The sequence below is a fragment of the Bos indicus x Bos taurus genome, chromosome 29 (assembly GCF_003369695.1).
Source record: "Bos indicus x Bos taurus breed Angus x Brahman F1 hybrid chromosome 29, Bos_hybrid_MaternalHap_v2.0, whole genome shotgun sequence".
Lineage (NCBI taxonomy): Eukaryota > Metazoa > Chordata > Mammalia > Artiodactyla > Bovidae > Bos > Bos indicus x Bos taurus.
Genome location: NC_040104.1, coordinates 43,576,236 through 43,698,131, shown reverse-complemented (window position 1 = coordinate 43,698,131; position 121,896 = coordinate 43,576,236). Strand labels below are relative to the sequence as shown.

The following is a 121,896-nucleotide window of genomic DNA, read 5'->3' as shown; positions in this document are numbered from 1 at the left end:
AATTAGTTTTTCCACTTAATATGTGCAATAATTTGTTTCCACACTGGTCAGCAAGGGAGCGGAGTCTCAGAGAAATCTGACTCTGTGCCGTGTGCGACACCATTCATCCTTGAATTCCGAGCCCTTTGTGATTTCCTACACCTTTTACAGACTTGAGTCACCCGCTTTACTGTTTTTCAGGAGAGGGTGTGCTGTGGTTTAGCAACCTGAGGGTAGTCAGATGGTCAAAACATCCCCAAAGATGCTCTGAGATTTACTGCGGAAAGCAGGTTTCATGGTGCCAGGCGGCTGCTGGGAGGAGGTGACACATGGCACAGCAGCAGACCCTTCTTTCTGGAAGAAGAACGGCTTGCCAGGATAAAGCTGGGCACCCTTGTGGACAGTCTGAGGCAGACGGGGTCTCAGGAAGCCTCATGATCTGGGGGTAGAGGGAGGATGGGAGACAAGGATGGTCTGCCTGTTTGCTAAGGCCCTTGCAATCTAAAGAAGCTCTAGCCTGACTCTAGTTTATATTCTGTCCCCACTTACCTGGGTCCCTGTTTGCAATCTACTTCTGAGCAAAGGAAATAAATTCAAAGCAAAGCAAGGGAGCACAGACGCGTTTGCCCTCCAAAAAAAATGTGCTTGGAGAGCGCTTATCTTGGGGGAGAAATATACAGCAGCTGAGCAGCTTACAGAGCCACAGCCAGGAAACTAGAAGAGAACTACAGCATAAAGTTTGGTTTGAAAATGCCTTTGCACAGACTTTTTCCACCTCTCAGGTAATGGTGCCATGGTGGGGTGGTTAGAAGGCTGGGCTGTCACTTGCCGGAATACATCCAGAAGACCCAGAATACTATTTTAGAGTCAGAGGTACTCTGCAGAGATCTCGCAACCCAACTCTGTCATTTTACACAGGGTCTTTCAGAATTCTAGCCTGTGAACTGCTAGGCCGTGGTGCTTGTCAAGCCACTCTGAAAGTCAAAAGTGAAAGTCGTTCAGTCGTGTCTGACTCTTTGTGACCCCCATGGACTATACAGTCCAGGGAATTCTCCAGGCCAAAATACTGGAGTGGGTAGCCTTTCCCGTCTCCAGGGGATCTCCCCAACCCAGGAATCAAACCCAGGTCTCCTGCATTGCAGGTGGATTCTTTACCAACTGACCTATCAGGAAAGCCCTTCAAGCCACTTTAGTCTAAAAGATTTAAAAATTGTAAACTGAGAGTCATTTCTTCCCTCTGTGAAGAACTGTCATGAGACCTAACTGAGTGACCCTGGAAACAAGCTGCAGGACTTCCTTCCCAGCCAGCAGCTCGCTCACCGTGACCGACCACTGTCCTCGGAGAGGCAGCAAAGTCGAAACCTCAGGACCCAGTCCTCAATTTTGCATTCTGTGGTGTAAAGAGCCCTCTTCCCCTCGTGTATAAACTCCAGGTCCTGAATCTTGGTCAGCCTGCTACACACAGTAAATCTAAACCTCTGATGCTCCAACAGGCCCGGGTGAGAAAAGGAGATGAGGTGAGGATGATTCAGCCAGACCCGGCTGGGAGAACACGCTGGGGCCTGTGATGTTGGATCAGGCAGAGCTGGCTCACATGATGTCTCAGCCAGCCACCCCCTCCTTGCTTCCACAACCATTAGCTTCTACTTCTTTTTTAAAATTTTAACTTGTGAAAACTTTATTGTTTTAAATAAACTTTTAAATGCAGACCCAATCTCTAATCCACATAGAGTGAATGATTTAGCTTTTCCATGTTGTAGGGGAGTCAATTTTGTTAATTGTGTTTTTCAAGGAATTTGCCCATGTTGCTTAAATTTTTAAATTTATTCACATAGATCTGTTCACAATATATTTTCATTCATTTTTTTAATGTCTATAGGAACTCATACTGCCAATTTATGTTTTCTCAAATTAGTACTGGAAGATTTAAGTTTGAATTTGGCTTTTTCATCACAAGCTGTTTGCCCCCATGTACGTTACTTAAAATGTCTAGGCTCTTTACTGGATTAGAAATATATATTAGAGGCTAGGATACTATAATATGATCCTTATTATTTAGTTAGTTTAAAGTGCCATGAGATAAGAAAAAAGAGAGTAATCGCTGTAGCCGATACTATTCTTGGAAGGTATCACAAGACACTGATACTTGACCTGAACATTTCAGGATATGTGAGCTAGCCTATAGGGCTGCCTATACACACCCAAAATGTCTAGGTCTTGTTTTCCTCATTTGTAAAATGGGAAGAATAATCGTATCTATTTTTAGGACTGCTGGGATGATTAGATGACATGTGTATAAAACCTGGCTCATACCAAGTGCTGGATATATGCTTGCTCTTATTATCATGTAACATTATCTGACCAGTTGTCTAAATTGTCTTTCAATGCTGCTCAGAGCTTATAGGAGAGGATAGGAGGAAACTAAGCCATGGATGCCCTCAGCACTTACAGCCCAACTATCCTCCTGTTAGACCATTAATTGGGCTTCCCCTGTGGCTCAGCTGGCAAAGAATCCGCCTGCAACACAGGAGACCTGGGTTCGATGCCTTGGTTGGGAAGATCCCCTGGAGAAGGGAAAGGCTACCCACTCCAGTATTCTGGCCTGGAGAATTCCATGGACTGTACAGTCCATGGGGTCGCACAGAGTCGCACGACTAAGCGACTTTCACTTCATTTCAGACCATTAATAGTTGAATAGGTGTGAAAGGCCCTCGGCGTTCACACTCCCAAGCTGTACCAGATCACGGAAAAAGAAGAGGCTGGGGCAGCTCAGATGACTAGTGTGAGGTCACTCACCTCGAAAACCAGGCGTGCCGGACCCAAACCCAGCTGATGGGCCTCCTGAAACTGTTTTACGCGTTGCCTCGCCTCCAAATTCTCTCTACCCCGCGGGGCGGAGGCGCAGCCCACGACCTCAAGAGTCCCATGTTCAGCCAGACCGGTTACCTACCGTCTGTCTCCCCGCAATTCACTTAACTTTTTAGACACTCTCACTTGCCAAACCTGAAAACTGAAACCCACACCTCCAGCTTTGTGGCCAAGATTACAGGCGAGAAAAGCACGTCGGAAACTGTCAGGAGCTGTAACGAATAACGTTTGCAAAAGCGCGTGAGCCTCCCCAGTCTCCGGGGCCCAGGAATCGCTCGGGTCTCCCCCCGAGCCGCGCGGGCGGGGTGAGCAGGCGGGTCAGCCCGCGGGGCTCGGGTCTGGGCGTTTCTGCAGCGGCCGGGGAGGAGTTCCGCCCTCGCCCCCGTCCCGCCCAGCCGCCGCCTCGCGCCCGCACTCGCGCTCCCCGAGTCTCTCTGGCCCGGCCCCCGGCGGCGCTTCCCGGGTCCGCAGCAGGCACCGCGCGGCAGGCGGGCCGCCACCATGCAGGTCCCGCACAAGGAGCACCTGTACAAGTTACTGGTGATCGGCGACCTGGGCGTGGGCAAGACCAGCATCATTAAGCGCTACGTGCACCAGAACTTCTCCTCGCACTACCGGGCCACCATCGGCGTGGACTTCGCGCTCAAGGTGCTCCACTGGGACCCGGAGACCGTGGTGCGCCTGCAGCTCTGGGACATCGCTGGTGAGCCCCGGGGCCGGGAACTGGGGCGGGGGCACCTCGCAGACCATCTCCTGTGCCAGGGCAGCGGCTCGCGGCCCCGCGGAGACCCGGGTCTACCTCCCGGGCGCTGCGCCAAGAAAAACTTTCCGGGATGGACTGCAAACTTGGTTTCAAAGGAAACAAAAAAAGTTTCTCCCTAGCGCGCTGCAACTTCACGTGCGTTCCTTGGCGCTTTGCGGCGGCTGCTTTATCTCCGCCTCCCACAACCTCCCCTGGGATCTCTGGGCGCAGCGCGGGCCTCCCCGGGACCCAGAGGGAGACCCTCCGGAATTGCACTAGGTTCTGATCCCCAGCTCACTTTCCGGGCACCGGCAATCCTTCGGGTGACGCCGCCCGGAGCGTCCCGCCCGCCCTTCCTAGCCTGGTGCCGGGACCCGCGAGGGGAAGCCCCTAGACCAGTTCACAGAGGGAACCAGGAGAGTTCCGGACTTGTGGTGTTTCCCAATTCCTGTTCCTAACTGCTCCCTTTATTCCAACTTTCGACACCCGCTTTTCTAGCGTTCAATCAAGAAAGCTGGAGGTTCTCTGCTTTGAGAAAGCCAAGGACCTTTCTGTGTCTGCATTGGGGGTAAATCTCTCACTGTTTCTGTTTGTCCTTCTGTCTCTCTCGTCTATGAAAAGGAGATCGAGTATATATATTCCTGTTAGGGTCATTTTTTTATAAGGGTCTATTCTTTGCGACCCCATGGACTCTAGCCCACCGGGCTCTTCTGTCCATGGAATTCTCCAGGCAAGGATACAGGGGCGGGTGACCATGCCCTTCTCCAGAGGATCTTCCCAACACAGGGATGGAAGCCAGGTCTCTTGCGTTGCAGGCGGATTTCTTTACCGTGTGAGCCATTGGGGCAGCCCCTTTCTATGACATTCGCCACAGATTTCTTGATTTGTTCCTAAAGTTTTCACTGAGAGGTCTGGAAAATGAGGAGCCTCTTACAATGTTTGAAATCAGAATTTGATTCCCAGGGTTTGTACCAGGAGTTGGGGCTTCAGTCTAAGGTGGAGGTGCAAAGTGTCCCTGGGCCCAGACTGTCGGCGTGTCCAACCCTTCACTGCGGATCCCGAGCTCACCATCCTGCTCCCCACAAGCCCCTTCAGCTCAGCCGCTTCCCCGTTAAGTTGGAAAGCAGTCAGACAGTGACAACTTGGGGACTCTCCTGCTAAGAAATTTTCAGGTCCCCTGGGATTCCTTGTGAACCCCTTCAAACAATCAATCCACTTCACCTGGGTCTATTTCATAGTCTGTGGCACTAGGAACCTTTACAAGTGCTGGACCCAAACTGGCCACTTCTGTTTGAGAAAATAGGTTCATTTTAGCAGATGCATTTGACTGGAAACTTTATTATGGCTTGAAGTGAGAACATATGTGGGAAGTTTTCCGAAGGGCATTTCTTGTTCTGGGGATTCCGGTGCCTCTTTAATCAGGAGCTGCCAGGTCTTATGATAAAACTCTTGACATGTGAACAGATTCATGCCTTTAGTGGCATCGTTAACTGCTCTAGGAGCACAGGGATTAGCAGAGACCAGAAGATGTCATTGGCCACTATCTGATTGGGCTGTATATGTAGAAAACCCTCTGTGAGCCTGGGCACTTTGCTGCTGCTGTTCTTAGTGTCTAACACCTCTGATGTTGCATCAACATCTCTAGGACCCAGGTATAGAATTAGCTTACTCTTTGAACAGGGGTGTAGCTGTAATTTAGTTTTTTATGTGAAAATCAAATGAGGATGTGACCTCAGGCATGTTACATAATGTCTGTGAATCTCAGTGTCCTAAGAGTACTCGGGTATAGAGATGAAGAGCCTAAATTCCACTTGAAATGCTTCCATCTGAATCCCTGTTTCACCCCATATCTCTTGGGCAATTTTAAGTAAGTTTCCTAACTTCCTAGTCTCCGTTCCTTATCTGTAAATAGAATGCTTTCTCCCAACAAAGGAGAAAACGAGAGGAAAACCTACAAATGCTAACTGAACCCATTAGTACTTACTCCCTAGGAGACCTGCAGGAATTGTTGCTATACTAGCTACTTTTTGTTTTTTGAATATGTGTAAATGCTAGGCAAGAAGGACATGATATGAGTGTGCTAATTAGATCTTATTAAACAATAATTCCTGATGAACGAATATAACCTGTTCTAAAACACCCAGCACCATTTTTCAGCTCTATCCATATTACAACATGCCATCTTGAGCAATTTCATTCTCAAGCTTAAAAATACCTCCTCCAGTTCTGAAGTTGCCGTAGAGGCTATAGTCACAGAAGTCTGTGTATATAAGAAATCCAAGGAGCCTCAGAAAGTCAGTTCTATAGCTATGGTGGTGTGCACCATCTCTGTAGGGAAGTTTATTTTTCCCAGAGCTTTGATGTTCAATGCTAACCTGTCATTTCAGCCTCCAGCCCAAAGAGCGCTGTGGGCTGGGTTTGAAGTTCTTGGTGATGGTGGTTTAGTCACTCAGTCGTGTTGACTCTTGGCAATGCCATGGACTGTAGCCCACCAGGCTTATCTGTCCATGGGATTTCCCAGGCAAGAATACTGGAGTACCTAGCCATTTCCTTCTGCATGGGAACTTCCTGACCCAAGGATCAAACTGGGACCCCCTACATTGCAGGCAGACTCTTTAACCAACTGAGCTACCCAGGAAGCCGGCTTAGAAGTTGGGCAGCAGGCAAAGCTTGTTGGGGGCGGGGCAGGGGGGGAGGGGAGCTGGGCCATTGTGGGGAAGGATGATTGGAGTGTAGAATGGACATGTTTCAAGCTCCATAGCTAGTCCTGTGAAGAGTAAGTGCATATGGAACCCAGCCTCAGTGGCCCAGTCAGACCCCAGTCAGACCCAATCAGCTAAGTGTATCTTAGAGCGTCTTTAGATCTGCCTGTCGGTCCAACCTTGGGGAATGCTTCCTGTCTGCTTGCTGCTTACTTTTGGCATGTGTCTTACAGGCACGGGTAGTGACACTCATTTTGAGCTTGCTAGGGGTGTTGATGAAGTAGAGGAAACTTGCCCTGTCCTGAGAGGATATCACATCCATCTGCTATCAAGGGAATCTTTTGCTCAATTAGACTTTTAATATCCATTTGGTTCAGGGCCAAGTCGGGTCCTATTTGTTCAACTAATTCCCGTGATCTTTGTCTTGTGGTCACTTAGACTGGCCAGTTTGCTTCTGCAAAAGACTGCAGAAAGTACCTTTTAGGAACTTGTGAAGTAGACCTTGAAATCACTGAGATGAATCCCACAAACCCCGTAGAAGACTCTGAATCCCAGTGATTCCACCATAGAGGAGCATCTGAGTTAGCTTTGGATTTGGAAACTCTTGATAGAGTCAGAGAAATTAAGTAATTTTGCTCAAGGCCACCCAGCTAGTAAGTGGAAGAGCTGAATTTGACTCAGGTCTGTTTGATTTGGAATCAAGCCATGCTTTTTATAACCATAGCCCTGTGAGGGACCCACTGGGGTTATACACAATTCCTCTTTAAGGGCACTGCTTATTTAGTAGATGGATTATCCTTGCCTTCTTTCCCTTATTGCTAATATGTTTTTGGATGGTACCACAGTGCAGAGAGTGAAAAGAAATGGAACAGAAATCTATTTCTGGGCTTCCCTGATGGCTCAATGGTAAAGAATCGGCCTGCAATCCTCCTGAGACATGGATTCGAGCCCTGATCTGAGAAGATCCCACATGCTGTGGGGCTCAAGCCTGAGTGCTCGACTACTGAGCCTGTGCTCTGGAGCCCCGAGGTACAGCTGCTGAGCCCTTGTGCTCCAGATACTGAAGCCCACACGCCCTGGAGCCCAGGCTCTGCAACAAGAGAAGGCACCACAGTGATATCGCAGGGAAAGAAAACAATTGCCACTTGAAAGATGGGCAACTGAGATCCAACAAAGTTTCACGATTTGCCCAATGTCAAGTATTACAGCTTTAGAATATCCATAATGTATAATCCATAATTAATAATATATAATTAATTATATGTTTAATAAATATAATAAATAATATATTTATTAGAATACATCTGAAGTATTCTATTGATTACTTTGATGACTCCATCAGCACTTTCAAAGAGAACAACACAATTTTGTCTACAAATCTTGCTGTGCTTTGGGAACCAGGTACTGGAATTAGGACAGTGATAGTAATAGTAGCTAACATCTTTAGACATTTATTCTTACAATTGTCTGTGCATACGTAATTTTTAATTTCCCAGTAAAATAGCTGGTTAAGTGGTAGTGCTGGAACTTAAAACTTGGTCATTGAATCTAGCACCTAGGTTCCTAATAGTTTTGCTCTACTTCCCACAGTTCAGAAATAGAATACTTCAGATGTAGTCTAATAAATATAAATTATGGATATTCTAAAACTGAGATACTTGATGTTGGGCAAATCATGAAACCGTGCTGGATCTCAGTCCCCATCTTTAAAATGACAATTGTTTCATGGTATTGTCTCTTGCAGTCTCTTTCAGCTCTAATATGGTCTCACTGCCCAGTTGCTTCTCTGGTAGCTCAGCTGGTAAAGAATCTGCCTGCAATGCAGGAGACTCTGGTTCAATTCCTGAGTCAGGAAGATCCCCCGGAGCAGGGATAGGCTACCCACTCCAGTATTCATGGGCTTTCTTGGTGGTGCAGATGGTAAAGAATACACCTGCAATGCAGAAGACCTGGGTTTGATCCCTGGGTTGGGAAGTTTTCTTGGAGGAGGGCATGGCAACCCATTCCAGTATTAACATGCCCAGTTAGTATGTAACAGCTTATTCCAACTTTACTTACTAGCTTTGTGACTTGTGCAAGTTACTTAATTTCTGTGCCTTGGTTTCCTGTCTAAAACCTGGGGACAATGGCAGACCCTGCATCTTAGAATTGAAAGAATGAGATGGGTTAATTCATGTAAAGCTGTGCCTGATGCGTTCTGAATGTTAGCTATTACTCTTCTTTTATTAACTGTTATCACAAACTTCTTTCACATACATTTTCCTGCTTGATCTTCTCAGAGTTGCTGAGGGCATAGACAGAGCAGGTGGTGTCAAACCTATTTTATATTAGATCAAGAATCAGAGACCCAAGATCACAACAGCTCTCATGTGGCAGAGGAGAGCAGGAAGAGCAGGTCTGTTTAACTCCATCTTTGATGCATATATTTGAGAAAAATGACCAGATCTGTGGGTCATCAGAAAACTCAATCCCACATTTAACAGATACAGTAGAAAATAAAGTTGGCAGATGATGTAGAGAATCCTTCTCTCCCACGTGAAAAGTTTCACGGCAAGACTCTCCTAAGTAATACATTCCCCTAAATAGTTAAAATCCAACACGTAGGAAAAATATTTCCCCGCAGGGCACATCTGTATTGACTTTCCCCACCTAAGCCGTGTGACGAAGCCCTGGAGGACATTAACTCTCCAACAGGCAGAGGGGCAGCAGAGCGGGTCTAGAGTTACCCGTGTCTAGAGGCAGGAGCCCAGAGCATCAGTGGCCCTGAAGGTCATCTGGGTCACAGTGCTCGGTTGTTTTAGTGTCTGTGATGGGCTTCCACATTGTAAAATTCAACCGAGATTTTGGACTTGACTTCTCTTCAATAGACGTCAACCAAGACTTCCCTGGTGGCTCAGACGGTAAAGCGTCTGCCTACAATGCAGGAGGCCTGGGTTCAATCCCTGGGTCAGGAAGATCTGGTAGAGAAGGAAATGGCAACCCACTCTAGTATTCTTACCTGGAAAATCCTATGGACAGAGGAGCCCAGTAGGTCTACGGGGTTGCAAAGAGTCAGGAACGACTGGGTGACTTCACTTTCTCTTGAATATCTTTTTTTTTTTTTAATTATTTATCGGCTTGCTGGGTCTTTGCTGCTGTGCGACCTTTCGCTAGTTATGGTGAGCAGAAGCTATGCTCTGCTGGCAGGGCATGGACCGCCGTGGTGGTCTCTCTCGTTGTGGAGCCAGGCTCAGTGGTTGTGGCTTCTGGACCCTGGAGCATGGGCTCGATAGCTGTGGCCCCCGGGCCTAGTGGTCCTGCGGCATGTGGGATCTTCCCGGATCAGGGATTGAACCCGTGTCTCCTACATTGGCAAGTGGAATCTTTACCACTGAGACACCAGGGAAGCCCTTTTATATCTATTTCTAAAAGACAAATTCTCTGGGAGGTTTTAGAAGTGTCTTAAATATTAATGCAATGGATCTGAAAATGTAGAGAGTGCTAAATTTGGCAACCGCCGTTCCAGGCAAAAAAATAAAAATGCATGGCAAGTCTGGGCCACGTTCAAGTGGGCAGTTATTGTCTTGTTTCTAGCCTGGCTAATTACAGAGTTTCTAAATACCATGTGGGTTAACATGCTATGTGCTTACAAGTAAATAATATGTACACTGAACGGAACAGTGAACTTTCAACATGAGGTGAGGGCTGGGTGGGGAACACACCTCAGGGCTTCTTACAAGGAGGTTGTTAGACTCTCTGGGCATCACAGACACATGGGCATTAGGCCTGTGGGATACGTTCTCTAATCTAGGCTTTAGATTAGAGGACTGGTTCTGACAGGTGGGCACAGAGCAGCCTGACCAAGGAGCGCTGAAATGCTTGAGAGGAGGGAATGTGGGGAGCAGCTTCTATGTGTGTGTTTGATTTTTTCAGCAAATGTGTCTATTAAATGCCTGCTGCTTCCCTGGTGGCTCAGACAGTGAAGAATTTGCCTGCAATGTAGGAGACCTGGGTTCCATCCCTGGGTCAGGAAGATCCCCTGGAGAAGGGAATGGCAACCCGCTCCAGTATTCTTGCCTGGAGAATTCCATGGACAGAGGAGCCTGGCCGGCTACACTCCATGGGGTCGCATAGAGTCAGACACGACTGAGCGACTAATACACACACACACACACACACACACACACGTATCTGTTAGGCACTGTACTGGTTGGGGAAACAAGAATAAAGACTTGAACAAGACCTTAACAAGTTCATGGTTTAGTGGGCATGATAGCGTGAAAGCAAATACACTGTAATGGTGAGTAAATTGTGTTGGTAAACGTGACTCTGAAATTCTCTGGTGATACAGAAGGGGTCCTGTCCACACCACATCCTCCATTCTCTGAGATTAAGCCTGATCAGACTAAACAAAGCCTCTGGCTAGGGTGATTTCCTGAGCTCTTTCCTAGCACCAGTGACTCCCCGGGAGGGACTTCCCGGCCACTCACCTTGAGACAAAAGTTCATCCTCTGGCCCTTTTTAATTCTGTCTCCTCCTGAGGAGCTCATGCATTCCTGTGGCTTTAAACTCTGTACCGGTGACTCCCAAACTGTGCTGATAACCTTGCCTCCTCATGAGGTTCAGACCTACAATTCCATCTTCCTACTGGACATTGCCTTTATGATATCTCAGATATATTGCAAGATCAATATGTCATAGCCAAGTCGCATAAAAAAGCAAGATTGCTTGTTTTCTCTAGTAATAGAGTAATATATGCTCAATGTAGCAAATGTGGAAAGTACAAAAGAAAACAAAAATACGACACAGCAACAAGGAACATAGACGTTACCGCTCTTAATGAAAGTAGTAAATGATGTCTTTGCAAATCTTAACCAGAGCTATCTCTCCACGTACCGATCTTCACAGTGTAGTGAACTATACTGCTTTTTACCCAGTTACGAAGCCCTGAAACCTCTGCCGTCTTTTCTCCGTCTCTTCTGAGCTGCGCATGCTCTCCATCTCCAGGTCAGATGGTGATTGTGCCTCTCCGGCAACTGCCCTAAACCAGGGGCAGCTCTGTTATCCCCTGTCCTGCTGTCCTAACTCCCTGGCTAGTTCTAGTCTCCTCCTCCTCCAGTTCTTATGTGGACTAAGGTCAAGTTTATCTTCCCAGAATATCGCTTTGGTGGTTCTTCATTGCCTACAGATTATAAACATCATGGTGAAAGAAATGAAAGTCCTTGGGATGAGATGATTGGACAGATGATGACTAGAAAGAGGACAGATTCTAAATTTTAGAGCTGTTGAGGGAGAAGTTCGTGGGGTCCAAGATGTTCAGAAGTACGTGGAGTCCTTGAGGCCTGACCTGGTGCAAAGGAAACCCGGGATCTGTCTCACTGTGGACTTGTCAGAACACAGTTACTCTCATTGAGGGTCAAAATGATACTTAAGATTTTTTTTTAATGTGTTTAACTTAAAAAGTCATTTTACAATATGAGAATTTGAGAAGTGTAAGATCCTGCCTGGGAAAATGTGTTCATTCATTTGATAAGCACAGGGTTTTTAGGAGGGGATGAACCAGGCATTGGTATGGAATCTGATATTCCACAGGGGACATGAAGTTATTTAAATATAATCATGAGATGATTACTGACTGTTTTGATAAACCTCTGAAGGAGAAATGTCAGGTGCTAAAGAAAGTCAAATCATGGGCCCTGCCATCGCCATGGTGTGGAGGAGAGGGCTGTGGCTAGGAGGAGGTGGAGAGAGGCAGCAGCAGCAGACAAATTATGAAAGGATGCATATGCTCTGCCAGTGGTTAAGAGGGGTTTTTCTGTACATTTATCAATTTATCAGAGAAAATCTTTGCAGTTAAAACAGCACCATGATTCTGGCAAATAGGTCATTTTATTTCCAGTTTTATAAGCGAGGAGACTGAGCCAAGGGTAAGTAGAACATGGTGCCTGGTACGCTGTAGTTGCTCAGTAAAAGTGGGTTTGGTGTTAAATGGCCAGTGGGTTGATACTACGGTCATTGCACAACTGAAACATTTTGAGGAGAGTTGTCTTGTGAAATGTTTAGACTTGATTGCTCCCTCTTCTGAGAATTAACTTTGGAAAACCCTGCAAAGCTTTCAACCCATTGAGAGTCTTTTTAACATTGTATTCTCTTTGCTTCTGGAATGGACCTTCCCAGATGGATATGGTGGCCCTGCTGCTCCTTGGGTGGAAATAGGTTTATTCTGTGAAGGGAAGAGCCTCATCTTCTAGGGGGGTGTATTAGAACAGTCTCCATCAACCTGACAAGGTCAAGTCTGAGACTCTAGCCTGGGATTCCAAATTATTGTTGTTTGAGAGCTTGCTTGAGAAGTTATATGGTCTTAAATTACTCTCTGAAAATATGTCAGGGTTTAAACTTCACCATTCCCCACTCCCTTTAGCTTTCTATTCTCAGGTATTAATCCTGTCCTATCTTTTCTATCTTAGAAAATAGCTCTCTCTTATCCCTCCTTTCAGTAGCCGTGTCTTCCTCACAACTCGTCTGAACTACTGCAGCATTGCACTAAAGCTCATCCCTTCCTCAAGCTTTCCCGCCCATCAGCTTGCAATCCACAGAGGTAAAGCTCCTTAAGGCAGCGTCTGTCTCCAGTCAGGTGTTCTCCAGTGTGGCAGCCTTCAGTGGATCCTCATTACTTTCAGAGTGAGAGACTAAGCATTTTAGCATGAAGTTCAAGGCCTTTCTTGATCTGGTCATTGTTAGCCATCCTAGTCCCATCTCCTGTACCTGTGATTTTGACCATTCTGGATATCTTACTGTGGCTTCAGTTCAACTACCATCCCCTTTATACTGTGGCTTGTACAGTTGTCTCTGGCTAACTACACTTTCCCGTTTCTTTTCTTAAATAGCTCCTATAGGCCTTTGGTCATCACCCATCTCACTTCCTTCAGGAAGTCTCTTTTGAGTCCAGGTGGCTGAGGAAGATACTGTTTATCTGCTCCCATAATATCCCATGCTTACCCCAGATTAGAAGTCCTCTACCACTGCATTGAGATGCTTTTTCTTCCCAATTATAACCCTAGAACTTGGTTCTAGTCCGTGTTTAGTGAGTTTTATTCAATAAAAAGCTTCAGTCAACTATTTCATCATTGCTCTAAAAATTTCTTCAATAAACAAAAGAAACTTTTTGTTTACAAACAAAAGTTTTTCATGCTTCAAAGACTTGGTAATTTTCTGAACACTAACAGAAAAAGGCATGCCTTTTAGAATTGATAAATACAGCAATCATTTTTCTTAAGGTGGCATTCCATTTTATTTTTCACCATAAAAACTAGGGAGTGACCTTAAAGAGCATTCTTAAGAACTGTGCTTCTTCATTTAACAAAATCTTCCTAATTCAAAGTGAAACGTCATTCATTTGGAGGTCAAATGACAAAGCTGTATTTTCCTTTTATGATTTTTGGATAGATTAGATGAAGTAATAAAGGTAATTTTGACAGAGTTAAAACCTGTAGGTCATCAAAACAAATCCTGCATTTTACAGTTGAGGAAGCTGTGCTCTGAAAGGGGGTTTCTATTGATTTCTCAGGCTCAGAGAGCTAGTCAGAGGTAGAACTGGAACAAGAATGCTGGCTTCTCTGATTTGTTAGGGATGAGATGTGAGGAATTAAAAAATTCTTTTTAAACACCGGGTGTTTTGGCATTGTCTTAGTCCTGGGGCACAGGAATAAATGAATTTAGTAGGTACTCAGCTTTGAGAGCTTCCCTGGTGGCTCTAAAGCGTCTGCTTGCAATGTGGGAGATCTGGGTGTGATCCCTGAGTCGGGAAGATCCCCTGGAGAAGGAAATGGCAACCCACTCCAGTATTCTTGCCTGGAGAATCCCATGGACAGAGGAGCCTGGTAGGCTACTGTCCATGGGGTCGCAAAGAGTCGGGCACAACTGAGTGACTTCACTTTCACTTTCAGCTTTGAGAGTTCACAATAAAGCAATAAAGAAGAGAGAATGTTGGTATGGCGTTGAGGTGAACCAAAGACACCCACAGTTTGGATTCAAAAGACATGCCTGGTTTAATTTCCCCAGTGCTCCATTACAGGCTCAATATGTGGCCCCTTGGACTTCCTCTTCCTTATTCACACTCCGTATTTATCGCCTCCGCACCTCTGCTCCTGTTCTTCTTACTAATTCACATGTCCTTCCCTTTATCTCCACATACCCAAAGACCTGCCTGAAAGGGACCTCCTGTACAAAGACTTCCCTAATTCTCTCCTCCAGTGGTAACTCCTTCCTCCCTTGAATCAACACAGCTCCACTCCCTCCTGTCTTGTCTCCTTTCAGCAACTTATTAGAGTTCTACTGTACCTCTCTAGATATCCTTTCCAGTATTTAGCAGAGCTTGCTGCAATTATTTGTCTCATGATCTAATGAAATGACTGTGGACTTAGCCAAGATGTGGAGAAAGAGAAAGTACCATGGAGGAGAGTGAAGCAAAAGCAGGTTTGGGATGCAAAGGCAAGCGAGTTCAGGAAGAGGGTAGTCAATCATTTCAAATGTCCGGGAGAAATTGGAATTATTACTTTTTGCTCTGAACCATTATGTTTTCTAGTCTGTGTTATCCTGATTCATTATTTAATCTTTCTTCCTCATCAGCCTTGTGTAAATGTGCTCTCTCGGGAAGGACAATGGACAACTTAGCTTCTTGTATACCACCTCAGCCTATTGGAGATCAAGAAATTATCTACTGTGTGAGGGATTCAAACACATTTCAACCTAATTTGTAGGGTGAAGTTTGACAGCAAATGATTTAAATTACTTGTCGACAGGACTGTTTCCCCTGTAATATAACGTGTTATGAATACCACCATTTATTGGGTGTCAGGCATGGTACTGTGCACTTTTTGTGCATCATTTTATTTACTGCTCACAAGGAACTGATCTTATAGGTTCTGTTACTAACCTCATCATAGAGGTCTACGCTTACAAGGGCTAAAAAACAGATAAACACACAAAACTCTTCAAAAGGTGCATAGCAGGTAAGAGATAGTGCTGGGATATGAACTGAGATTTGCCCGGTTACAAAGTAGTAGCTACCTTCTAACTGCTCCATCTACTATTGCCTGTGGGGTAATAGGTAATATGACAGTGTGATAGTTTTCACATATCAAGGATTAAGTTGCATTTTGAAAATGGATAGTATTTATTTTAAAGGAATATTTATTATTATTTTTAACCCTTCTACTTTGGATAGAGCTAAGAATTGAATGAGCTGAATTCTTTGCATATATCATTGCTTAGATCATGTGGTTGGTTTGACTTATTAAGAAATATCTAAATATACTATATTTAGACAGGAAAACCACAGTGCATAAGGGATATAGACTCTAGTTTGAAGAATAAAGATAAGAGTAGCTATGATGCTTGATGGTATTGGAATAAAAATTAAGTCTTTATGGTGGTAGAAGGGGGTGTGTGTGTGTATCTGTGCATTTTAAACTTAATGAAAGAATCCTCTAGACTAGACTTGAGAAGCTACAACAGAGTTTCTCAAACTCCTCAGTTCACAGAACCTTTAGTATCAAAGTACAGATAATTTTTTCATGGTGTCTTTAGGCCAACAGAATATATATTCATCAATTTTTTATTTTTATTATTTTTTGTAATATATATTTTATTGAAGTATAGTTGACTTACAATGTTTCAGGCGCACAGCAAAGTGACTCAGCTATACATATAGACATACATTATTTTTGAAGTTATTTTCCATTAAAGCTTATTATAAGATATTGACTATAGTTTGTTAAGTAATTAGCACCAACAATTTCATAAGTATTATAGTCTAATAATTTAATAGTCCTTTGGGAAAATGGAGGACATAAGTGAAAATGATTTTTATTTCATTTTTAATAGCTATGATTATTTACTATAGGGACATGTATTGCTTTGGGCTATAGAACAGCATCTCGAAACTGAGTCAGAGTGGTCACCACCACCCTCATTTCCTGTTTCTTATTGATTTTCACATGATCTTGCTTTTTATCACACAAACTGCAAAAACGCCAGCTTCAAAGAGATATGAGCACATCAAAGGGAATGTAGCACAATCTAATGTTAAAATCGTGACCTGCCTCTAGTTAGTAGTTCCCGAGGTGTCTGATCTTGAGCACCACTGCTTGCCTGGGTAATTTAAAATTATCCAGTTGCAACCCTGTGACTTCACTGAGGCCCCCCAGAGCACCTTGGAACACATTTTGGGAATTTTACCTATGAAGGAATCTGTGAATTATTTAAGAGTGAAACCCTTAGAGTCCAGGGTCCCTTGTGAGTTATGAAAGTATCTTTAAAGAAACTGTGGAGAGGCAGTTCTGAACTGGGGACAGATTTTTTTTTGGAGTGGATTTTAAGAGTGAGCAGGAGTTTAGTAGTCATGGAAAGTCAATGAATTGGATTAGAGATCTTGCTTTATTCAGTCCACTCCTCTCCCTGATGGGGCTCCCTCTCAATAAGAAATCATTATTCATTGTTACTTTATTGTGTAAAGAGTACTTGTGTTACCAGCTCCATTCTGTTTTGCAAGACCATTGTGAGCACAGACTAAGAGCTTCTCAGAGTACATGTACGAAGGAGAGATCATTGTCATTAAGTCACTATGTCCAGCTCTTTGCAACCCCATGGACTGCAGCACGCCAGGCTTGCATGTCCTTCACTATCTCCCAGAGCTTGCTCAAACTCATGTCCATTGAGTCAGTGATGCCATCCAACCATCTCATCCTCTATCATCCCCTTCTCCTCCTGCCCTCAATCTTTCCCAGGGTCTTTTCCAGTGAGTTGGCTCTTCCCATCAGGTGGCCAAAGTATTGGAGTTTCAACTTCAGCCTCAGTCCTTCCGATGAATATTCAGGGTTGATTTCCTTTAAGACTGACTGGTTTGATCTCCTTGCTGTCCAAGGGACTCTCAGGAGTCTTCTTCAGCACCACAGTTCTAAAGCATCAGTAGAGATCAGTATTACAGGAATTCCACAGCGGGCTTGAGGAGACTACAGTGTAACTGGGGACATGGTCTGCAGTTTGCAGCACGTAGAAAGCGGTGTGGGGCGGGGTCTGATTGGACAGGCGAGCCAGTGGCGCATTGTCAGCGCTGTCTGATATCGGGGAGGAACGAACTGAGCCTGGGGCCAGGTAGTCAGAAAAAGGTCCAAGGAGGTAGGATTTGGTACAATCTTGAAGAATAGGTAGGATGTAGTCAGGCAGAGTCAGAGATGGTGTATGTTCCAGTGAGGATGGGAAGGCCGTGGAATGGTGAATGAAAGCAAGAGGCAGAACTTAGTGAGCCCGGCAAGGCATAGATTGCTAGATTGCACGCAGCAATCCACAGTCTGAGGATTAGCCTTTGACTTGTAGATCAAGCTGTGAAACCTTAAAAATCCCACAGGAGCCCAAGGGGTAAAGTAAATGAACTCTTTTCTCTACCTGGCAATCACTTGTTCATCTTTCCTAAGGTCTTCTCTGAAAAAATCGGTTCTCACTTCTGGACCACTCACTCTTCTGCTCCCTGTTTCCCTAGGAAATGAAGATAAAACTTCCCCTGAATCCTGGTTCCCATTTTGTTTCTCTGCAAAATTTCATGTACAGCTGGATGGTTGTATAGAAATGAGGCTGAGTGTGTTAAAGAGTATTTTGAGACAAAGAACCAAATCATGGGATCCTACATAAGCATGTATAAGAGACTTTAAAAAAGTGGATCAATAGCAATGATTTACTTTAAAATAAAATTATATAAATGTCATTGAATTCCAAATAGTTTGTTATAATTATTTGAATAAAATGGATATAGATACATACATTTAAATTTAAGGCAGTGTTATCTAACAATGTGAAAGTAATAGTATCTTAGCCACCTTTTTTTTTTTTTTTTGACTTCAAAATTGAGTGCTTGGCTATGGAAGGCAGTTTGGCAGTTACTTACAAAACTAAATATACCATATAACCCAGCAACTGTGCTCCTTGGTATTTACCCAAAGGAGTTGAAAAATTATGTCCACACAAAAGCTACACACAGATGTTTATAGCAGCTGTATTCCTAACTGCCAAAAGTTGGGAGCCACAGAGATGTCCTTCAATAGGTGAATGGTTGGGGCTCCCCTGGTGGCTGAGCTGTAAAGAATTTGCCTGCCAAATGCAGGAGACTCAGGTTCAATTCCTGAGTCAGGAAGATCCCCTGGAGAAGGAAATGACAACTCACTGTGGTATTCTTGCCTGAGAAATCCCATGGACAGAGGAGCCTGGTGGGCTACAGTCCACAGGGTCACAGAAGAGTCAGATTCGACTGAACACACACACAGTTGAATGGTTAAACCAGATAATGGAATATGATTCAGCATTAAAAAGAAGTGAGCTATGAAGCCATGAGAAGACATGGAGGGAACTGGAATGTATATTACTAAGTGAAAGAAGCCAACTTGAAAAGGCCGTACGGTATGTGATTCCAACTCCATCACATTCTGAGAAAGGCAACGCTATGGAGACAGTGAAGAGAATAGTGGTTGCTAGAGTTGGGGTAGGGAGGGGGGGAAATAACGGAGCAAGAGGATGTTCAGGGCAATGAAAGAACCCTGGATGATCCCGTAATGATGAATACATGTCCTTAAACATTTGTCCAGTGCCGTAGAATATACAACACTAAAAATTCACCCTAAGGTAATCCGTGGGCTTTGAGGGATTATGATATGTCAGTTTAGAGTCAGCAAGTATAACTGTTAGTGTATCACTCTGGTGGGTGATATGGATAACAAGGGAAGCTATACATGTATCGGGGCAGAGAGTATATGGGAAATCTCTGTACATTTCATTCAATTTTTCTGTGAACCTAAAACTGTTTTCAAAAATTTAAGTCTCAATAATGATAAAAAATAAACATAAAAAAGACCAAGTGCTTGGTACTGATCAGCTCAAATGAACTCGACGGAGCAATTCATAAAATATTGACCCCAGATTTTTGCATATTCTGAATTTTCAAGACATTCCATATTTGTATTTATCTTCCAATTTGCAACTCTTGGGAAATTGTTCAAATTGCTTTAAATCTTGTGTGGGTCACATAACATGTGAGCAGCCCAGTCTCCCATTTTGGCACCTGTTCTGGGCAGCAGTAGATTTAATTAAGCAAATTATAGAGTGACAACAGGCTTTGGATGGTAAATCTGGAGGAGGTGTACAGATATTAAAATACGAGTAAATCTCCAGTCCTGACCACCTCAGCCCTGGAACTTCAGACTCACATATCCAGCTGCCTACTCACCACATCTGCATAACGGACATCTCAAACCTAACATGTCAAAGTCCCAGTCGACTTCCGTGAAACCTGTGCCTCCCAAAACCTGCTCCATTTCAGCTAATGGCAGCTCCATGCTTTCAGTAATTCAGGTCAAAAGCTTGGTAGTCATGTTTGGATCATCTCATAAGTTATAGTTCACCTATCTTCTCTATCTCCAAATATATCTGGAAAACAGTCAGTCTAGACCATCTTCACCACTGCCCCTTTGGTCAGCATCAATATCTCTTGCCTGGACTGTGGTTTCCCCGCTTCCAACCTTGATTCCTGTATGTCATGCCTCAATGCAGCATCCATAGGGGTCCATTTACTTCTATCGGTTCTTGTTTCTCATCTGTGCACACTCTTTCATCCAGAATAGCAGGTAGCCTCAGGATAATGGCCTGAAACTGTCAACAGTCTGGATCCTGTGATCCGCCTGCCTCATTGCACATTCTTCTTCTCCTTGCTCAGCTCTCACCAGCCAACAGTCTCCCTGTGTTTTCCACATGCGTGGCAGACACTTCTGAGCCTCAGCATCTTTGTACTTGCCACTCCTCCTGTCTGAAGCCCTCTTCTCCTAAGCATCCTAATGGCTTGCTCCTTTACTTCTTTTTGATCTTTACTCAAATGATACCTTCTCGCTGAGCCTTCCTTATCCATCTTGCTTTACTTCACCCTGGCCTCTTATGGCTCAGCTGGTAAAGAATCCACCTGCAATGCAGGAGACCTGGGTTCCATCCCTGGGTTGGGAAGATCCTCTGGAGAAGGGAAAGGCTACCCACTACACTATTCTGGCTGGGAGAATTCCGTGGACTATATAGTCTACAGGGTTGCAAAGAGTCAGACACGACAGAGCAACTTTCACTAGCATACTCATTTCTCCTTTGCTGCTTTATTCATTTATTTAATATTTATTTGGCTGCATTGGGTGGGTCTTAGTTGCAGAGTGCAGGCTCAGTGGCTGTGGCACGTGGGCTTAGGTGACCTGCGGCATGTGGGATCTTAGTTCCCTGACCAGGGGTGGAACCCACGTATGTCCTCTGCATTGCAAGGTGAATTTTTAACCGCTGGACCACCAGGAAGTCCCTGCTTTTCTCCATAGCACTTTTCACCAGATAATGTAATATTATATGTATCTTACTGTTTTTGTTTACTGTGGATCTCTTTTTACTAGAATGTAAACTTCATGAGGGCTTCCCTGGTGGCTCAGTGGTAAAGAACCCACCTGCCAGGAAGGCAACAATTTTTAATGTTTTTTTTTTCCCCCTTAGTTGCTGATTTTTTTTTCATTGCATGTTTCTAGGGCCTGGAAATTCACTGGCATTCAGAATTTTTTGTTAGATGGATGAAAGAAGTAAAGTGGTAGGACATAACTTAAATAAAGTGATTTCAGTGGGAGTGGAAAGAAAGTGATAATTGTCAGGGACATGACAGACGATGATTCTTAAAGACTGGTAAGCCTGAAAGTAATCACTGGGAGGGAGTGAAGAGTCAGGGGTTATCTGTTCACTCAGCAAGGAGATCTTATTGACCACCTACTAGGCGCCCAGGTCAGTGTTTGTCATGGGGCTGCAGAAACTTGGCTCTGGCCGGGGGGAAAGAGGCTGGCAATTTTGTAGGGGATAATTACCCAAGGTTAATTCTAGAATAGAAGCCTAAGTGACTTGGAAAAACAGTGATTGATTGACACTTTTCTGTCACTGGTTTGGTGGAACAAAGAAGTGAGGAGAGATGATGAAAAAGTTCCAGAACCACTGCCAGAGAGTCAGATGGGCTCTTGGAAAGTGATGAGAACCATGCTCTCCAGCAATAGCCTGACTCTGATCCTTGTCGGGGGGTCTCCCTGAGCCTTCAAAACCTGCTTATATCACAGGAAATTCAGTGGCCATTTACTCTTCGTAGCAACTGGATGTTTTTTTTTTCTCCTTTCTCCAGATCCTTGTTCAAAGTTCATGGTTACTTTTGGTTTTATCTACCTGCTTTTCATACCATTTCTCTCTAGAAATTAAGAGCGTACCTTGGTATGGTATACTTTTAACCCTACTGATCTTGCCATGACCTCCAAAATTTATATTTGGAATAAATTGATTCCAAGAGATTATTTCTTAAGATGAGAATTACTGTGAAAGCACAACATTCCAGTCTGAAATTCACTGCAAGGATATGCACATAACCCTGTTGTAATAATGTTAATTTTCTCCATCAATGAACATCTATTATTTACTGAAAACAAGAGGAGACTATAGAGTAAGTGTATTAGTAGGTGGCACTGGCTCATGAAAACAAGATAATGCTGTATTTTAGAGGAAGGAAGAATTTTAATTTCAGTTTATTTCTACCACAATACTCAGAGCTCTTACTATATCCAAACAGTAGAGGAATAAACTTCAGATTTACGGTGTAAAATGTGACCAGCCTGCTCTCAAGGTTTTTGCAATGCCAAGTTGGAGACAGAAGCAGGAAGATGCAGCATGATAAGTGTGAATGGAACAGGATAAAGAAAATGCTGTGGGGTCGTGAAAAAGGGAGCCAGGGTTCCAGCTGGCAGGTTCTGTGAGGTTTCAGGGCACAGAGATAGGATACACAGGATGTAATTGAAGGTGAGAGGGGACATGTGGAAGGAATTCAGACTTTGGGAACAGAGCTGCAAGAAAAAAAGACCAGGAAAGCCAGAGAGTAGTGAAGGATGTGTTCTGGGAAGGACAGGTCACCCGGTGTGGCTTGGCTGTGGAGCACTCGGAAGGAAGGGACGGGAGAAGAGCTTGGAAGGGTGGTTGGAGACAGTCTTCCAATGTGTAGTTTCATTTGAGTGTCTTTTTTTAAAGCGTGGAAGAATCACTGAAGGGCTACAATGGCAGAGAATAGTGGTAATATTTGTATTTTGAAAGTGATTCTAATAGAAATAGAAGTTTTAAAACTTCAGCTAGAGAGGGCTTAAAAAAAAAAAAACAAAAAAAGAGTTTCCTAGGCCCCACACAAAAGCAATACAGTAAGAATCTCTGAGGAGGATGCCCTGGGGACGGGTGTTCTGTAAACATTTTGGGTAATTTCTTCTGTCCCCCCAGCCCTACTGAGATATGTGTTAGTCGCTCAGTCGTGTCCAACTCTTTGTGACCCTATGGACTGTAACCCTCCAGGCTCCTCTGTCCATGGAATTTTCCAGGCAAGAATACCGGAGCGGGTAGTTATTGCCTTCTCCAGGGGATCTTCCCTACCTAGGGATCGAATCAAGTCCCTTGCACTGCAGGCAGTTTCTTTACCGTCTGAGCCACCAGGGAAGCCTCTATTGAGATATAAGGTTACTCAGTTTGTGTAAGTTTAAGGTGTACAATGTGATAATTTCATATATGTGTATACTGTGAAATCATTCCCACAGTGAGGTGAATAACATCTCCATCACCTCACATAGGGACTCCCAGGTGGCTCAGTAGGTAAAGAATCTGCCTGCAATGCAGGACATGCTGGAGTTTGATTCCTGGTTCGGGAAGATCCCCTGGAGGAGAGCACGGCAACCCACTCCAGAATCCTTGCCTAGAGAATCCCATGGATTGGAGGAGCCGGTCAGGCTGCAGTCCATAGGTCGCAAAGAGTCGGACATGACTGAAACAACAGAGCACACACCTCACCTGATGACCTTCTTGTGTTTGCTGAGAACATTTGAGGCTTACTCTTTTAGCAACTTTCCATTATGTAATACAGTATTGCTGACTATAGTCATTGTGCTGTACCTGAGATCTCAGAATTTATTCATCTTACAACTGGAAATGCATACCTTTAACCAACATCTCCCCAGTTCTCTCATCCCCTAGCCCCTGACAACCACCATTTTATTCTTTGTTTTTATGAATTTTTGGCGGTTACGGAGTTTTTAGTTTCTTCCTATTAGTGAGATCAAATGGTATTTTCCTTCCTCTGTCTGACTTATTTCTCTAACATAATACTAATGTTGTTGCAAAAGATAGGATTTCCTTCTTTTTTACGACTAATATTCTGTTGTACATGTATACAGTTGGTCCTCTGTATCTGCAAATTCCACATCCACAGATTATAAAGGACAGAGTGCATTTTATAAGGGACCTGGGCACCCGTGGATTTTCATGTTTAGTGGGTCCTGGAACCAATGTTCTGCGTGTACTGAGGTTTGACCAACCACATTTTCTTTGTTCATTGCTCTGTCAATGGACATGAGAGTGCCTGTTCAAGGCAGTGATTTCATTTCCTTTATCTATACCCATTAGGTGATTTCTTGTGCTGCCAGAACAGCAACTGTCTGAAGACCTGTGTTAGTTATACTTATATTTATTGTAAGGGGAAATGGAGGTGATAAAAACTGAGATGCCAAGAACCTCAGGAGCTTTCAGGGGTCCAGATGAGGGCTTGAACTGGAGCAGAGAGACTGCTGATGGAGCAGAGGGGCCAAGTCAAGAGCCCCTTTTGAACTACAAGTGTTGGTGGGATGTGGGAGACCCTTTGTGTGTGGGGATGAGAAAGGAGCTGGAAGATGACTTTAGGGACCACCCTGGTGGTGGTGTGGATGGTGTTTCTGGGAGCCAGCACAGGGAGAACAGGAGGAGTAGGAAGCAGATAACCGGGTGTCTTCATATGGGGGAGGCTGACCAAAGGGGGTTGGCCAGAGGCAATAATGAACTCAATTTAGGCGTGTAATTCAGTTCCTTGTTTACCAATGAGGTAACTGAGATGCTGAATGATGACGTGACTAGTTTGAGGTCACACAGCTAGTTGGTTATTAGAAAATCCTCTTGTTTTTATACCTGTCTAGAAGATTCACTGCTTGGTTATGCTGAGAGCATCCAGATAGTACTAGTAAATAATTACCAAGTGAAAAATATTATTAAATATATACTATAGTGGTGTTGCTGGTGTATGTTTTCAGCTGAATCCATGACAGCAAACTGGCCATTGCAGGCCGTTGGAAGAGAGAACCAGGTCTTGATTTCATGGTGTTATCATGGGGTTTTGTGCATATGTGCTAAGTCTTCTCAGTCGTGTCTCACTCTGTGTGATCCCATGGACTGTAGCTGCCAGGCTCCTCTGTCCATGGGATTCTCCAGGCAAGAATACTGGAGTGAGTTGCCATGCCTTCCTCCAGGGGATCTTCCTGACCCAGGGATCGAACGTGCATCTGTTATATCTCCTGCATTGGCAGGCAGGTTCTTTACCACTAGCACCACCTGGGAAGGCCAACATAGAGCTGCTGCTGCTGCTGCTGCTAAGTCGCTTCAGTTGTGTCCAACTCTGTGCGACCCCAGAGACGGCAGCCCACCAGGCTCCCCCCATCCCTGGGATTCTCCAGGCAAGGACACTGGAGTGGGTTGCCATTTCCTTCTCCAATGCATGAAAGTGAAAAGTCAAAATGAAGTCACTCAGTCGTGTCCGACTCTTTGCAACCCACCAGGCTCCTCTATCCATGGGATTTTCCAGGCAAGAGTACAGGAGTGGGGTGCCATCACCTTCTCCGGAACATAAAGCTAGGAGACATGAAAACAGCAAGCATACTTAGAGATTGGCCAGAACAACTTGATTTTACAGATGAGAAAACTGAGTCTCAGGGAGAGAAATATAGTTGTATAAGGCTGCACAGGTAACGGACACGACTGAAGTGACTTAGCAGCAGCAGCAACAGCACAGGTAACAAGGGATTAAGATGAAGCCTCCCCCTGCCCCCACCCCACTCCCTCCGGCCACCTTCTGACCCTTCAACTTAGTGATTTCTGTGGGAGGTCATCCGAACTATTACCGCAGCTATTGTACTAACCTTTGTGATTCGGCTGATTGCTTTATCATTTAATATCCCTTTAGACGGAAAACTGAATCATGAGCCATGTCCACATGGCTATGGAGTATGTGTTTAGGTTCGACAAGAAATGGGGACCTACATGGAAAACCAACTTATTTTCAATCTGGGCCTCCAGTATGACACTCTTGGTTTAGAAGTTCTGTATCTACAGCACAAAGCACCGAACCTGGACCATATTGTCTAGTCAATAAATGTGGGTCAAATGTGTGATTTGACCCCAATGGTGTTTTTTTTTTTTTTTTTGAATTATAGTCTTTGTTTAAAAAGTAAATCACCTGTGATGGATTCCTCAGGTCTCTACTGGGTCCACATGTAGGCACTCACTAAGCGTCACATGGTTCTCATTCTTTTCTTAAGAAACAGCAGAGAGGGCTGTCAGCTGATGAAGGCAGGATAAAATGAGCGCCGGAAAGCTCTTGGTCTGAATGTGACCTCTTGCTGGAATGCCAAAAATACGAACTTGCCAAGTCTCCTGGCCCAGTGACCTCCATATACAAAGGTCTTTTCTTTCTAGAAACAAACCTTTTTCTTCTGGTTTCTGATCTGACACACATACCCTCACAAACTCAAACACACACACACACACTCCCTATGAAAGTGTAAGTCTATGCGGTCTATGTAGTATATCTCTTTTTTTTCTCCCTGTATAGACCCTTTGCCATATATTTGAAATGTAAAATCTTTCTTCCTAAAGGCTGCCTTACTGTACTATGAAAACCCTGGACAAGCAGATTATTGAATAACCCATGACTTTGCCCTTCATCTGATTATTTCTCTGAAAGGGATCATAAGACATCCTGAAAAAGCCCAGAGGCCTTCAGAGTTCCGAATGATCACAGAGGGCCTTTTTCCCTTGTCTTCCTGAAATGTCATGGCCACCCTGATCAGTATCAAAGGAAATCACTGTATGCATAAGGATCTAAAACAACAAAAAACGGAAATAAAAGAAATTTAGAACTCATTTTGGAAAAATGAAAGTTCATCTGTGGGCTTTGGGTCATATGAGGAGTATTATACCACTCTCTTTCATTGACTAGATGACTGTGAGGAATTTTTTTTAAATGCTGGTATAACCCAAGTAAGGAATATTTTAGGACAGTCATGTGGCTCTGACAAAGTGCTCTTCTTTCCAGTGATATGTGCCTGAGAACACAGGCTCACACACTAGGTGAGGAAGCCTTGACCTTCATGTGTTTTCATTAAGTGCTTATGGATCAGTTCCTCTTATAATCCACAGTGCTAATGCCAGTGTGAACATGACCTACAAAAGAATTTGGTAACTTGAATTAAAACTCACCATGACAAAACCTTGAACTCAAATGTTAAGTGTCCTTAGAAGTATGTTGACCTACAGATACATGCCAATTTCAGCATTTTTTTTTAAAAAGAAATTGGCTTATTCAATACACACTTTAATTTCTGAAACTTTATAAAACTCTGAACATGAAGAAGTTCCCAAATCACAATAAAATAACTCTGCCTGGTCATACACTTCTGGAGTTTGGGGTTCAGAAAACATAAACCCAGTCTTCAGTATCTCCCATCTTCAGCAATTACTTGTGGACAGAGTTAAAAGCAATAGGATTTTTTTCATATTTGTTGATCAGCTCAAATTCTTGTGATGTTCTTTCATAAACTCTGGTCTAGAACTCTGATTTCACTACCATTGTCATATTGTCTTTTATAATTTTTAACATGCTGGAGAAAGGGAGAGAAAGCTCAAGTACTAGCTAGTTGCTAGGGACTGTGCTGGGTACTTTACATACATCAGTTCATGTCATCCATGTAACAGCCCTGTGAGGTACATATTATTACTTTTGCAGATGGGGAAGGCTAAACTTACTGTGTTTAAGAAACTTGCTAATATTCATTTAGAAAATTAATAATCAGAGCAAAACTGATTCTGGCTGATTGGTCTAAATAAGACCAATCCATGGTAAAGAATCCACCTGCAATGCAGGAGACCTGGGTTAGATCCCTGGGTTGGAAAGGTCCCCTGGAGAAGGGAAAGGCTACCCACTCCAGTATTCTGGCCTGGAGAATTCCATGGACTGTATAGTCCATGGGATCGCAAAGAGTTGGACATGACTGAGCAACTTTTACAACAACAACAATGTATTTATATGTCAGAAGGCTTTCCTTATCCAATAGATTGCAGACTAGTTAAGGGTATAGGTCATCTAGTTCAGTGTTGTATTCCTAGCATGTAGCTCAGAAACTGACATCGATGGATAAACATGTGTTCTGTTCAGTTGAGTTGAATGGGACACTCCTGGTACATAAACCCAGGGGACAGAGAGTACAAGACTATGGTTTAGTAACAGAGGGTATTCATTGTTGGTAAATGACTATGAGCTTTGGATTCAAAAAGCTCAACTTTGGATTGTAACTTCTTAAGCTTGCATCTGTATAATTTGAAGAAGTTACTTAGCCTCTCTTGATCTCACTTTAAAATGGGAATATTAATTGTACCTTCGTGATTATTTATGAAAATTATATTTCTGATGATTAGCGAATGTACTATTATCCTTAATAGGAGTTGACTGCGGATGCCTTTGTAACATGCTAATCTGATTAGTACTAATTGTCCCACTAAAATGTAAACTCCATGATGGGAGGTATTTTCATGTTTTAATCATTGTATTCCAAATATTTAGAACACTACTGTCCAATAGAGCATCCTGTGATAATGAAAGTATTCTCTACTGGGGTGTCTAATACTGTAGCCACAACCACATGTGGTTATCGAACACTTGAAATGTGACTGTGGAACTGAATTTTAAATTTTATTTCATTTTAATTAAACCAAGGTAGGCATATGTGCTAGGGGTACACTGTATTAGCACAGTCCTGGAGTGTTACACGGTCCAAGGATATTTCAATAATTACTTATTACATGAATGAATCCCCTTGGGATTCAAAAACAAACAAACAAGAGCTTCCTGGTTGTGTATTTAGTGCATTTTTTATAGAGAAGCAATGAAACACTTTGCGGAGTGATCTGCTCATTCTGGAAGCCTTGTTAGGGTCCAGTATATGATTCAGTTTACAACAGAAGTGAATTTTTGATTTCTGTTTCTTTTTGGTGATAGGTCAAGAAAGATTTGGAAACATGACACGGGTCTATTACCGAGAAGCTATGGGTGCATTTATTGTCTTCGATGTCACCAGGCCAGCTACATTTGAAGCAGTGACAAAGTGGAAGAATGACTTAGACTCAAAGTTAAGTCTCCCTAATGGCAAACCAGTTTCCGTGGTTTTGTTGGCCAACAAATGTGACCAGGGGAAGGATGTGCTACTGAACAACGGCCTCAAGATGGACCAGTTCTGCAAGGAGCATGGTTTCGTGGGATGGTTCGAAACATCGGCAAAGGTAATGTGACGTTAAAGGATAAGCTTATTGTAGGCAGGATTCACAAAGAAAATGGCATATCATCATCATCATTATTACCATAATGATAGTATATGTTTGTTTAGCGATTTGTAGTTCTCAAACTGTTTTAATCTCGTTCTTATTTCAAGGGGATGGGTGCAACTGTGACCCACAATTTAAGGTGTTTGTGGCTAAGGCAGCAAAGCAACCTGTATGTGATCACACTGACAGTATTCAATAACTGTGTTCATGTATGGAGTGCTTATGATATGCCAGTGGGATTTTTGTGTTTTCTCATTTAGGCCTCACAATAGCCCTGGTAGGTAAGAATGATTTTAGTCAATGAAAGAAACAGGCTTCACTTTCAGTGTCACTGCTTTACTCAAGTATTAGTTGACTCCATCAGCACTTAATATGTTTCACTGTGTATTAGGAACTGTGCTTTGCCCTAGAAATGAAAAGATGGCCAGAGCACAGAACGAGCACATTGGGAATGTTGGAATAGTGGGCTGAGAGAATGGGTGGCAAATACGCCTGTAAGGAACATAGTGTGGCTTGGCACTGCTCACCGTCCTGGTGGCAGCGAGTAGCAGGAAGTGTGGGCAGAGTCAGGGCCGGAAGACGCAGAATCCAGTGTGAGCTGGTGAGAGGCTTAACCTCCCCTCTGTGCTCCACGCTGTTATCTAATGTATCAGGGGCACAATTTTTACTCTGCTCCCTTTGTCTCTGTGTCTCAGTATCAGAGAGAAAAATAGTTTCATCATACATTTTGAAAAAAATTTAAAAAATCATAAATTAAAAGTAAATGGTTTAATATATTTTTCTGATATTTTCTATGTGCATATATATATATATATATATATATATGTTTTGCATTACTAAGATTGCATTCTGCATAGTTGTAAATCATAATTTTTCCACTTATTTATTTGTGGAATACACATATGTATACTTGTGGAGCACAGGCACTGTGCTAATTGTTTGGGATTCATCTTTGAGTAAGATAGGCATTGTCTCTGCTCTGAGGGAAGTTAACACCTAGGCCTTGCTGTGAACCTTTGAGTGCGTGGTTTGGAAATACAGCTTGAATGGACATCATTTAAATAGGCTTAAAGAAAGAAAGAAAGAGAAATCATTCAATTGTGTCCGACTCTTTGCGACCCCATGGACTATAGCCCACCAGGTTCTTCCGTCCATGGGATTTTCCAGGCAAGAATACTGGAGTGGGTGGCCACTTCCTTCTCCAGGGGATCTTCCAGACCCTAGGACTGAACCCAGGTCTCCCACATGGTAGGTAGACGATTTACCGTCAGACGGTAAATAGGCTGAGGAGGAGCCTCTGAAGGATTTTACACCAGAGGGTAGAGTGGTCAGATTTGCCCTTGGAGACTCTGGAAAGACAGATTGACATGGTAGTGATTGTATTCTTATGGGAAAACAACAAAGCCTTGAGCTAAGGTAATGGCTGTAGAGATTGCAGACAAAAACCTGATGTGAGACTATCGCTACAGTGAAAGCTTGAGCAGGAGGACTGAACAACTGCTTGGGGTGGGAGGCGCTGGAGCGGGAGGTCGGGGCGATGATGCCTCTTATCTGACCTGTTGGTTCAGTCTTTGGGGGAGGGTCTCAGTGCCCGCCCTCTCCCAGTGCTGCCTCTAAGTTGGCCTTATGTTTAGAAAGTTTTACTTCTTGGTTCCTTGTTTTCCTTCTTGAGGCCTCAGCATGCTTGTACGTGCTTCCCCTTTTTCCTTTTAAAATCCTTTGTTTTCCTTATTATTTTTTAGGATTTTTTTCCTTAGATTTGGGACACAATACCTGTTTTCTATTTCCTGGCTCTCATTGAACCTTGTCGGTTTGTTTGTTTCAAGAATTTATTGTAATGATAGGTCAGCCAAGTAATACTTGCTGATATGATTAAGAGACGGACATTTAAGAAACACTATCCTCCGCCCTCCTCCCCACCCCTCCACCATCCCCCACACCAAGCTGCTCGTGGAATCTCGGCTCCCTGACCAGGGATCGAACCTGTGCTGCCTGCATTGGAAGCAGAGTCTTAACTGCTGGACCGTCAGGAAAGTCCCAGAAATAGTACATTTTTAATAGTTATTGGGCGTTAGTCTGGCTTTTTAAAAAATTCCAAAATGTGGGTGAATGCATCCATTTACCAATTCCTTAGCCCCATACTCAACTTCATTCCATGGATCCTTGAATATTCCTTCAAATTCCTTTCTTTCCTAAGAGTCTCCAGCCCAGAAGCCTCTAGGCACAGGGGGAAAAACCAGAATTTTGGAGAACTCCTTTTCTCAATTAATGACCTTACATCTGGAGGGCAATCTATATCAAATGACTCATATTATATAAGGATATATTTAAATCCATCATTCTTTCATTCAGCAAATGTTATGGAATTGCCTGTTATATACCAGGCACTGGGAACAGAGAAATTTATGAAACAGGATCCTGACTTCATGTATAACAATAACAACAAAACCTAAGTAAAACATATGGATATATCCAATATATATTGGACAGACAATAAGTACCAACAGAAAAATAAGAGAAAAGGAAGAAAGAGGCCTATGAATTTGTGAGGAGGGCTGAAATGTCTTGTGGGACAAGGACTTTCTTTCACTTCATGCTGACATTCCTTGCACAATGATTGCAGTGTCAAACTCTACTTAAGGGCATGATGTTAATTAACTTAAGGCCTGGCTGACCCACCATGCACTTTAATGCTGGATTTCTAATCCTCCAAATCCCAAATCCTTTACAAATCCAAGTGTAAACTTTGAAGAGAAGCTGTGTACAGAGAGAGGGCGGAGGGAGTTTCCCAAGGCTAAAGGGCACTGAACTGCTAATATGACCAAGAAGGTACAAGGCCTCACTGTAGAAGGTAGAACCTACACCTGTCTTCCCTCCAAGCATACTGCTGTTGAAATTGTCCTTCCGGATGTCTTAATAATGAAAATGGCTTCCCAGAGCCAGGCGGGTTTTCAAAGTTGACACCGAGGTGTGCAGGAACAATCCTGCAGCAGGAACAATACTGCAGCCTTGATTAGTCAGATTGTTCCCAAAGTCTTTTTATTTTTAAGATCTCTGATAAAGCTCTGCTTCCTTTCTGAGGATAGTATTTCAGCGTTTACAAAACAGAGGCCCGGCTCAGACTGTCTGCCTGAAGCTAAGATGGCAGCATTTGGAGGCAGCACCAATTCATTCTTTGATTACCTTTGGGACCAGGGAACATTTCCCATAAAGATCTTTGTCTTATAAAAGTGTCTCTCCTAACAACGTGAGTCCTCTTGGGTCACATCATTATCAGTCTGGTGATAAACATCTGATTTTCTTTTTTTTTAGTGTTTCCAAAACTTCTAATGAGCTAACGTCCACAGCCTCTGGCTTTGTTCTCCCAGCCACCTCTTGCACAAATCCTGTGGGCATCATCAGCAGTCTGGCCATGCCCGAAGCTGAAACTAGCAGGATGTTAGAGGAGCTTCTTCTTTAGACAAGCCTCCTTTCTGCTGCTGACCCCACTGCCAAAGTAAATTTGCCTTTTGCTCTTCAATCTTCTCGAGAAACTTTCTGCAAGAATTTTCATGCCGTGTGCTATTGCTGGAATAAGCATGGTACCCTCTGGCTGTGAATTAAGAGAGGGAAAAAAATTAAAAGTAAATGTATGCTAGCATCTTTGGTTTTTCACACCATCTCTTCAAATACCAAAAGCAAAGGAAGGAAAAGAAAAGCAGTCTCCTAAGTCAGGTTTTCTTTCGTTTTCAACCTCTGCATTCTCTTCTTTTCTTAGCCATGTTTAGTTGAATTCTGCCTGGGGATTCACTACAGCCAGGTAACATATAACTGGGGTGAGCATATGTCCCATTTTCTGGAACATTCCTGATTTATGCCTGGGGTCCTAGCAAAATTATTTTTAACACCTTCATTTCTGGTCTGTAATTTAATTTAACCTGTAGGTCAGGAGCTCTGATGCATCTCACTGTCCACATCATACCTTATCTCTAATAATGGCTCTTATGCATTTTTGTGTCCAAGCTCGGTATTTATAATATGCTTTGGTAGATTTGTCTATTTAGAATGAGGGCCTTGGCCTGCTCTTGCCAGAGCATTCCCAAGATTGAGAATCCTATCTTTTGGGCCCATATCAATGGCTGATGGAGCCCCCTGACCTTCTACTCCATTTACCTGGTGCCTTCTTGATACTTTTTGCCTGAATCTCTGAAGGTACTTCCTTTGGATTCATGCTATGGCCAGATCCAATTACCTTTTAGAGTTACTATGAGATTAAGTAACCCAGGGGTCCCTGAATGTTTTATGTCTGATCCCACCACATACACATCCCACCTTGTCTCAATCTCTGTAGCTGACTCTGAGGCTCACAAAAGCTGCACTCAGAAGAAGGGTCTGTTTCTACATCTCAGTCCTTCCCAGGCTGCTCCATCTTACTCTTATGCTGTGGTGGTTCCCATGAGGTTGTGTTCAGAAGCAGGACACCAGGAAAATGCCATATGGATGGGAAATAATAGGGCGGGTGGGATCTACCCGAGCGGCCACAAGAACAGTCTCAGAAAGACCTGCAGTGTCTTCCGTTTATGCAGCCTCCACAGCATGCTCTACTTCTGGAAGATTTCCTTTCTGTTTCTGTCCTATTTATAGTGACCTTTAGGCCCACTTCAATCTCAGAATATTCTAAGATCAATAGGTACCCTAGAAGAAACTTTCTAACATTAAACTCTTGAATTTTAGTCTCTTCCCTAAAACTAAAAAGCAAGATGTTGATGTGTGGCCTGCTAAGGGAAGGAATATACCCAGTAGTAGTTTCTATAAGACATCAGTAGCTTTTAGGGAGAGGAGAAGACTCTTGAGAGTTGATTGGACAACAAGGAAATCAAACCAGTCAATCCTAAAGGAAATCAACCCTGAATACTCACTGGAAGGACTGATGCTGAAGCTGAAACTCCAATACTTCGGCCACCTGATGTGAAGAGCCGACTTCTTGGAAAAGACCCTGATACATGGAAAGATTGAAGGCAGGAAGAGAAGGGGGCAACAGAGGATGGAATGGTTGGATGGCATCACAAACCCAACGGACTGAGTTTGAGCAGACTCTGGGTAATGGTGAAAGACAGGGAAGCCTGGCGTGCTGCAGTTCATGGGGTCACAGAAAGTCAGACACAACTTAGCCACTGAACAACAACACACAGGGGTTTCATGGTGCAGCGAAACACCTATTTTTCATGTGTTTTGGGTTTCCAGTAACTGTTGAAAACGCATTTATTATCTTTAGGGAGCTTCTCGCCAGGGAAGGCTCACCTCCCCAGGGAGAGCCCATAAAACTTTCTTCTTTTGCTTTCTTTGCAGCTAAAAAACAGACATATGACCTAGATTCCGCCTACAGACTGATTCATAAGTGAGCAACTAGAGGATAAAGGTGCAATGCAGAACCTGTGTTTTGCCCCCTCTGGGGAGGGTGCTGGCAGAACAGACTTCCATTTTTGGGAGAGAGTGTGGTTTGCTGAGTCCTGTGCTGGATGCAGAATCAAGATCCCGTCCCAGGAACAACTGCATTCAAGTTGAGTTCCTCAGAGCTTTGCAGATTACAGGACCTAGTGTTCAGTGGTGGCTGGTAGCAGTGTTCTCATCACACTTGTTGTATATGGGGTCTGAGTTTCTGGAAGCTTAGGCTAAATCTGGTTTTTCTAGACTACTGTTTCTGTAGCCTACTGAGTAATTCTGAAAAAAATCTAATATGCCTTGAATAAATGATTTCATGTTTAGCTAGCACTGGCTTCTGAGTCTTGTGACTGAAAATTCAAATTAATATACGTGATCCAATGGATTTGAGAAAGCCAACTTCGCTCTCCCCTTTGCTGTTGGAATTCTCAGGCCTTTGATATCTTACGCACATGCTGAATCTCTGGTAATAACCATGTCTAGGTTCTTCCTGTTTGCTGTATGTGAACTTTGTGTAGAAATTTTTACATGTATGAACTCATTCAATCCTGGCATGATCCTATAGAGTAACTACTAATGGTATTACAATTAAAAAAAACGTTGAGATGAGACCTAGGCGATTTCCCTAAAGCTATATAGTTATTACCTTACTTCTTTGATTCTAACAGACACTTTTTGTTCCTTCCTAGATTAAGATTTCAAAATCAAGATATGTCTCTAGTTAGTGTGGATTTCTAAAACGACAGTGTGTCACACGTGTAGTGATATTTTTTGTATTATCTCCTCCAAAAGGGCACTCTCTCGGGCATCAGTTTGTAAATTATTTTTGGCCACATAGAACACTTAACAAACTAATAGAACACTTTAAGGAAATGCTGTGAAAGGGAAAGACTGAAGGCAAAAGGAGAAGAGGGCAGCAGAGAATGAGGCGGTTGGATAGCATCACCGACTCAAGGGACATGGATCTGAGCAAACTCCGGGAGATAGTGGGGGATGGCGGAGCCTAGCGTGCTGTAGTCCATGCGGTCACAGAGTCAGACACGGCTGAGCAACAACAGTAAGGAAATGCTGGCCTAGAATTCTCTTGGAAAGGGAAAGTTTTCTGTATTTCGTTGTATTTTTTTAAAACGTTTTTTAATTTGTTATAATATTGCTTCTGTTTTACCTTTTGGTTTTTTGGCTTTGAGTCATGTGGAATCTTAGCTCCCTGACCAGGGATCAAAACCTCACCCCTGCATTGGAAGGCCAACTCATAACCATTGGACTGCCAAGGAAATCCCTGTATTTCATTGTTTAGTAAACTTTTATTCATTATCATTATTATTTTTTAATTGCTCTGAAAGCTGAAATAAGCAGCAGTTAAGTGGCTCATTTTCTAGAAACTGCTTGAAGGGTAGGATCACACATCATTTATTTTTATAGGCTTTTAGAAAATATGTAATTAGAAATACAATGCATTTATACAAACCGGAAATGCATTGTTGAGCTTGGGTATGGGTAGATGGTTACACTAATTCATTTTTTAATGAATTGAGTATAGGACACTGTTCTTAAAAAATCCTTTTATTTTTCAATCGAGTAGTAAGCCATCTCTGGCTTAGTCCCAAATTTTAAATATCAATCCATGAAAAAATTCTTGATAGTCTCTGGTACATTCATTGATTCAACACAATTTGTATCAAATGACTGTTCAAGTCTGTGCTGTGAACAATGTGTATTAAACCTTTTCTGGGCTCAGAGCATGCTTTTAGGTTCCTGTTCTTAAAATGCCAGAACTCCCTATGGGAAGTAGATATGCCACATTTTAGGCATCTGTCTCCAAAGACTTTATCTGGGGTTGTAGGCTGTGCCTCCCCTGACTCGGTTGGGGTACAACATGTTTAACCTGGCATTTTTAACCAATCTGCTTAAAGCTGTTGTTCTTAGGAACATAAAAGGAAGGGCCCAATTTGAAAATCCAAAACCAGACCAAAGTTAGAAGGTATCATGTACAGGAAATGATGGCAATGGTTAAGAGTCATGATCATTTCATATAGTGACCACTAGTCTGTAGTACAACTATTTGAATCATCATTTCTGACAGATTCTTAATGCCCTGCATGAAAAATGGAATCATTGCTTGAAACTGAGAGTAGCTTAAGTATGAGTCTCAAATTCAAGCAACTCATCTGTTTAGGAGTCAGTATAAATTAAGAATAACATTTTAATTTTTAACTTTAGCTAATTAATTCTCCAGAGGTTTTCTAGGTCTATGCTAATTATTTGCTAGGTAATATGGGAAGAAGCACAAGCTGGAATCAAGATTGGCGGGAGAAATATCAATAACCTCAGATATGCAGATGACACCACCCTTATGGCAGAAAGTGAAGAGGAACTAAAAAGCCTCTTGATGAAAGTGAAAGAGGAGAGTGAAAAAGTTGGCTTAAAACTCAACATTCAGAAAACTAAGATCATGGCATCTGGTCCCATCACTTCATGGGAAATAGATGGGGAAACAGTGGAAACAGTGGCTGGCTTTATTTTTCTGGGCTCCAAAATCACTGCAGATGGTGATTGCAGCCATGAAATTAAAAGATGCTTACTCCTTGGAAGGAAGGTTATGACCAACCTAGATAGCATATTCAAAAGCAGAGACATTACTTTGCCAACAAAGGTCCGTCTAGTCAAGGCTATGGTTTTTCCTGTGGTCATGTATGGATGTGAGAGTTGGACTGTGAAGAAAGCTGAGTGCCGAAGAATTGATGCTTTTGAACTGTGGTATTGGAGAAGACTGTTGAGAGTCCCTTGGACTGCAAGGAGATCCAACCAGTCCATCCTAAAGGAGATCAGTTCTCGGTGTTCATTGGAAGGACTAATGCTGAAGCTGAAACTCCAATACTTTGGCCACCTGATGCGAAGAGTTGACTCATTGGAAAAGACCCTGATGCTGGGAGGGATTGGGGGCAGGAGAATGGGACCACAGAGGATGAGATGGTTGGATGGCATCACCGACTCAATGGACATGAGTTTGGGAGTTGGTGATAGACAGGGAGGCCTGGCGTGCTGCGATTCATGGGTTCGCAAAGAATCGGACACGACTGAGCGACTGAACTGAACTGAACTAATGGGCTCCAACTATGACTAAGACATTGCAGAAAAATACAGACAGACCCTCAGAGGTTATTACCACAGCCAGGTGTGCGGGAGGCAAGGAGTTGCATTTGCCATCCTCTCCTGCAGGGATTGCATTTGTATTACCCACAGTGCAGGTCCTTCTTGTCTCATGCTTAGACAGTTGTTATAGACTCCAGACCTGGCTTGAGGTAGACTATACAGCATGATGCTAAAAATTCAACCTATCCAAGGAATCACTTTGATTTTTTTGTAGCCCAGTTCAAGAATCTTCTGTAGGGTGTACTTCTTGATTTAAATTTAGACATCTGAAAGCAGAGGTCAGCTGGCTATGACCTGTGGGCCAAATGTGGCTGCCCCTCTGTAGTAAATGAAGTGTTATCAGAGCACAGCCATGCTCATTGGTGCACGTGTTATCTGTGCCTGCTTTTCTACTACAACTGCAGACTTGAGTAGTTGCAACAGCAGCCTTGTGGCTTTCAAAGCCTGAACTATGTATCATCTGATCTGACCCTCTACTCATTATGTCTTACAACAGCAACTGCTTCTCTTTTTAGCTTGTGGCTTTATATGCAATAGCTCATCCTTAAAAGATTCTTGTAAGTCCTTTTATTATTCTTGCTTTATGGATGAAGGGATTAAAGTTTAAATTGGAGAACATAAATGACTTGCTAAAGATCTCACAGTTGGTAGGTTGTAAAGTTGGGATTTCAAGCCAGATGTGCTAATTGTACACCCAGCCACTGCACTATCTTATAGCTTTTCCAATCTAGCCTTATTATATAATAACTGTTTATGGAGCAACTGATACTTGGTTGGCTAGAGACTGGGATCCATAGATAAATATTGCATTGGCCAAAAAGTTCATCCGGGTTTCCCCATAATGTCTTATAGACATCCTAGAGTGCACAGTATACCCTCTCAAACACACTTCCCAAGAAAATGATTTGGCACCAAATTTCAATAGTCCTGAGCCTAAGAAACCCATATATCATGCTTTATCTTAGAATTTTCTAAATCCTCTAAGGAAAAGGTACTAATTGAATACAAGTTCCTGTTGGTTGGCAGTTTTCTCTTAAGGAAAATCAAGTAGGGTGGACTTTTGAGTTTTGTCTGTTTACCAAGTATGCAATTATATGAAAAAAGTTATGAGATAATTCTTGCCCAGTGGTAACAGTTGTTAGATTGTGGGGTTGTGGGTGATCTTGTTTTCATGTTTCTGGTTTTCATCTTTTTTTTTTTAATTTTTTTAAAATTTTATTTTATTTTTAAACTTTACAAAATTGTATTAGTTTTGCCAAATATCGAAATGAATCCGCCACAGGTATACATGTGTTCCCCATCCTGAACCCTCCTCCCTCCTCCCTCCCCCCTCCCCGTACCATCCCTCTGGGTTGTCCCAGTGCACCAGCCCCAAGCATCCAGTATCGTGCATCGAACCTGGACTGGCAACTCGTTTCATACATGATATTATACATGTTTCAATGCCATTCTCCCAAATCTTCCCACCCTCTCCCTCTCCAACAGAGTCCATAAGACTGTTCTATACATCAGTGTCTCTTTTGCTGTCTCGTATACAGGGTTATTGTTACCATCTTTCTAAATTCCATATATATGCGTTAGTATACTGTATTGGTGTTTTTCTTTCTGACTTACTTCACTCTGTATAATAGGTTCCAGTTTCATCCACCTCATTAGAACTGACTCAAATGTATTCTTTTTAATGGCTGAGTAATACTCCAATGTGTATATGTACCATAGCTTTCCTATCCATTCATCTGCTGATGGACGTCTTGGTTGCTTCCATGTCCTAGCTATTATAAACAGTGCTGCAGTGAACATTGGGGTACACGTGTCTCTTTCCCTTCTGGTTCCCTCAGTGTGTATGCCCAGCAGTGGGATTGCTGGATCATAAGGCAGTTCTATTTCCAGTTTTTTAAGGAATCTCCACACTGTTCTCCATAGTGGCTGTACTAGTTTGCATTCCCACTAACAGTGTAAGAGGGTTCCCTTTTCTCCACACCCTCTCCAGCATTTATTGCTTGTAGACTTTTGGATCGCAGCCATTCTGACTGGTGTGAAATGGTACCTCATAGTGGTTTTGATTTGCATTTCTCTGATAATGAGTGATGTTGAGCATCTTTTCATGTGTTTGTTAACCATCTGTATGTCTTCTTTGGAGAAATGTCTATTTAGTTCTTTGGCCCATTTTTTGATTGGGTCATTTATTTTTCTGGAGTTGAGCTGTAGGAGTTGCTTGTGTATTTTTGAGATTAGTTGTTTGTTAGTTGCTTCATTTGCTATTATTTTCTCCCATTCTAAAGGCTGCCTTTTCACCTTGCTAATAGTTTCCTTTAATGTGCAGAAGCTTTTAAGTTTAATACATCACATTAACAAATTGAAAAATAAAAACCATATGATTATCTCAATAGATGCAGAGAAAGCCTTTGACAAAATTCAATATCCTTTTATGATAAAAACTCTCCAGAAATCAGGAATAGAAGGAACATACCTCAACATAATAAAAGCTATATATGACAAACCCACAGCAAACATTATCCTCAATGGTGAAAAATTGAAAGCATTTCCTCTAAAGTCAGGAACAAGACAAGGGTGCCCACTTTCACCATTACTATTCAACATAGTTTTGGAAGTTTTGGCCACAGCAATCAGAGCAGAAAAAGAAATAAAAGGAATCCAAATTGGAAAAGAAGAAGTAAAACTCTCACTATTTGCAGATGACATGATCTTCTACATAGAAAACCCTAAAGACTCCACCAGAAAATTACTAGAACTAATCAATGACTATAGTAAAGTTGCAGGATATAAAATCAACACACAGAAATCCCTTGCATTCCTATACACTAATAATGAGAAAACAGAAAGAGAAATTAAGGAAACAATTCCATTAACCATTGCAACGGAAAGAATAAAATACTTAGGAATATATCTACCTAAAGAAGACCTATATATAGAAAACTATAAAACACTGGTGAAAGAAATCAAAGAGGACACTAATAGATGGAGAAATATACCATGTTCATGGATTGGAAGAATCATTATAGTGAAAATGAGTATACTACTCAAAGCAATTTATAGATTCAATGCAATCCCTATCAAGCTACCAACGGTATTCTTCACAGAGCTAGAACAAATAATTTCACAATTTGTATGGAAATACAAAAAACCTCGAATAGCCAAAGCAATCTTGAGAAAGAAGAATGGAACTGGAGGAATCAACGTACCTGACTTCAGGCTCTACTACAAAGCCACAGTTATCAAGACAGTATGGTACTGGCAGAAAGACAGAAATATTGATCAATGGAACAAAATAGAAAGCCCAGAGATAAATCCATGCACATATGGACACCTTATCTTTGACAAAGGAGGCAAGAATATACAATGGATTAAAGACAATCTCTTTAACAAGTGGTGCTGGGAAATCTGGTCAACCACGTGTAAAAGAATGAAACTAGAACACTTTCTAACACCATACACAAAAATAAACTCAAAATGGATTAAAGATCTAAACGTAAGACCAGAAACTATAAAACTCCTAGAGGAGAACATAGGCAAAACACTCTCTGACATACATCACAGCAGGATCCTCTATGACCCACCTCCCAGAATATTGGAAATAAAAGCAAAAATAAACAAATGGGACCCAATTAAACTTAAAAGCTGCTGGTTTTCATCTTTTAGTGTGATTATGTTGCTTTTACAATGACAAAGATACATTTATAAATAAAGACATAATAAAATTGAAAAAAAAAAAAAAACTGTTGAGGCTTCTGTAGCCTTTTATGGATTCTCTGGCTGAGGGGCTGACTCTCGGGGACATTGTCTGACTCATGGCAGAGTTTTCCCTTCTCTGTTTCCCACCCACCTACTACTTTAATATCTGAATTTTAGTATTCCCAGTATTCATCTCCATGCTTTTTCCATGCAGCTCCTTCTGCTTCAGATATCCTTCTCTGGTCTTTGCCTTAGGTAATTCCAGATTTTCCATATCATTGTTCTCTTCCTACTCACACCGTACAGCCTCTACAGATGTTTCCTTGCTGCTAAGTCACTTCAGTCATGTCTGACTCTGTGCACCCCCATAGACGAAATGTATCTGCTCACAGTACAGCTTCAAGGTCCCTCACCCCAAAAAAAAAAAAAAAAAAAGTTGGGCTGACAGGCCACAGCCAAGCAAGATGCTCACTCCAACAAGCCACGGCCCTGCCCTGGGGTGTGGGGGGCACTGGCCTCGGCAGGCCGGCTCCAGGTGGTCAGATGCCAGGCTGTGGGTCCTTAGCAGGTTTAGTCATTAAGGTGTCTGCAAATAAAGTTCTCAAAACATCTGTGCCTTTACCAAGGGAGGGAAGGAAAGAGGGTACAGGAGATGCTGGCAGTTACTCAAATCCACCCTGAACCAGTCCTCGACGGCCACGGGTCCCAGCCAGGCAGGGAGGACTCTGTTACCATTCTTTCTTCTTCTCATCCATGGACACACCCCCCAGGCCCAGGGCCACCACCAGGAGCAAGCCTCCGATCACGGACATGCTCCAGGCAAGAACACTGGAGTGGGTTGCCATTTCCTTCTCCAATGCATGAAAGTAAAAAGTGAAAGGGAAGTTGCTCAGTCATGTCCGACTCTTAGTGACCCCGTGGACTACAGCCCACCAGGCTCCTCTATCCATGGGATTTTCCAGGCAAGCGTACTGGAGTGGGGTGCCATTGGCTTCAGCATTTACAGATGTTTCCTTAAGGAACTCTGCCTCTGCTGCCTAAGTGTCTGCCACTGGGCGGTGGCTCTCTGCTGGGCCAGCTCACCCCGGGTGGCTCGGCCCTCCCTCTGGATGATGGATGTTGCCTACAGGGTTGAGGCAGGCTATGAATCTCTGAGAGACTGTGTCTCTCTAAGCCCAGAAAATCCACCTTTTCCTCAGCTGGATCCAGGCTGTAGGATCACTGTGGATTTCTGAACCTGGAAAAAGACTCTGAGAAGCACGGAGGGGCACTTCAGCAGAGAATGGTGAGTGTGGGCGTGGAGGCCGTGTAGATGGGGGTCAGGCTCTTGCCTTGGAACCCGAGGTGTGTGGTTTTGGGCCAAACACTTAATCATGCTGAGCCTCTATTTCTCATATGAAAAATGGAGTTGTCATAAGAATCAGTGATAGTAAGTGCAAAATGCCTGGAAGATTAGATTAGGTCTCTCTTAAAAAAAATACACGTGTGCAAAAATTGCTCCCAGTTTCAGAGGCTTCCCAGACAATCCTGCCCACTGAGTCATGGATGCTTGTTCTAGAAGCAGCCCATGGCACCTTCAATTGCTTAATTCCTTTCTAATGATATCTTTAGAAAAATGTGTTAGGATTAGGGGACTCCTGGAGAAAAAGTTCTATTCAGCTGGGGCAGGAATTTTATGTTGGGGTGGAGTATCAGACCCAGAAAGGGAACAGGGAGCCTTGTCAAACAAAACTCTCTCCTCGGATTTTTGCACAACCCCTCTGTCAATGGTACGTTACTGTCCACCCATCCCCTTTGAGGATCTCTGCGTGTACTGAGAAAGGACTTCCCTGGTGGCTCAGACGGTAAAGCATCTTGCTTACAATGTGGGAGACCTGGGTTCGATCCCTGGGTCGGGAAGATTCTTTGGAGAAGGAAATGGCAACCCACTCCAGTACTCTTGCCTGGAAAATCCCATGGATGGAGAAGCGTGGTGGGCTACAGTCCATGGGGTCGCAAAGAGTCGGACACGAGAGATGTTGCCCTCGGAGTGTGTTGCCCTGCTTCTTGGTGTGGAAGCAGGACCTGGAAGCTGGCAAATGATGCGTTAATTAGAGGAAGAGTGGAGCTCTGTTCTAAAGGACAGTAGAAGAGTTCAGAAGGACGTGATGGGTTTCCTGGTGCCAAGACAGGGCGCCAAAATTCGAGGCAGGGAAAATCTGAAATCTTTGTAAGATTTCCACTTTTTCACTTTTAAAAATCCTATCCTATCTGTCCATCATAATGATTTCTGTAAAAATCTTTTAAAGGAAAAAGGCATATCTTTCAGGATTTCCAGGAGGAAGGATATTCCTGAGGTTCTATCCTCTCTGGAGCTTAATCTGCAGCAGAGGTGAGGGGTATGGAAAAGTGTAGGTGAAGGAGGATGGGAAAAGCAAGTAGAATCCAGTGCCTTTGGGAATGGAAATGTTACCTGGGTACAGACCATGACAGATATGTCCTCTTTGGTCTCTGATTTTCAGTAGTAAACCATGGCTGCAATTCCCAGACTCAAAGAATGATTAAATACCAGACTTAGCTTCTGGAATCAGCATTCTTCCTGGATCTCTACCTCCAGCATGGCTTCCTTCCAAACCTCAGACTTCCAGGTCCCTCTGGATCTCTGCTTAGATCTCACCTCGACAACTCTTCAAATCCAACATGTTGGAAACAGAATTTGTTAGCTCTTCTGCAAATTAGATCATCTTTGTGGGAGACCTCACATCCACCCAGACATTTGATCCATACTCCCATAGAACCAAGTCACTTATCCTTCAGAAAGCCCAAATTCCTGAGCAAAAAAACCCCCCAAAAACCCAAAACCCATAGTGATGCTCTTCTCTGCCTCTCCGAGTCTATCCCTGGCTACTTCCTACCTGTTTATCCCCTAGTGATACTAAACTGCATCAAGTCCCCTGTTCACATTCTGGAATTCCTGCTTCCTGGAACATGCTTCCTACAGTTAATTCACCTGTCCTCCACTCTTCCTTCAGGACTCAGCTCAAGCATCATCTGCCACTGACTCTCAGGTAGTCTCTCCTATCTCTTACCACATTGTGTTAAACTTTTTCCTCTGTGGACCTGTCTCCCGTGCTGACTGTGAAATCCTCCTGTTTACCCATCCAGGTGAACATCGATCACTTGGTCAGTGTTTATTGGCTGGAACAGAATTTTTTTGCTGCAGTGCTTTTCAAGCACTTATTCAGAAGATTCTTTTTTCTGTATTATTCTTTCTTCTGCCTGTGGTGGGGGTTTTTCTGTCCTTAGAGAACTGTGAAGAAGAAGCAGAAAAATTAATTTACTGCTATATTTCCCAGGAGCATACCACATTATGTAACTCCTTTCATCCAGAAAGCTCTCTAGACACTTTGCACAGCAGGGAGATTGCAGCGTCCCACAGCGTGAAGCGGGGGTAGAGACGAAAACTGAAGACGAGGGAGACCGTCCCCCTTAGTGCCTTGGGCCCAAACTAGCAACTGCAGAGTTTTTAGCTCAGTGATTCCACTAAGACTGCCCAAGAATCTACCATCAGCCTGTGGATTTTATTAGCCAGCATATTGCTTCTTCATACCCCAGAACCAGCATCGAGAAGTTTCCTCCTCATTGAAATTCTCACATACCTCTCGCTGGTTTCAGGTATTGTCATTTGAGCCACACAGACTGCTGTTTTTGTCTTTTATTTTTTAACTAATAAACAGAGTTTCAGAGAGAGGTTTTTCAGCGATTTTCATTGAAGAAACGAAGCCTAGACAACAGATCTAGGCTAGAACTCTCTCCAGTGATGTGATTCCTGAATAGAGTCGTACATCAGGAACACCCGAGGAGCTTGTTGAAATATACCGCAGGTGCCTTGGCCCTAATCTCAGAAATATCCAGAGGGGCAGAGGATGTATGTTTTTGGAAAACAGTGCTTTGGTGATTTTGATATCCACAAGCTGTTTTACACTTGAGCACTCACTCCTTCATTCATTCCTGATATATTCCTTGAAGACCTGTTGTATGTCCAAGCACTTTGCTAAGCACTGAGGCCCTGGTGATGAAGGGTACAGTTTCTTCCCATTAAGACGTTCTCAGTCTCCTGAAAGAAAAATCATATAAATGAATAACTACAATATAGTAGGAAGTTCCATAAATACTAGTGGACTCTACAGGGCTGTGAGAGCACTTGAAGGAGAAGATGTTACCTCTACCTGTGAATGAGGCAGCTAACTTGATATTTGTTCTGAGTTAGCAGGGATAAGAGAGTCCCCAAAGGAAGATCCAAGGAGACCGCTGGGAGGAGCTTCTTTTTAACACGTCTGTGCAGAGGGGCATAGGAATCCACCTTTAGAAATCCCTGGGTGTTTTAAAAAGCAAGGAGAGTTTCTCATCTTTTAAAAAAATTTTTGCTGTTGAAATATACTTGATTTACAATGTTGCACTATTTACAATAGCCAACACATGGAAGCAACCTAAAGTGTCCGTTGACAGATGAATGGATAAAGAAGATGTGGTGTTTATATACACAATGGAATATTAGTCATAAAAATAATGAAATCCCATTTGTAGCAACATAGATAGACCTAGACATCATCATGCTAAGTGAAGTAAGTCAAGACAGAGAAAGACAAATATTATCTTTACCCTAAAATATCTAAGTAAGGATGCGTCACTACCTAGTTACCTAGCTTTATCAGCCGTCAGAAAATTGTCAATACAAGACCATGGAGACTTACTGTTAAAAATAATAGAATGACATCCCCTATATGCAGACTCTAAAAAGAAATGATACCAGTGAACTTATTTACAAAACAGACTCATAGACTTAGAGAATGAACTTATGATGGCCAGGGGAGAAGGGCGGGGAAGGGGTAGCTAGGGAGTTTAGGGTTGATATGTGCACACTGCTATATCCTCAATATATTGTCAAGTAAAAAAAAAGCAGATTAAAAATTAGTGTGTTCCCTGTGAATTCTTCTATGTAAAAATAGAAATCTATATATACTTAGAAAATCTGGAAAGTTATACTGCACATTAAACTTTTAAAAATGGCAAGCTTTGGGAAGAATTTAAAATTTCCTATTTTTACTCTTCCGGATTAAAAATAAGCTTTTATAATAAAAAATGGATAACCAACAAGATCTTACTGTAACTCTGCTCGATATTATGTAACAACCTAAGTGGGTAAAGAATTTAAGAAAGAATAGATGCACGTATGCATGTAGAACTGAACCACTTTGCTATACACTCGAGACTATCGCAACATTGTTAATCAGCTACACTCCGGTAGAAAATAAAAAGTTAAAGAATAATAGAGACATGTGGAAACTAAAGTCCAGCAGGATTTAAGACACTCACCCAAAGGAGTACCAGAGCTAGGATTTGAACTAGGTCTGATTGATTGTGGATCTACCTGGTGCTTTCTTTCCCACCTTTCTACTCTTAAAAGTGTGGGCAAAGGCTCTGTCTCCTCTCGCCAGACCATTGTTAGAAACTTCTGGAAGGGGTTGCTTCCTTTTTTCATGAGGGAGTTTGTGGCGGAGACGTGTTTGCTTTCTTCCTCTGTGTGTTTCCCCCCTTTTTTTCAATGCTGATTTGGTCTGTTCCCATTTTGTGGTCCTTTCCCTCCTTCGATGCGTCTTGCGTGCCATCCCTGAAGGACCCTTAGGTTTGTGAGCGGCAGCGTTGCCCTCCCATGGCCTTGTTTCATCTCTGCTTCGCTGACTAGTGAGGTATTGATTTCTTGGGAGAACCTGCTGGGACAGGGGATGGCGGTGGGGGGAGATCAATAGTCCATTAGACAGAAGCGGGAAGCAACGGCAGCTGCCTCCCAGTCAGCCTGCTCACTGACCTAACATGCGGGAGTGCTGTTTCAAGGATGAGGTTAGCCTGGGGTGTCCAAGGGTGATCGGAAGGGATGAGATTGTTCCTGGAATAATGTAGCAAAGCCACGGACAGAAAGATCGAGAGCTGTAAATCCACGTCCTTGAACTAAATGAAGTGGAGCCATCTTTTGAGAAAAAATTTGCCTGTCACAGGTTGCTTCAAGGGAAGGAAATTCTGTTGAGACCCTTTCTAATTCTTAGGTCACTTTGAATTCTCTAATGTAAGCATGATCTTTGTGAATGGTGAGGCAAGTCACTCAGCTTTCATTTTGGGGCTCCCAAAATGAGAGAGAGGGGTGGCCGCAGTGGGTGCCTAGCAGTGCTTGTACAGTGTGTTTCTGAAACATTGTATGTAAATCCCGTTTTTACACGCTGCCTCAATGGGCTCATTGTGGCAGGTCTCCCAGGATGAGTCCCTTTGAAAAGGAAGAGTTTCTTGAGAAAGAGAAGTATCATCGTCTGGTTCATGTGGTTATAAGCATAGTTCCATGTTGCAGATTTTTGTAAAGAAGGACAGACATGAGCAGTAAATTTAAATTATCAAAGTCTCAAGAGGCCTTGTGTTACTACGGTAATAGAAACCCATACTCAGACCCCCATTGTCGCCTCACTGTGTCTTCTACCATTGCATGGAAACCCAGGAAAAATTAGATTTGGAGAGTACTTCAAAATCATCTTGTCATCTAACTCCTTATTTTATGGTTTCCTTTATTCATTCTTTAGAGAATCTGAGTACCTCTCCTCCAGCCTAACACTGTGTTAGGCTGTAGGATTATGCTGGGCAAAACAGATCAAGTCCGTGTCTTTTGAGAGCCTGCATTGTAGTGTGGCTGTAGGTAATTAAAAGATAAATAAGTTTGTCCCGTAGAACTAAGTGCTAGGGGGTTCGTTTGTACAGGAAAGGAGCCTAGAGCTTGAGTCACATGTATCCATGGGGATTCAGAGAGGAAAGCAGTTTTAGACAGGTGACTAGGGAAGGTTTCACTCAGGTTTTTTTTTTTTTTTTTTTTAATTAAAGGTTTGGAAGAGGGCCAGCATGGAGTCGTTTAGATTCCCGGGAGGGGAATGGTCATGGAAGAGGGTTTAGCATGGGCAGAGGTGCCTCTGGAACTGGTAGCTGGGCTTTGCTAGGATGACAGAGATGAGGTAAGAGGTGATGTGTCCAGTCTTTAAAGCATTGTGACAACTTTGGGTTTTGCTCTCAGTGAGATGAGAAGACATCTGCTTTGATGAGTGCTATGATTTGATTTAGACAGTTGTTCTGGTGGTTATGTTGAGCTTGGATTATAGTAGGAAAAGTTGGAAGCAGGAAATCAGCTAGGACTCTATTGTGTATCTAGGGAAGAAAAATTCTGAAAAATAATCAAACTCTATATGCTTTAAAAATATATTTTATTTTTTAACTTTTTGGCCACACGTGCAGGAACTTAGTTCCCTAATCAGGGATCAAACCCATGCCCCCTGCAGTGGAACTTTGAAGTCTTAACCACTGGATTGCCAAGGAAGTGCCTACATATATTTTTGAACATACAGCAGACAGGATTAACTGATGATTTGGATGAAGGTTATGAGAGAAAGAGGACATTTGGGGATGGCTCCACAGTTTTTGTTCTGAGCAACTGGAGAAGTCAAGTTGCCACTGCCTGAGCTGGGGGTCCTGAGACGTGAATGGGCCATAGGGAAAGCTACAAGGACTCAGTTTTGTGTATGTTAACATCTAGGAGACATCTAAGAGCACCTGGCAAGTAGGTAGGTGTGTGTGATTCTGGAGTTCAAGAGAAACATCTAGGCCACGATAAGAGGACCAAGGACTGATCTCTGGGTACGCCCAACATTTTGACAAGAAAATGAGGCCACTGAGAAAGGAAGGGGTAGAGGAACTGTGTATTTCACAGAAGAGCTAAGATTGGAAAACAGTGGACTCTGCTCAGTGCACAATTATAATAAGGTTACATTTAGGTAGCCTGGGTTTTCATCTTCTTTGCCTGTGCTACTCCTCTCAGTAATATAGTGGGAAGATGTTGGACGAGAGAAAAACAAAATACAAAACCAGATTGCACCGCACTGGTGCTCTCTCTTTCTCTTTCTAAATCACCAAAAATTAGATTTATTCACTGTGCCTCTGCTAGGTAGTGGGTCTGAAAATCAAAGCAGACAAGTAAGATGACTAAGTGATGGTCTCCCTCTATGCCAACAACCGGGCACTTTCTTTTAAGTTGCCAGTCGTTCTAACATAGGTCAGAGGTGTCTAGGATATGATTGAAGCGTGCCTTCTGCTACGTTTTTGGCTGGCTGGAGATATTTAAACCTAACTTTAAGAGTAATTATGCAAATTTGTTTCAGATCTTAAAAGGGCCAAAATATTTAGAAACCTTGTAAATTACATTCATCATATAGATCAAAAGTCTGCTTTTGTTATTTGCCAAGAATATTCAAAATAATGATATTTAACATTTGTATAGTCCTTTAGGATTTAGAATTTAGAATGCTTCCAGCATCTACTTATGTATTTGCTGCTGCTAAGTCACTTCAGTCATGTCTGACTCTGTGCGACCCCACAGACGGCAGCCCACCAGGCTCCCCTGTCCCTGGGATTCTCCAGGCAAGAACACTGGAGTGGGTTGCCATTGCCTTCTCCAATGCATGAAAGTGAAAAGTGAAAGGGAAGTTGCTCAGTTGTGTCCAACTCTCAGCGACCCCATGGACTGCAGCCTATCAGGCTCCTCCGTCCATGGGATTTTCCAGGCAAGAGTACTGGAGTGGGGTGCCATTGCCTTCTCCAACTTATGTATTTGGCTGGCTACACATCCTCAGCACAAAAAGATTTTTTCACTCTTTTGTAAGACTTCTCTTTGTTAAACTCCTGCCTGTAGTCGATGTGAAATGGCTTTCAGAACCTTTACCATTCTGGTTTCCCTACCTGGATATTCTCTAATCTGTCCATATGCCTTTTTCCTTTTACTAATGTAGTGACCAGATCTGTTGTCAACATACCAGATGTAGAAGCATAGCATAATTAAACTTAAACTTACCTTGCCTAAATCACATTTCTATTTTAGATAGTATTGTCCTGTGCTAATTTCTTTTAACAGCCGGATCAAACTGTCGACACATGCTGTACTCATGGTCATCTAAACGTCCCCACCCTTTTTTTTCTGCAAATAATAGACCATCAAATAAGGTCTTATGCATTTAAGCTATTGATAATTTGAACCAAAGTGTGATATTTTAGCTATAGGATTTCCCTATAGCTCAGATGGTAAAGAATCTGCCTGCAAAGCAGGAGACCTAGGTTCAATCCTGGGTCAGGAAGGTCCCCTGGAGAAGGAAATGGCAATCCAGTCCTGGAGAATCCCATGAACAGAGGAGTCTGGCCAGCTACAGTCCATGGGCTCACAAAGAGTAGGACGTGACCAAGTGACTAACACACACACCTGGTAGTATTTTATATTAACGTCTATTAAATCTTATTCTGAGGCTTCAATCTATGATTCCAGCTTCATTTTTAATCTACTACTTTGCTTATCAAAGTCAGATGTCAGTTTCCCTTAGGGTCATGTCCATCTACCTTTGAAAGAGACTCTAAAATCAGTGACAGCTGGCAGTTGGCCTTGGTTGCTGTTAGGTTCTAGAGGCTGACTTGGGTTCCCAGCCACAGCCTTCTCACAACACGACAGAAGAAGAATCTCTTTCCAGTTGGCTATGACAGAGGCTTATATAAGGCAACTTAACCAAGGAGGTGACTATTCCACCCTGTTTACAGGTCCGGTCTACACTCAGTGGTCACGTGTCCCAGAAGGCAGAACTCTCATGGACAACTCTTAGATTTCTGCCTGCCATAGTGGTTTCCAGACAGAAACAAGTTTTCTGTAAAGTTTAAGAGCAAACCGACGTGTAACCACTGAGTGTAAGGGACATGTAACGACATGTAACAACTCTCCATCCTTTTTGACCATCAGAAAACAAGTTTTACTGGAAGCCCCACCCAATTGACTTCTGCTTATATTTCAATACCCACAACTACCCTTAGCACAAGGAAACCAGGAAAATCAAGTTTTCACTATCTACTTGTAATTAGGATTCTATTAGAAAGGAAGAGGAGATGTTGCATATTGCATAAATACAATAGCCAGGGCATGAATGAAAATGCCAAATGGAGAAAACAAATCTTGTCTAGTTTAGGAAAAATGGAAGTTAATAATGAAAAAAAAAATCACAAAAAAGCTCCCACACAGGATTAATCATTGTTAACATTGTCGTATTTCTTAACTACATCGTATTATATGCAACTTAAATTATGAACATTTTTGTGATAAACTCTTTGCAAATATAGTTTAATAACTGTATAATGTTCCATCATAAGGATACACCATAATATCTCATAATTAATTCTCATCAGTTCTTCAGTGCTCAGCTTTCTTACCTCTGTACATGACTACTAGAAAAACCCTACATTTGGGTAGCTTTCACTATTATAAATAATAATGTCATGATGAGTACTTTTTATGTAAAATATTTTATACATTTAAGACTATTTTATTAGACTTTATTTTTAGTCTTGTTGTTCAGTTGCTCAGTCATGTACAACTCTTTGTGACCCCAGGCTTCCCTGTCAATCACCATCTCGTGGAGTTTGCTCGGACTCATGTCCATTGAGTCGGTGATGTCATCCAACCTTCTCACCTTCTGTTGCCCCCTTCTTCTATTGCCCTCAATCTTTCCCAGCATCAGGATCTTTTCCAATGAGTCAGCTCTTTGCATTAGGTGGCCAAAGCATTGGAGCTCCAGCTTCAGCATCAGTCCTTCCGATGAATATCCAGGTTTGATTTCCTTTTGGATTGACTGGTTTGATCTTGCAGTCCAAGGGACTCTCAAGAGTCTTCTCCAGCACCACAGTTGGAAAGCATCAATTCTTTGGTGCTCAGCTTTCTTTACAGTACAACTCTCACATCTGTACATGACTACTGGAAAAGCCATAACACTGACTATATGGACCTTTGTCAGTGAAGTAGAATTTAATAGAATTACTGAATCAAAAAGAATGGACTTTTTATGGATCTTATTACATAATTTCATACCTACTTTCCAAAAATGATGAGCTAATTTATACTTGCCAACAATGGATAGATGTTTTCATATTTCTATGAAAACACTCTAAAATCCTAATTTTATCATAATGTCAGTCTGCTTTTTACCTTTGTATCTAAAAAAAAAAAAATGCTAAGTATGCCTTTTATGACTTCCTCAAAACTTCTAATAAAAAAATGAGGTTAATTCTTTATAAGATCAGAGGTTTGAGCTTTGTGTCATTACATGAAAAACTATTCTTGTTTAGTGTAATCAAATAATTAGTAGTCCTCAGGCACCATTTGAGACAATTAAATTTACCAAGTTTGCCTCCAACCTACAGCCACCTCGTCCATAGGACATTATGGTGGGTATTATACTAAACATAATGCAGAAGACAGTCTTCTGAGCATTCAGTCCGAAATCTTTATTACAGAAAAAAACAGAGTTAGTTTTTTTGTGTTAGCTCTGCCTTCTCTGTGTCATCTATTTGTCCCATACCATATTCTTCAAGCATTAGCCTGCCCCTTTGTGATACTACTTTGCTCTGAATAAACTCCAATACTGGCTTTTTCTGCCTTTAGCACTTTCTCCAGGCATGTTCTTAGACTCGGTCTGAGCTTCCTGACCCAATCTGGATGAGTTCAGACCACCCTTGAATCTGTTCTGAGTTCACTTCCCTTCTTCTATCTTTTGTATGTGTTATTTTTAAACTTGATCTTACCTGAGATATTCCTGTAGCCAAACTGGTCTGTTTTAAAGAACTTTTTCCTTTCTTCTTCACTGGGTTACTTGTGATTGTATAGTTAGAATCTCTGTTTCTGAGCGTCCTGATCTTATTTTTCCCTAGACTCAGTCTTATGGATAGTTTTCCATCTGTGAGGAAAACCTACATAACTTTCCATTCATTCTCATCTATTTCTGTTTTAAAGTTCATGAAATATTTATAGATGTACTCTTTCCTTCCTGCTGTATGGGATTCAGGGGTGAAATAAAGATATTAGGACTTCCTACACTATTCATGGTTCAAAATTAATCACTCTTATTTTCTTTGTGCTACACTTTTGAATGTCAGTATTCAAAAATATATATTCTGTATGAAGAACTTAGAAAACAGCTAGAATTATGAAACAGAAGATTAAAATGATTTGTAATCAAACTACCAATAGATTTCAGTGTTAAGATTTGGTCTGTTTCCTTTCTAATCAGAAATGTGTATATATTAAAAAGAATTTCATCCTATCCCTTTTAAGTAATATTTATCCATAAAGTGTCAACCCATAGAATTGGCTTGTTAGATACAGACTTATAGTTACATATATACAATACCAGCAGGAGGAGGAAGGAAAAAAGAAGTAAAAAAAAAAAAAATTATTAGGATTAGTAAAAAAAAAAAATTATTAGGATTAGCAAAAAAAAAAATTAAATTGTCTTCTGAACAATATTTTACGATGCAAGAAAGCATGTAATACATCTTAAGTGGTTCTCAGGAAAGAAGTCAATATTTTTAAAGTTTACATTTGAAACAGAAGCATCCTTTATCTGGAAAAGTTATCGTCCTTTTGAACCTATTTAATTCAGTAGATTTCTATTAAAAAAATAGAAAATCAGAACTGAGATTGTCTTAAGCTCCAAGTAGCCTCTTTTGTTCTCTCTCTTTTATTTTGTTCCAGAAAAAATTATTCAGTAACTACTTATGCCTTTCTGAAGAGGTACTTCTTGTCAGAAAAACTTCATTTTTCTCTTTTTGTATGTTTAATATGGAAGCCTCAATTTCCCACTTATTCTGCATATGTTGAAGTTATCAGATGCCACTAGATATGTATCTGACAATGTATAACTTTGTGGGAAAATAGTTTTCTATTTCTTTTACAAATTATACATGGCTTGTATCTGTTTAAAAAGTTCATGCATATATCTGCATTGCTATGGATGATTGCAAATGTCCATAAAACAATATAGTATTAATAAATACCACTGAAGGCTTCCTGATATTTGCAGTGCTTCTCTCCTGCTTTTTGTGCTTTTACCCTAGGCATTCCCTTTCAGCTCTCCCTACAGGTCGTCCATAGGTAAGTCTCCATCTCCTATGTATTCCTTCTCTGAAATCACAGTCATTAGCCCAGAGTGCTCACATGACCTAAATTGGGCTCACTCCCAGTATCACTTCTCTCCTGGACACAGAGTCACTTTAGTCTCAAGTGTGAACGCGAGACTGAAGCCAAACTCATCAGCCTTCTCCCCCAAGATTCCTCCAGCTGAGTTTGAGGGAAGGAGGCTTTTTCTCTTTAGTGACAGAGCTACAAGAATATTAGCTCAGAGGCTGCTGGCATCTGTTGCCCTCATTTTTTTTTTTTTTTGGTGGCTGTGCTGGGTCTTTGTTAAGGTATGCAGGCTTCTCCAGCTGGGAAGGGTTGAGGGGAGGTTAATTGCCCTAAGGCTTGTGGGCTGTGGTTATTGACCAGGGATCACACCCATTCCCCTGCATCTGCATTGAAGAGGGGTTTTTAATCACAGGACCTCCAGGGAACTCCTGTCTATCTCCCTCTTTATATGGAAAAAACAGCTGGACAGAGAAAAACAAGCTGACCTGCTGGTGTTTGAGAGCCTACGGACATTTTCTAAGGGTCTTGGTGTGGACTGAATCTTTTACCAATTCTGTTTCCCCTGGGAGCTAGCCTCCAGAGGACCTAGACAATTCAGCGAGTTTCTGATTTTTGCAAACCAAAAACTTCTGGCTAATCATGTAGATGGAGCACACTCGTGCTAGTAATGATTGGTTAAATGAACGTCTCATACTTAAACTTTAAATTTGAGAAATCTTTCCCATTAAGGAAGCATTATTCTTAGGACTCTTACGAATTTAACTACACTAGTCAAGCGCTGGAGATGGTCTCAAGAGTCATCTTCAGTCCTGTTTGGAAAAAGGCAGGGTATAAATACTCTCCTCCTGTGCCTGATGAAACTGACGTCAGAGAGGAGGCTTGATCCTTTTATAATGACTGAGCTAATTTGTAGCAGCATCAAGGTTAGGACCCGGGGCCCTTAATTCTCTTGTCTAAAGCTATCCCGAGTTTAAGGGGAACTTCATTATAATAGATTTCAACATAGAGCAGCTCACAGTATTTTTTGTGATTTTTAATTGGTATCAGTCCATTTTTCTTTCCCTTCCCCTGGCCAGTCCATTCATAAGATACTTGTTGAGCACATACATGTCAATAGGCCCTGTGTAAGGTGCTGGTAACACTCCCAAGTGCATAAAGGGCCACTTTCTCTCTTAAGAATTTTACTATCTGGTGAGAAGGTAAATTTCTAGGAGTCATTGCAATTGTGCATGATTAGAATTTCAGTAGGGAACTGCTATGGAAGCACCTGGCACCCCACTCCAGTACTCTTGCCTGGGAAATCCCGTGGATGGAGGAGCCTGGTGGGCTGCAGTCCATGGGTGACTAAGAGTCGGACACGACTGAGCAACTTCACTTTCACTTTCCACTTTCATGCATTGGAGAAGGAAATGGCAACCCACTCCAGTGTTCTTGCCTGGAGAATCCCGGGGACAGGGGAGCCTGGTGGGCTGCCGTTTATGGGGTCGCACAGAGTCGGACACGACTGAAGCGACTTAGCAGCAGCAGCAGCAGCAGCATGGATGCACCTAAGAGAACTACCCAGCCCTACCTTGCTCAGGGTGGGGTGAGGCGCTGGTCAGAGAAGACTCACCAGAGGGAATAATCTCAGGATCTCATCATTCCAAACCAGGCCCATGGCGTACAATTTTGTTACAAGTGTGATCTCACCCTCCTCTGTTAAAGTCATGTTAAAACAAAAAGTAAAAACAAACAAGCAAAATAAAACACGTCAGAATTTCCATAATGGTCCATTGGCTAAGACTCCACACTCCAATGCAAGGAGCCTGGGTTCGATTCCTGGTCGGGGAACTAGATCCCACATGCTGCAACTAAGGAACTGGCCCAAATAAAAACAAATAACAAACAAACAAAAGCATGTACTTCTTTTCAGGTAAGGCTCAGAAAAATGGAAAAAGGCAAAAGTGGAGGTAGCACGACCTATGAAAGGGTTAAAAAAGCCACCAGTATAACACAAAATCGGTTAATCTATCCTGTTAATCGGGTTAATTGGTTATCAGTTAATCGGGTCTCTATCCACCTAGCCGTACAGAGGCCATCCACAGCCACTCCCATTTATTCTACCACTGCTCTCAATCAAAAGTTGCCAAATTGTGCAAAGAGGAACACCAGCCCTGGGAGACAGAGCATGAGATCAGTATTCTGTGATCAGATAAGTTCACAGAATCCTGCATACTCATTCTCTGCTTGGAGATAGGAGGGGGGAAGGGGAACAGCTTGTTCCTTTCTAAGCCTCCCCTCCCAACCTGAATCTGCCTGAGGAATCCTGTGATAAAGAAACATTATGAATTATCTTAAACTTAACATGCCTAAAATTATTTAGGCATGTTAAGTTTAAAAAATTGCTTTTTCCCCCTGTATCACCTTACAAAACTGCAAAACCTGCTTTAAGATAGCTTACTCTGACAAAGAAGTATGTTTATCCCTTCAAACATTCTCATATAAAACTTACTATGCAATGTTGGATTATTTCCAAAGTGTTGTATTTTCTTCTCAGGGGCTCTTGCATGCCTAAACTATTGCTGCATTCTTTCAAATATCTCATCTCATCTTATACACATTCACAACAACCTTGCAAAACTGTCATTTTAATCCCAGATTATAGGTAAAGTAATTGAGGCGCAGAATGAGGAGAGTGAGGTTATGGTGACTTCTCTGAGATTACCCAGCTAGCATTGACGGAGCTAGTATAGTTCTGAGTCTTTCTACCACACTGCTCCTCTTCAATAAATACATGCACAAGTAATAAATGTTGAAAATAACTAAAAGATTTTAAAACTGGGTAACGTACTTGAATTTCATCCAAAAATTCAAAGCAGAACGCAATGGAATCCTTGTGAATCAAGTAGACACCAGCAGCTATATTCTTCCAAATGAACTGTGTTTGGCAGTTACAGACGGAATAAGAATAACCCAAGCAAAACACATGGAGGGAATGGCCTATGGCTTAGCTTAGCTGGAACTTAGCCAAGTGAGGAGAACCAGAGGAGAGGAGACAGCAGAGTCAAGTTGTGGCCGAGCTGGCTGGCCCTCAAGGGTTAAGTGTCAAGGGTCAAGTATCAGGGTCTGCACTGATTCTGAGCAGGCAATGGGAGCCAACCCAGAGTTTTTGAGCTGGGAATGGGATTGAGGCATGACCATCACTACGTTTTGATGAGAATGGTCAGGAGACAATCTGGCAGGAACACGGAGGACGCTTGCCATGGGAAAAAAATGAAGGCCTATGATCAGAGAAGAGAGGCGATTACACAGGGCTGACTCAGGCTGAAATGTCAGAATCTGATTGTGAGAAAGGAGCGTATCACTGTCCTCATCTCAAAGCAGGGGCGGAAGAGGCCTGAGCTAATGAGATAGTCACAGCCTGGCTGACTCCACAGTGTAAGAAAGCACAGAGTGTAGACTTTGATGGATAGTGCTTGGTCCCTGAAGAGTGCTCAATGATTATTTGCTGAAAAATGAATTATTTCGTTTAGTTACATGATCTTTCAATATTACATGATAGGAACTTCAAATTGATGTATCACCTCTCTTTTTTTTTTTCCCTATTACAAGTGTGTAGAAGGAAGAAAAGGATAATGTTATTCCATATCAGGAAGAGAAAAAATTATATAGCACATGCCAAGTACTGCCTCAGAGAGGTTGCCCAGGCTAAGAATGACTTGATATCTGACTGAGGAATTTAGGAGTTAGACATCAGGGCTTATTGGCAAAGAGTAGACATAGCTTCTAGGGTTGGAGCCACAGTTCTGGTAGCTAGCTAGCATCATGACCTTCCTAATATAAAAAGGTGATAGAAAGATGGATTTATTTAGTTTTATCCACACATTCACTTTTACTCATAGTTCTTTTCTCTATATGTTTTCACCCAAGAGAGTATTATTCTAAACAGAGGATGTTTAAAAGCTCCTCTGTGCCCCGCTGGAGGAGAGCATGGCAACCCACTCCAGTATTCTTCCCTTGAGAATCTCATGGACAAAGGAGCCTGGAGGACTACAGTCCGTAGGGTCACAAACAGTCGGACAGGACTGAAGCGACTTAGCACGCACACACTTGTTTCTGTATGTTTTCACTTGTTTCTATATGTTTTCTATAAGAGAACAGTATTTTAAGCAAAGGATGTTGCAGCCATCGAACCATCACATTACAGCCACCTGCACAGTGAGCCCTGAGGGATCTCAGGGTAAAACAGGATGCCCTCCATTTAGCAGTCAGCTCCTGCAGCCATCCTTGAGGACACTCAGGGTGAAAAAGCCCAGGATATTGGCCCCAGACAGCTGATGTGCATATCAAAGGAATAATTTCATTGAGCCCAGACCCTTGCATTTTCCCATACATAGAAAAACACTAAATTCCTTCACTTGCCATATCTGGTTTTTCTTAGTTAACAGTAATTTTTGGATGTTCTGACTACCTGATTATTGTTGCAAAACCTCCTGTGTATCCAGGCTTCTCCTTTCCGTCTTCAGAACAGTTGCTCAGAGCTATCAAGAGGCTAAGTCCTGGGTTTAAGTCCTCAGCTTGGCCTGCAAACACAACATCATTCTCAACATTACAACATGTCAGTTTTCTCACCTCTCAACTTTTCATTCCAACAATACTTTCTGAAAAAGTAAAGATTTTAAACTCTTCTACTAAAAAGTGAGTTAAGGGCTGGATAAAAGGAGCACATGTAAAGAAAAGATAAACTAAATAAATTCTTCAGCTAGAACTGACCTCCCATTCAGTTTCATAAAAGTTCTTAAGAGAAGATGATATTAAAATAATTATGTATAATATAGAGTCATTAAAATACATAATGTTCCCCACCTTCTACTTTTTGCCCCAATGAGAAGGCAATGGCACCCCACTCCAGTACTCTTGCCTGGAAAATCCCATGGACGGAGGAGCCTGGTAGGCTGCACTCCATGGGGTCGCTAAGGGTTGGACACGACTGAGCGACTTCACTTTCACTTTTCACTTTCCTGCCTTGGAGAAGGAAATGGCAAACCACTCCAGTGTTCTTGCCTGGAGAATCCCAGGGACGGGGGAGCCTGGTGGGCTATCATCTATGGGGTTGCACAGAGTCGGACACCACTGAAGCAACTTAGCAGCAGTAGCAGCAAGATATTTCTAATCATGCTAATTCTGTCAAGTGGGTGTTATTCTCTCTAAATTGTAGCTGAGGTCCAGAAAAATTAAGTATTTGTCTAAGTTCACCTACTTATTAAATAGCATAGGTCACCTGAAGTAGTTTTTGAAGCAACAAGATATGAAGAGTTATTTTTAAAAGAGAAAAGTCAGTACTCTGACATAGGTCCACTCGACTGCAAAGCCTTTAGCAGTTCAGCTCAATTTTTATAAACTGGTTCAGTCAGTCTTCCTTCATTTTACCTAAAAAGAATTGTGTCAAATCGTAGCTGGAACACAAGATAAGAACAAGCAGTTTGACTTGTGAAGTAAATTCTGCTGTGCATATGTTTTCCTTTTTACCCCCTGAAGAAATAACTCACAACTGAAATTGTCTTCAGGTTGAAACCTGAACTTGTTGCTGTTCTGAGGGCCTCCTTGATTAGGTCACGCATTCATTTGTTCGTTCACTTCCCCAGTGTCTTCCAAGTGCCTGCTACTTGCAGGTACTGTGCTGGACACTAGGCTACAGCAATAAGCGCCCAGGAGCCTCCTGTGCTGTGAAAATACAGACAAACCAGCCATCATATTGACTAGTGATAGGTGCCCACATAGAGGGGCACTTGTCTCAGCCTGGGGGAGTGAGAGGCAACTTCTTATGAAAAGTGATCCCTGAAGAATGACTTAAAGGGAGAAGGTGAAGAGAGGCAGATTCAAAAACAGAGCATGTATTCATCCGAGGGCATATATGTGATGTCTAGGGGCTTCGTCTGTGTGTATCATTTAATCTAACAGGTACCTTATGCACTGTAGTTGTCATTAACCTCATTTTACAGACTAAGCAAAGGAGGCTCAGGGTTTAGACTTTCTCTTGGTCCTGCAGTAAATGGCAACCGAGTTTCCAAGTTTGACTCCAAGCCTCATTCTCTTTCCGTTACTTCCTGGGACAGCAATGTTCTAGTCTCAGTCCTCTGACTTGGCACATAGAGATGTCAGGATGGAAGCCTTTAATCATGGTAGAAATGTCCGACTCTGTGATCCCATGGACTGTAACCCGCCAGGCTCCTCTGTCCATGGGATTCTCCAGGCAAGAATACCGGAGTGGGTTGTCATTTCCTTCAGGGCATCTTCCTGCCCTAGGGATTGAACTCGTGTTTCCTGCTTGGCAGGCAAATTCTTTACTACTGTGCAAGCTAAGAGCTTGGTTGCTCAGTCCTGTCTGACTCTTTGCAAGCCCTTGGAATGTAGCCAGCCCACCAGGCTCCTGTGCCCATGGAATTTTTAATACTGGAGTGGGGTGCCATTTCAGGAAATCTTCCCAATCCAGGGATCAAACCCTTGTCTCTTATGTCTCTTGCATTGGCAGGTGGATTTTTCACCAGTAGTGCTACTTGGAGAACTAAGAGGTAGCCTGTGTGATGCCAGGCACGTCTCTTCCCTCCTCTGTGCCTTAATTTCCTAATGCATCAAAGTCAGGCTGAATTAGTGCATCAGCTGAATTATTGATGTCTAATTTCCCTCTCTCTTTAATGTTGGGTGGTTCTCTATAAACTTGGAGATGCTCCATGGCTGGAGTGGAGCTCTAGGTGCTGGGAGAGGGATGAGAGGGAGATAAGGAGAAAGGGCTCTAAGGTAGGAGGCCCTGGGACTGTAGGAAAGTGGGGAGAAAGAGGGTGTGAGATGGACTTTTACATCTAGTGCATGAGGGACAGGGGCTGAACTTGGGTGATGGTGGGGATAGAGGAGTTATTGTCTGAGGGACACGGTCTTTGGAGCTGATCTTATCTGTGAACGTTCTCTTCCTCCATATGTCCATGCTGACAATGGGACTCTATCCTGTGTTGAAATCAGTGACAATATGACTCCACCCATCCTTCCCAGTGCCTATTAGGTAGACTAAAATCTGATAACTTTCAGATCTGTCTTCCTTTCATTGAGAACATGTGGCGAAATGCAAAACTATGGGCTTTGGATTGAGGTAGACCCTCGCTTGGGCCCTTACAAACTGTTGGCCGGGAACTATAAGACATCAGTGAGGAGAAGGAGAGATGATATAGAACCTTTGAGGATTGGATTGGAAGCCAAATTTTGCCTCTTACTGTCTCTGAGACCTTGACTATGTCATTTTACCCACTCAGAACTTCACTTTCCTGTTCTGTCAAATAACATCAATACTTCCCATCTTGTCTTTGTCGTGAAGATTACATGAAACTCCAGCTTCTGAGAACAAGGTCTGAGATGTAGGGCTCAGTTTAGAGGAGTCTCAGGAGAAGCTCATGACTGCCAAAGGGAGGAAGTAGTTGCCCAAAGGAAGGGAAGAGTGATCTGGGGGGTGAGGGAAGAAAACACTCTGTACAGATGGAAATACGGGTGTGCATTGTGCTTGCCCTGCATTAGACTGGACCTACAGTCAATGAGAGCTCGCAGAGGGTTTGCCACTTATGCACTCCATAAACAAGCGCTGGATCTTCTTAGAGAAAGTATTTTCAAAGCACTTGTTCTGCGTAAGACTTCTTGCACTGGCATTATTATCTGATGAGCCATCTGCTCTAATTAAAATTTCACGGAGCTGAGGAATTTAGTACCCTAACCTCAGAGCGCCTGGTACACTTGGTGTGTTGGAGGGTGATGTATTTGGAAAGATTAGAGGAGGATGAATTCTCTGCCAGCTTCTAACGAGGCAGAAGTAAAGGTTTTCTGCTAGGATGTTTTTGCTCTCTGGCACTGGGGGTGGGGGGGGGGGGTCAGAGATTAAATAATTTGCCACCAGACAGATGTTCTAAAGAGCTAATTAAAAAAAACTGACACGTACCTAAGACCTCAGATAGTTAGATTTATATGCCTTTCTCTCTGGGAAGATCAAAATCACTGCAGCTTAAAATCGCTGCACTACATGTTATTTCCAGAGAGTTCACGACTGAAATGAAAGGAGCATCTTTAAAGACATTCTTAATGATATGATATGTGTCTCTTAATGATATGAGTGTGTCTGAAATCTGAAGGCACATTTCAAAGAAGTGGAAAATCTTAAAAACAAAAAAAAAATACCCATGCTGGGCCTCATCCCAGACCAATGTCTGGAAGGAGGGCCCTGGCAACAAATTTTATTGAACTCGCTGAATGAATATGCAGCCGGGATTGCATACTGCTGATTTAGAAATAAAACTATTTTAATATCTGTTCTAATCTTGGAGATAAGGTCATGTCATATATGGGAGCAGGATAGAAAATGGAGTTAGGTCTATTTGGTTGGAATGACACATTGACCGAGCTCTTACTCTGTTCTAGTTAAGTTACTTAACCTTGGTAAAGGTTAAAGTTTCCTTACCTTTAAAATATGGCTGTTAGTTATTTAATAGATTTTTGTAAGGATTGGATGTGAACAATGTGTCCATAAGTAAAGCATCTGCTATATGCCCAGCACAGTGTGGACACTCAGTAATACTATGGTAGTTACCACCATTTTTTTTTTTACTAAAATGCTTTGTTGGGCATTTTAAGGCTACTTCTCGAGGCAAGCTTAGAGATGTGAAGATGAGCACACATCAACCTAAAGTGGTCAGCACAATAGACCACCTTGTCATACTGCAAATATGTAAAGAAATCACAGCCAGATTCAGTCTAAGTGTATGTGTCTTGGAAGTCTTAGGATGGATAAATTACCTTTACTGCAAAAGATGCTCCTGCAAGTGTTGTTAAAACTCTCTAGAAGAAATGTCAATAAAAATTCCCAGGTAGTATTTTGCACTTAAACCAACAGCTGATTCTCAACAATCACCTAGAAAATGTGGGCCTGGCTGTGTCTACTTGGCTGCCAAGAAGCACAGTCAGTTATATCACAATATAATTGCCCCAAAGGTCCAAACCTACAGTTTTATCAGGCAGGGTTTGATTGTTCATGCTCATGTTTCACAGGAGAGGGAGAGGGAAGTGAGTTCTGTATTGCTCTCTCTTCTGCTAGTCTAGACGTTGGCTGTGACTTTAAGAGTGAACAGAAAGACAGATGGGCAGCAGTGCAGAGCAGCCTGGCCTAGGCCCCGACACAACTTCTTAACCGTTTAAGGCTGGAAATGCATGCCCTGCTTATACTGCGCTCCTTTATTTATTTGGGGAAAATACTTACTGGGACTTGAGATAAGGCTGTGCCCTAAACACATACATCTTGCCTTTTTACAGTTAGTATATTGTAGAGATCACAGCAAATATTAGTGTTTACTGTTCTTAGACTCACATCTGGCTCTGGGCCAGCCACCGATCCCGTCTCAATCTCAGTTTCCTGAGCTGCAAAGTAAAGGAATAGAATACACACATTATCATGTTCTCCTGATGATTAAATGAGGAGAATATGTAGATAAATAGCTGAGAAAAGAAGAGAAACTAAAGGCAAAGGAGAGAAGGAAAGATATACCCATGTGAATTCGTCCACAATGCAGGAGACCTGGGTTTGATCCCTGGGTTGGGAAGATCCCGTGGAGAAGGGAAAGGCTACCCACTCCAGTATTCTGGCCTGGAGAATTCCATGGACTGTATAGTTCATGGGGTCACAAAGAGTCGGACATGACTGAGCAACTTCACTTTCACTTGCACCCATCTGAATGCAGAGTTCCAAAGAATAGCAAGGAGAGATAAGGAAGCCTTCCTCAGTGATCAGTGCAAAGAAATAGAGGAAAACAATAGAATGGGAAAGACTGGAGATCTCTTCAAGAAAATTAGAGATACCAGGGGAACATTTCATGCAAAGATGAGCACAATAAAGGCAGAAATGGTATGGACCTAACAGAAGCAGAAGATATTTCAAGGAGATGGCAAGAATACACAGAACTCTACAAAAAAGATCTTCATGACCCAGATAACCACGATGGTATGATAACCCACCTAGAGCCAGACATCCTGGAATGAAAAATCAAGTGGGCCTTAGGAAGCATCACTACAAATAAAGCCAGTGGAGGTGATGGAATTCCAGTTGAGCTATTTCAAATCCTAAAAGATGATGCTGTGAAAGTGCTGCACTCAATATGCCAGCAAATTTCTAAAACTCAGCAGTGGCCACAGGACTGGAAAAGGTCAGTTTTCATTCCAATCACAAAGAAGGGTGATGACAAAGAATGTTCAAACTACCACACAATTGTACTCATCTCACACGCTAGTAAAGTAATGCTCAAAATTCTCCAAGCCAGGCTTCAACAGTACGTGAACCGTGAACTTCCAGATGTTCAAGCTGGTTTTAGAAAAGGTAGAGGAACCAGAGATCAAATTGCCAACATTCGCTGGATCAGAAAAAGCAAGAGAATTCCAGAAAAACATCTACTGCTGCTTTATCAATTATGCCAAAACCTTCCACTGTTTAGATCACAACAAACTGGAAAATTCTTCAAGAGATGGGAATACCAAACCACCTTATCTGCCTCCTGATAAATCTTTATGCAGGTCAGGAAGCGACAATTAGAACTGGACATGGAACAACAGACTGGTTCCAAATTAGAAAGGAGTATGTCAAGGCTGTATATTGTCACCCTGTTTATTTAACTTATATGCAGAGTACATCATGAGAAATGCTGGGCTGGATGAAGCACAAGCTAGAATCAAGATTTCTGGGAGAAATATCAGTAACCTCAGATATGCAGATGACATCACCCTTATGCCAGAAAGTGAAGAGGAAGCCTCTTGATGAAAGTGAAAGAGCAGAGTGAAAAAGTTGGCTTGAAACTCAACATTCAGAAAACGAAGATCATGGCATCTGGTCCCATCACTTCATGGCAAATAGATGGGGAAACAATGAATGGAAATAGTGACAGACTTTATTTATTTATTTTTTTGGCTCCACAATCACTGCAGATAGTGACTGCAGCCATAAAATAAAAAGACACTTGCTCCTTGGAAGAAAAGTTATAACCAGCCTAGACAGCATATTGAAAAGCACAGACATTATTTCACCAACAAAGGTCCATCTCATCAAAGCTATGGTTTTTCCAGTGGTCATGTATGGATGTGAGAGTTGGACTATAAAGAAAGCTGAGCACTGAAGAATTGATGTTTTTGAACTGTGGTGTTGGAGAAGACTCTTGTGAGTCCCTTGGACTGCAAGGAAATCCAACCAGTCTGTCCTAAAGGAAATCAATCCTGAATATTCATTGGAAGGACTGATGCTGAAGCTGAAACTCCAATACTCTGGCCACCTGATGCGAAGAACTGACTCATTGGAAAAGACACTGATGCTGGGAAAAATTGAAGACAGGAGGAGAAGGGGACGACAGAGGATGAGATGGTTGGATGGCATCACTGACTTGATGGACATGAGTTTGAGTAGGCTCCAGGAGTTGGTGATGGGCAAGGAAGCCTGGTGTGCTGCAGTACATGGCATCCCAAAGAGTCAGACACGACTGAGCAACTGAACTGAACTGAACTGCTCCTTGGAAGAAAAGCTATGGCCAACCTAGGCAGCATATTAAAAAGCAGAGACATTACTTTGCCAACAAAGATCTGTCTTGTCAAAGCTATGGTTTTTCCAGTAGTCATGTATGGATGTGAGAATTGGACTATAAAGAAAGCTGAGCACCAAAGAATGGATGCTTTTGAACTGTAGTGTTGGAGAAGACTCTTGAGAGTCCTTTGGACTGCATGGAGATCAAACCAGTCCATCCTAAAGGAGATCAGTCCTGAATATTCTTTGGAAGGACTGATGCCAAACTAAAGTCCATCACCAACTTGATGGACGTGAGTTTGAGTACTCTCTGTGCGTTGGTGATGGACAGGGAAGCCTGGCGTGCTGCAGTCCATGGGGTCACAAAGAGTTGGACACGACTGAGTGACTGAGCTGAGATGTAGATAGCATTTATTAAATGTATGCTATGTCCTCTTCACTGTTCTAAGTGTCTTGCATGTTGTAAGTATTAACATGTATTAAATTACAATCATCTGTAAAGTAGATTCCTTTTAGAGAGGAGGAAACTAAAGTGGGGAGTGGTTGAAACAGTTTTCCCAAGGTCACATCACCAGAAAGGGAGCTGTGATAAGTTTGGCTTCAGGCTTGTGCTATATGTACTATACACTGTGCTCTTTTGCAGAATGCATATGGTCAGTATAGTGCTTGCTCCTCTACCTGGCTTCCTCTGATAGGTTCCAATCTGAAATAGATGTGCCACGGCAACCATGGTACACATAATAAGTATTTCCCAAGGTCTCACTGATAAATTAAGTAATTAAAAAGAGTACTAAGGGTCCAGGCCTTCCCTGATGGCTTACTGGTAAAAAATCCACCTGCCAATACAGGAGACATGGGTTTGATCCCTCGGTTGGGAAGATCCCCTGGAGAAGGAAATGGTAACCCACTTCGGTATTCTTGCCTGGAGAATTCCATGGATATAGAAGCCTGGTGGGCTACAGTTAATAGGGCTACAAGAGTTGGACATGACTTGGTGACTAAACCACCACCACCCAAGGGTCCATGTAAGTTTTGTCTAGTAATGGATTTGTATTGAATTGTTTTTTGACACTTCACTTGCAAAGAAATCTCAGTGGCTCTGTCTGGCCAAGTTCTCATCCAGGGCTCATAGTAGTCAGGTTCCAGACACCCTTTTCAACCTTATTATACCTCTGCTGTTTACCTTGCTAGTATAAGTTCTCGCAAGGACAGACTTTAGTGTTGTCTTTGTATGCCTCGTTCTTAGGAGGAATCTAAATAATTTAGATTGAGTGACGGTGAGTCATCATGAATTGCTACCCTGTTCCCATGTACAGTCTAAACGTAGGCACAGCCACTCCTTGGCTCTGATGGTTTCCTTAGTCCAGAGCCCCATCCTCCATAATCTCACATCCTAGTCTTGACACCAGCTAATGTGTTAAAAGTCACAGTTTCACTGACATCATCTTGTCTTTTACTAAAATGACCCTGCTAGGCTGCCACTAATTTGGCTTAAGTTTTAGCTGTTTTTCTTATGAGGTTGGTGGATTTTCATTCATTTGTCCACGCTTCACTGTCTTCATTAGTAGATTTTGCCAATTTATACATTAAAATAAAAGAACCCTATTTTACTGGCAAGTTAATATAGGAGTGGAGGTTTAAAAAATACTACTGTCAAATCTAACTTATATTGCTTATCTAGGAGGGTGCTTTTTAATGCTTAAAACTTGCTTTATTAAAGAGAAAGGATCTAAGATTTATTTTGCACCCACTGGTCCTAACATTGTAGTAAGAACTTTTGTTATTGCTCTTGATTTTGAAAAGTTGAAAAAGGAATAAAACTTGGTAAGAGCCAGGCTTTGATGTCAGCAACATCTGGTTGTGAATTCTGGCCCTCAAACCCTTCTGCTGTATGATCTTGGTGCTGGGAGGAATCTCTTAATCTCTCTAAATTTGTCTTACCTGTGAACAGATATGATATCCCACATTTGATATTTGTGACTGAGCATGCAGCACGTGCATTATCATCAAGACTGTCACATAGATGAGGAAAGGGAAGCCCAGGGACATGAATTCTGGCTCTCCAGCTTCCAGTCCAACGGAGGACTGCACTGCTTCGGCCGCTCTGAACACGTGACTTTCATGGGACAATGAAATGGGAGGATAAACGCTGTGTCTCCCTTTCACTTTTCTCCAGAAGCAATAAGAGCCAATGCTCAATTCACCATGTCTGTTCTCCCTGCTTCTGCAAGCATGGCAAGCATAGAGATGGAATTCTCTTGGCCTGGGTTGATGGCGGAAAAGCCAGGTATCCCATGATGCATGTAGGATGAGTGACAAGGACTTTGTTGCTTTAAGCCACTGATTTGGGGGTGTGAATCAATTCTGGTACAAAAACCAGTAAGAACAACAACAACATCACAAACAAACAAAAAAACAACCAGAACTTCACCTTGTTTTAGATTTAGAAACCCTCAGAGGAATTTTTATTAAGGCTCTGTTAAATGTGAGAGGTTTGTTGTTTGTGGAACTCAAAAAGTTACCGAAAGCTTTCATAGCACGTGAACTCAGGGTTGAGCTTAAATGATCAAAAATGTGCTAATGAATATTTACAAAACAAATCCATATATTTACTTTTGTGAAAGACTAAAATGTAAAGTTCTTAGAAGGAATAAACAAGAGCAAGGGGAATAGAAAGAGGATGCATGGGACAGGGTTTAGAAAGAGATATTTAAATACTGCCCTTTGTTTCATATAAATCTCTGCTCTGGTGTTATTCTAGAATACTGAATACTAAAAGCTGTTTTCTCCCCTTAGGAAAATATCAACATCGATGAGGCCTCCAGATGCCTGGTGAAACATATACTTGCCAATGAGTGTGACCTGATGGAGTCCATTCAGCCTGACATTGTGAAGCCACATCTCACATCGCCCAGGGTTGTCAGCTGCTCCAGCTGTTCCAAATCCTAGTAGGCTTCTGTGCTGGAGTATGGTGGGAGGAATCCAATCATCTCATGAATTGCGTCTCAAATCCTACCATCTTGGATAAATGTCAGGATGGGGATACACCTGGGGCAAGCCAAAGACCTATGCCTGTAACTTTCTTTCCTCCAAGAGAAATAGCAAATGTTCCTTTTTATGTCTGCCCCCCCACCCCACCCCCGCACAGCATCAGCACAGTGTTTACAAGCTTTTAAAATATTTAGTCTGTTACAAAATTCTGTCTTGTAGCTGACCGTAATTCTGCACAAACAGTGTTGGCCCTATTATTGGCATCTTTGGGTCAGCCAGGGCCTCAGGTCTGAAAGAGAAAGGGGACAAGAACAGACTAGCTGTCAAGTTAAGCGCTGGCTTTCACTTTGCCCCTGGTGTCTTTGTCCAGACCTCAGTACATCCTCTGCTGCTCTGACAGGCCTATTAAGTAGAAGCTGTCCTTTCTCCAGAGATGACCTTCATTCTCAGTGGACCTGGAGTTGTCTCTGATTTAGCTCTTCAGAGTCGTGGACACAGGCTTCCTGTGCTTTCGTTGCTTTTATTGTCAATTGCCGTGCCCTGAATGTTGGTTTCACTGAAAACTTTATGAAAAGACCTCCCCTGGTACATGCCTTTCTGTTTGCTTTCTCTAACACCTGAGCTGTGGGACTCTTCTGTATGTGTAATATATATTATATATATTTTCACAAGTGAAAAATAAAACATGAAAAGATGCTGTTTCCTTATTTCTGCAAATGCTTCAAGTTTCTCAGTATTCTGAACTTTTTTTTCTTTTTTTGACTGTGTGTCCATTGTTCTCTCGACCCATTTCTAAAATGTAATTTCAAAAAAGGGATGTGAGGGACGCACTTAAAGGAAGGGTACTGTTACAACTGAAATGAGTCATGCATCTCGTCTGTATCTACAGTTCATATTGGCATGTAGGCCAAGAGTGCAAGCAGTGTATCTACACAATTTTTGGTTAAACAGAGGAATATATTTTCATATATTCTGGCCAGGAAAGCTGCCAAACCAATCAACATAGAGAGAAACAACTAAAACACACGTGTTGATATCTTGCTTTGTACGATGTTTGTGGTACAGGGTATGCTGCAGGTAGCTACCGCTCTTGAAGGGCATTAGTTTTCATTGGTGTTGATAATATACTCATAGGAACTTGGTAACAGATTTTTTTTTGGGTGTCCTACCCATATTATCTTGGCATTCACTGTCTCCATAAATACCAACCACACCGCTTCCTATTATTCGTGTTTGTGATCCTTTCCCTAAGGGCATTCTCTGGCCCCTGGAACTCTTGACCCATGAGGCAGGCAGCCCAGTGAGTTAATATCTCCAGAGCATCCCTGAACCAATGACAGCAGGGATTGGGGGATAAATACTTTAGGTTCTTTTTCTTTCAGAAGACCAGTTCTGAGCATGCTCTCTGCAGTCTCTTAGACACCCCCAGTGGGATTAATAGACCTTGGTTCCCATAGGGGAGACCTTCCCACCTGCCTCATCCTTTATGGTCTTCATTTCATCCTTATTGGCTTTCATCTTTATTAACTCCATTTCCTTCTTTCCTCACCGCCTCACTCTTCTACAAGTGCTTCCTGGGTCACTTTCTAGATAAGTTACTTTCACGCAAATCCTTCTTTCAGGGTCTTATGGTAGAAACCAAAACCTGCCCAAGTTAGTTGGGATAGAAGTGGTTTAGGAAGCTGAGGCTTGACACGAGCTTTTGAACTGAATGACTCACTACCTAGGTGGTAGCAAGGAACCCCTTACTGGTGGATAATATGGGGGAGCCAATCCCTGGCCAGTTATAGCATCATAATTACTAAGAGTCTCATCAGGTAGATTGAGATAGAATACAGTCGAAAGTAAATCTTATATTGCTCTTGTGTTGGAAAGACGTGATTGCAGAGTTCATTAACTTCTATGAAACTCTATAGGGAAAAAAAAAATTACAGGCTTGCGTCAGTTAACACTTGACTCGAGATTTGGTGCAAAAATTTAAAGACTTCCAACCAGCAATCAAAGTGACCCTCACTTCCTTCAGCTCCAGGATAGGCCATGCTGAAAATCAGGCCTAAGATTTGATTTTAGGAAAAGAAAACTATAATGGAGGCTACGTTCACAGAGCTAGCAAGTCTTCTCCACTAAAATCAGGGCCTTTATAGGGAAAGAGTCGGACACTGAGACATGCGAGGAAACATTTGGGTAGATGTTCTTAAGAGGCTTGAACCCAGAGAGTCTTCTGAAACTCTGCTCCAGAAAAAGAGGCCCTTACCCTCTCCTGTGGAGAACAGCCGGTTACCACGTTAAAACCCCCCCTCAGCAGGATGTTTTATAAGGTGATGTTTCCCTTCTCAAGCTCTGCTCCCATCTCCCTTCATTGCTTCTAGACAAATAATTAGGTTCAAATCTCAGTATGACTTGAGTGGAAAAGTATGATCCGTGTTTCAAGATGAGATGGATTATTAAGCAAGTGAACTATTGAACCTGGCTAATGATTGCTTCTAGGAATCAGGAGGATATTCTGAGGAACTGGTCTTGAGACACTGGATCAGAGAGGACAGAACGTAAGATCAGATAACAATCTATTTGTTTGAGAGCACTCTTATGTGGGTTAATTTTTAACATTCTGGGCAAGTACACCTGGAGCTAATCCCAACGTGCTACTGGAATAGCCCTTAAAAGCTTGGAAATGATGTTGGTCTAAAACAAACGATGTGGTTATGCCAGAACCACCTTGGCAAAGCACTGGAGAAGAGTTCCAAGGTCTCGGAGAAGTGGGCATGTTATAATGTATTTATTTTGTAATGTCAAAGAAACTACCAGCTGATTATGTTCCCCAGGAGAGCCCAGATGACATTCGCTTCACTAGAACAATAAGGTTGTTTAGTCACTAAAGTCACGCCCAAATCTTTTGTGACCCCATGGACTGTAGCCCTCCAGGCTCCTCTGTCCATAGGATTTCCTGGCAAGAAGACTGGAGTGGGTTGCTGCTTCCTTCTTCAGGGGCTATCCCCCACCCAGGGATCAAACTCACATCTCCTGCATTGCAGGTGGGTTCTTTACCACTGAGCCACCAGGGAAGTCCCCCCAAACCAATAAGGCATATCCCCAAAAGAGGGATGCCAACTTCAGTGAGAAGGTCAGTGGTGCCTGTTCCCCGTAATCCAGTCTTGAGACTGCATGGTTCAAAATGTGGTTGTACTATTAAGTGATACTGTATATGTAGTTCTGAGTCCTAGATAGCTAGCATCAAAGGGGAGAACAAAGCCTTCCACCATCACTTTAAATAATCCACTTAAGAAAGTGGGCTTCCTGTCCTACTGTGTAGCCCAGGGAACTATATTCAATGTCCTGTGATTAGCCATAATGGAAAATAATATAAAAAAGAATGTATGTATTTATAACTGAATCACTGTGCTGTATGGCAGAAATTAACACACATTGGAAATCAACTATGCTCCAATAAAATAAATTGAAAAAAAAAAAAGAAAAAGAAAGTGGTCTTCCCCTTTTTATAGCTTCAGGTTTTGCTGGGTTAGAACTCTTGATAGTTCTACCAGGGGACACAGTAAACCTACGACTTCAGCTGCAGCCTGATCATTCTTGGCTCTTATGCCCAGTGGCCAGCAGTCAGAGAAGGCAGTTACTATATGGACAAGGGTAATTCATCCTGATTGTGACGAGGCCATAGAGTTGTTGCTAAATAATGGAGCAGGAAGGAGTATGTCTGGAAATCATGGGACTCACTGGCCTGCATCTTGATGCAACCCTGGTGAGAAAACGAGATGGCAATTGCAGCTACAACATCTTGATGAGGACAAGCAACCAGGGACTCATCCTCTAAGGGCTCGAAGACTGAGTCACTTCACCACACGATGAACCAGACTAGAAGCAGCTTGGTCTAGGGAATGGAAGTAATAAAGGAGGGAAATGATGAATATCAGTTATGGCTTCAAGATTAACTACAGCAGGAGACTACAGCCTTCCTGTTTTAAGTTCTCTCTTTCTTGGTCTCTCTTTTGGAACTATAACAAGTGATCTAAAAGAAAAAAATCAGTGAAAAGACAGAATGAACTTGACCTGCAATGTGAGTGAATCTGGGTAATGCATGCAGTGGGCTATGGTAGACCATAGCAGAGGAAAGACGGATGGCAGGAGGTGAAGGGGCGACAGAGGATGAGATGGTTGAATGGCCTCATGGATTCAAAGGACTTGAGTTTGAGCAAACTACAGGAGATAATGAAGGACGGGGAAGCCTGTGTGCTGCAGTCCATGGGGTCACAGAGAGTCAGACACGACTGAGCGACTGAATAACAACAACAGAAGCAGAGGAAGTGAACCATCCATTGCAGTCCCCTGACATCCCCCCGATTCTACCTTAAAATGGTCTTTAGGTGCATGATGCATATTTGTCTCGCACGTTGGACAGATGGGAGTGCTAGAGTTAATGCCTTCAGGAGCAGCCTCATCTGAGACTAACGTAAACTGGAAGATAAATACTTCAGCGTCCTCACCCCTCAGGTGGGATACACCTGAGCCTCGCTGTATTTACTCAGAGACGCTCAGCGCAGCTAAGTCAAGTTTCACTCAGTGCAACCTGCGCATTATCACACCCTTTTTTTTCCTTTCCTTCCCAGTCTCACTGCTCCTCTATCAAAGCTCCCAAAGATCACCTCCCCGTTCAGAGATTTTCATGTTTGATTGAGTTACAGTTGCCAGTGGCTCTTAAAATGCCTGAGCATGGAGACAATAGCCCTTATTACCATGCAATCGCTAGTCCACTGCTTTTGTATTTAAACATGCACTGAAATGTGATGTTTAAGATATGCATGGTAAGATCAGAACTAAGTATAATAACCCTCATCCATCCCAGAAAGTTGTTATGTATACTGTCTGCAAAATGAATATTCATGGATTCCTTCTCTCCCTTGACGAATATTCATTGAACAATGACTGTATCCCCATACTTGGCTGGGCCCTGTTGTGGACATGTGAATAACTAAGTCATGGTCTCAGATCTTAAAGTGTTATGATCAGCTAGGAGACACAAACATGTAAATAATTCACCATGAGTCAAGAAAGAAGTCAGATGTCCAACCCAAGACATCTCTTCTGAAAACATGATTTATTTCTAAATGCAGAAGCTGCAGCACCAAATGTATTTAAGGAAACAGAATATACGTGCCTACATACATTCTTCCTGGGACACTGGGATCTAGCCACTTTAGACTACTTTGTTCAGCTAGCTCTCCCTGCTGTCTGCAATGTTCCTTTCCTTTCTTTGTGTGGAAATCCTACCCATTCCTTAAAGATGAACACTATGGCACAGACTTTTAGTCTTGCCTATCTCTTGAGTGCATGGTAAGTCGAGTCAGTCGTGTCCAACACTTTGTGACCCAATGGACCATAGCCCACCAGGCTCCTCTGTCCAAGGGATTCTCCTGGCATGAACACTGGAGTGGGTTGCCATGCCCTCCTGCCGTTCCCTACCCAAGGATTGAACCTGAATCTCTTATGTCTCCTGCATTGGCAGGTGGGTTCTTTACCGCTAGCACCACCTGAGAAGCCTGTCTATCTCTGTAAATGACGCCAATTTTCTTGTAATTTGCACAGCTCTTGATTGATTCTATCATCAACACTCATATACCGCTTTATAGTGCTGTATCAACTTTTATTTATAGAACACATTCTATAGGACAATCATTGATGTGCAACTTTATTATGCCATTCAATTCCCATGGCAACGCTACACAAAAGTATTCATCTCCTCATATTATATATGGAGAAATTGAAGTACACAGATATTGAGCAATTTGCCAAAGCTCACACAGAAACCAACCGGCAAAGCAAGGACTCCAACCCAGCAGCTTAATTCCAGCATGCTTTAAATGGGTGAAATGTATGGCGTGCAAACAATTAGGAATAAAACTGTGACAAGAAAAAAAGTAAGGCCATAGGAGAAATTAATCTCCAGCATGAGATTATTGTTTCCCCCACTGCAATATATTAGTGGCATTATGGAGCATAGCCCTGGCGTTTTTCCACAGGACGAAATCCTAGGGATCCTTTATACCACTATTGTCATCTACCTATTTTTTCATCACTTCTCCATTCATGACTCACACTCGGATGTTGGAACTAGCATTATACATGGGTTTAAATTTAGATACATCTCAGTTTTTTTTCTGTCTGAAAATATTCTTGGCTTTCTGGGATCCCCAAGCACCACACAACTCCCCAGTACTGTAAGAGAAGAGAGCACGAGAAATCCCAATAAACAGGTCAGAAGTGCTGATGAACTAGTCAAAGTAACTCTCAAAGATGAGGGCAAATGCCTCTGAGGAGCAAATGAACAGTATTTCACTGCATTGACGAGTGAAATTTTCCGTTTCAACAAACCCACTTATTTTGTTCAATCTGATAGTTTCTCAAATTAAAAGATGCTTACTCCTTGGAAGAAAAGTTATGACCAACCTAGACAGCATGTTAAAAAAAGAGACATTATTTTGCCAACAAAGATCTGTCTAGTCAAAGCTATGGTTTTTCCAGTACTCATGTATGGTTGTGATAGTTGGACTATAAAGAAAGCTGAAGGCCAAAGAACTGATGTTTTTGAACTGTGGTGTTGGAGAAGACTCTTGAGAGTCCCTTAGACTGCAAGGAGATCCAACCAGTCCATCCTAAAGGAAATCAGTCCTGAATATTCATTGGAAGGACTGATGCTGAAGCTGAAGCTCTAACACTTTGGCCACCTGATGCAAAGAACTGACTCATTTGAAAAGACCCTGATGTTGGGAAAGACTGAAGGCAGGAGGAGAAGGGGATTACAGCGGATGAGATGGTTGGATGGCATCACTGACTCAACAGACATGAGTTTGAGTAAACTCCAGGCATTGGTGATGCACAGGGAAGCCTGGTGTGCTGCAGTCCATGGGGATGCAAAGAGTCAGACATGACTGAGCGACTGAACTAACTGATAGCTTCTCAGAATGTTAATATTCAGGCACAGGCTTTAGTATATACATACTTCCCCAGTGGCTCAGTGGGTAAAAAATCCACCTGCAATTCAGGAGACATAGGAAACGCTGGTTTGATCCCTGGGCCAGGAAGATCCCCTGGAGGAGGAAATGGCAACCCACTCTAGTATTATTGCCTGGAAAATTCCATGGACAGAGGAGGAGCAAAGAGTCAGACACGAATGAGCACACGGCATGCAAGTGCGGTATGCTCACTGAAACTGTCATTGTAGACATAAAATTCTGAAATTCAAAACTCCAGCTGGCCCAGATTATGCTTTCTATTGGGACAAAGTTTGTTTCAAAAGAGCTTAGAAAAACCTGATGAAAGTTTTGTTTTAATGTGAAATATCAAAGAGTTGCTATTACTTCTAATACAATACAATGTGTATGTTCTGTTCCATCTTCAGCTGAACTTTTAAGAAATTACCTTATGCCAGATGTGTAACATCAATCAGTTTGCATTCATTGAATAAACAGATATCATACGATGGCTTGAGCAAGTTGCTGTGCATTTAAGTAGAACACATGTTAAGGTCTCTACTAAAATGCGGAGTACTTAATATATGTTAGTTTCTTTCCTTTCTCTGTGATAGTTGTTGTCATGGAAACATGAGGAATAAAAGTCATGGGTCCCTGCTCTTTAAATTTGCTCTTTTCTTGGGGAAAGTAATGAGACAGGCAAAAGATACCATTACAGATCAAGAAATGAAGATGGTTTCTGTTTTCACTACATAAAGAGTCCTCATTTTTATTTCACTTTTATAGTAATTATTAATAGTTATCATTTATTGCTCAGTTCTATACTGTAAGTTTCAAATGTAATGTCATTTCATCATCACTACCACACTATTAGGGGGAGAGTGATTTCACATTTTATGGATAAGAAAAGAAAATGATAAAAAATAATATGCATATATATTATGTGATTCTGGCAGGATTTCTAGTCAACACATCTTCCTTTATGCCCTCCAAATCAAAGGCCCTTATCCCTCCAGGCTAAAGTGACAGATCTAGAGAGGAGCCTGTGATCCAACCGACCCGCAGAATCCTCTCCTGTGCCTCCTGCCACTTCCCATCAGTGCTTTCGGAAAGGGGGCCACAGGGAATTGCCATCATTTTCTCACCCATGTAACATGCGACAGATGACAGTTAGATGAGCCATAGTGGCTCAGATGGTAGAGAATCCGCCTGCAGAGCAGGGGACTTGGGTTCAGTCCCTGGGTCTGGAAGATGCCCTGGAAAAGGGCGTGGCTACCCACTCCAGTATTCTAGTGCTCTTGCCTGGAGAATCCCATGGACAGAGGAGCCTGTCGGGCGACAGTCCATGGGGTCACGAGAGTCGGACACGACTGAGCGACTCATACTTTCTTCCATTCCATTATTACACAGAGAGGTGAGGAGGCCACCCTGAGAGAGAGGAGGGTGGTGAGAAGTGGTAGGACTTGGCCCAGCTGTGTATGACCCCTGATTTAAACTTTAACTTGCCGGTTCACACGAAGCAGTAAAATCCTCTTTGGTTTCTTTGTTTATCTGTTTGAGGCATTTTGAATTGCTCTTTTGCCACTTGAAACTCAGACTCTACTGAAAATACAACCACACAATTAACAGTGGTTTTGTAGTCACATATCTGTGTACCGGTCCATGTTTTTTTTTTAAACTTTTTTTATTGGTTTATGACATTGTATAAGTTTTATGAATATAATATTATAGTTTTACTTCTACACTATAGCATGCTCATCGGAGAAGGCAATGACACCCCACTCCAGTACTCTTGCCTGGAAAATCCCATGGACGGAGGAGCCTGGTAGGCTGCAGTCCATGGGGTCGCTAGGAGTCGGACACAACTGAGTGACTTCACTTTATTTTTTCACTTTCATGCATTGGAGAAGGAAATGGCAACATTCCAGTGTTCTTGCCTGGAGAATTCCTGGGACAGGGGAGCCTGGTGGGCTCCCGCCTATGGGGTCGCACAGAGTCGGACACGACTGAAGCGACTTAGCAGCAGCAGCAGCATAGCATGCTCATGACCAAAAGTTTAGATTCCATTTGTCATCGTACAGCTGATCCCCTTACCCGTGCCATCCTGCTGTCCCCCTTCTCCTCTGATGATCACTATTCTGTTCTCTGTATCTATATGTTTGTTCTGTTCCTTTATTTTAATTATTTTAAATTTCACAAATGAGTGAGCTCATACTGTAATCTTATTTCTCCACCTGGTCTATTTCACTTAGTGTAATAACCTCAAGGTCTATCCATGGCGTTGCAAACGGCAAGATTTCTTCTTTTTTATGGATGATTCATAGTATATTTTATACACACACACACACACACACCACATCTTTATTTGTTCACCCATTGATGGGCACTTAGGTAGTTCCTATATCTTACTTGCAGTAAATAATGCACTGATGAGCATAGGGGAGAAGATAACTTTTTAAATTAGTGTTCTCACATTCTCTGGAATCACATAGTAGTTCTATTCTTAATTTTTTGAGGAATCTTCATACTGTTTTCCATACTAGCTGCACCAATTTACATTCCCACCAAAAGTAGGTGAGGATTCCTTCAGGTGTCTAAAGTTTACTTATAATAATAGATCTCACGTAAAAAGGAGATTTTTATAAGCATTGGAGGCTTTACTTCAAATATTCTACTAGTAGGGAAATAGGTAGAGTCATGACTGATGGAAGAACAATGTTTTATGTTAATAGTAACTAAACAGTCAGTATCCCCAAAGTAAATAGGTAAATAGTGACAAGGGGCTTACAGATTAGAAATAAAGCATACAAATGGTTTTTGGGAATAGATGACATTGTGAAATTACTGCAGATGAGTTCTAATAGGCATAATATACCACTTGGAGTATTTACATTAATATTTTGAAATTAATATCAAAACACTTTTTCTTAAATTGTAATTTAAATTGGAATTTGGGATTAACAGATACATGCTACTAAGAAGGACACGAACAAGGATCTACTGTGTAACACAGTGAACTATATTCAATATCTTGAAATAATCTAAAATGGAAAAGAATCTGAAAAAGATTGTATATATATTTTATATTTATTATATATGTATATACATAACTGAATCACTTTGTTGTACACCTGAATCATTGTAAATCAACTATGTACACTTCAACAAAAAATTAAATTTAAAAATGCTTTAACCAGATGGTATTTGCAAATCAAGAATCAGGAGACAGTTATTACTGAAATTTCATAAAGTAAGTTCTGGAAATCTCTATTTTACAGAGAGAGAGAGAGAAAGAGAACATTGAGAGGAGTCCAAAAAACATGGAAAATAAAAATTTTGTGAAAGTGCAAAATAGTGTGGGATCATGGACCCTCCCCGAAGAAGCATGAGAAGGAATTTGATAAATGACTCAAATTCTGGTTAACTTTAATAAAAGTGATATTCAGTTATCCCCTTTAGCAAAGGAAAAAAATGAGAGGACAAAGATTAAGTTACATTCAGAAATGCTTTGTTTGGACATAGCACACAAAGAACCATAGGGAGTTTATGGAGGAACACAATCACTTGACTATGACAAATAAATTAATGCTAAATCACAAGAACAGAAAAGCTACCATCAGTTCAGTTCAGTCGCTCAGTCATGTCTGACTCTTTGCGACCCCGTGGACTGCAGCACACCAGGCCTCCCTGTCCATCAGTAACTCCCAGAGCCTACCCAAACTCATGTCCATTGAGTTGGTGATGCCATCCAACTATCTGATCCTCTGTCATCCCCTTCTCCTCCCGCCTTCAATCTTTTCCAGCATCAGGGTCTTTTCAAATGAGTCAATTCTTCACATCAGGTGATCAAAGTATTGGAGTTTCAGCTTCAGCATCAGTCCTTCCAGTGAATATTCAAGACTGATTTCCTTTAGGACAGACTGGTTGGATCTCCTTGCAGTCTAAGGGACTCTCAAGAGTCTTCTCCAACACCACACTTCAAAAGCATCAATTCTTTGGCACTCAGCTTTCTTTATAGTCCAACTCTCACATCCATGAGAGATGACTACTGGAAAAACCATAACTTTGACTAGACAGACCTTTGTTGGTAAAGCAATGCCTCTGGTTTTTAATATGCTGTCTAGGTTGGTCATAGCGTTACTTCCAAGGGGCAAGAGTCTTTTAATTTCATGGCTGCAGTCACCATCTGCAGTGATTTTGGAGCCCCCCAAAAATAAATAAATAAAAAGCTACCACAGTAAATTATTATTTAAAATGCTACTTATTTAGTAACTACACTGTGCCCTCTACTGTATATATATGCTACTTTATCTTCATAACAATGCCACAAGATCATCATTATTAACCCAATTTTACAAATAAGAGTCAACCCAACTTTAGAGGTTAGAGATATTTAAAAACTCTCCCCAACTCACATAGCTAGCAAGTGACAGAGCCAACAGTCAAGCTCAAGACTGGCTGCTGTGACCACATTTTCATTCCACCATAGTTTAGATGGCACCAATTTTTAAGTTGAATATTTATTTTGTGAATGTATCAGTTAAGATTCAGCAAAGAGATGAGAATTCCATGGACAGAGGCTATAATCCATGAGGTCGAAAAGTCAGACACAACTGAGCAACTAATACTTTTACTTATAAAGTAACAGAACAAAGAATATCTAATATAAGGAATTATTAGTGAAAGATATTAATTAAAAAGAAATTAGAAAGAACCCCCCCAAATACCAGAGTCAAAGGTGCAGGGTAAAGCTTCCACTTCTGTGGCTTAGGAAGAGCATCCGAAGCAGGAAAACACTTGGCAGTCTCCCCACTCCCTACCTCTTGACTCCAGCTGTGATTCAGACCTTGATGGAGAAGGTATTGCTGAGACCTATAGGCTGGTGATGTTCACTGAGGTGCCTCATGCCAGAGCTGGTGAACAAGAATCTGGTCACTGGGAAGTTGCCTGCTGGGGTACCACTGAAACTCACCAGAGGGCATCCACTACTTGCTCCCCATCACTGCCAATGCTTTCTGGCAAAAAACAAAAACAAAAACAAAAAAAAACACCCTTTCTGCTGGTAAGGAAGGTGCCCTCTGGCAGTGCACCGTACAAGCAAGAATAAAAGCGCTGATTCTAGGCACAGAATCCCATTCTTCCTCCAGTATTCCTCTAGCACCCTCCACTGACAAAGTCATATACTGTGCTGTCTGTGAAAAGGGGAGATGTTTACAAACATCCAGATCTAGAATCAAAAAGCTTGGGGAATGAGGGTAGATTTGGAGGACCAAGGCAATACGTTGATAATGGGCACAGTGTATTAATTAGGGTCAGTCATGATAACTGTGAGACCAAAGAACTTTAAGTCAGTTTCACAATAATAATGATCATGACATTGAAATCATGATCAAGAGACTCTACAAGGTTACTCTTCTATAAGCAGAAATTCAACCACAATTCTTCCCTTGTGGACCTCCATCTCCTGGAAGTCTTTTGCTTCTGCAAATGGGAAGAAGAAAACAGGAGATTGAGGACCATGCTTTCAAGCCAGTCCTGTACATCATTATATCACATTTGCCTACAGTGGACTGACCGAAACTTAGAAGATGCCATCTATTTGTAAGAGCAGCTGGGAATGAACCAGAGAAAAAAACAATGGAGAGTGAACATTTGGCTTGTCTCTGCCACATGAGATAACAAATGTTCGCTCTGTCTTGTTAGCGGTAACCTTGTATAAGTTGTTATGCCTCTCAGAGTCTTAATGAACTTATGTATCATATAAGATAATGATATTTACTGATAAGAATGCCGCGGGATTTAAAGAAATATTATATAAAGCACTAAACAGCATGATCAATGCAACTTAGATCCTGCCGTTTAGTATTCAGTACATACTTAGCTATTCAGTAAATATTAGATTCTCTAAATCAGTCATCATCAAGGGTAGAAGAGAGAATGGGTAAGGCATTAAAACCTCAAAAAGATGGTGATAATGGGAAAAATACTTCAACTAATAGTTTTATATTTGGAAAAATAAAATATCTAATATTTTTATAATAGGCATCTCAGAAGATTTAAAAATCCTTACAGATTTGTGACGGTAAGGACTGGAAGGTGGGAGTGATACATAGAAGGTAGAGAGGGTACCGGGAGAAGGCCGTATCAGAATCTGATGTGTGTTTGTGAGACTAAAAGAAGGAAAGAGAAGAGAGGGATAATGTAACACTGACTGAACAGTCATGTGCTCAGGGAGGGAGAAACAGTGCCCTAAATGCTCATTAGGTGCCTACCTAAGGAGCATCATCACACCCATTTGGCTTAACTGGTACACCTGAAGTTCAAGACATGAAGCTTGAGTGCTTTTGTTCCGAAATGGTATTTGTTGTTCAGTCACTCAGTCATGTTTGACTCTTGCGATCCAATGAATTGCAGCACGCCAGGCTTCCCTGTCCTTCGCTATCTCCCGGAGTTTGCTCAAACTCATGTCCATTGAGTTGGTGATGCCATCCAACCAACTCATCCTCTGTTATCCCATTCTCCTTCTTCCCCTTCTCCTTGAAATGATATTACCTACATTCAGATTCCAGCCTTATGACTTAATACTCACTGCCCTTAGAGAATCTACTTAACATCTCTGTGGAAGAGATGGCTAGTTGCCACCTGCTGTTGTCTGAATGTCTGTGTCCATCACCGACTCAATGGACATGAGTTAAGTAAACTCTGGGAGTTGGTGATGGACAGGGAAGCCTGGTGGGCTGCAGTCCACAGGGTCACAAAGAGTCGGACACGACTGAGAGACTGAACTGAAGTGAACTGAATATATATACATATATATATATATATGTATATATATATATATATAATGTGTTTTTTTTAAACTAAACCATTAATACTGGACATCTAATATACTGTCAGTAGCTCTGCCTTTGCACAAGCTGGAATCAAGATTGCCAGGGGAAATGTTAACAACCTCAGATATGCAGATAATAGCACCCTTATGGCAGAAAGTGAAGAAGAAGCCTCTTGATGAAAGTGAAAGAGGAAAGTGAAAAGGCTGGCTTAAAACTCAACATTCAAAAAACTAAAATCATGGCATCTGGTCCCATCAGTTCATGGCAAATAGATGGGGAAACAATGGAAACAGTGACAGACTTTATTTTCTTGGGCCCCCAAATCACTACAGATGGTGACTGCAGCCATGAAATTAAAAGACACTTGATCCTTGAAAGAAAAGCTATGACCAACCTAGACAGCATATTAAAAAGCAGAGACATTACTTTGCCAATAAAGGTCTGTCTATTCAAAGCTATGGCTTTTCAAGTACTCATGTACTGATGTGAAAGTTGGACCATAAAGAAAGCTGAGTGCTGAAGAATTGGTGCTTTTGAACTGTGGTATTGGAGAAGACTCTTGAGAGTCCCTCAGACTGCAAGGAGATCCTACAGTCAATTCTAAAAGAAATCAACCCTGAATATTCATTGAAAGAATTGATGTTGAAGCTGAAGCTCCAATACTTTGGCCACCTGATGCAAAGAACCGACTGATTGGAAAAGACCCTGATGATGGGAAAGATTGAAAGCAGGAGTAGAAGGGGATGGCAGAGGATGCGATGGTTGGATGGCATCACCAACTCGATGGACATGAGTTTCAGCAAGCTCCAGGAGTTGGTGATAGACAGGGAAGCCTGGCGTCTGCAGTCCACGGGGTCACAAAGAGTTGGACAGGGCTGAATGACTGAACTGACTGATGCCTTTAAATAGTGCTACAAAGATAAATTTTCATGCATACCCATGATCAATTCTTTAGAATAAATTCCTAGTAGCAAAATTGCTGAATCAAAAGTTAAGCAAAATTTTAAAGCAATCTTTATAATTGCTTTGGAAAGTGTATACAAATTTCTACTCTCATCAGTGATATTTTGAAATATCCAAAGTGCACAATAAGATATGATTATAGCTCCTATTTATATTCACAAGCACAGCAGATCCCCTGCAGAAGGTCTTCCAATGTGTTTGGGGGAAGGGTAGTAAATATATGAATAGAAGAGAAGGCTTTGCTGACACTAAAAACATGATGTCAGATAACAGCAATGTCACTTTCCATTGGAGATCAGATTAAATTCAAATGTGAGTCTCTTCTCTCTCCATCTCCTGCAATACCCTTGAGAAAGATTGGTTTGTTCTCTAACAGTCAAAGTATTATGGCAGTAAATAAAAATAAATTTAAGAGAAAACAGGGTTGAGTAGGTGCTTAATAAATATTTCTGGTGTGATATTAAAAAAAAAAAAAAAAAGAAGTATTTTGTCTACTTAATAGGTAAAATCTGCAGGCTCTTGCAAAACCTGCTTGCCCATAATACTACTAAAATTAATAAGTTGTCATTGTGTTTTATAGTCAGTATGATAGTACATCTATGGTACCAAAAGTGTTTACAATTTGGACTGCTGAATTTTTTTAGTTTGTTCTAAATCCATGGCAATAGAATATACTTCCCCAAACTACTGGCAGAAAGTGAAGAAGAACTAAAGAGCCTCTTGATGAAAGTGATAGAGGAGGATGAAAAAGTTGGCTTAAAACTCAACATTCAGAAAACGAAAATCATGGCATCTGGTCCCAACTTCATAGCAAATAGATGGGGAGACAGTAGAAACAGTGGCTGACTTTATTTTTTTGGGCTCCAAAATCACTGCAGATGGTGATTGCAGCCATGAAATTAAAAGACGCTTACTCCTTGGAAAGAAAGTTATGATCAACCTAGACAGCATATTAAAGAGCAGAGACATTACTTTGCCAACAAAAGTCTGTCTAGTCAAAGCTATGATATTTCCAGTAGTCATGCATGGATGTGAGAGTTGGACTGTGAAGAAAGCTGAGTGCAGAAGAATTGATGCTTTTGAACTGTGGTGTTGGAGAAGACTCTTGAGAGTCCCTTGGACTGCAAGGAGAACCAACCAGTCCATCCTAAAGGAGATCAGTCCTGGGTGTTCATTGGAAGGACTGATGTTGAAGCTGAAACTCCAATACTTTGGCCACCTGATGTGAAGAGCTGACTCATTTGAAAAGACCCTGATGCTGGGAAAGATTGAAGGCAGAAGAGAAGAGAACGACAGAGGATGAGATGGTTGGATGGCATCACCAACTCAATGAACATGAGTTTGAGTGGACTCTGGGAGTTGGTGATGGACAGGGAGGCCTGGTGCTGCAATCCATGGGGTCTCAAAGAGTTGGACACGACTGAGCGACTGAACTGAACTGGAGTGAAACTACGGAGGTTGTTCGTACATTAACTTAGCATAAACTAGAATTCTAAAAACAGGATATATACAGGCATGGCAGTTTTCCCCTCAGTATATTCAGTCTATTTTAATTAAAAAGGGAACCAGGTTCTTTGATAGATTAGTGGGACATAAAATATGAAACATCAAGGGTTAGTGAGGTATGCATTATAATTTTAACCGGCCATTTTAAAGTATTTTCTTATGCTATTTCTTGTGGTTTTTTTTCCAGGTTATGCATCATCTCACCATCCTCTTTCATTTCTTTGTTTCCTCAGAAGAATGCTTGTTGTGTTGTATTTAGTTGCTAAATTGTGTCCAACCTTTTTGCGACCCCTTGGAATGTAGCCTGCCAGTCTCCTCTGTCCATGAGATTTCCCAGGCAAGAATACAGGAGTGGGTTGCCATTGCCTTCTCCAGGGGATATTCGAGAACCAGGGACTGAACCTGAGTCTCCTGAATTGGCAGGCAGATTCTTTACTGAGCCACCACAGAACCCCCGGAAGAACGCTAGCCTCCTAGAAAACAGTCATTCCGTAAATGCTTCTCAATTTACTTTGACCTTAATTCGGAGTTTACGACATCTGTGAGACTATGCTATCCTCATTCTTGGGGATTTGGGATAGAGGGTGGGGTGAGTTCTTTTATTTGTGTCTGTGTGTGGGGAGGACGGGGCGTGTGTGATTTATCGTTAAGGGAGGCCATCAGAAGTTGCCAGGATTAAATACTTTCTAATAAAACAGCAAGAGTAAAATTCCTAATCATGGAGTTTCTGACTGGATTGAATGAGAGAATTTACTTGAAACAGGGGTTCTCTGGTGGCTCAGATGGTAAAGAATCTTCCTGCAATGTGGGAGACCTCGGTTCCATCTCTGGGTTGAGAAGATCCCCTGGAGGAGGGCATGGCAACCCCATTCCAGTATTCTTGCTTGGAATATCCTCATGGACAAGGGAGCCTGGAGGGCTACAGTCCATAGCGTCGCAAAGACTTGGATATTACTAAGCACTAAGCATACACACAGTTGAAGCAGAGTGTCTAAAATCTTAAACTAAGGACATGCTAGCTATTATTATTCTGATATGTATTAAGATTCACAAGGCAAAAGTCATAACTGGATACTATGTTCAAGGGTCTTTTCTGTGGCAACCATGTATTTAGATTTAGAGAGATTAGAGCCCAACACTCCTATTCTAAGAGGATGTCAAGCCCTGCAAGCGCTGGAGGAGGCTCATTTGGCATACTTTTACATACGCTCCCATTTGTTAACCTCCTAGCTGGGATTGTGAGAGGTGTGTGTGTGTGTATGTGTGTATGTGTGTGTGCATGCCCACATGTCCCTGCACTGTGTTTTAATTTAGCTATGCTTACACTTTGGCTTCGTTTCCTCTCCTTAGGCAATTCTAACGGAAGGCAATGGAATGTTAATATGATTTAAACAGAATTTCCTGTGTCAATTTGAAGTTCTCTTTCTCCTTCCCTTCATATGATTTCTGAAATGTCACACACACACACACACACACACACACACACACACACAACAACTTGAGAGACTCAAGAGGGAATGAATTCTGTGAAAACTGAAAAGCAAAATAATATAACAAAGAAAAGGGTTTCCTTGAACTCTAGAGCATAAAAGTCATTGAATATTTAATAACAAACCAGATTTTAGGCCCAGTCTATTTTTCATTTTATAGCATTTTAATATATTACACATAATCAGTTTGCAAAGGAGAAAGTTACATAGACAAATTTCCTATTCTATTGAGATTGCATTTGATTTTTTAGATCAGCTATAATTCTATTTGGCTTTTAATAATCATTAAAACAAATAAAAATGATTAAAGAGCTTTATTTGAAACAAACAAGTAGGGAAGCATTTTCATTTCTATTGTTCAATTCTATGCTCAGTTAAAAACAAAAACAAAGAAAAGATTCAGGATAGAACTAGCTTCTCTACAAAGAATCTATTTTTATGACTTTTTTTTTAGTTTCATGCCTGTTAAGAAGACACAAATTGAAGATGGACTGTTTTTACACAATGTAGGGGTCTGTTCTCTCTAGGACATGATGGGGATGTCAGGAATAAATACTAAATATAATACATAGTCATTAACTGTTAAATCAGGCTTCTAATAGGAGCAGCCTACCAAGGTCAGCTGAAGTGCACACTAATAGCACTGGCCTTGGGTTTGACTCTTCTGTCGCATCCCAGAGGTGCTTTTGTAAGACATTAGTGAAAGCACAAAGTATAACTTTCTTTCTATATCGTCCCCCAAAGCTAAGTTGCTTTAAAAACATAGAGTGGCGATGTCTTTAGGGTTTTACCCAAGCCATTCATTTTACAAATGAAATTGAAGTTCAGGGAGGTCAGTGACATATGTGAGGTCATGCAACAAGGTAAGATATAGAATAATGGCTAAAAACTACATCTCCACCATTCCCCTAGTAATTTTTCCTGCCCCTGAGTGTCTGTCGGGTACAGGCCATTCCACTCACATTATTTTACTCAATTGTCATCACAAATTTGCAATGTAGATTTAAATTTATGTTTGACAAATATAGGAAACAAGGCTTAGAGAGGGTAATACGTTGCGTGAGGTCACACAAAATAAAAAATGGGTTCAAATCCAGTTCTGACTCAGCAGGGTGTCCTTCTGGTACACTGCCCTGTCTCCTCCACAACAGCCTCTCTATACCATCCTGCTCCCTCTAGCTGTTGACGTATCTTTCATTGTGCTTCTGCCTGGTTTGTACTAAATTTCCAATAAGAAGTCAGGCAGGCACTGCCAATAGGAGTATATGTGATACCTATACATTTAAAAATGCATACATATAAAACATACATTATAGAGTAATGTGTATTATCTGCATCTCTAACATTACTGGTCTGTACTGGCTCAGAGCGGGCTCTGGGCAAATGCCAAACGTGCTTAGCCATTCTCCTTGATACATCAAATAGAAAGGCAGGTTGATGGCTGTGTAGAGGGGCTGACCACAAAAGAGAGTCCTGAGCAGTGGAGGATTGCCAAAGTGACCCTGTGTTTGTTCAGTGTTTTTTGGATCTTCACTATATTCAATGTTCACAACCAAATATTTCTTTTTTACGTAAATAACTCATTATTCATTTATTTACGTGAATAGCAACAGAATCAATTTCAGCACAATAGTATTCAAACTATTGACATCTTAACATCTTAAAGTTAACAGTCTTAAGTATTATCATTTAGAAGGCTTAATAATGCTTTAACATATTTAAAATATTTTGGCTTGTTTGTTTTTTTGCCAGTCTTATTGAGAAATAATTGACATATATCATTGTATGAGTTTAAGGGGTACAGCATAACAGTTTGATTTAATATGCTGTGAAATGATGACCACAAGAGTTTAATTAACATCCAGCATCTTATACAGATACAATAAAAGAGAAAAAAACTTTCCCTGTGATGAGAAAAGTTAGGATCTACTCTTTTAACGACTTTCCTTTATATCAAATTATAGTATTAACTATAGTCATCTACACTGTACATTGTATCTCTAGTACTTGTTTATCTTATATCTGGAAGTTTGTATTTTTGACTACTTTCCTCCTATTTTCCCTCCCCCCACCTTCCTATCTCTGGTAGCCATAAATTGAATCTCTTTCTCTATGAGTTTGGTGAGGTTTTTGTTTTTGTTTTTTTGTTTTTTGGATTTCATCTATAAATGAGATTGTATGGTATTTGTCTTTCCCTGTTTGATATATTTCATTTTGCCTCAAAGGCCCATTCATGTTGTTGTAAATGGTAGGATTAGTATCGCAAATGGTAGGATTCAAGATCCATTCATATTGTTTCAAATGGTAGGATTCCCTTGTCTTTTAAATAGTTGAAAAATATTCCATTTATTATATATATACATTTATTTATATATATTTATATATATTTACATTAAATATATATAAATGATGACCACAAGATGTTAATTAACATCTAGCATCTTATATAGATACAATAAAAGAGAAAAAAATTTTCCCTGTAATGAGAAAAGTTAGGATCTACCCTCTTAAGAACTTTCCTTTATATCACATTATAGTATTAACTATAGTCATCTATATTATACATTATATCTCTAGTACTTGTTTATCTTATATCTGTAAGTTTGTACTTTTGACCATCTTCCTTCCAATATCTGTAAGTTTGTACTTTTTACTTCTTTCCATCAAAAATAATTATTATTATATTGTAATAATATATTATATATATATATATATATATATATATATATATACACACACACATCACAACTTCTTTATTCATTGATCCATCAGCAGACACTTAGATTGTTTCCATGTCTTGGCTATTATGAATAATGTTGCTATGAAATGAAAGTGCAGATATCTTTTCCAGTTAGTGTTTCATTTCCTTAGGCTATATTCTAGGAAGTGGAATTGCTGAATTGTATGACAACCACTTATTTTACTGATAAGAAAGCTGAGGCTCTGATATTTGAATGTAATTAAGATATCAGCTATTCAGAAACATAATCAGAACTTACCCTCCACCTTCAGAAACCTCTTTGGTCCTTTTCTAATTATCCAGGCTTCTCTTAGTGTAGGAATTTTTTGGGGTTTGGACATGAAGGTTGGCTATGAGAATGTAGAGTCAACGGGGAGATGAAAGCATGAAGGAACTCCAATGCTGTGTGTAGGATTTAATAAATTTGGTCCTGGTGCATTCATCACCTCCCCACTACACCTTTATGAGAGACAGAGATGAAGCCACCCTGCAGCCCCCAACCCTGTGAGGTCGCAGCAGCCCTAGCGTGTCCTGGCTGTGCCTGCAGAGGACTCCATCCCCACCGCCGGCCACTCGTTTCCCTGTGTTCCTGCAGAGCAAGGCACATGCGTTACTCACAGTAAAAGACTGCTTTTCTTTCCAAATTCAGACTTGGCATCATTCCCCCAAAGCTGATGAGCTCTCTGGGGCACAGATGGAGTGGTGTGTTTCTTCCGGTCCCCGCTCACAACCAGAGAGGTGCTGAAGGTGCACTGACTGTCTGATTAAGCCTGCCCAAACTGTGCGTCTTGAACTGGACTGGAAACACTCTGACCCCTCCAGAATGACAGCCACTTCATGGCCATGGGAAAAGGGATGGAAAGAAAAGTCTCCTTTATGTGTAAAACCAAGTCTGTCTTGACTTAGATTGTCCTGTATTTGAAGTTTCTTTGTAGACAATGAATTTCTAAAATATGGGGATCCAGATTTCCTTTTTCTTTCTTGTATTTTATTCATAAGAATTTTTTCTGTTTAAAAATTTTCACAGGGATAAATTCTGCTTTTTCTTTTAGAAAGACAAAATAACAGACAAAAGAATAGGCCCCTCCTCAACAAGCAAAATAAAAAACCATTTCACCACATTCATACTACTGAAAGATACACTCTGGTGATATTGTAAGATACATATATTTCTAGACTATTTTCTGTGTATACATGTTTTCTTTCCTTTTTAAAAATTTTTAAAATGTGGTATCAAGTTATTTACAGAATGTTACCTTAAATAAGATAATTTCTTCTCTGTACAGAACCTCTTTTAAAAAAAAAACAAACAAAAAAAAACAGGTTTTAAAAGAAAATCTTGCTTCCTTCCTTCACTTTATCCTCACTTTCTTTCTTTACTTCATTATTGTTATTGTAATAGAATTCTTTCTCAAGTGCAATTTATTTATTCAACAAGTTGCCAGCAATTTTGAGTTGCTATGGATCATTTTTTTGTCTTTTGTTTTCTAGAGGTTGCACCCTAATGGTTACTAATGAACAATGTGCAAATAAATATACAAGACGGTCAATGTTAATGAATTTCACAGAGAAAAATAAGGACATGTGAGAGGGAGAGAGAATATTTTGTTGGGGTCCTGTTTGCATAAAATAGTCAAAGAAGTCTTCTATGATGCAGCAACCATTGAACAGAGACTTAAGCAGAGTTTCAAAGCAAAACTAAATCATGAAAATGTCTGAGAGAAGAAAATTCCAGATGGAAAGAATAGGAAATGCAGAAGCACTGATATTTGCATGTATTTGGAGTGTCCAAAAAAAAAAACAAAAAAATCTCAAAAAGGCCAGTGTGACTTGAAGATATTGAGCAAAAGGAGAAGAACAGCATAGGAGATAAGAAAGAACTGGGAAGGGAGATGATGCAGTTTTTTTACCTTGCCTTTTAATTGGAATAAGATAGGGAGTGATTGGAGAAGGCAATGGCACCCCACTCCAGCACTCTTGCCTGGAAAGTCCCATGGACGGAGGAGCCTGGTGGGCTGCAATCCATGGGGTCGCTAAGAGTCGGACACGACTGAGCGACTTCACTTTCACTTTTCACTTTCATGCATTGGAGGAGGAAATGGCAACCCACTCCAGTGTTCTTGCCTGGAGAATCCCAGGGATGGCGGGGCCTGGTGGGCTGCCGTCTATGGGGTCGCACAGAGTCGGACACGACTGAAGCGACTTAGTCGCACACTACTGAAGCAACTTAGCAGCAGCAGCAGCAGCAGGGAGTGATTAGACAGTACTGAGAAGAAGAGTGGCATGATCTAGTTAGATCTGAAGAAGACCTCTCTGAGGTCTGAATGGAGAAGAGGTTATAGAATCAAAGGCAACAGCAGAGAGACCAGGTAGGAGATCACTATGATGATGATCCAAGGGAGTGATGATGTTGGTGGCAGTGAAGGAAGGTTTGAGTAGAAATGAAAAGGTGTGAAATAGCCAAAGAAGGGAGGAGGATGGCTTGATTAAAAAAATATAATAGTCTGACAGCACAAAAAACTTATTTGAAGCTGATGGTTGTGAATTTAACATGAGGTCAGCCAGTATTGTTGTGCTTCTTTTTCCCAGGCGCATATGCCACGCAGGTTCAGTGAGAGTAGGAAGAGATTTAGATTTAACCTGCGTTGTAATTTAATGCGAAAGTACGACTTAGGAAAAGAGGGACAGTTGAAATCAGAGTGTGTGTGAGAGTTCATACAGTAATTAGCAGTGGAGTTTCAGTGGGTAAGGGCGAAAGTGAAGACATGAGGAGTTGAGGCACAGTAAGGAGCTGGTATTAAAGGTATGCCTGCCTGTGCACACGCTCAGTCCTGTCTGGCTCTTTGCAACACCATGGACGGTAGCCCCCCAGGCTCCTCTGTCCATAGGATTTTCCAGGTAAGAATACTGGAGCAGGTTGACATTTCCTTTTCCAGGGGATCTTCCTGACCCAGCAATTAAACCTGCATCTCCTGCAGCTTCTGCTTTACAAGCAGATTCTTTACCACTGAGCCCCTGGAGAAGCCCCTAAAGAAGATGAGGTCCATGCTATTAGAGAAATTATCCATGTGTCTATTTAAACCACAAAAAGTATTATCACACAGGTGGAATTAGAAAGTCATGGCGAGTCACAGGATAAAATTTTTAAATGCAAAGGAAGAGAGTAGCTTTAGAAGTTGGTGTCTCTCCAGGAATGGGGGAGAATGTTGTATAAACACTCAAGCTGGCTGAAAGAAAGAGCCCACTTACCCAGGCTCCTGACCAGTGGAAGAGACAGAAAACAGATCATTAAAGCTGTGTTCTATGTGATCAACCAGCCATGGAGACAACAACGAAAGAGTGGAAGGTGTTGGAGGAACCTTCTCATATAAGGTAGCTGGGAGTCCTTTGAAGGATAAATACATCTTTCAAGACAGATAAAGAGGTTAAGGCATCTTGCAGAGACAGAAAGTGTACAAAAATGAAGTGAATTGTGTGGAGAGAGTTAACTGGCAGGGCACTTACTTACTGTGTAAATAGTATATTAATAGAAGTTGTTGAGTTGGGTCTGAAACACAAGCTGAAGCCATGGTAAGGATGCCTCATGTTGTAAACAGTTGGAGTCACCACTGGTTTTAAACAAAGGAGTGACCACCAGGTCTAGATTTTATAAAACTTCTGGAAGTTGTATGGAAGATGGGTTGAAATCAGCCCTGGAGGTGGAAAACAAATTAGGATGTTGTTATAATAACCCAAGCAAAAATTGGCAAGGGTCTCAATCAGCAAGAAGAATGGCTGTGAGTATATAAGGTTGCAGCTGATATTTTTTAAACTGTATCTTTAAATGTTTTTCAGTATATTCACAAAGTCTTTTGACGAAGACTACAATCAGCTTTAGAACATTATCATTACCCTTGAGAGAAACCCCATTACCATGAGCAGTTACTCTCTATTGCTAACCCCTTCCCCGTTCCCTAGCAATCACTTATCTACTTTCTATCTCCCTTTCTGTTGAGTCACTCAGGTTGTGTCCGACTGTTTTGCAACTTCAGGGACTGTAGCCTACCAGGCTCCTGCTCCATGGGATTTCCCAGGCAAGAACACTGGAGTGGGCTGCCATTTCCTTTCTCCATTGAATCTTCCCAACCGAGGGATTCAGGGAATAATTTACTGCTGAGCCACTGGGAAAATCCTTCTATCTCTTGGATTTGCCTATTCTAGACATTTTCCAATAAACTGAATCATAGAATATGTGCTCTTTCATGACCGGCTTCTTCACTTCAAGTGCAAGTTTTTCTGTGGACGTGTTTCCAGTTCTCTTGGATGTATACCCTAGGAGTAGAATTTCTGGCTCATACAGTAACTTTATGTTTAACTTTTTGAGGTACAGCCATATTCTCTTCCACCATGGTTGTATCGCTTTACATTCCCACCAGGAATATATGAGACTTACAATTTCTCAACATCCTTATCAACAATTATTATTGCCTCACTGTTTTTGATTATACCTCCCTAGTGGATGTGAAGTGGTAACTCGTTGTGGTTTTGGTTTGCATTTAACTGATTTCTAACGATAAAAAGTATCTTTTCGTATTTTTATTGGCCATTTGCATATCTTCCTTAAGTAAATATCTATTCAGATGGTCTGCCCATGTTAAACTGGCCCCTTGTCTTTTCATTGAAAGTGTTAGTCTCTCAGTCGTGTCTGATTCTTTTGGAGCCCTTGGACTTTAGCCCACCAGGCTCTTCTGTCCATGGAATTCTCCAGGCAAGAATACTGGAGTGGGTTGCCTTTCCCTTCTCCAGGAGATCTTCCACACCCAGGGATCAAACACAGGTCTCCCACTTTGCAGGCAGATTCTTTACCATCTGAGCCACTGTCCTTTTATTATTTAATAGTAAAAGAGTTCTTTATATAATTCTCTATAAAAAAAATCTCATATCAGACTTATAAACATTTTCTCCTATGGGTTATCTGTTTACTTTCTTGATGGCATCCTTAAAAGTGTAAGTTTTTTATTTTGATGACATCTGATTTGTTCATTGTTTCTTTTCTCTCTTGTGTGATTGATCTCACAGCTAAGAAGGTTTTGGCTAATTCAGGGTCCTGGTGATTTATTCCTATATTTTTTCCACAGTGTTTATACTTTTAGCTCTTATGTCTAGGTCTATCACATATTTTAGTTAATTTTTGATCATGATATGAGGATGCCGTCCAGCTTCATTCTTTTGCATGTGGATTCCAGTCGTTGAAGCATCAGTTGTTGAAAAGACTATACCAGCACCTGGATTTAGCCTGAGAGCCTATGCCCCTGCCTCATTGCATAACCAGATTCCATGCCATCAGAGGCCACCTCCCTCTTGTGGCTTAAGGGGATGCTGTTGCAGGGAAATGTTGGAAGAAGAGAAAAAAGGAGTTAATGGATTAGAAAAGGGAGCACTTTGTAAGTAACTCTCCATATTTCCCACCTCTCTCTGGGTTAAGGGGTCTCAGAGAGAACCAGCCCAGGAGATAGATGAATATGGGAGGAAATGGACCCCAAGGTACCTGTGTACCACTTGGATACATCAGTGGGATTAATGGAACAAGCTCAAGTTCCAATGGTTGCCTATTCCTTTCAAAATGGAGATGTTTTCTCTAAGCAGGAAAGGACAGTGTTGGGTCCCAGAGACTGCCTGGGTTGGGTCCTTGTAACTGTTTCATTTTACTTCTTCCTCTTGCCAGCCCTAACTTGGCCCGATATTTAATTGTATTCTGACTTTGGAGTCATAAGAATGCTTGAAATACTCTGAACATAAGTCCTTTATTACTCTTGTGAATTGCAAATATTTTCACCTAATACACAGCTTGCCTTTTCACCTTGTTTTCAGTGTCTGGGGAAGAGTAAAAGTTTGCATTTTATTTGAAGAGCAACTTATAATTTTGTCTTTTATGTTTCATGCGTTTTGTAGCCTAAGTAATGTTTGCATAACCTAGGTTCATAAAGATGCTTTTCTATGTTTACTTAGAATTTTAGCTTTTACTTTGAGACCATGTTCTGTTTCAAGGTAATTTTTGCCAAGGCTGTGAGGCAAGAGGGGAGAGGAAGCAAGGCGAATTTGTGATTAAAAAAAAAAGTCTTTGCTACAATAGACAGTTAAAAGCAACCATTCCATAAGATGTAGTGCTGTACACAGATGATAGAAACCCTGCTGATGCTGCCTGTGGAGGTGGAAGAGGTTTCATCAGGCAAGGTCACCTGGTGTCTCTTGATGGGAGAGTGGAGTGGAATTCCTCTACCTGTGCTCCTATATACATGAATGTTCACAGCAACCATATTTACAATAGTCAAAATCTAGAATCAAGCCAGATGTCATTTAGGTGAGCGTTTAACCAATCTGTGGGTAAGCCATCCTATGGAATACTATTCAGCAATAAAAAAGAACAGACTATTAAAACACACAACAGCTTGCATGAATCTTTGGGGAACATGCTAGGTGAAAAAGTCAATCACAAAAGTTACACACTATGTGATTCCAATCATATAACTTTTAGAAAGTTATTTTAGAAATGGAGGACAGATTAGGGATTGCCAAGTATAGGCATGGGAGAAGAGCAGGTGGGAGAGGCAGGCGTGATTATGAAAGGGCGTCAGGAATGATCCTTGCAGTGCTGGAGCCGTTGAGTACCTTAACATGAGGGACAGATACGCAAAACTACACCAGTGATGTCACTGTATACAATTTCACACAAATGCACACACATACACACTAAAACATGGGAAATCTGAAAAAGATTGGTGGATAAACCAATGTCAATATGCTGGTTGTAATATTCGCTTTAGCTTTGCAAGCTGCTACTCTTGTCCAAAACTGAGCAAATTTTACAAGGGATCACTCTACATTATTTCTTGCAACTCTATGTGAATCTATAAAGATCTGAGCACAAATTTCAATTAAAAATTAGAAAACGGAACTACAGGATTTTAACGGTCATTCATCTCACCAAAGGTTACACATGGCATGTAAGGACAGGAAAAGATAGTGACCATCAGTAGCTATTAAGAAAATGCTAATTAAAACCACAGGAATGTGTTGGAGAGGCTATGGGGCAGCAGGAACTCTCATTTGGTGCTGGTTGAGACGCAAAATGGCACAGCTACTTTGGAAAGTAGTTTAGTAGAGTTTTCATAAAGCAAAAATTACAGCTGTTATGTGAACCAGATATCTTACATCAGGGTATTTACCATTTAAAACAACATGTCTAGGTAAAAAAATCATGCACTGATGGCCATAGTCACTTTATACATGATAACTCCATTGAGAACTGGGAACCCAGTCATCTGTCTACTGATAAACTGATCAACAAAGCACAGTTCAGTTCAGTTCAGTCATTTAGTCCTGTCTGACTCTTTGCGACCCCATGAACCACAGCACGCCAGGCCTCCCTGTCCATCACCAACTCCCGGAGTCCACCCAAACCCAGGGCCATCGAGTCAATGATGCCATCCAACCATCTCATCCTCTGTCATCCCCTTCTCCTCCTGCCCTCAATCTTTAGAATGAAATACTACTCAGCAATGTACAAAATGAGTGGACTGTTGATAAATGCACCAACATGAACACATTTGAAAATCATTATGTTAAAGGAAGGGATCCAGGCACAAAAGAGTACATAATGATTTTATTTATACGATATTTAAGAAAATGCAAAACCACACTGACATGAATCAGATCAGTGGTTACCAGAAGCTGACATTGCCTTCAAAGAGACATGGGGACTTGTGGGGTTGTTGGAGATGTTCTATATCTTGATTGCAGTAGCAGTTACATATGTATATTTGTCAAGAAGTATGAAACGTTACACTTAAAATGGGTGAAATGTGTATATAAGTTATACCTCAAAAAACCTGATTTTATAACATCTTTAGGAAAACCATGAATAGATTCTCCTATGCTTAATCTGGAGATTTCTGAACATTGTCTGATTGGCTCAGTTTGCTTTAAATCTCAGAACTGGAAGGAATCTTGGACATGGATATTTGGGTCACTCTCCTGTTTTACACGGAACAAAACTGAAGTCTAGAGAAAACAGTCTTTCCTAAGGCCTCACAGCTAGTGAATAAGAAGCTCAGACTAGAAGCCACTCTCCTGAATTTCTAATGTTCTTCATTATACAGTGGTCTCCTCTGAGGGTGCAGACCAGGCCTTAGCAATCTTTCCTCTTGAACTCGCAGCTGCTCTTTCCACCTGCGGTCACCCAGCGTGGGCCTCTGTATACGGCACAGACTGTCATATTTATTTTTGAATTAATAACAGAACCTGGGAGGCAGAGGCTGGGAGGAAGGACAGTGACAGGGGAAAAGGTCAATGCATCATCATTCACTCTACACCCAGCCTCAGGATCTCACTGCATACAAATGAGAAGAAAGGGGTCTTCTTAGGTCTATGTTAAAAATTTCAGTTTAATCCAGTTTGATTTCACTTTCAATTGATATTGTACTTTTGCACAATATCAAAATTGTATTGTACTTTGATATTGTACTTTTCAATTACAGAATTTTCATTTGAATATCTTCCATAAGATCAGTTTTTCGCTAAATTTTAATCTCTCTGTCATTCGTTTTCTCTTGCTTAGTCATGTTTATCATTGTGAGTTCTCATTACTGCACTCCAGCAGCTTCTGCTGATTTAATTATTCCATTGTTTTTAGTTATGCAGACTGTCCTTTGTTGGTCTTATTAATTTTTAAAGAATTTTGATTGCTTATTAAAAATACAGAGACTTCAGATGATGTTATCTTTCACCCTTTTCTTTCTAGGCAGTTAGGGTGGGGGCCTTAAGCCAATCATGGCCTGTTCTGAGGAAAGGCTGGGTTTTTGCAGCTGCTATAAGGGTGAATAATTTATCCCCAGTCCTCCCTACTCCCCTCGGATTTTCAACTGGGAGCTGATATATTCCTTACTCCCCCTCCTTGTGAGTACAGAAATGTCATCTCTGTGTTTGAGACTAAGGAAATCCCCTGCTCAGATCTTCAGAATCTTTCCGTGAGAGTCTTGGCTCCAGCCCCGGGGAAAGCCGGAAACGGGTTTGAAGCCCCTCAATTCTCCTCAAAGTACTTTGCTGGTTTTTCTGAGCCCTCCACAGACTGAAAGCCTGAATTGTGAACTTCCTGTCTGTGCCCAGAACCAACAGCATCCCCCAGGGTGAAGGAAGTGACAGAGGGTGAGTCCAGGTGATCGGGGCTTTTCCTTCCAGAATTTCAGTCCCTGCAGCTGTAGTCGCATCAGAAGCTTTCTGCTGCTTTCTAACAGCTATTTGCTGTATTTTATTGTTTTTCTCTCTAGTTTCTTTTGTCGAGAGTACTGCCCCACTCTTAGCTAGATGACTGCACCTCAAAATGCAAGTCTAGGACTTGCCTGGCGGTCCAGTGGTAAAGAATCCGTAAGCCAATGCAAGGGACATGGGTTCGATTCCACACTGCAGGGCAACCCAAGCCTGTGTGCCATCAGAGTTGAACCTGCGCTCTGGAGCCTTTGAGCCCCAAGCACCGAAGCCCACGCACCCTAGAGCCGGTGCTCTGCAGTGAGAGTAGCCTCTGCTGAGCCCACATGTGCCAGTGAACGCCCAGCACAGCCAAAAATACAATAAATAAATCATTTTAAAAAATGCAAGTCTAAACCACTGAAGTAAAATTCAACAGGTAAAATGCCTATATTTAAAGCTCTCAGAATAAACTTGCAGAAAACTGAGCCAGAGATTCAGGATTGGGACGATTACTATAATGACTTTTCGGTTGTTTTTACAAATCAACATTTTGATTTCATCTGTATTTGCAAGAATAGTTACCATTTTTGTTGACATTTATACACACCTGGAAGCATTCTAAGAACTTTCCACATATAATCTCTTTTAATGTCCTCAGCAATACCCCTTGATGTGGACCAATTATTCCCATTTTACAAATTGAGACACTGAGAGGTCATATAGCTATTGAAAAAGAAAACAGATTCAAGACGAAATTTTTTCTCAACCACTAGGCCAAACTACCTTCCACGGGAACCAGTTTGACAATATGAACTGCCTGTTGCGTCTTTCACAATTACTTTCCTAATGATACAGTACATTTCCTAGGACTTGTTCATTTGTGGCTTGTCTTAGGTGCAGAAGGTTTCCTGCGGCTCCTGCAGGGGTAGCCGAGATCTGCTCTCTATCGGCGCAAGATCCTCAGCCGTAGAGAATTCCCTGCCCTTTCCCAAGGTTAGATGATTTTTTCTTCTGCCACTGTCCCAGGAGCAGCAAGTCTTGGCAGATTCTGTGCTGAAAAGGGTTTCCCATCCCTCCGCTATGGACAGGTGGATTTTTGCTTCCATCCCTCTCCAAGGAATAATACCTCTCTGCCCGAGTCCAGGTAGGCTGTGTGTATATGTGCGTGTGTTTGGATGAAAAGTTGGTTCTACCCGCTCCCAATGATGTCAGGTTTTTGCCTTCTATGGGGAATGAGTCCTGGAAGACAGGGAAGGTCTTGTGCTTATCCTCCAGTGGCCTGGATCAATCGTGCCTTGCATGCCCGCACCACCGAGCAGGGCTGTTTCCACTCAGTTCAGTCGCTCACTCGTGTCCGACTCGGCAACCCCATGGACTGCAGCACGCCCGGCCTCCCTGTCCATCACCAACTGTTTCCACTCTCTTGCCCCAAGTTCCTTTTTTCTTTTGAGCATCTAGTCAAGGCCCGTGAGAATTCTAAGTGTGTCCTTGGGAACTCCTCCTGAGTCTTTTGGGCTCCCAGTTGTTTTAAACTTTTCATGCTAGTTCATATTTGGCCTTTAAAAAAATTCATTTAAAATTTAGTTGGCGTTTTACCAGTTTTACAGCATCCACTTCTTCCTTCCTTGTTCTAGAAATACTGACACAGTTCACATGTCCTGTCTCTCCTTGAAGGAGCTTATCACTCTTTGAAATTCAATCCAGGTCTTACTGTCTTGAAACCTCAGCTATCTGATGGGCTCAAGAGAAGCTGTAATTTTGAATATTGCTTTTTATCCCCCACCCCGAGTTTTTTTTTTTTTTTTTTTTGTGGAGAGGGGTGGTGGTGATGAGAGGAACATTCTTTTTCAGCTTTTTCCATTCAGAGTGAAAGTGGAATTTTTGTCCAATGTGCTTAGCGTATGCTTGCTAAGTTGCTTCAGTCATGTCTGACTCTTTGTGATTCCATGGGCTGTAACCCTCCAGGTTCCTCTGTCCCTGGGATTCTCCAGGCAAGAACACTGGAGTGGGTTGCCATGCCCTCCTCCGGGGGATCTCCCTGACTCAGGGATCAAACCTGAGTCTCTTATGTCTCCTGCATTGGCAGGCGAGTTCTTTACCACTAGGGCCGCCTGGCAAGCCCATTTTACTCATCTTGATACCCTGAAGTCTGGTAACCAGAGATGACTAGTGTGTCATTCTTGATCTCAGTCTTCAGTGTTTTTATTTTTGTTTTTTAAATTTTCTCCCCCTCTCTCTTTTTCTTAGATGATATTAAAACTTGAGAAAGTATTACCTGTCATCAGGAGGACAGTCATACTTTTAATTTCCAAAAAAGCTTTTTTTAAATTGGTCAGGTCCATGTTGCTTCCTAGTGCCCTACTCAAGATACTATTTCATCAAAAATAGAATGAACTGGTGCCAGAGTTAAAGATGCTTTGACTTCAACTGATGTCCTCAATTTATTGATTTTATAATTCCTTGATACAGACAGCAATACTTTATTTATCACAGCCTGATTGAAAATGTTGACTTGCCATTTTAGGGGAAACTTATACTAAGATAATTCCTGGGTCAGAAAGATCTGCTGGAGAAGGGATAGGCTACCCACTCCAGTGTTCTTGGGCTTCCCTTGTGGCTCAGAGGTAAAGAATCTGCCTGCAATGTGGGAGACCTGGGTTTGATCCCTGGGCTGGGAAGATCCCCTGGAGAAGGGAATGGCTACCCATTCCAGTATTCTGGCCTGAAGAATTCCATGGACTGTACAGCCCATGGTGTCACAAAGAGTCAGATACCACTGAGCAACTTTCACTTTCATTTTATAATAGTATAAAGTACTGGTTTGGGTCAATGTATTTCTATAATAGCTTTAGAAAAATTCTTGACTTTTAATATAAAAAGTGTCACTGTATTTGGTTTTGTTCAAATATTAGTTAAATGAAAAAGGAAGAGGGCTTCCTTGGTGACTCAGTGAACCCTTCTGCCGGTGGTGGCAGGACACACAGGGTCAGTCTCTGGTCCTGGTAGATTCCCACCTGCCGCTGCAGTGTGTCTTGCACCACAGCGATTGAGCCTGTGCTCTAGAACCAGGGAGCCACAGACACTGAAGCCCATGCGCCCTAGAGCCCGTCCTCTGCGACGAGAGACACCACCGCAGCTAGAAGCCTATGTGCCCCCACTGGGCAGTAGTCCTATCTGCAACTAGAGGAGTGCCCTGGCAGCAGCAAAGATCCAGCACAGTCGAAACTAAATAGTTGTTTTAAAAAATGAAAAGGAAAAAACGTCAGGCTTAAATACAATGACAGTTCAGAGGATCTGGAAATCCCTAATTTTCTGTTTTAACCCTAGTTTGCATCCTAACTTTCAAATTTACTGTTTTTATATGAGGTTCCTGAAGGTTCTAACAGTTCTTCAGATATTGATTGCTTTATTTCTAGTTCACAAGATCAGACAATGCCTCCACATATAAAAGTTAACAGAATTTTAAAAAATAGTACAAAACACACGGAAGTATAGATGATATGTTATCCAAAGTATGACTCAGCAACACCTAGATATTTTATGCACACTCACCCAGGGGTTAAAATGTATATACAATGAGTAAGGGTTTATCTGTCTTGATCTGACATCACCGTGTTTTCCAACTTTAGGATTGTATCACATTCTTTAACCTTCCATCTAAAATACTGAGATTTAATTTGGCCATTTTGTTGAGTGTTTTGGGAGATTTGGGACCTAATTTAAGAGAAAGTCTTCTTTCTTTTGATAAACAGTGGGGAAAGACTGTCATTTGAAGCTAGACTAAAATTTTAACTCTGATTCCTCAAAAGTGAAGTGGGGAAGAGGGCTGAATTAAACTCTCTGCGGATTCAGATCGGATCAGATCAGATCAGTCGTTCTGTTGTGTCCAACTCTTTGCGACCCCATGAATTGCAGCTCGCCAGGCCTCTGGGGATTAGATGAGATAATATGTGAAAAGTATGAAGGTTACTATGTTGCCATTTTAAGACTCAATGCTATTTTCCTTTTGCTTTACATGTCTTTAATATGGCAATCAAGGTGTTCTAGGAGCTCTAGGGAATGGCAACCCACTCCAGTATTCTTGCCTAGAGAATCCCAGGGACGGTGGAGCCTGGTGGGCTGCCATCTATGGGGTCAGACACGACTGAAGTGACTTAGCAGCAGCAGCAGCAGCAGCAACAGCAGGAGCTCTAGAGTTGGACAGAGGCTTGAATTCCAGCCTCTTAGCAGTGGAATGTGATGTGATTCCATCTTAGCTAAGTGGAATGCGCTCTACTTAGCAGTGCTTGTGGTGCTAGGAAGCTACCTAACTTCCTTGAGTTTGTTTCTCCATGAGGGGTCGCAAAGAGTTGGACATGACTGAGCGACTGATCTGAGCTGAACTGATCTGATGAGGGGTTCCTAAAGGAGAAGTGCTGTCCATTGAGAAAATTAAAATGACAAACTCTTGGGATAGTATCTAGAAGATATTCAACGAATGTTAAAAGATACCCTGTTTTTAGATATTCATTCCAAATTTTCTCCTCTTTTCTTGATTTTTAGATACACTTCATCCCCTGTCAATTCGGAACTTTCTCTTCTAGCATTTTCTATGCATGTCATCCTAACCATCACTTTGTATAGAAATATTAATAATAATAATTGGCTCAACTTTTTGAATGCTTGTCAGATACACCAAAATAGTTTAAGCACTTTATATACATTATTTCACATTTTGTCAATCCTTCTTCAATCCTAAAGGAAAAATTAATTTATAATTAAAAAATCAGTACAGTCATTGCTTTCTGGGTGAGATAGAAAGGAATTAATTGAAAAGGAACCCAAAAGAACTTTCTGAGGTAATAAAAATGTGCTGTGTGTATTTTTTAATTTTAATTTACTTTATTAAATTTAATTGAAGAATAATTGCTTTACAGAATTTTGTTGTTTTCTGCCAAATATCAACATGAATCAGCCATAGATATACATATCCCCTCCCTCTTGAACCTCCCTCCAATCTCCATCCCCACCCCACCTCTCTAGGTTGATACAGAGCCCCTGTTTAGGTTCCCTGAGTTATGCAGTGAACTCTCACTGGCTATAAATTTTACATATGGTAACATAAGTTTCCGCATTACTTTCTCCATACATCTCACCCTCTCCTTCCTTCCCCACCCCACATAAATCTGTTCTCTGTGTCTGCTGCTGCTGCTAAGTCACTTCAGTCGTGTCCGACTCTGTGCGACCCCATGGACTGCAGCCTACCAGGCTCCTCCATCCATGGCATTTTCCAGGCAAGAGTACTGGAGTGGGTTGCCATTGCCTTCTCTATGTCTGATTCTCCAAAAAATGTGCTATATCTTGATGAAAGTGTGTATACATTTGAAAAACTCATAAATTGTACGTATTAAATATGGCTCTATCATAGAAGATAGTTTATACTGTAATGAACAATTGAGAGGAAAAATTAAGCTTCTTAAAAATATCCTACAGAATAGAAATTTTTATAACTACTTTCCAGATGAAAAAACTGAGAACCTGAATGTTCAGGTAATTTCTTCCAGTTCACGTTTACTGGTGACTGTACAGAGGTCAAATCCAGGTGTGTTTAAGTGCACAGCCTATACACTTAACCACCAGGCCCCACTCCCTGCGGGGAGACTGGCGCATCCTGCCATGTTTTGCAATCAAACTGTATTATTTTATCCTTAGTAACCATGTCACATTGACTAAGACAGAGCAACATGCTTATGTTTTTTTTTTTTTTTAATATTACATGCTTTTATGATATTACATACAAATATCCTGACTTCTTCCTGGGGATATGAGTTACACAAAACTGTAGAAAGAAAACATACCTGTTTCAAAATGTTTGGGTAGGAGGATGAGACCTAGGATTCATCCAGTGGAATCAGTTCCTCTCCCTCATCAACATGCATTTCCAACTATTTTGAGAGTAATATGCTGGCTGCAATAATCTCAGGCAACATATTCAAATGGTAACTCATAAGTCCTCTGATATGAAAGATGTTACCATGTCTGTGTGCAGAGAGCCAGCGAGGAGTTGGGCGTGTCTCTAAGGTGGAGCTTTAGCAATCAAGTGAACCTATTATCTCACCATCGGTTAGAAACTGTGTGTTTAAATCTCCAAATCAGAAATGTCAGCAGAAGTCCCTGAGTGCTTCGGTGATTATAGAACAAAGCAGTCTGCCATGACTGTGCAGGGCTGAGGTCACTTCAGGGTTATTTCTTCTGTAAATGAGGCAGCAGTTTCTAAATTTACAATCACCTTACTTGATACTTCTCCAAACTTCTCATTAAAACGCTCAGAAAAAGATACAGAAAACTAAACCTGAAATATAAGTTTTCATAAGGACATGTGATGAAATCGAAAGGATGTTTTTCTCTTTGTATCATGATGCACATAAACTTAGAAATGTCTTATTGTGCTGTATAACCTTTGTGGTTCACTCTCTGAAACCAAGTATTAATGGAGAGCACTAATACATCCATTCAATCCTCACGGCAACCCTATAAGGCCTCACTATTTTAAAAGAATTTATTTATTTTAAAAAATTGGTATATACTTGCTTTACAATGTTGTACAGCAAAGGGAATCACCTCCATGTACACATATATCCCCTTCCTCTTGATCCTCCTTCCCACCCCTCCTTACCCTACCCATCTGGGCTTCACTATTAATATACCCACCCATGGATTAACAAAGTATGTTAGCTGGCTATGTTGATTTTCCCAAGGATACACATCACACAGTTTTGAGTGGGAGAGTCAAGACTCAGTCCTATTTATTTATTTGAAGTATAGTTGATTTACAGTGTTACATTAGTTTCTGGTGCACAGCAAAGTGATTCAGGTATACATATGTATATTATTTTCATTATTATTTTTATTATTATGTATATTATTTTCATTATTATTATTATTAAAGGATATTAAATATAGTTCCCTGTGTTAAAACAGTAGGGCTGTGCTGTTCATCTCTTATATATATAGAAGTTTGTGTTTGCTAGTCTCAAACTCCTAATTTATCCACCCCCCACCCCCACATTCAGGCCTTTTTAGCTACCCATTCTCTCCCATTATCAAATATTCTATTCCTTCCCCACTAAAATTGGAAAAACTTGTTGATCTACTCTACTGCCTATACTTGTTTCTGTGGCTGCACTGACCTAGGTCAAGGTCAACTTGTTTGCATACTAAGAAGACTGAGAAAATAAATTTGTTCAGGTTCTCTAGGGGCGTAAAGTATGGGATATTCAAGACTAACGAGATAAAAATACTAGATTGAAATATTCTTTGCAGCAAGTGTATCTATATTACAGTATAAAAATTTTCAAAAATATTCTTAGAAAATCATTTAGTATAACTTTAATTTTTTTTTCAATTTTGTATGATCTTTCTAAAGTTGCAATTTCCAGAACATGTGCACAAGTCATCTTTGTTCTACTAAAGATGATTTGTGAAAATATTGTTCTGTAGTTAAGGAAGATTGGAAGGCGGTGCACTCTGTAGTTTTCCTGTGAAAACCAACATTGTGCGTCAGTAAATAAAAGCTCTGATAAGCACTGCAATAAAAGAATCTGTTTAAGGTTTAACCACAGTTCCTTCAAGTTACTTGAATACAGATTTTTCCTTTTCAGGCAACACCTGTCAAAATCCCCTAGTTATCTGCTCTAAATGCTTAAAATGTATGGTTTTTTGAACATATTGGATTATCACTAAATGGATTTATTTCTGTGAGTCCTCCTGGAAACTCTGTATTTCAGAGCTTTTTTTCTCTTCATAGCAAAATGATTATACCTCCATTATTTACTTTTGTTCTCGATCTCTTCAATGTTTATAACATAGGTCAGAAACCACATCTTTCTTTTCTTAGTCATCACATGTTGGTGTCTAGAACAGTGCTAAATATACAGTGTGTGTGTGTGTGTGTGTGTGTGAGCTCAGTCGCTCAGTTGTGTCCCACTCTTTGTGATGCCATGAACTGTACTCCACCAGGCGCCTCTGTCCACAGCATTTTCCAAGCAAGAATACTGGAGCAGGTTGCCATTTCTTAATCCAGGGGATCGCCTCTAACCAGGGATCGAATTGAATCCATGTCTCCTGTGACTCTTTACCACTGCACCATCTGGGAAGCCGAAATATACAGTAGGTGTTTCATAAATGCATGCTTATTTTCTTGCTGAACCCAAATATCTGAAAGCAAAAAAGTGTTTGAGTCCACTTCATAAGAAACATATCTGATACAAAGATCCTGCTGGAGAGTCAATATGGGCACTTTTCCACATTCCTCAGGAATAATGTACACGGAAGTAGTAATTCCTCTTTCTTGCTTTTGCACTGAAATCATCTTTCCTCTTATGATCCCATAATGAGGGAAGAAGGGAAATATTAAAACATGATAAAGGTCAAGGTTGTCACTTACATTAAAAGCCATTTAATAGCACTCTCACTATTACTGCTGCAACTAGCTGACATTTATTGAGCATATTGTAGGTGACAGTCTTTAAGTCACGTGGCAACCCTATGAGTTAGGTACTATTATTCTCACCATATAACTGCTGAGGAAATTGGGAGTTAAATAAGAGACATTACTTTGCTGACAAAGGTCCATCCAGTCGAAGCTATGGTTTTTCCAGTAGTCATGTATGGATGTGAGAGCTAGACCATAAAGAAAGCTGAGTGCCGAAGAATTGATGCTTTTGAACTGTGGCGTTGAAGAAGACTCTTGAGAGTCCCTTGGACTGCAAGGAGATCTAACCAGTCAATACTAAAGGGAATCAGTCCTGAATACTCACTGGAAGGGCTGATGCTGAAGCTGAAACTCCAATACTTTGGCCACCTGATGTGAAGAACTGACTCATTTGAAAAGACCTTGATGCTGGGAAAGATTGAAGGTGGGAGGAGAAGGGGTTGATAGAGGATGAGATGGCTGGATGGTATCACCAGCTAGATGGACATGAGTTTGAGCAAACTCCTAGACAGAGAAACCTGGTGTGCTGCAGTCCATGAGGTCACAAAGAATCGGACACAACTGAGCTGAACTGAAGTCTACAGTAACAGAAGAACAATGAAGTCACAGAAGCTGGTCAAATCCTAGATGTTAGACTTTAGTTAAATTTCAGTTCAGCTCAGTTGTGTCTGACTCTTTGTGACCCCATGGACTGCAGCACACCAGGCTTTCCTCTCCTTCACTATCTTCTGGAGCTTGCTCAAACTCATGTCCATTGAGTCAGTGATGCCATCCAATCATCTCATCCTCTGTCATCCCCTTCCCCTCCTGCCTTCAATCTTTCCCAGCATCAGGGTCTTTTCTAGTGAGTCAGCTCTTCGCATCAGGTGGCCATGGAGACTTAGGGGAAATCAATTATTCATGGGGTTATAAAATTTTAACTTTAATTTGTCTAACACTCATTTAACAGGTGAGGCAAATGCAAGCCAGAGGATTTCAGGGACTTGCTGAATATCACCAGCCTTTTTAGTATAAAATCTGGCACTAGAAAACAGTTTCTGAATTCTTAGTCCAGTTCTTCTATGTTGCATTTTTATCTTCAGTTCAGTCGCTCAGTCGGGTCCGACTCTTTGTGACCCCATGAATCGAAGCACGCCAGGCCTCCCTGTCCATCACCAACTCCTGGAGTTCACTCAGACTCACGTCCATCGAGTCAGTGATGCCATCCAGCCATCTCATCCTCTGTCGTCCCCTTCTCCCCCTGCCCCCAATCCCTCCCAGCATCAGAGTCTTTTCCAGTGAGTCAACTCTTCACATGAGGTGGCCAAAGTACTGGAGTTTCAGCTTTAGCATCATTCCTTCCAAAGAAATCCCAGGGCTGATCTCCTTCAGAATGGACTGGTTGGATCTCCTTGCAGTCCAGGAGACTCTCAAGAGTCTTCTCCAACACCACAGTTCAAAAGCATCAATTCTTTGGTGCTCAGCCTTCTTCACAGTCCAACTCTCACATCCACACATGACTCAAGTTAATTAACAGCAGTTATGTTAAATAGCTACTTTTTAGGGAAAACATGTGCTACCACCTTCCATAAGGAGCTTAGAGATGCTTCTGGAGAGATGAGATTTACAGAAGTACTTACAAAACAGATTTGATTAAAGCACTGCAAATTTAGTATTTGATTGCCAAATCTGTTTCATTAAATATTTGTTACTATACATTATTTATTGAACTTTTCTCCTCTTTAAAATGTTGATATATGAATATAAATTTATCTGACAATTCCAAGGTGGTGAGAATTTGAAATGAAAAAAAAAAATTCTAGAACAGCAAGATTGACTGTTTTGTCATATATATATGTATATATTATATATATGTTTTGAAATATATGTATCATATATATGTCATATACATAAAGATAATAAGTAGAAACCACATCTCATTTTAATTTTTAAAATCTGTGATGGTGAACATGGTTTTCTTACATTTATTGGCCAGTGCATTTCTTTACATGAAATGTCTTCCTGTATACTTTTTTAGTGTTTCTATTGAGTTAATCATCTTCGTCTTCTTGATTTATGAAAGCTCTTTGTATATTAAAAACCATAGGTCCTTTTCTGTCATACATATTAGAAATATTTCCCAACTTTGTTACATTAAAAGCTATTTCATGTCATTTTTTTCCAGTACATTAAGCACTTTTTATGACATCTTTTGAAAGATTAAAAAAGATTTTTCCCTGTACTATAAAATTTCCCCCGCTGAAGAAGACCGTTTCAGAGTGGACTGAGGGGAGTAAACCTACAGTCACTGAGATGAAGCGTTGCAGTCACAGGAAGGTTAAAGCAGAGGAGGCCCGCTCGCTTCCTCTCACCGTGACAGCTCCGGGCCGTGCCAGCTGGGCGCCGGTGGAGAGGCCTGGCAGGTCTTCCTTGCGCGGCCAGTCATCACAGGAGAGGAAGGCAGGCCTCATGCCTGTGCTGAGCCATTCCGAGCAGTTCTCTGGAGCCTGCAGAAGTGTCTCAGAGGCACAAAGGGCAGAAACATTACCAGCGTGGCTTCAGTCTGTGAACAAGCTAGGATAAAAAATGTGATATCATTTGAGTTTCTTTTTTCAATTAAGTTTATGTAGAGAAAAAGTCTTTCCATGGCCCCAATGTTTCTAATTTGCCTTAGTTAAATATGTTACCAGTTCAAAGCAGTCCTCTTTTTAAGGCAAACACATATTGCAATTTGATTCTTAAATGATTATTAAACAAAGCAATGTCTGCATTTACAATACACAAACAGGCTAATGTCTCTAGACATCTGGGATGTTTTATCCAAATATGTATGATTAATATTCTTATTTTACTCAGCACTGCAACTCGTGCTTAATTTGCTATTTTCACTTCCCTTCTGAAGCTTCTGCCAACTGCTTGCACTTGGGTCTTTTGCAGCATCTGTGACAGTTTACCCTTGGTGATCCCCTAAATGCTGGTCTGAACCAGGCAGAAATGAATGTCTGTGCTGGCCTTTCCTCCTCACAGCTGCCTGATCTGAAGCAGGCCACTTCATTTTCCTCGGTTTCAGTCTCCTCCTTTGCAGTATTAGCAAGAGTGTTGTTGTAACTGTGATTATTGCAATCCATGTTACCGTCACATCATCATAGGGTGTTGATAATGTTGGACAGATCAATTAATAAACAATTCTTTAATAGCTCCCTCCCTTGATAAAACAAATTAATATCCCCACAAGCAATCCCAACTTCCTTTCCCTGATTCTAGAGCCTTTTTCTTAAGCTCCTAAAAGGTAAATGCTTCATGTATCTTTGCAGTGGCACAGTCCCTATTATAGGGCCTTATGTAATTTCTTCTTTCAGTGATTTTTCAGGAGGAAGGACCACTTAGGTTGGATAAATGATTTCTCTCTATCATAAGCAGCAGTTTTTAATGCAGGGACATTTGGCTATGTCAAGAGAAAATTTTGGCTGCCACAAATGGAGACTGCTACTGGCAGCTGGTTGGTACAGGTCCAAGTTGCTGCTAAACATTCTAAAATACAGGATGTAGGACAAACAGACAGCAAAGGATTATCTGGCTTCCAAGTGTTGATAGTGCTGAGGTGGAGAAACCCTGATATAACAGAAAATATGGCTTTGGAGTCAGAGCTAAGTTCCAGTCCCAACTCAGTTGTTCTCCTGCTTTGTGGATTTGGACAAGATGCTTGACTTCTCTGTACTCCCTTGTTCTGTCTGACATAAAGTGTTACAAGAATCTAGACACAGAAAGTAGTTCAGTTCAGTTTAGTCGCTCAGTCATGTCTGACTCTTTGCGACCCCATGGACTGCAGCACACCAGGCTTCCCTGTCCATCACCAACTCCTAGAGCTTGCTCAAGCTCATGTCCCTTGAGTCAGTGATGCCATCTAACCATCTCATCCTCTGTCATCCCCTTCTCCTCCTGCCCTCAGTCTTTCCCAGCATCAGGGTCTTTACCAATGAGTCAGTTCTTTGTATCAGCTGGCAAAAGTATTGGAGTTTCAGCTTCAGCATCAGTCCTTCCAATGAATATTCAGGACTAATTTCCTTTAGGATTGACTGGTTGGATCTCCTTGCAGTCCAAGGGACTCTCAAGTGTCTTCTCCAACACCACAGTTCAAAAGCATCAATTCTTCAGCACTCAGCTTTCTTTATAATCGAACTCTCACATCCATACATGACCACCGGGAAAACCATAGCTTTGACTAGACGGACCTTTGTTAGCAAAGTAATGTCTCTGCTTTTTAATATGCTGTCTACGTTGGTCATAGCTTTTCTTCCAAGGAGCAAGCATCTTTTAACTTCATGGCCACAGTCACCATATGCAGTGATTTTGCGGCCCCCCAAAAGAAAGTCTGTCACTGTTTCCATTGGTTCCCCATCTATTTGCCATGAAGTGATGGGATCGGATGCCATGATCTTAGTTTTCTGAATGTTGAGTTTTAAGCCAACTTTTTCACTCTCAACTTTCATCAAGAAGCTTTTGAGTTCTTCTTCTTTATGTCACAAGGGTGCTGTCATCTGCATATCTGAGGTTATTGATATTTCTCCCGGCAATCTTGATTCCAGCTTGTGTTTCATCCAGCCTGGCATTTAACATGCTGTACTCTGCATACAATTTAAATAGGCAGAGTGACAGTATACATCCTTGACATACTTCTTTCCCAATTTGGAACCAATCTGTTGTTCCATGTCCAGTTCTAACTGTTGCTTCCTGACCTGCATACAGATTTCTCAAGAGGCAGGTCAGGTGGTCTGGTATTCACATCTCTTGAAGAATTGTCCACAGATTATTGTGATCCACACAGTCAAAGGCTTTGGCATAGTCAATAAAGCTGAAGTAGATGTTTCTCTGGAACTCTCTTGCTTTTTCTATAATTCAGCAGATGTTGGTAATTTGATCTCTGGTTCTTCTGCCTTTTCTAAATCCAGCTTGAACATCTGGAAGTCCATGGTTCACATACTGTTGAAGCCTGGCTTGGAGAATTTTGAGTATTACTTGCTAGTGTGTGAGATGACTGCATTTGTGCAATAGTTTAAGCATGCTTTGGCATTGCCTTTCTTTGGGATTGGAATGAAAACTGACCTTTTCCAGTCCTGTTGGCACTGCTGAGTTTTCCAGATTTGCTGGCATATTGAGTGTAGCACTTTCATAGCATCATCTCTTAGGATTTGAAATAGTTCAACTGGAATTCCATCACCTCCACTAGCTTTGTTCATAGTGATGCTTCATAAGGCCCACTTGACTTCACATTCTAGGATGTATGGCTCTAGGTGAGTGATCACACCATCGTGGTTATCTGGGTCGTGAAGATCTTTTTTGTATAGTTCTTCTGTGAATTCTTGCATCCTCTGCTTAATATCTTCTGCTTCTGTTAGGTCCATACCATTTCTGTCCTTTATTGTGCCCAGCTTTGCATGAAGTGTTCCCTTTGTATCTCTAATTTTCTTGAAGAGATCTCTAGTCTTTCCCATTCTATTGTTTTCCTCTATTTCTTTGCATTGTTCGCTGAGAAAGGCTTTCTTATCTCTCCTTGCTATTCTTTGGACATCTGCATTGAAATGGATATATCTTTCCTTTTCTCCTTTGCTGTTAGCTTCTCTTCTTTTCTCAGCTATTTGTAAAGCCTTGCCAGACAACCATTTTGCCTTTTTGCATTTCTTTTTCTTGAGGATGGTCTTGATCACTGCCTCCTGTACAGTGTCACTAACCTCCATCCATAAGGTAGACAGAAGTAGGAATCTGAATAATCTTAACAAGACCCAGAGATTCTTTTTAATTTTTACTAGATTATAGTTGATTTAAAATGTTGCATTCAAGTGTATAGCAAAGTGTATCAGTGGTACATATACATATATCCATTCTTTTTTGATTCTTTTCTGTAAGTACTCTGTCATTACAGAGTACTGAGTAGAGCTCCCTGTGTTATGCAGTATGTTCTTATTAGTTATCTATTTCATATGCAGAAGTGTCATGTGTTAGTCGCTCAGTCGTGTCCACCCTTTTGCAACCCTATGGACTATAGCTTGCCAGGCTCTTCTGTCCATGGAGTTCTCCAGGCAAGAATATTAGAATGGGTTGCCAATCCCTTCTCCAGGGATCTTCCTGATCCAGGGATTGGACCTGGGTCCCCAGCAATGCAGGCAGATTCTTTACTGTCTGAGCCACCAGGGAAGCCCCATACAGTGGTGCATATGTATCAATTCCAGTCTCCCAATTTATCCCTTCCTTGCCCCCTTACCCTTTGGTAACCATATTTGTTTTCTGCATCTGTTAACTCTATTTCCATTTTGTAAGTAAGTTCGTTTATGCCCTTTTTTAAAAGATTCCACATACAGGTGACACTGTATTATACTAGTCTTTCTATGTCATACCATACATAGAAGAACTATACAAAAAAGGTCTTAATGACCAGGGTAACCACGATGGTGTGATCACTCACTGCAAGCCAGACATCCTGGAATGTGAAGTCAAGTGAGCCTTAGGAAGCATCACTATGAACAAAGCTAGTGGAGGTGATGGAATTCCAGCTGCTGCTGCTGCTGCTAAGTTGCTTCAGTTGTGTCCAACTCTGTGCGACCCCATAGATGGCAGCCCACCAGGCACCGCCATCCTTGGGATTCTCCAGGCAAGAACACTAGAGTGGGTTGCCATTTCCTTCTCCAATGCATGAAAGCGAAAAGTGAAAGTGAAATTGCTCAGTCATGTCCGACTCTCAGCGACCCCATGGACTGCAGCCCACCAGGCTCCTCCATCTATGGGGTTTTCCAGGCAAGAATACTGGAGTGAGGTGCCATTGACTTCTCCGAATTCCAGCAGAGCTATTCAAAATCCTAAAAAATGATGCTGTTAAAGTGCTACACTCAATATTTCAGCAAATTTGGAAAGCTCAGCAGTAGCCACAAGACTGGAAAGTATGACTTTTTAATTCTAATCCCAAAGAATGGCAATGCCAAAGGATGCTCAAACTACTTTACAACTGTGCTCATTTCACATACTGGCAAGATTATGCTCAAAATCCTTCAAGCTAGGTTTCAGCAGCACAAACCGAGAACTTCCAAATGGGTTTAGAAAAGGCAGAACAACAAGAGATCAAACTGCCAACATTTGTTGGATCATAGAGAAAGCAAGAGAATTCCAGAAAAAACATCTATTTCTGCTTCAACAACTATGCTAAAGCCTTAGACTGTGTGGCTCACAACAAAGTGTGGAAAACTCTTAAAGAGATAGAAATACCAGAACACCTCACCTGTCTCCTGTATGCAGGTCTGGAAGCAGTAGTTAGAACTGGGGAAGGGAAAAAATGACTGGTTGAAAACTGGGAAAGGAGTACATCCAGACTGTATCCTGTCACCTGGCTTATTTAGTTTTTATACAGAGCACATTATGTGAAATGCTGGGTTGGATGAATCACAGGCTGGAATCAAGACTGTCAAGAGAAATATCAACAACCTCAGATATGCAGATAATATCACTTTAATGGTAGAAAATGAACTAAAGAACCTCTTGATGAGAGCGAAAGAAGAGAAGCAACTGGCTTAAAACTCAACATTCAAATAACTAAGATCATGGCATCTGGTTCCATCACTTCATGGAAAATAGAAGGGGAAAAAGTGGAAGCCATGACAGATTTTTTTTTCTTGGGCTCCAAAATCACTGCGGACATTGACCGCAGCCATTAAATTAAAAGACACTTGCTTCTTGGAAGGAAAGCTATGGCAAATCTAGATAGCACCTTAAAAACCAGATACATCATTTTCCCAACAAAGGTCCATATAGTCAAAGCTGTAATTTTTTCCAGTAGTCATGCATGGATGTGACAGTTGGACCATAAGGAGGGCTGAACACTGAAGAATCGATGCTTTTGACTTGTGCTGCTGGAGAAGATTCTTGAGAGTCCCTTGGACTGCAAGGAGATCAAACCAGTCCATCCTAAAGGAAATCTATCCTGAATATTCATTGGAAGGGCTGATGCTGAAGCTCCAATACTTTGGCCACCTTATAGGAAGAGCTGACTCATTGAAAAAAACCCTGAAGCTGGGAAAGATTCAAGGCAAAAGGAAAAGGGGATGACAGAGGATGAGATGGTTAGATAGCAAATCATTGGCTCAATAGACATGAATTTGAGCAAACTCTGGGAGATAGTGAAGGACAGGGGAGCCTGGCATGCTGTAATCCATGTGGTTGCAAAAAGTTGGACATGACTGAACGACTGAGCAACAACAACAAATGTAATACCGAGATCTGTGGTTCTTAACAAGACTCAAGGATATATCTATTCTTTGGACACAGAAAGTAGGGTGGACCTGATCAAAAGTATGTTTGCATAAAGAGTAGGAAAATGGATACTGTGCCTTCTCCCTTTTGTGGCCGCTGAATAACTTTTGCCTTTGCCTCTCAAAGATAGGCCACTTTAAGAGAAGCTGGAGCATGCCAAGGAGCTAAAAGTGAAGATGTTGATTCCGTTCATTTGCTGAGCTCAGTGAGTATCCACACAATTCAATGTTGACCTAATTGATTGCTTAGAATCACAAAGGCTTACTTTTACCAAGATTATTATAGTGCAGCTAGAGCCTCCAAGGAAACTGTGAGCGTCCAGAGTCAGGGTACAGCCTTGGGGTGAGAGAAGGCAGCTCATGTGCACCCACTGCAATTCACTGGCTAGTCTTCAAGCTCAAGCTTCAGTGTTGGCTGGCAGCGAGCCAGACCAGGTTCTTGGAGATACATAAACCATGTGTCCAGTCTGTGTGTCCAGACTTGCTGACAAAATGATGAGACTTCAGGGATGTATTGACGCCTGTGGTACTTGGATCAGCCATGGGGTGGTTCTGTAGGAGGAACACATTTTCTACACAGAGGAGCCCTGCTGAGAGGTCTAGAGTGGAATGAGACCAACACAGGTAGAGGGACAGACCACTGGACCAAATGCTTATCATCCATTTGAGGATTCAAGTAGGACAGAGGAGTTCCATTTTTAAGGGAAGACCAAAAAGCTCTTTTAAAATAAACTATGTTTTACAAAATGTTGAAGCACGTAGGGAGTAGGAGCTGAGGAGCCTGTCTGGGGGCCCTGTGAGCAAGGATGCATGCAATCTGTTCACTATAAGAGGCTCAGGATCAAGCCCAGTACCTGGCACATAGTAGGTGCTTAATAAACCATTACTGAATGGCCCCGTGGAAACCCTGAAACAGAACATTCCTGAGGCTAGTAACGTCTGACTCTGAATCCCTCGAGGAACACTCTGGGCAGAAACCAAGGGAGTTTCCTCCCACAAGAGGTATAATGGCTTGTGTGGAGGCCTTTGAGCTGCATGATTCATGGTTAGTTTAGGAACATTCCTGAAAGATGATGCTTCTTTCAAGAAGTGAGGCTTATGTTTTCACATAAAAGGAGTAACTGCCTAATCAAGTGGATTCCTTCTCTCACATTAGCAGAGGCACTGGAAAGAAATCAACCAATGAAAACCTACTGTATAGCACAGGGAACTCGACTCAATGCACTGTGTGACCTGAATGGGGAGGAAGTCCAAAAGGAAGGGGTATACGTATATGTATGGCTGACCGATTCATTTTGCTGTACAGGAGAAACTAACGCCACACTGTAAAACACTGTACTCCAATAAAAACTAATTTTAAAAAGAATAGAAATTAGAAGCCAGAATGAAATATAACCAAACTCAACTAAAGGAAGTGACGTGTTAGGAGAGTTAATGATTTCCCTTCATAGCATGTGTTAATAACTAACATTTATTAAATGACTTCCCTGGTGGCTCAGACGGTAAAGTGTCTGTCTACAATGTGGGAGACCCGGGTTCGATCCCTGGGTCGGGAAGATCCACTGGAGAAGGAAATGGCAATCCACTCCAGTACTATTGCCTGGAAAATCCCATGGACAGAGGAGCCTGGTAGGCTACAGTCCACTGGGTCTCAAAGAGTCGGAAACGACTGAGCGACTTCATTCATTCATTCATTCATTAAATGCCTACCATGTCTCCCATATTGAGTTAAGTGCTTTCCACACATTTTATTTTTTGCTCATAACAACTCTATGATATAAATCCTATTGTTATCCCCATTCTTACCGACAAGAAAATTGAGGCCCAGGGAGAGTAAGTGACTTTCCCAAGGTCATAGAAGTCTAGAACCTGGATTTTTAGCCACTATGTAATACTGCTGCTATACTACTCAGGGGGCTGGTTCTCAAAGTCACAGATTCTCCGTGCTTATCAACTGGCTCTGAGAAAATGATGCTTATGCAGGACTGTCTGAGGGTTATACTGTCCATTTGCTCCTCTAGGTACTGTAAAATCTACTTCTAGTTTGCAAATCACCAGTGGGAACGTCCCGAGATTTCATGGTTATGATCTTTCTGTTGAGTGCTGTATTTACAACCAGGGTGTTCTTGTGGGTATTGTTATTTAAATTAAACAGTGTCCTCTGTGTGAGGCCCCAGAGAAGTGATTCTCTGATTTTAATACCACTGATGAGTGTGTTTTTTCTCATGCTTTTGGTTTGCCTTCCTTTTTTACACACTGAATCATATACACATTCATATTTCCTCCTTTGTTTTGGGTGCCAAAATGTATGGTCATTCACCTGGAAATTTATAGGACCTTGCACTGCAGGTAAAAACCTCTGACTGGGGCAGAGATTTGCTGATCAAGATTTGCTGTTCAAGAGGATGCTCCAAGGAATTGCCTGACCTCCTGTTATTTCCACCTCCTGTTTATGGGACGAGTCAGACAGAGGGTGGACTCTCCACCATGACCCATCTGTCTTAGGTGGCCCTACATGGCATGGATCATAGTTTCATTGAGTTAGACAAGGCTGTGGTCCATGTGATCAGATTGGTTAGTTTTCTGTGACTGTGGCTTTCATTCTGTCTGCCCTCTGAAGGATAAAGATAAGAGGCTTATGGAAGCTTCCTGATGGGAGAGACTGACTGAGGGGGAAACTGGGTCTTGTTTTGATGCTCCAGACCATGCTCAGCATATCTTTAATCCAATTTTCTGGATTAAACGTTGCTGCTATATTACTCAGGGGACTGGGCCGTGTTCCCTCCCTTTTGTTGGACCTGAGGCCAAACTATGGTAGAGGTAATGAAGATAATGACCTCCTCCTTCAAAAGGTCCCATGCAGGCACTGCTGCAGTCAGTGCCCCAGACCCTGCAGCAGGCCACCGCCGACCCACGCCTCCGCCGGAGACTCCTGGACACTCATGGGCAAGTCTGGGTCAGTCTCTTGAAATAACTCCAGAAAGAATGAAGAGATGGAGCCAAAGCAAAAACAACACCCAGGTATGGATGGGACTGGTGGTGGAAGTAAGGTCTGATGCTGTAAAGAACAATATTGCATAGGAACCTGGAATGTTAGGTGCATGAATCAAGGCAAATTAGAAGTGGTCAAACAGGAGATGGCAAGAGTGAACACTGAAATTTTAGGAATCAGTGAACTAAAATGGACTGGAATGGGTGAATTTAACTCAGATAACCATTACATCTGCTACTGTGGGCAAGAATCCCTTAGAAGAAAGGGAGTAGTCCTCATAGTCAACTAAAGAGTTCAAAATGCAGTACTTGGATGCAATTTCAAAAACACCAGAATGGTCTCTGTTCATTTCCAAGGCAAACCATTCAATATCACAGTAATCCAAGTCTATGTCTCAAACAGTAATGCTGAAAAAGCTGAAGTTGAACGGCTCTATGAAGACCTACAAGACCTTCTAGAACTAACACCCCCAAAAGATGACCTTTTCATTATAGGGATCTGGAATGCAAAAGTAGGAAGTCAAGAGATACCTGAAGTAACAAGCAAATTTGGCCTTGGAGTACAAAATGAAGCAGGGCAAAGGCTAACAGAGTTTTGCCAAGAAAGTCCAGTGGTCATAGCAACACCCTCTTACAACAACACAAGAGAAGACTCTACACATGGACATCACCAGATGGTCAATACCAAAATCATATTGATTATATTCTTTGCAGCCAAAGATGGAGAAGCTCTATACAGTCAGCAAAAACAAGACTGAGAGCTGACTGTAGCTCAGATCATGAACTCCTTATTGTAAAATTCAGACTTAAATTGAAGAACATAGGGAAAACCACTAGACCATTCAGGTATGACCTAAATTAAATCCCTTACAATTATACAGTGGAAGTGACAAATAGATTCAAGGAATTAGATCTGATACACAGAGTGACTTAAGAACTATAGACTGAGGTTCTTGACATTATACAGGAGGCAGGGATTGAGACCATCCCCAAGAAAAAGAAATGCAAAAAGGCAAAAGGGTTGTCTGATGAGGCCTTACAAATAGCTGAGAAGAGAGAAGCTAAAGGCAAAGTAGAAAAAGAAAGATATACCCATTTGAATGCAGAGTTCCAAAGAAGAGCAAGGAGAGATAAGAAAGCCTTCCTCAGTAATCAATGCAAAGGAGAAAAATAGAATGGGAAAGACTAGAAATTTCTTCAAGAAAATTAGAGATTACCAAGGGAACGCTTCATGCAAAGATGAGCCCAATAAAGGACAGAAATGGTATGGACCTAACAGAAGGAGAAGATATTAAGAAGAGGTGGCAATAATACACAGAAGAGCTATACAAAAAAGGTCTTAATGACCAGCGTAACCACGACGGTGTGATCACTCACCTAGAGCCAGACATCCTGGAATGTGAAGTCAAGTGGGCCTTAGAAAGCATCACTATGAACAAAACTAGTGGAGGTGATGGAATTCCAGTTGAGCTATTTCAAATCTAAGAGATGATGCTGTGAAAGTGCTACACTCAATATGCCAGCAAATTTGGAAAACTCAGCAGGGGCCACAGGACTGGAAAAGGTCAGTTTTCATTCTAATCCTAAAGAAAGGCAATGCCAAAGAATGCTCAAACTACCACACAATTGCACTCATCCCCCACGCTAGCAAGTAATACTCAAAATTCTCCAAGCCAGGCTTCAATAGTCCATGAACCGTAAACTTCTAGATGTTCAAGTTGGATTTGAACTAACACAACATTGTAAATTAACTATATATCAATAAAACATAACTGTATCTATCTTATTGTTCAGGCACCATGTTCTCTGTGAAACATACCTGTTCTCCTAAGCAATGTTAGTGGCCTCTTTTACATTCCTTCTGTTCCTTACCTATCTTTCCATTACTGGCCTTATGGCACGAGGAAGTCCAGTGAGATTTCTGTCTGCCCAGCGATGCTTTGGGCAACTAAAGGGCAGAGAACGTGTCATATCCAGTAGCTGCTCAGTGAACTCTATTTGAGCTGAACTATCAATTGGGTTTTTTGCCTTCAAACTGTGTTTGAGGCATTCTTAGATGATCTTTATTACCCTTTTGCTTTTTTCCAAAATTCATACTGATATTCCAGGTGACCTACTTGCTTCACTGAGTTGTTTCAAGGCCAGGAAGCTGCAGAACACTACCCAGCGGTATAGTCAACTCAAAGAGACCTGGTTTTATTCTAGCCTGATTCTTCAAGCCTTACAGAAAAGGATGAAGTTGGAAGGCCTTTCAAACGAATGTTAATTGTCATTCCACATGCAAGCAAAGTGCCTCCTCCTGAATACCCAAGCCCTCAGAGGTGAGGCCTGGTATGTGCAAGACCCTTCATGTGCATTAATTCTTCCAACAGTCACGAGAGGCCACATCATAGCTTCATTCTCCACAGTTTATGAAAGTGAGGTCAGGTCAGAGGGACTGAGTTGGCTAGAAAGTTCATTCAGGTTTTTCTGGACCATCTTACCAAATGAACCTTTTGGCCACCCTAATATAAGGACCTGCTCATGTACAACTGGAGATGTGCAATTTATGACTAGTTCTGATTTTAAAATGACACTTTGTACTATACTACCTGGTATAGGACACTTGCTCTATGAGCAACAATGGCATAAATAGGAATGCTTTTTTCATCTCAGTCATTCAGATGTTTTTCCCTGACCAGTGGCTTTGCTATAGAATGAAAATGCTTAAGCATTCTAACAGTACACCTGATTGAAAACTAAATTGGCTATTTGTCCTTGGCAAACCTCTGTGTAATTAAAGCTTTTGATAAAACTCATTTAAATTCCCAGGTTTGGTCTCATGGCCCCAACCTTCTGATTTCATTTGGCTTTAACTTTACTATTGTGAGTGAAGCTCCAATTTTCCCCCTGGACACGGCTGTCTGGTGACTTTCATGTTTGTGTGATGGCTTTCTCGGAGGTAAGGGTAGGAGGTATATAATTTTCACATTAACCTTCCCCTTCACCCTCAGCTAAAGGCCCAGCAAGTAAAGAAACCCCACATACTGAAAGCATGCCATGCTGATTTTCAGAGGGATGGCCTCAATTTCTTTTAGGCCACTGGATATTTTCATCTATTAAAGAAACTTGATTTGAGGGAAACTGCCTGGAACACAGTTGTTAATGCAGCAATGATAGATTGGTGTCAGGAACTTTTGAGAATGGAGGAAATTATGAGAGCCAAATAATACCTTCCCTTGACATTTTAAAAAGGAGAGTGTCTGTTTGGAAAGTTCAAGTGCAGACCTAGCAAAGCACATAAACAGGACCTGAATACGTTTTTCAGGAAAAAAAAGACCTAGGATTGAAATCTGGTTTGCAGTAGTCATTATATGATTCAATATAAGCATTAAAATTTACAGAACTGTTCAATAGAAAATTTGAAGTTTTAGCTAATATTATTTCAGCAACTATTTTTTCAGCACCAAATTGTCCTCACCACTTTCTGGGACTCTGTGTGTATAATGTAGTGTGTGTGTGTGTGGTGTGTTCATGCTCAATCATGTCCAACTCTTTGTGACCCTATGGACTATAGCATGCCAAGCTCCTCTTTCCATGGTATTTTCCCCACAAGAATATTGGAGTGGATTGCCATTTCCTACTCCATTCTGGGACTCTGATGACACAAATATTTGACCTTTTTTTTTTACATTTTCCTACAGTTCTCTAAAACTGTAACTCTTTCTTTTTTTTGTTCAATATCTGTTGCTCAAACTGGGTTATTTATGTCCA

General features: G+C 41.6%; 1 protein-coding gene across 1 annotated transcript; it reads left to right on the top strand.

Moving 5' to 3' along the window:
* Positions 1 to 3,262: 3,262 nt before the first annotated feature.
* On the top strand, positions 3,263 to 69,376 carry RAB38 (RAB38, member RAS oncogene family). Its single transcript, XM_027532275.1, has 3 exons — positions 3,263 to 3,550; positions 28,469 to 28,749; positions 68,475 to 69,376. Exons 1-3 carry the CDS (start codon positions 3,349 to 3,351, stop codon positions 68,625 to 68,627), a joined length of 636 nt encoding a protein of 211 aa, XP_027388076.1. The 5' UTR covers positions 3,263 to 3,348; the 3' UTR covers positions 68,628 to 69,376.
* The last annotated feature ends 52,520 nt before the right edge of the window (positions 69,377 to 121,896 follow it).

Excerpts from the sequence above, each read along its gene's own strand:
- RAB38 (XM_027532275.1), top strand. The coding sequence starts at position 3,349 with ATGCAGGTCCCGCACAAGGAGCACCTGTACAAGTTACTGGTGATCGGC. Across the intron at positions 3,551-28,468 it reads GCAGCTCTGGGACATCGCTG|GTCAAGAAAGATTTGGAAAC; the intron begins GTGAGCCCCGGG and ends TTTTGGTGATAG. Across the intron at positions 28,750-68,474 it reads GGTTCGAAACATCGGCAAAG|GAAAATATCAACATCGATGA; the intron begins GTAATGTGACGT and ends TTCTCCCCTTAG.